The following is a 137,796-nucleotide window of genomic DNA, read 5'->3' on the forward strand; positions in this document are numbered from 1 at the left end:
ACTTGCATCCAGTTAGGTAAATGGGAGTAACGAAGTTCTTGAAGTTCATTATTAGTTGGTATCAATGGAGTATTCAGTGCGCTGACTTGCCTCAAGCCTTCTCCCTTTTAGTACAGTGATATCGAAATGGATTCTTTCTTTTATATAGTCACATTATGACTATCACATAGACAATTTATCACAAGCTTTACACAGGTATGTTTAAAGAAAAACTTATATTCCATAAGTTCTATTCTTAACTGCAGACCAGATTTCAGCAGATTAGTTATGCACTGTACTCTTAATCTTTTTCCTTACCATAGGTATCAAAATTTACCATCTGTGAGTAAAAAGAAAGTGGGTGGTAATTTTTTTAATTATTATTTTGCTCCGGTTAGTCGCATTGTTAACGTGCGCGACCTCGCTGTCCATGGTCCTTGCTGGTTCTATTCTCGCTGGGATTACTAAACATTTCTGGTATCGACCTCGCATCATTAGGCAACTGGGGAACTACTTGAATTAAAGAGGTAGCGAACTCTGCTGGCCACTCATCATATAGTTGAAGGTGAACCATCTAGATAGCCAGTCTTTCATGACTGTAGCGTCAGGAAGTTTAATTTAGTATCTGTTAGCAAATTCCATCAATATTTCAACACTGGGTAACTAAAGAAAACTGAAAAGAATGTATTTTCTTTCTTGTTTGTCTTACCCATAATTTACGTTACCTCTGTGTAGTGAAATGAAATACTAAACTTCGCGTCACAATAGCCTGTGAAGTACTCTGGCCGATCATATGGCCTACATTTCAGCCGGTGACGCCAAAATGTTTGGTGTGTCTGTGTGTGTAAGCGCATTTCTTCGTTACGACAATTATGAGTGCTATCCATGATATACTATTTCTGGCTATCTCACTGACCAGTATTGCACTAATTATTGCAATTTGGAAAGTTCATAATTATTATAGTGTGTTGATAAGGTTTAGAAATTTTTTCCTTTCATATCTATCAGGGTTTGCCCAAGTGGGCCCAGCCCGAAAAAACCCGGTGGGTTTTTTCGGGTTGGACCCACCTGAAAAAACCCACTTTAAAACCCACCTGGGTTTTTGACCTATTTGTTAGTATATTATTGATACAACTAAGGTGATCACATTGTAAGTGATTTTTATCAGATTTTAAACTTTCCTTGGGCGAATTAGAGGCTTTCACGTTAAGGTATACAACAACATTCAACATAAGACCTTTATAAAGTTCTGAATGCACTAAATGAATTTTAAAAAAAATTACCTTAGTTTGAGATAGTTATAGAACAAATTAATGTGTGGATTATGCTTATAGCCTATTTGAAGTAAATTAAGCAATTCTGTACTTTAGAAAATATTTTCCGTGAATAGTATGCTCGTCGACTCCGCGACACCGAGGGACATTATCACTCATACGTTTGACGGGTTTAAGGTCATAGGTGCCGGTACTAATAATACATATATAAATACATTAGTAAAACTATTAGTATTATTTCTTACCTTTGATGTAAAACACAAGTTTCTTCAACTAAAATTTGGTTTTCCAACAATAACAGTTTAGTTCAGTCATTTGTTGCTACTCTTCAAGTAAGCATTTTGTAGAATCAACACCAGAAATAGCGTAAAAATTCTTGTCAAATTTAAGAAGCTTAATGCTCGGGGTTCCGAAGACTATGTAACGCTTACTATTTCAAGTGCTGAGTTCAAATTTCCGTACTAGTGGAAGTTTTGATGTACATGCTGTGAAAGAAGTGCTAGGGAAATTCCCGAATTAAACGCAGAAGGATCGGAAATGAATACTTCAACAATAAAACTATTTATTTTACGTCTGTCATACGTCCCGTAAAAAACAGGAGTCTCCCGTTGTTGGGCCCGAGTGTCCCGCGTCCCCGTAAATTTAGTCGGGACAGGGAAATGTCCCATATTTTAACTCCGTTCCATTTCTGCTATCAATATCAGCTTATTCGAAAAGTGAAAAACAAAAAATTCTGAGATTGGCTGGGAATCCTGTAATTAGTGTATGAACAGTACGCTGTTGCATGTAACAGTTTCGAGGAAGTTATAACCACCCTGTTCGACTTGATAGCGAGCTAAATTTGCAATACTACTTTTTCCATTGCACTTGATGGAAACTCGGATACTTTCCGGAACATTAAAAAAATGGCTTTGAGTGTTTCTACATTTACAAACATAGGGAAGATGACTAACCTTTTCTTAAGCAACACATTAGATAAGTTAACAAGAATCATAATCTTTTCCAGAGGCTAGGGGCACAGAATTGTGCTTTGGAGAAGGTCTTTGTGCTCCAGGTCTTAGAAAAATGTAAATCTGGTCCTCATAATTACACACGACAGAAGGAGAAAAATAAGCTTTTCATCAGATTAAACTGACGAACGTAATTTTGGCAAATACAGCCATGTAAATAAATATTGCTAAACGCGCGAAAAATATTGAACGTAGATTGTACCACTGATTTAAATAATTTGCATATTGTTTTCCTGTAAAGCATTTTTATAGCACATCGTAAGTTTTTAGGCATCTTTAGTCTATACAATTAATTGCAGGGTACGAACAGAGAAAAGCAGCTGCTGCTTAGTGAACTTTCGCCAATTATATTCTTCAAAAAAATAAAAATAAAAAAATAAATAAATAAATAAATAAATAATAATAATAATAAATAAATAAATAAAATTAAATAAAATGAAATCTTTTACTTTTAGTCTTACGGTTATACCTGCTATGCTCAAGGTGACGGTGATGATGAGAAATGAATGAAATGACGGAATGAAGAAAGTGGGAGGAAACGTGAGAATCTCGAGAAAACCCACGCAAAGGTGTTTGTCCACCACAAAACTCACTTGACGGGAGCTAGGATCGAACTAGGAACTCCATGCACTAGAGGTGAAAGCTCTACCACTGAGCCACCGCTGCCTATTATACTTTTGTTCATAACCAGACTACAGTTCATTGCATTGTGTTGGAAAGTTGAGGAAGGGGGGATCTGAAGTGTCCCGTATTCTCATGGAGAAAATATGGCAGGTTTATTTACGCTGGAAGATGTTAATTTCATATAAGACATTTTAAAACATGTATTTATTTCATACAACATGAATTGTATCTTTGCTTTAAATTAATAGAGCCCTTTTGGTATTCATATTTGGCGAACGTCAGTCAGGCTTCTGGATGACTTGATCTACATTTGTTCGTTTGTGTGCCGAGCTCCTTCATGGCTATGCGGTTAGTGTACGCGTCTTCAGCGTGGGACCCGGGTTTGCTTCCCGGAGGGAGCTCATATGGTTTGGATTCCACGTTAATCAGTAGGTCCCGTCTCATATAACCTCGCTGCTGAAAGGGACGTTAAACACAAAATCAACTCATTTCGTTTGTCTGCCTCTACCACACACACTACTGGGTACAACTTTTGGCCTTTTAAGTTAACATTTTCAGAATACAAGCACGAGACACTCTAAATTTCCTGTATAGATTTTGGCGGAATACCAACGTAAAATTTCAAAATGGAAGAATTTTTTTCAAAACAGCGAGTATCCACGCTACGAAGAGCAATTTTCAGTCTTTTAAGTTGAAGTTTTGACGGTGAAAGCACGAGATCTGACAAATTTGCTGTATAGATTTTCTCGGCGATCGAATGTAAAATTTCAAAATGGCGGCCATTTTTTTCAAAACAGCAGTAAGTAGAAAATTGTTGCAAGTTGTGACAATGACAATCTTGAAATATAAATCACATTTTAACATTTTTACCCCAAATACATTGAAATAATTCGAAAAAACCCGATTAAACCCGAAAAAACCCAATTAAACCCGAAAAAACCCATATGGGCCCAGGTGGGTTGGGCTTTTTCAAAAAAACCCGGGTTTTTTCAAACCCTGATATCTATACCATTATATAGAAGAGTAAAAATGACCCAATCAAACATAAATACCATGTTACTATACCTAGAAACATATTTGCACAGGGAACTCATTTGCCATGAAAATAAGTGATAAGAAATGATATTTTAAATACGTATCCTAAGGGAGATTAAAAGAGTTTCATATATTTTTCCAAAAAGAAGTATCTCACATTAAGAAGATAAAACTTGGCAGATGAGCTTCCCATTAAAAGTAACTAACCATGTGTTTCAGCATTTCTTGAAAATTCCACTCAGAGGGAAAAGGGAGCAATTACTATCTTACAAATTTTGATTCTTTATTGTGAAACTGCTTCACCCATGTTAGAGTTGTGGAATTCGGTATTTAAACTCAATTAACAACAAAGAATATATTGTTTGACAGTTACGCTTCAAATGGGAACAGGGAACAATTTCTATAATACTCAAATTCCCGATTTTTTATACAGAGTACCGAAGCTGAACGAGATGTGGACCTACATTTTAATGTGGGATCCGAACAAGAGCTTCCACAGAGAATCGAACCAGGTGACCAAAATATACATGTTGAAGCTTCCCTAAAGCTCCTTTGTCAATTTTCACTGATCTATATAGATAGCAAAGATCAGTTTGTGTGGATACATATGAGTTTCTTACGCTTGTTTTAGAGTGGAAGTTACAATAACGTCTAACTCACTGTGTACTTGTCTCAACATGAATATGTGCTTATCTATGAAAAAGAGATTGCTATAGAGCCGTCCAATGATTCCCAAGAGTACTATTTCATTTTTATTGATTTATTTCTATCGAAAACACTATGTACGGAACGTTGTCATAATATACAGTATTCAAACTCACGCATCTCGAACGAACATGAACAGTCTACAGCAAGGCTGCTAGTGTGTGTGTCACAGTTTCTTTCAGGAGAAATAAACTCACAGGTTACAACAAAGTAATAATCTTCGTTTTTCCCATTTTAGTACTGTATATTTTGGCGTATACTGTACTTGATATAACACACGAATTATTTTTTATGTCATGCTTCTGTATTCAACAATGTTTAATTCCCTTCAGCATACAATGTCAGCAAATTTACATTACTTTGTTCGGACTGGGTACTGTCTATCGGTTGACAAAGTGGAGACGGTATTTCAGATTCTTTTCTTTCAGTTTATCACACCTATTATACAGTCAGTTTAAAAGTATTGTAATGTTCTTTTTTTTTAAATCTCTGTATTTACACTTGAATTTACAATTGGGGGGCAAGGTGGCTCAGTGATAGAGCATCTACCTTTGGTGCGTGGGACCCTGGCTCAAACCCCAGGCAGTTACAACATCGTACCCAGGGGCGGATCCAGGACCGACTTCTGGGGGGGGGGAAGGAGCGGTGGGTTGTCATAATGCTACTTTTAAGGGTTTCAAACTCTGGAATGGATTTTATTTATATATATAAAACAAGAAAGTTCCTCTTCTGGGGGGAGGGGGGCGATTGCCCCCTGGATCCGCCCCTGATCGTGCCCGTGGGTTTTCTCAGGGTACTCCCGTTTCTTCCCACTTTCTCGTTCCACTAATTCATCCATCATCATTCACTTGCTTCAATCGTTTCCCTTAGCCTAAAGGGCATTAATCGTGAGACGTTAAACTCAAAATATTTCAATATCTTCATTTTCATTTGAATTCACAATTCACTGCTATTTCTTCTTTTGTTTTCCTTATGGATTTTACTCTAAATTTTTAAACATGATTCTTTTATCTAAAGTAGGGGGGAAAAGGAGAGCAATGCAAAACGTTTGAACATAGCGAGAACTATATTTGTATAAAACTATTCTATTTCACATTCATTGTACAAATACTGTTGATTAACTGATCAAAATATTACACTAAGTCTGATATGTACTTACATGAATACAAAAAACAACAATACAAATCTTACATATAAAAAGGAAAAAAAAAAAATATTTCACAAAACATACGTAAAGAGTCACAACTAAAGATAATCTGTATAAAAGTTGAAGTTTGTATTTCATACAAGAGATTGGATTACAATTAATAAGAAATAAGGTCTAAAAAGGAAGAGCATATTGGAATCACTTCATGAAAATTAGTTTCATATATTCTGTCCATTTATTATCCTTGACACTACCTTATAATGAACACATTAACATTGACAATATATGAGGAAGCACACATTACAATAAGAAAGCCTTGCTTTAACAACTTAACTGCTACAATAAAATAATAATAATAATAAAACTTGCAAACTTGAATTCAAAATTCTTCGTAAGTCACATGGCCACTTTGGTTTTCATTATTATTCAAAATCGTCCACAAATAAAAACTTCAAAATGCATCATGAATATCACAAGCCCAAACTTTAGGGTTTACACTCGTATCAATGCAATAGTATACATACTGTATGATAAAGGCTTTCGTTAACTGTCAATAATCCAAAGCATGTTGATACCTGAAGGTCCTAAATTCACTCGTCCCAGCATACCATGCTCTTTAGTTTTTACATAGTAAAGAAATAATAATAATGTATGCAATAAATTGTTCCTTCCCTGAAAAAAAGAAAATATATGTTGTAATGCTTTATTTGTGTGATTGCTTTATTCTTTTCTTTCTTTTATGGAAGTTACACTTATACATAAAGTTAGAAATAGATTTCTTCCTTGCTCTGACTGATGTTAACCCCTAGCAGTAAATCTGATTATTTTATTTTACTTTATTTTATTTATTTTTTTATTTTTTTGTCAAGATGGGTTGAAGTCATCCCTTTTTGCCTAAATGATTCAACCCCAAACGACAGATTCTACTGAGAAACCTCAACGAAATCAAGTAATTTCAGGTGTTGTTTACTTTTTTTTTTTTTTTTTTTTTTTTTTTTTTTTTTTAATGTGGTGAATTTACACCCTTGTCTGTGACAAACTAAACCCAAACAATGGTGGAGGTTAAATCTTAAAAATATGCTTCATAAAAGCGGAGAAATTTTAAAAAATTTACTACGCTGCACTTTTATTAATAGGATAAATTCACTCCCTACTCTTAAGCAATTTCAACTCCAACCAATGCGAGAAGCTCCTAATTCCAAGCAACACGCTCCATTGTGAATCCTTAAAATAAAAGCACTTAATAAAATATAATTACTAGAAAAGGTATATGATTTTTTTCTAATGAAGTGAATTCATACCGTTACCTCTAATCTCATCCCTAAACAATAAGTGCACAAGTAAGTCTCAAATAAAACAAACGTTAGGTTTCATAACAATAATTTTAGGAACTATACCAAAAAATGGATCAAAAGATTGCTATCTTGGCTAAGAATTTTAGGAATGGTCCAAAAAATGCATCAAAAGATTGCAATGTTGGCCAATAATTAGTTTTTGGATTAGGAGCCACAAAATTTTCGAATGGTCCCTAAATCGAGTTTTCGTATTTTTTTTTACGGAATAAGCACATCATATTGAGTTAAGTGATAGTTTGGGTTTGACTACACTATATGTAGCTCTCCAGATCGGCGTAAAAGAAAATTTTTGACTGAAATATATTGGATCTTTTGATCCAAAAATACATTTCTTATGAAAGTTTTCATGGAATATACGTATATTTCTATTCTTTCTTTTTTTATAAAAAGATAATTTTAAAAATAATAATTCACTCACTCATTCTTAACCAATTTCAACCCAATAAGTACGGATGCTTGAAAAGCCTCACAGAATATATGCGCCATATTGCATTAAAAATGAATAATTTTTCCGAAAATTCTTTTATCATCTTATGTATATGAAGAAACTTCCGACTTGGTGGTGAATTTACTCCATTTTACCCTCATGCTTAATAATTTCAACTTCAAGAAATGGACACGCTCGGGAAACCCTACAGAATATATCACATTGAATCAAAATCGAATGATTTTTTCAATAATTTTATAAAAAATATAATAATTTCTAAGGAAGAAAGAATTTTATTTCAAGATGAATCACTCCTCCTAAACCAGAAACAATAGGAATAGGTTCAGAGGTTGTTCGTAAGTCTTAAACCCATACTACGTTTTAATAAAAATTGGATATTTTTTACGAAAAATATTGTGAATATCTATACTCGAATGGTAAAAGCTTTCCAATATATATTTTTAAAAAATTAGGGTATACCACCTCATTCTTGATTAATCTCAAGGGATTATTGGAAAGCTTCAAAGAAAATATATACGCTATACTGTATCAAAATAAAATAATTCTTACGAAAGTTATCGCGGAAAATTTTCTTTGTATGAGGAAACCTCTAAGCTGAGATAAGTTCATACGTTTATTCTTGACGGATAACCACAAATAATAGCTTTTCTAACGTTGGAGGAAGGCACATGACATCTTGCATTAAAATCGAAGGTTTTACGGAAATTGTCATGGAACAAACAAACAAAGTGATAACGGTGGACTCTAATGGTAACTCAAAAGCTCTCTTACGCTCATTTCAATATGTTTATATTTTTCAACAAAAATGAAGTGTGAGAGACTTCTTAGATTCTAAATCAAATAATATTCTTTCACGCTACTGTGTAACATGGAGATCACCTACTAACCAAGTGGGAAAGTGGGATACAAGCTATTCTTCAGGTCGTCGTAGATATTTACTCCCAGCAAGGTTTAAAACAATCTATGAGTATGTACACAGAAAGCAAACGCTCTAGTAATTTTCTGATTTTGGGACTATGTGCTCCGCGCAACCGAGTCTTAGGCACGTGTCTGGGTGGAGACATAAAATTTATGAAGTGGATAGAGTAGTGAGACAATCAGGCAGTTATCTGAAACCGCAAATAATGGCGCTGGGTTCTTTGTGTATCAACCAGTTGATTGTGCGCATCCTAACTATGGTCAATAGACATCTTTTCTCGAATTTTCCCTCACTTTCTGTCTGTCTGTCTCTCTCTCTCTCTCTTATATATATATATATATATATATATATATATAGAGAGAGAGAGAGAGAGAGAAATAAAGCCTTACAGGTCCATGTTAATCACGATTATCAATTACAAATCACATAAAACAATAATACTTATAAAAGTCTAAGTCAAAATGAATCAATGTCCTTCAAATTATGAAGCTGAGTTCATAATTTAATTCAAGCAAGAAGAAGGAGAGGAGACAACATACTTACTTTCGCTACTTCCTTTGTATTTTCTCCTACAATTAAGGCGTAATGTGGTGGACTGATATGAACCTGGTAAATAACCAAAGTATCTTTTCCTTTTTCTGGTTTCTCAGGGATCTTCACAAAATACTGATTGGAAAATGCCTTCCCGTCGTGGTTGGGTAACGATGGCAACTGGGAATCCATATATGCAGCAAACAGATGCATTATAATCTGTGCAGAAAAAATGGAGGTTTATAACTTGTAATGCAGCATAGTCAAAATCTATAATACTCATCTTATCAACTATTCTTATTTTTAACGACAAGAGTCCTCTTCGTCTTATAGTCTGCTTCAAATAAAATAGGAGTGGATAGCTTTAGGAACAAATTAGGTAATACAGTTATACAGGAGCGCACCCAGAAATATTTGTTGGAGCGTTACAACACATTACGTCTATGTAGTATTGAATTGATGTTATTCTACAGCCGAGAAGTAATTTTCAAGCACTTCTCAAAAAGATAGAATTAAATTGTTTTTTTTAAGAAACGAAAAAGTACAGTTGTAGCGTAAGATCAAATTTCTAGAGCACATTAATCATTTCTCTGCTAAAGCCAGCAAGTATAGTTTTATTACGAAGGTGTACAAATGTTCGTCGAGTTGCTGAGATTGAACGGGGACCAAAACAGGTGAACTCCGTGAGTGCGCTCTTGGAACACGCAAATCACATTAAAGAGTTACGAAGTTTGGAGGGGAGGTCAGGACCTAAGAGACCCCCTCCATTGATACGCCTCTGCAGACAAGAAGACACACGAAGTTACCAAGTAATTGAAAATTAACTAAATACTTATATTTACTACCTTCTGTTGTCGCCATTTTAATAGTTCCTCACAATCAACAAAGCCTTATATTAAAAAAAAAAAAAAAAAGTGCAACTATTAAAAAATGTATGGTCCTTTGTGCAAAATATGTATGCTCCTTTGTGAATTGCGCCCTTTGTAAGATTTTGAATTAACCTTTCTTTTCTGTCTCATGTAAAATAAAATAAAATAAAATAAAATAAATAAATAAATAAATAAATAAAAAGAGAAAACTGCCTATTTATAAAGTATCATCTGCAAATTTTGAGAAAAAAATCATTAAAAAAGTCTACAAATCATGCTTCGCTATCTGCCTATTTCTAGTAACTTTAACAAATAAATAAATTAATTAATTAATAATAATAAATAAAAGTTGTAATTGACATTTCATCATTGGTGAATTTGGATACGATACAGTTAAACTTTATCATTGATTATGAAAAGTCTGAGCTCGCTCCTGCTCTGAATATATTTTGTTATCAAGTAACAAGGTGAATTATTAAGAATATAATAGCGATCAAGCGTGTAAATGCCAAAAATGTTATTGAAAGTGGACAATTCACTGATAACAGACTTAAATATTAAACTAAAGAAACTGTACTATGATACACAAACAAAACTCAACAGTAATAAAGATTATGTAAAAGATAAAGTAGATATGTAAATATTGTTAGTTCTTCTACAAATGTTAGTCATAAGTCTTGCAATATTTCCACAACTCAAACAATAGGCGCGTGTATACGTTGTGATCGACCGCAAGTACAAGTTTAAACTAGCCCAAGAAGTAATGTAGCAAATGGACTATTTAGCATGGAGGCCACCATTCCGTCAGTATCTTCAGTCATTTGTTAGTGGCAGTGATGAGTGCTCAACAACGACTGATATGTGAACTGTTACTGTATGAGTTAAAACTCGTGCTTAATTCCAAAACACTTGTCATGTGAAAGGGGGAGGTGCAGTGAACCACATCACAGTAATTTGTTGGTTCCAGAAATTCCGTGCAGGTTATAAGATTGTCGAAGATCATCCATGGTCCAGCCGGCCCAGGGTAACAGATACAATATACCAATGTTCTGCCAGCATCCATCACATCTCAGATGTTATATTTTAGACATAATAATTACTTGTCTTGAAATGATTGCATGGATATATACACAACTGATTTATTTCAATGTAATTACTTTATATAAATATTCACGCAGTGAGGAATATATTAAATGCCAAAGTCTGACCCAAACGGAATCGAACTCACGACCTTACAATTAGAAGTCCCATGCCTTATTACTGAGCCACCATGAACACTCCTGCGGAGCTTATTCTGAAGAAACAGAACTGAATTTCAAATACAATGACATTCAGATCCATTGCAAATTACGTTTTTTTTCCTTTTCTTTTCATTTTCATTCTACTATAGATGCGAGAATTGTGTTCGTTGTCTTTCCTTTCGTCTTATTATAGAAAGAGCGCTGTGGAAATGATTTTTTACGTACGGAAATGTAGGCGACAAAACCAGCATGTGCAAAGTGTATACATAGTTTCGAAATACTATATCTTTATGTATTTCAATGGATGTTACTTGTTCTACATTTAATAAAATTTCAACGTCTTATCACACTCTCAAGAAAACTACACAATTTTTCCAGCAAAAGTTATCTTGGGAGGTCGAACCTGGCCTCTTTTGTTTACTTTTTCCGAAGATAACCGAAGCTGGACTTAAAGAAAATTTTTAGCTCCAAATAGTCATAATGATTTTTTTTAATAACGTGTACAAACACAAATGTTCATATTAATAACGAAATTCTTATTGAGTTTTTTAGGTCCCTGAAATGACCATATATGCCCAACCAGTGAATTTCACAAACATCGAGATCAGAGTTGTCATCAAATTTTTGTTCCAGCAAGAAAAGTCACCGAATCAAATCCATAAAGAAATAAGTGAAACACTACGGGACTATCATCGTCATGTGCAATGGTGATGAAGTGGGTGGCATAGTTTAAAGTGGTGATTTCTCAACAGATGATGCTCCACGTGCAGGAAGACCAAAAACAGTGACTGTCCCCGAAATCGTGGATGAAATTCATGACTTTGAAAATTGCAAAATCTCAGCAAATCGTGTGGCAGAGATTGTAGACATTTCTCGAGAATGCGTCGGTATTCATATTGACTTGAGGATGCGCAAGACAAAATGGGATCCCGAAAATGTGTCAGCAGATCAAAGGTGTGAAAGAGTGAAGATATCAAGGGAAGTTATCTTCCATTTTTGACCGCAATCCGCACCAATTTCTGTCATGAATAGTAACCATGCACGATCGTACCATTACACACCTGAAACGAAACAACAGTTAACTGACAAGCGGCACTCAGGTTCCTCTGGCCTCAAGAAATTCAAGAGACAGAAGTCGGCTGAGGATCTGCAACATTCTTTTGGGATAAGGATGGAATCGTACTCATAGATTACTTGTCCAAGGGTTAGACATTTAATGCAGTATTATTTTGGATTATTCACAAAACCGAAAGACGAATGGAAAGTGAAACGCCGCAAGAAATTTTAAAAAATCCTTTTCGACAATGCGCCTGCACATCGAGCACTGCAAACGCAACTGACATTGCAAGATCTAGGGTTTCGGTGTCTATATCAATCTCCTTATTTCCCGGATCTAGGTCCGTCAACTATTAATTATTCTCAAACTCAAGCAACTTGGAAGGACGCAACTTTCGACGTAATAGGGAGGCGATTAGTGCTACAAAACAGTCATTAGATTTTTTTAATGATGTGCAAAAAAATTGAAGTACCGTCCAAGGAAGTGGATTGAATTTCGGAGGAAGTATGTAGAATAAATGTAAAATCTCATAATTCCAAGTCCACTTCTGGATTGGGCTCCAAACTTTTCAGTAACATCTCACATAGTCCTGACCTTACTCTTTCGGATTACTTTCTGTTTCGGTCCATGGTGCAGTTCTTGAAATCATTGTGCTTCACCAATCAGCAGGAGGTGGAAACAGCATTAATTGACTTATTTACCTCTAAGAAGAATACGTAGTATCGACGTAGAATCGAGGAACTGACAGGTGAAGGTAGCTGCAGACAGTCCAACACTTCAAATGTCAAGCTGCTTTCATTATACTGTACCAAGTACATACATATTGTGTACCAGAATATGCAAGATTTATGACTCACTTTGTACTAAACAGTCCATTCTTTTTGTCCTGAAAACTTTCTAGAGTTCAGTTCTATTATGCAAAGACCACGCGTTTCTGATATTATATATATATATATATACAAAATTGCTTACAGTTGCATCTGTTGGTAAGTGATCTTCCCAGTTTTTTCCATGAAAATTGCCGCCACCATTCCAACAATAATTGCTCATGCATCCTCCCTTCGCAAGTTCTGAAACAAAAGTACTAAATTATTTTAAGTGCTTAACAAACAGAAAATTCTTTAGAACGTAACCAAAAATCTTAACCTCCAATCTATCTTTTCATTACACAAAGAAATTTTTATATAGTATCTGCACCAGTTGATTCTTCAGATTTTCTTTTTTAAGTGTAACTCATTCAATTTTCAAACCCCAGCATATTTCCCTTATATAGTTATATTCAAATAAATTTCCATTATTCAGGTAGAAAAAAAAAAAATACGTATCTGGTAGAAAATTAACCAGATTCTATGTGCAATTGTACAAACCTACAAACAAGAAGCCTGACAAGCCGAAAAACATCTATTTTACATAATTTCCCCTTCTTAATATCTTCTCAATGAGGTATCTATTCAAGTGTACAGTTTCTTATGTGAAAGAACTTAACTCTAATGGTAAGTAACAGAAACGTTTAACTGATATTCATTGCCCAAAACATCAGCTATACTCTGATCAATCATCTATGGATCATCCTATTTTCTCAACCAAACTGTCTATATAGCAGTTGATAGTGTCTGATGAATCCAAAGTGGATAGTTGGCCAAACTGTTACACGATATTTTTTTACAATAAAAGTATTGCTTTGCTCAGCGAGTAGTTTAAATTAGATTTAAGCAGTTAAGGATATATGTTGGTCTCGCTCACATTCTGTATATTGCGTACTACAGCGAATGTGAACACGAAATTTTATTTGTTAGATTAACTTCGTAACAAGGGAGTATACATGATTTTATTCATATTGGTTTTTCTGTTTGTTTGTTTGGTTGAATTTCTGCAACAAATTGTTCCTCCATTTCTGCCGACTTGATTAATCTTTAAATTTTACAGACAATCATAGCTTCGATAACCATACAATATTCTGTCAATTACAATGTTAATTACATCAAAAAAATCCAGAATATGTTCACGAACGATTATTACATAAGTAAATCATGTCTCCAATTTAAAATAAAATATAGCAAAGTTTCAAACTAACACTTTAACAAAAGCTGCTTTTGGAACCCCTGTCCCTTGATTTTGGCAGATAATTTGGCAGGATTTACACGAATGAACTGTTTAAATTCATATGTCCCTGTAACTTGCTATGGTAAAGAACGTATTCTGAAAATGAAGTGAAAATTATGTCCGTTGGAATTAAATTGAAAAATAATACAAATTATAAAAGATGGCTACTTGTTTTGGGCAGGATAACAAAGCGTACTTTAAATAAATGAAATTTTTATGTTTTACGTCTCAAGTTTATGCCGGCTACGCTAAACGAGACGGTAATGATGAGAAATGAATGGAATGGTGGAATAAAGAAAGTGGGAAGAAACAGGAGAACCCCGAGAAAACCCACGCATACGGTGTTTGTCCATCAAAAAATTTACTTGGCGTGGGCTAGGATCGAATCCAGGACCCCATGCACCAGAGGTGAACGCTCTACCACTGAACCACTGTGGCCCCTACTTTAAATATCACCGATTTTCTTGTTTACGCCAACGTCCTATACATAAATACTCTGTAGTCCTGAAGGGAAAATACATAACACAAAAGTGTCAACACAAGACAGAAAAAATCTCACCTTTATTGCTATAAATATTATGGTATTTAAACTTTTAGCCTATATATACCAATTTGCACATTAGGCCTCATATTCATGTGAGCTATCTGAATCGAAGGTTGAGTTATAGCTACCTTCATAATGTATTAAGTTTCAATCAATACAACAAATATGTTATTAAATAACTATAATGATTTAAAAATAATACAGTTTAATTTTCATTTTATTTACTTTAACGCTAGCTTTAGTTTTTTGCTTAATAACATTAAATTTAATTAAAATAGTACAGTTTGAATGTGCGACTTTTAAGCTGCAAAATATTTGGCATTCCTAAGACCGGCTGCGCACTGACCAGAGGCAAGACAGCCAAGTCGAGGCAGACAGAAGTATAACAGGATACGGACAGTGAAGTCTGAGTGCACTGACCATGTGTCTCAATTATAATATGAGAGGTCTTTGTCTAGCACGTGCTCGAGTGAATATGAGGTACGAGCATTAGCTGCATTCCTCACAGTACTGTACCTCGGGCTCGGCTGTCTTGTCCTCTGGTCAATTTGCAGCCGGCCTAATAGTTGCATTATTTTACAATATCTCATCGAAGAATGTTTGATATCAGCGTAACGTTTACCATGGCAACAACAAATCTATAACTTCAACGCTTAAACACTCCATTAATAAGCAGCGAAATAATTTTCAAGTGTCAAGATTCATTCAAAAGTCGATAAAAAAATGTATGTATGATTTCTTATTTTTCATATTATCGTTAGTCATGTGAAGAAAGGAAATCATAGTGTCTATGAAATTAATGAACTTGAATACCTGAAATTTTCGACCAACTTAAGAAAAATATGCGCCTTTGACACATGACTGTACTCTTTGTTTTAATTTTTTATCTTATTTATATAATTGTGCAAAATGTTTCTCTCCCTATTTATTATTGTTTCTCTTCTCAGAATTCTTTTACCGACCAACTTATCCATAGCTTTAGCTCCTCCACCTGAAACTTTCGATCTTCACACATTTATTTTTTTATCGTCCAACCTATCCCTTAGTCTCCCTCTACCTGAAACACCGCATACTTTCAATCTTCAAAGAATTATTTTTTCATCGACTAACTTGCCCCTTAGCTATATCGCTCTTGATCTGAAACACTGCCTACTTTCAACCTTCAAACACTTGTTCTTTTATCAATCACAATGTCCTCAATTTTATCTCCTTCCAACTGAAATATTGCATACTTTCAATCTTCAAATACTTTTCTTTTACCGACCAACCTGTCCCTTAATTTTATTTTCTCCACCCAAAGCATAGTATACCCTCAATCTACAAAGAATTATTCCTTTATCGACTAACCTTTCTCTTAATATTATCTCCCTCCACCTAAAATACGGTCTACTATCAATCTCCAAACGCAATCATCACATGACAAGACTGTACCACCTGGACGCTTCACAACCACTTTTTTTGTTCATTAATTATTCTCCTTTTTTCCTATTTCTCCCCTCATTATCATATTTGGCGTCTAACAAAGGAACTTTACCTTTTTGGAGTATAATTATAATGTTAAAATTTCAATTATTCATATGGACGTTACTCCATAATGATACATACCAGTAATACGCGTCACCAGGTATTCTTGATTGGGTGTGACTTCAAGAAATGGTATCAGATCAGCTAATGTTGGAATATTTTGAGCAACTTGCATAATCTGAGCAGTTTTCTTGAGTCTTTCAAGACCAACACCACCAATTCTAATATCCGCAAGTCCTTGCCGCTGAAGTGATTCGTTTACAGAAGAAATTTCATTCAACAATCTTTCCAGAATCGTCTGCGTAATCCACTGAATAAAAAAAAATTGAAGCGTTATTTACATACTCATGTATAACAGAAAATAATTGTGGACACTACATTTCAACATCAGTATTACTACAATGATGCCACCAAAAATTGAGCTCTCTCCTTATTTTTGTTGCGGAATACTCGGTTCGAACCCCGGCGGAAAGAATGTCATTCAGATATTACATCCTACTGTAGCTTTATTCTCATGTGGACTCGCTATTAGAAAGGATATTAAAATCAATCAAGTCACTGATAATACCTTTTGATTTATTTTATTTTATTTATTTATTTGTATTATTAGTAAGTGGCTTGATTGATTTTAACGTTTCTTTCTAAACCACCCTGAAGAAGAGCAATCGATAAACTTGCTTGAATAAGTGATTTTGGTCTTCATATGAATACTTTTAAGTTAGCTTGTGTGATAATTAATGTCACAATACTATGCACTAGAGCAAAATTCCTGTTCGCTGAACTGGGGAGGTACCGAACTCAAGTCTCCCACTTCCTGAGGTTGTTATCTCATAACTAAGGTACCAGCAACACGATCAGTTTTACTGTCTTGAGCTATCTTTATCCGACAGATTTTGGGAATTTTGTCGAAGGAATCCACTATTCTACAGAGAAGATTCTTCTGCTTTGAAGGTGCATTAATACACATTTTACGTTAATTTATCTTCACTAATTGAACTTAAGAGCCTGCCTTACTAAAAATAATACAAAATTTACCATTTTTCTTTTGCTTGTTTTTCATAAGTGAAATTAGATAGGTAATGAAATGCAACTTACCACAATCATAGATAATGTTATTCTACAACAACAACAACAAAAAAAAAAAAAAAAAAAAAAATGAAGGAGTTTCAGTGTTGCCATCCATAGAAATTACAGTGTTGCCAGAATAACAATGCCCCTAAAACCTAAGTTAAGGCAGCGAGTAGAAGAATGAACTCAACTGCATTTGGTTACTATCATGTTGTTTTGGTTTCCTGTGAAATATTTTTAAATAATGGTTGTATTTAGTTTGTAATAAACAAAATAGTTTTAACATACAGTTATTAAAACTAAATAATAATGTTATTTCACTTATGAAAAACAAGCAAAAGAAAAATGGTAAATTTTGTATTATTTTTAGTAAGGCAGGCTCTTAAGGTACACATAAATTATCATCACAATACTACCTACACAGTGTTCTATGTAGATTAAAATTTCTAAAAAATCACCTATATTTCAACTACATTTATCACTTACTCTTCAGGTTAGTTTAATGCTAAATCGTGCTACATAGTTGATTAATCACATGCTAAAATATATACTTCAGTGGTAATACATTAATTATGAGGGTCTATGGATCCCGGTATTAAATACAGTTATAAAAACCTTCTATAGATAGTATTTGATATATACTTATTTCAAGCTCCAGTTACTCTATAAATAACTATTTTAGGTCAAATGTTCTGTTTATAGATTTTACCGATATCAAAAATTTATGGGTAATTTGTGAAAAATCATCCACACAACTCTTATGTAGAAAAATGCAATCCGCCTTTCGTCAACATATTTATGACCAGAAGGTGAATTTTACGATAATTTATGTCAATAAGGTTTGTATAAAATCTAATAATGTATTTTCGAAGAATAAAAATTCTTTTTAAATGTACTAAGTAGTTTGATTTTCGTGCCTTTTTTTAAATAAAATTACTAATAATGTTATCCTAGTCTTTGTCAAGATTTCGTTTTTCCGCCTTAAGGGATTGTCCACATTACGTAACTTGGCAAAGGGGAGGAGAGGGGTTCGGCCTTGCGTTACGAAGTGTGACAAGGGGGAGGAGGGTTTACGTCTTCGTTACGTAACGCATGTCTTTTGCTGTAATTTTTATTTTTATTCTCAGATTTATATGCAATCATTTAAACAAATAATTTTATTCAGTTCTTTTCTTTTTCATAAATAAACTATCAGAATATATGTTGTTCGCACAGGGAGAATACGTTTCATTTTGGACATAAGGGACTTCAAAACTGTCACCAATTAACTTAGGGACCCCCAAAACTACGAATTCGACACTAATACCGGTCATTTTCAATTATTTGACATACTAATGGGGCTCAATTTGGATTTAAACGGCATCAGAAGTGTCATTGTTTATCTCAGCGGCCCCGAAAGCAATGGATTCAACACTAATATCAGTCATTTTCCATCATATTTATATATCCACCTCCTTAAAGTTGCGGAGCTGAATTTGGACTTAAATGGCATCGGAAGTGTCACTGTTTATCACAGCGATCCCGAAAACTATGGATTCGAAACTAATATCGGTCATCTTCGATCATATTTTATATATATATATATATATATACAGGGTGTTAATGAACTATACCGACAAACTGTAAGAGGTGATTCCTCACATTAAAATAAGAAAAGAGTTCAGATAGACCTATGGCGAAAAGTGCATAGTTTCAGAGCTAGGGCTGTCCAAAATCGCGAAAAAGCCAAATTTCAAGAGGCCCTATTTTGAATTCGGGAAATTGCGGATGGTGGTTCTTATCAGCTTAAAGGAAGTCATGCATACGCAGTCCAAAAATAGACATTTCATTAATGTTCAAGGGTGTACAGAGTATTCCCTGCCAGGTGAACTTCCAGGACATGCCATCAACCGAATTTTGAAGTATGCTCTGACTTTATGATTAGTCCAAAGTAGACAAACGATATCTTGATAGCAATGAACACGGAATCCTTTGGCGTGATGTCGGAAGTGTTAAAGATCGTCAGCAGCACGGTCTCTCGTACTCGGGAAAACGAATGGCGCGATGTTTTCTTTCACGCTTATAAGTGAAGAAAATGTGAAATATACCGTGACGAAATACATGTCATCACACGTTTTTCTGAACACAAGAAAATATGGAGATGCCGATTCCTAACATTTCCAACTTCCCTCCGAAGCACTGGATATCCATTATTGTGAAGGCTTACCTCCTGCTTACCTTGGACCCTCCTTGAAAACAGGGTATATCTGAAAACTCTATTGACAGCATATCTGAGAATTACACCCTGTAGAGAATACCCTGTATACCTATTGAAAATTGATGAAATATGCATTTTTGGATAGTGTATGCATGGCTTCCTTTACGCTGAAAAGGATCACCATCCACAGCCTCCGGAATTCGAAATAGGGCTTGCTGAAATTTAGCTTTTTCGCGATTTTGGACAGACCTAGTTCTAAAACTATACACATTTCCCATAGGTTCATATGAACTTTTTTCTTATTTTGATGTGAGGAATCACCTCTTATAGTTTGTCGGTATAGTTCGTTAACACCCTGTGTATATATATATATATATATATATATATATATATATATATATATATCCCTACCCTAAGTTGCAACTTCGAAGTGAAATGATAGAAACCATCCCAGGCCCGAACCTCATTTATGTTGAAAAGTTGATCGAGTCCGATTGGGTGGTTCAACAGTTATGAAGTTACAAACATAGTCACTTCCATGATTGGTGACGAACGCTGCGTGTATTACAATACAATAAAACTCCGTTTTGTGGCTATCGCAGCGTTGCATTTACAGCACACACTTTTCTCGAGTTCATTGTTAATGATCGTAACTGCCGCTTGAAAATGCTCTCGCGTTCCCACTCGTATCACTATTTCTGAGAATATTATTTAAAATTTTTTATTTGAACCATTACCTACTCTTTTCTTTTAAGGGGTTTCGCGTGAAACAAAAGAAACTCTTTTTCGTGAAATAATATTTTCCGCGATGGAACAATCTACGATTTGCAGACCACAACAAGATATTAAAATCCTAATTCGTCTTATATTCATCTCGTTTATTTATTTATTTATTTATTTTTGGATTTGAATATTTTTGAAGAAATCGAGTTTATTCGCACTCTCGCACTGATCTTGGACAAGAAGAATTTGAAAAGGGGTAAACTAAAGTCCAAAGTCCAAAGATGATGTACGAAAACCTGTTCACAAACGAGATGTCTCTGCTCCTTTACGTATATAGCCACTTCGAATTTGTGGTCGACGACGAAGAGAACTTTGCATCGTCGACACTGACGACCTTGAAATGCACGAAGCATCCTGGATCCTGAAAAAGAGGTCGAGGTCAGTTCTTTAGATCCTGTTTTACCTGCATCTAACGATAGTATTTCCTCCTTGCCGTCATCTGTGACCAAAGAGGATGGGTGCGGTCTCCTTGAGAAAACGGCAGTATTCAATTTTGAAGAATTAATACTGGTTAATGAAACAACCTTAAGGAGTTAAAATATTATTACTGTTCTACAATTTTGTAATACTTAGATTTATTGGCGAAAAACACTACAAATATATTCAGAATACAAGTATTTTGTAATAAAAAGTTCTACCATTAAAAATAGTTTTTTATTATAATAACCCCCAAATAAGCAAAATTGGTGAAAAAACAAAAATCAAAAAGTGTTTCGTAACAAAGGGAGGAGGGGTTCGGCCTTGTGTTACGAAGTGTGACAAGGGGAGGGAGGGGGGTAAAAATTGGTCAAAAATAGCGTTACGTAATACGTGGACGGCCCCTAAGACTCGGGTTCTTGTCTATGATGTAATAAGTCTCAAATACATTTCTTTCAATTTGAGAAGTACTGGAGTGTAAAACAGCGGTGTCCTGAACAGTATGTTATGATTTCTTTTCAGATGTTTAAAATGTCCTGCAATAGCTCCTTTTATCTTCCCTAGATTCCTTGATGTGTTCCTTAAGTCTGGTGTTAATATTTCTTTTTGTCATGTCAAAGTATGATTAATTAGATATTTCGTAAATGCCACTTAGTGAGCTTTTATCACCAAAATAACTCTTGTACTGATTCAAGTTCCTATCCAAATTTAAGGGGTGGTTTTAGGCATTCAAATTAGCAATATTTACTAATCTAGATGCCAAGTAAGGAAATGATGGAAAGTAACACATTTGGAACTTTCTTCACTCTTCACTAAATACCTACCTATTATACTCTTTAAAAATGTTGTGTGTGTGTACTTTTACCACTGTGCCAAGGTAATCTTATCGTAATCATTAGCTACCCCTACTATTGGTATTATTTAATTTTTCTGACAAGTCTTTAGATGAGGTCAGTAGCCTATAAGCTCTCATGTACAGTCTTGTTTAAAAAAATGGCCATTTACTTCTCTTTGAAAATATAGCAAAGTTGTAAATTTATTCATTTTTGAAACAAACGAAATTTTTAGTTTACATTCAATGATTATGCCCTTGAAGCTAAAAGAGACGGATGATTAATGGAAGTGAATGATTATGAAATAATGGGTGGATTTGATTTTAGCTTAGCATCTGTTTCAGCACCGAGGCTATATGAAACGTGGACTTACAGCTTAACATAGGATCCGAACCAATATATATATATATATATATATAAACATTTTATCTCACAACGTCATTTAATGTAAATAAGTGGATCCTGAGTATCTATTCTTTTGGATGAACTGGGTAATCCTACAAGATGCTTAATTTCCCTAATTTTCAGTGGAATATATAACAACGTTACGTTCTTACCAACCGCAGATTTTTGTTCCACTGAGTTAACGTATATTGGCTTATATCTAACCGCCGCCATATTTCTTCTCCCTGTTCTTGAACTTTGGGAAGACCCTCATGAATTGGAGATCCCGGACTACCTGAAGCTGTAACTGAAATAAAAAAAATACATTTAGCGACATATACAACATAAGATGTACTATGAATCGATATAATACAAAGCTGATGTATGCATATGATTTTGATCTTCACAGAATGCCTTCTGGTTAGTATTGTACTTAATGCGTTTTCCTCAAGCTCATTAACGAAAAAGAAAAAATTAAAACTATGTTCAGCCAATCAAGCTGTTTTATTTTCATGGATGGATGGATCATAATTAAGCACGAAGCAGCAAATTTACTTTTGCACATTTACTCACCATTTACTATTATTATTATTTACGTTTTAGTTAAGTGTAAGTAGTTAATTTATACTTAACGCACTTTAAAAATTGATAATTTAATGTTAAGTAGTCAAAAGTATTTACGAATACGTCAACATATTAAGTTTTAGTACATCAGAAAACTGTTACAAAACTTATCATAGTGTAAATGGTGCTAAATATTTATATATATATATATATATATATATATATATATATATATATATATATATATATATATATATATATATATATATATATATATATATATATATATAAAATGATGAAAAACCTCTAGTTTTCCTACAATTAGTATAGAAGGATCTTCAACGACAGATGATGTAAGAATGGTCAGAATGCCCCAAAAATATGTAAGTCTTAACAATACTGACAGCCGTCAGCGAAATATGATGTTTAGAACTCTAAACAATCAATAATAATTTGGTACGCCCGTGGTGGTTCAGAGTTCGCGCGCTCACCCCTGGCACATGGAGTCCCTGGTTTGATCCAGTGCCCGCCAAGTAAACTTTGCTGTGGACAAACGTGTGCATGGGGTTTATCGATGTTGTCCCATTTCTCTCACTTTCCATCTCATTATCACAGTTTCCCTTAAAGGGACGTTAAAAATAAAAGCAGCATCTTTCACCTAATTTCTTAAGTTAAACATAAAAAATCTTTCCGCTTGATATTATATATATATCAGTTTGTCACAAAAAATACCACTTTGAGAAAACTGTTAGATTTTTAATATTAGCGCTATTCTTGTTGTTCTAATAATACCCTACTGCTTATATGTTGCTACTCTAGTACATATACGAACATTAAAAGAAACTCTAAAGCTTAATACGAGTATATTAAGTATATATTAATCCACAAATTCAATGCAATGCATATCAGGAAAAACACCTGCATTTCTTTTGTGTATGTGTGCTTGACTGTATATATAAGAGCTTCAAATTTGTTCCCAATAGTTTTGAAAAATGAAATGAAATTTTTGAGTTTTACGTCCCACGGTTATGCCGGTTAGGCTAAAGGAGACGGTGATGATGAGAGATGAATGAAATGGTGGAATGAAGGACGTGGGAGGAAACGGGGGAAACCCGAGAAAACCCACGCACACGGTGTTTGTCCACCACAAAGTTCACTTGGCGGGAGCAGGGTTTGAACCCGGGACCCCAAGCTCTACCACTGAACCACCGCGGCCCCCGAAGAATAGTTTTGAATTCAAATCACAAATCTTTAGTTTCTGTTGATAACATGAAAATGGCTTTTACAAAGATGTAATAGGTATGCACACTTCGATTCATATATATTCAACAATTTCATTCACAGTACTTCTCAGTCAAAATAACATTTTGGATCTACATATACTAGCTCATCCAAATACCTCAAATATAACTAGACACAAACTAATTCTCGTTTGAAGATAAAGTTTATAAACACGATAAAGGATTATAAATGGGGAATTATTCCCTGCCTTCCCTTTTAGCGACTGATCATCTTAGGTTAAAATTGTTAGAATTTAATAAATCAAAATACACGGTTGATGGAATCCTCTACCATAAATTAACATGAATTTAACATTTAAATTTATGGCCAAGAAGTTAAACAGGTAAATTGATTTTTATTTCATGACTTTTAGTAAGTGATAAATATACTACATATGTACTTAACGCAGAAAATGTAGGAATATTAAATATCCATAACGAGTCATCTCATTCTCGTTCTATCACTAAAATAGTATTTTCGAAACATAAATTCAAGATAGTATAATTGTTAATATTTCTGGACAAAGTTCTCTATGAAAAAGTAAAGTGTATTATTTAGTTACGAAAGAAAAATGGTTAAGGAGAATACAAATTTGAATTTTGTTGTTCTTCAAGTAGCATACAGTGACAAAGGATCTTCAAATAAATTATAAAATGTATGTACTTTACTCTCTGTATTTATACAAATAAAACTCTTCGACAGCCTGCTCATAATATACACGCAATTGAAGAGTCCCAACTACTTTAGACTCTTGAACTTATTGAACGAATGGCATTCGGTTATTATGCACTTACAGTGAATACAACAATTAAAAGTGGATATACCAAGAAAACTGTTTACCTGGTATGCTCGGAGACATCTGATACATATTTCGCCTGAGAAGTGGAGATACCTCGGGCTTTGACCGACTAGCAGGATGATTCCAAAACGAACTTAACAACGCTGATGGTTCCACACTTGCACCTGTAAAAATACCGTCACTTTGTTACTGAGTAACACCCACCTAGCAAACACTAGTGAACACTAACAACAACCATACGTCTAAGAATAACATCCGATTAGGAATCTTAAGATAGTGCCGAATTCTCACAAGGGAGGGTTATGAAGTTGCTCCGCTGAGATCCGAACGAGACAATTGTGTTTCCATTTTATATGTTATAATTACACGAATCCCAAAATGGGTAAATGGAAAACTCGGCGAACACATATCCCACATATCACACTTTTTAGGATAAAAAAAATTTTGACCCAGGATCTGCCGCAGGGTCCCAGATGGGGTCCAAATCAAACTTTTCATACGACAAGAGGGGTTAAGTAGCACATCGTTTGAAAGCTGTTGCTAAATGAAAGAGGATGGAGCAAGTCTCGACTTTCTACGACAACCCTGTGCAAAATGGCGCCGTGTCAAAATGTAAACAAAAGCTTAATTGAAAATCTATGGCCATTTTGAATCCAAGATGGCCGCTTAAAACTTACGACATTCATAACAGTACAAGTCTAAATCTCTATTTTTCTCTATTATGTACTTAGAAACAATAGGAAGACTAAAGAAAAATTTAATTTCGTAGCGGAACCCCTCTTGCCATTTGAAACTTTTTTAGTTGGACCTCACCTGAGAGGAACGAATAAGGAGTTTTAACTTATATCGTACTTTGAAAATAATACACATTTCCTTTCCTGTTTTCACATTTGTCTCACCGTTTCCGATTTATAGGGGTGGCCATGGACTTTTCATTTTTTATTTATTTATTTTTTTAACATTTTGACCCGCCGCCATTTTGCACAGGTTTGTCGTAGAGAGTCGAGAACTGCTCCATTTTCTTTCATTTTACAACAGATTTCAAACTATGTGCTACTTAACCCCCTTGCCATTCGAAACTTTTGAGTTGAACCCCGTCTGAGACCCTGGGGCAAACTTTTTTTATCCCAAAAAGTGTGTCCTTGAAAATGATGGGATACGTGTTCGCCAAGCTTTCCATTTACCCAACTGTTTTTCTGCCAGTTTTGTAGCTTTTACATTACAAAATATGTTGTAACTCACGACATTCCGTCCGGTGGCACGTATAACTTTAGGATTCGTCTAGTTATAATATATCAAATGGAAACACAACTGTCTTGTTCGGATCTCAGCGGAGCCACTTCGTGACCCTCCCTTGTCAGAAATATCTTTCTATCATCTGAAGCTTTTAGTTGTATAAATACAAGTTCCAATTTCTCTTTTTCTGCTGTCTCAATCGTACTCTTCTCTAGAACTAGAGGGTCAAGAATGAAGTGTTTTTGGGATTGAATGAAATTTGAAGTACAGAATAACTGTCTAGCTCTTCATAAAATGATGTAGTTTAAATACAGAGAAGTACTTCTACAGGCTTGCATTGTCTATATCAACACAAATGCGACCTATCTTTTCGTGAGGAGTTGTTATTTAAATAAATAAATAAATAAATAAATAAATAAAAAGCGAATGTATCCAGTACTACATGGTTTAAGCTACCCTAGCTTTTATTCTTTTTAAAGAATTATTTGTATTTTAACAAAAATGCATCAGAAATTTCACAAATTGACTACCTAATAAATTGATAACAGTGTTGGGAAGAGGGAAGTGAGTATTTTTTTCAGTTAGAATCTACTTTACTTTAAACCTTTATCCTATTTTTTTCTATAAAACACGAAATATATAAAAGAATTCTAAACGAATTTCTAAATTATTAAAAAAAAAAACACGTTCATAAATTTAAAATTATCAAGCCTAATTTCTGCAAATATATTTACAAATTGAGTGGGTAAAGGAGTCTCGACTTAAAAATTCCTCTTAGACAATACCGAAGCCATTAAAATTATCTTCAGACTTCGTGCAGAAAATCCGGTAACCTTAATGTATATACTGTCTGCTTACTCGCGAAGTGCGAAGCAAATAATAATAAATCTACTTAGATGAGTTAGAAAAATACTTCTATCCAAAGATCAAAATGAGTTTATCAAGTGACTGATAAAATACAATAACACAAACCTGTCGCACACTTCTTTTCTTGCTCTCTGTATTCATTAAGGTATTTCTCCAAAGCTTTGGCATCTCGAATTATCTCTCCCGAAGAACTAAGGAACGACTGTGGCGAAATAGGCTGTGGAGAGGAACGAATAATCTCTGGAGTAACAGATGACGATATTGGTGAAAAGGCTGGACCTGGAGAACCTGGGTAATAAACCCAAGACGGTGTCGAAGTGCTATAGTTTAATGAGGTGCTCAAATTCAGACTTCCGCTCTCATTAAATCCTGTAATAAATTATGTTATTTTTCAATACATTTTTCATCAATCTATGGGTAATTACAGATTTTCTAATTTCACATTGCTCAATTTTTCTTAGTACAATTTACTTTTTGGAAATTCCTCCATTTATCTCAAACTCGAGCTTTTCCATACCTTTCTATACACTTCGTCTAGCGATAAAGAAAACATATTAGAAGACGATAGTCAAAATAGGAATGGAATTGATCTTCACAACTAATCCCGTAATCTTGTACTTTTCTTTATTGAAATACGATCATTGTTTACGAACAGGTTTGTACGATAACCTCCATAAACCAGTCCTCGCAATTAGTACTCCATCCCAAAATAACTGAGAAGTTAGGCTACTACTGTACTATAGTGAAAGTAACTTTATAACTATGTTAATAAATGGTGGAAATAACCAATTCCATATCACATCAGTTAGTATTTAGGTGCAAATCCAATGATACACAAAGAGTAGAAAATGTATGATTGAACCGAAATTCGGACGCAGGTCTCAGACTTACCATGTCGGTGTTAACCATTACACTATCCAGAACACCCGCATATTCCATCACTGTTGAAGCCGATGTCCAGCCACTTATAAACCGCATGAACTACCACAACTCCTGTTGTATTCGGACAACCCAATGTTTACATCACAGAACATTTTTCTCCATTTATGAATCTATTATATTATATAAAGGAAACAAGAGTTTCTGTCTGATCGCACCATGCAATAACTACTGACCAAAATGATCTTGGCATGATTATCAACCTTAGGCCTCCCAAGTATCTTATAATATTAAATGGATTAAAATGTATATCGGGGATAGGTGATAATTGAATAATCGGACACAACCGATTATTTTAATTCAGTTTTCGGAGTCGCTGAGATGAATAGTGGCACTGGTGATGCTCTAAGCCAAAATTCATAGGGTGAGAGGTACAAAAACAGTGACATTACTGATATTTATCTTTACAATTTCGTTGTAATGCATATTCTAAAGAGAGGTAGATTATATATAAAAGTAATCGTAAACGGCCAATATTAGTGTAGAATCCATAGCTTTCGGGGTCGCTGGAATGAATAGTAACATTCCTGATGCCGTTTAAGAGGCCCCATCAAGGCGAAATTAAAATACTTCTAATATTACAGTAGTTACGTGATATCTTCAAATAGATAAAAGATAATTGAAAAGTGGAACAAGAGCTGCTAGACAATATTATTTTATATGGGATACCGTTATCACAACTCACTTATCTGCTTTCGATTTCCAGCCATTTAGAAAAACGGCATTTATTTTCGCGTTTACAAATGGCTGCAAACGAAAAGCTACTAGATGACTCATGATAACGGTACCTCATGCAAAATAATATTGCCTAGAGCACTCTTGTTCCACATTTCAATTATCTTTATCTATTTGAAGATATTGCAGTATCTTAATTTCGCAGTGATTTGGCCTCAAGTCCAAATTCGTCCACATGAGTATGAGGATGAGGGGTGGAAAGGGAGTAACATTACGGATTTTTATTATTATACTTTAATTGTATTGCATATACTAAGGAGGGGAGAGGGGTTCAAATATTCACAAACCTATTCTCCCGTTCAAACGAGGGACTTTTCAGCTAGTGTGATATATGATTCACTGTTACACGTGATTTGTAATATAGACACTGAGTTGTTGAAGCACAACTGAGGGAGTTGTGATACAGTCCATGTGGTTTGAGTAATTCAGAATGAACACCAAGAGTGATGAAATATGCAGCTGTAGAGGGAGAACTGGGTCGAGTACAGGGTGTCTACTAAAATTCCAAAATGAAATTTCTTGACTTTTTCTTTCCCAAACCATAAAAAAATAAAATGAAATCTTTGAGTTTTACGTCCCACGGTTATGCCGGTTAGGCTAAAGGAGACGGTGATAATGAGTAATGAATGAAATGGTGGAATGAAGAAAGTGGGATGAAAGGAGAGAACCCCGAGAAAACCCACGCACACGGTGTTTGTCCACCACAAAGTTCACTTGGCGGGGCTGGGATCGAACCCGGGACCCCAAGCACCAGAGGTGAACGCTCTACTACTGAGCCACCGCGGCCCCTTCCCAAACCATAAAATTTAAACACAAACAAACTATTTGCTGAGAAAAACAATATATTTACATAAAAAACTACATACGTGTTACAGTTTCGCCAACTAACATTTTGGCTTCATCAAACACTATCTGATGTGTCTGATAGTGTCTGATGAAGCCAAAATGTTAGTTGGCAAAACTATAACACGTATGTAGTTTTTTATGTGAATATATTGTTTTTCTCAGCAAATAGTTTGTTTAAGTATATACAAAGCAAAGCTTCTACTTATGGAAAATATTACATAAAATTTAGTAACATTCTCAAGAGCGAATTTGGGTTCGAATTGGGCCGAATGTTCATGCATGCAACAGAAGCGTGCTTTCCTTGCGATTTGATAGCGTCTAAATCCGACGATAGACATTTTTGGTGGTGAATTTTGGCGTTTTATAGAACAACGTTTTGCAGTCTACACTTGTATTTCTGCAGATGAAAAAAGACCCAAAAGCTAAATTTCGTGACTTTTTCTTGACTTTCATGACCGTTTTCTGATTCGTAACTTTTTCATGACTTTCGTGACCGCTAGACACCCTGGAATAGTAGTAGTAGTTAACGCATCGGCACGATAAGCCGAAGATCTGGGTTTGAATCTCTACCCACTCATGCATTTTTCACTCTGTGTACCATTTTAACTACTTTTGTGTTTTGTCTTAACTTCTATTTCCTGTAACATTAAGTCTTTCGAAGGTGAGTTGAAATTCATACGAATTTAAGAAGTGAAAATAAAGAGGAACAGCAGAATTTTTATTCATTTTGTGAATCTTCAACAAACTATCAAATATGAATTTCCTAGGAAATTTTCCGTTCGTTTATTCTCAGGTGAAGTGCACAGGAAAATATGTGAAAGCTCGTGTTCTAGTCAACAGTTAAGCAACAGGAATTCCAAAGTCAGAAAATAAGATTTTTGAGACAAGGCTATGAAACAAAAGGAAAGTAAATATAAATTATGAAAAATATACAAGGTGTTTTAAAACAACACTGACGACGCTTGGGAGGTGATTCCTGACACAAAGATAAGACAAGAAGTGTAGACCAACCTGGGTGTAGAAATCCGTCATTTCGGAGTTATAGGCTGCCGAAAATATGAAAAAAATGAACTTTAAAGGTCTATAGTTCCAATACTATGGGACCTACCGTAGTCGGGTCAAGACTTCATTTAGAAACAAGTATGTGTGCTATCGAAAAATACATGTTCAGAATCCTGCGGTACTCACTCAATAGCTTTTATTGAGGGGATTTGGCTACAGGCATATAATTTGAAGTACTCACCAACTACCTCTATAAAAATTGTTGCGGAACTACAGCAGGATTTTGAAACATTGATATTTGGATAGGGAGCATACTAGTTCCTAAGTGAAGTCTTGACCTGATTATGGTAGGTCTCATATTATTGAAGCTACGAACCTTTAACCCTTTCACAGAGGAAGTCGACTTTTGTCGACAGAACCAAATTTCCTTAACATGCGAATGCCGACTATAGTTGACGTGTTAAAATTTGTTTGTCCGTATCTTGGCTTTGTCGAGAGTAGTCGCCAAAGTTGTACCGTTCATTTTTGTTTGTGTTCTATTGTTTTCGATATACAATAGAAATCTCACAGAAAACCTTTGGCGACTACAATCGACAAAACCAAGATACAGACAAATTTTAACACGTCGACTATAATCGACATTCGCAGGTTAGGGAAATTTTTTCCGTCGCCTTCCACAGTGAAAGGGTTAAAGTTCATTTTTTCATGTTTTCGGCAGCCTATAACTCCAGAATAACGGATTTCTGCACCCAGATTGGTCTATACTTTTCGTCTTATCTTGGTGTCGGGAATAATCTTTCAAATGATGTCGGTATTATTTTGAAACATCCTGTATAGTGAAGAGATTATGATGTTGCAGAAAAACTGGCAAAAAACATCAAATAAAACGGTGAATATGTGGTTTCACGATGTTATTTCCAAATCACAAAAATGTATTCTCAATTTTGACCTTCAAAGCCTCAATACTTTTTCGACAACTTGATATTTCAGTTAAGTTACGTTGGGCTTCGAAGTGTCTACTTAACCAAGTAACATAACGTTAGTTTTCACTGATACACAAGGAAACTCACCATCACTACGAGACATTACCGATGACGACATCCAACTCATTGATGATAAGTTCATGGGCGTTACATTCAAAGAATCTGCCGAAATATTACCCACTGAAGGTGATGAATGCACTACCTTAAAGTATGGATCTGAAGAAGTAAAAAAAAAAAAAAAAAAAAAAAAAAAGAATGAATCAGTTATCACATAAAAATAAACTAAACTATGACCATATATTAACATATACATCTTGATGTATTAGATTATACAAAGATCAAAGACTACACACACACATCAATCTACATCAATCTAGTTCAATATCAATGGTTATGGATTTACTATTAGTTTGAAAAATAAATATGGCAGCTGTATTATGCTCATTACATAGTGCACTATAATTCAAGTATCTAATGCCAGAAGAAGACTAATTTACAGGAACAAATAAGAAAATAAATAAATAGATGATGTTTTCCTTGTTTCTATTAGGATTAAAGATAATCTGTTAGCCTTCCCGTCAAATCTAGTTTAAAGAATGATTAAGATTTAAGAAAAGATTTCTTATTTAATACAGACTTTCAAAAAATATTTATATACTACTGTCTATTCAATTTAGTACAGAAATCTATATATATCACATCAGACAGTAGTACGGGAATAAAAAGGATATTTCCAGCATGATGGGGCTCTTCCCAACTTCGTGTTGAATTGAGAGTGTGTCAGTGACCTCTTCCTAGCCTTCACCAGATCACACGTTACAGCAAGGAGCCTTTTGTGATTATATAATTAGCTGGCGGAGGATATCCGGGTTCAATTTCTGGTGAAAGTTTCTGCAGTTTGGATCCAACGTTAAGCAGTAGGCCCAAGTATCATAGCCTCGGTGTTGAAGAAGGGCGAATTCCCAACCAATCAACCTGCCACAGCAAGGTTTATCACGAAAACGCCAGAACTTATGCATTAACAGGAAATGCGTGCAAATACAAAATAAAATAATTTGTGATGCTTCGCAAATCCGTTGCATCGGAATAACATTCAATTCCGAATTCTTACAATAAATTAAGAGATTCTACAAACTGTAGGAAGTGAATGTAGTAAAATCAAGAATCAAAATTGAAGGATTAGATTGACAGTTTTCCAAAATAAGTTCCAAGTGACTTGTGCATGCTTGCCTCGGATACATACCCGAATACGGTTCAGATTCCATTTTAAAAGAGTTAATTTCATCAAATATAGCAAAGGTGCTAAAAAGAAACGTTAACACTCCAATCAAAAACTAACCTAAACAAAAGATTTCCACGATAACATACAATCATTTCGTCGCAACAAAATACATGGTTATTTTTAGTTTCAGTTTTAAGCCGACTTCAAAAAATGGCAGTGGTTCTAAATTTAATCCCTTATATATACGCACAGGGTTTTCAGAAACAACTTCAAAATATTTTGGGAATGATTTGATTCCTGACCTGTGACCAATGTGAATGAAGGGTGAGGCTACTAAATATGAATATACAACGTATGCAAGACTGAAGTACGCACATGAAAATCCGTAAACAGTCTTCGCCCGGATTAAGTACTATTGCACGTGTATGTAATGGAACATAGTGGTAAAAATGTTACGAAGTGCATTGTAAGCTTCTGCATGCATCTAATACTTTAGGTCTGAGGTCTGAAACACTTCAGAAAAACTCATAAATGCAACTAAACAAAGTAAGTATACACCAAATTATTTTAAAAATATATTAAAAATGTAATTGCTTTCTTTAAATGAAGATGTCTTTAATTCAATTTTCAGTCTCTTCCGTAAAAGCACGCACACTTGTGACAATCATCAGCACATCTCACCAGTCGCAGCCCGTTCAGTTTGATGTACAATCATTTATTACTTATAAATTATTGAAATGCCTGTAAATTACTGTTCTGACGAAAGAATTCCGTTCCTAAGTTACTTGTGTCGGCTTCCTGGCTGAGAAACGTAAATTGTCTTGCCGAGAATATTTTACCACAAGTTGATTCAGGTAATATATTTACAGTATTTGTTAGTTTTAAAATTTATTTTGACCACTGAAAATTAGGGCGCGTAAAATATGAGAAGTTTTACAATAATCTCTTAAATGATACCTCTATCATCCATGATATGCAATAAATATGTAACAGACAAATTCAAAATAATCTTTTAAAATTAGGACGAGCAAATACGGTAGCTACTTCTTGATAAATTCTTTTAATGAGATAGGTTTCTTAATACTGCGTCCATCTCAAGTCTGAAGAGAGCTCCTTCGTGGCTAAGCGGTTAGCATACGCACCTTTGGGAGACCAGGGTTCGATTCCAGGCGGGAGCTCATGTGGTTCGAATTCCACGTTAATCAGTAGGTCTACATCTCATAGAGCCTATCTGTTGAACGGGACACGTTAAACTCAAAATCAACTCAACTCATAGGTGAACAGAAGAGTCATTATTTACAGTATTCCAACCGTAAACTCATTCTAACCATGTTTGAAATTAGAGTGACGCTACTGTACCAGTTATTATGATTTCTGGCTGCTTGACTACTGGGAAGAACTGCCGCTTCCTCCTAGAGTATTCTTCATTTGGCCACCTCATTTAAACCAATTCGACACAGATGGCCCTTCTGGTAGTAATCTACTGCCGACATATCTCTAAATTTAACTGCAGCAGTAATTGTACTCAACCGACACAACAGAAGTGTGGATGTAAAGACGGTGTCAATTGGGGAGGGATACGGACGGAAGGAAATCCAAAAAACATCTTTTTGATATGTACACGACATGAAACGTATAGCTCCACTACAGGCTTTTTTTTTTTTTTTTTTTTTTTAATCATAATATTTTTATCATCCCTACATCCCTAGGAAAGTAAAAATCTGACATGGTTTATCCAGCAATTAGTTCTTTCTCGTATAACGATAACTTACAAAACTTCCTCTAATAAGCACAGACATATACTTACCATTTTTTGCTATACCCATCAATTGCTGCTGTCGTTCATTTACTTCGACTGGTGGTTGTACAATAACATTAACATATCCAATCATAAAACTCATAGCATTTAATGCAAACACAACAGCTACAACAATTTCCCCATAGTAGAAATATTTACTGTAATAAGGGCATTTATACAATCTGAAATTAAAAAGAAGTCAAACTAACATCTACCTTAGAGACTGATTATCAAATACATTACACTTATCATTAACAGTTGGTACACTACGTTCGCCATTATGCATTAATAGCAAAATAAAAACAAAATGATGATAAAAGAAGCAAAGGAGGGTGAAGCGTTCAATCGCTTGTCACTTGTCAGCTATATTAAATATTGTGTGACGTCAACGAACATTACGGCTGATTCAATATACTGATGAAGACATAACAATTATTATACTGTTTTTAATATTATTATATTGGTTTGTGCATTTTCTAGTTTGTTCTCTTCCCTACTCTCTAACGAAAATTCATCGCGGTATGGAATATATTGATATGCCTCTGTTTAGCGTTATCAATGTGTATTTGTTAGGGGTAAGCATATATAGTTCAGAGGAGCCGAACATTTATTTTGATCATTATTTGTTGTTTCCGAAGTTGTTTTTGATTATTATTTATTGGATGAAGATACGATATTATTTGAAGTTTATAGATTAGAATTTCGGAATCTATTGTAATTCAATGTTCACAAGATATTTTGACTGGATTTGGAATTAAACTCTCGTGGAATATTTTCTAGTAATCCTACGTTAACTGGTATACTCGACTTTTATATGTTTGAATAGTTGCGATAAAAAGAACATTGATACAAATAACAGTACCTGTTTTTGCAAATAATCATATATATACTGCATGGACGTGAAACATGGAGCCAAAAGGATATAAATTTACCAGTAATTTACTAGGAACCTACTTCACTCACCAAAGTTCGAGTGTGAACTTTGACTACCACCATACTGCTAAGTAATGCAAAGAGTGATGGTTCTTCGTATAAATAGGTACTCATAAGGAGACCAATTGTTTCATAACATTATAAACAAACCATTAAGAAATACCATAACAGTACTTGACAGGAATACTGTAAAACATAATATGTAATATAAAGCACATTTATTATATTAAAAACAAACTCGTTAACACACACCCAACAGACATCAAAGTGTTGAGCTATCACCAACTATGTATAACACAAAATTCCACATTTATCTATTCACATGCTTAGGTGCTATGCAACTACAGAGTCTACAAAACATATTTAGTTATCGACTAATTCACACTGTTTGTGGTCCAGAAAATATTTTGTTGTAATAAAATGTATATATTTTACATAATAATAAATGGAATGTTGGAATGTTTTCCTTTCTTCACTATGTAAAAAGTTTATAACTAACTACATCTATCTTCTAGAACCATGCGTGTGTAAAATTTGACAACTGATACTTATTTCAACCTCTTCCACTTTTCTTTATAATACAAATGTTGACTATGAAATCAAAGGAATAAAATTTATATACTCACATATCGTAACACAAAACTGCAAAAAGTAAAGCATTTACTGTGCCCCAGAATAACCTCTTGTTGGCGGTTCTAAGGTCATGCTTTTGCTGCAAAACGTCTGTAACTACTGGAGTGCTTTCAAGAGGAGTCAGAGGCCTATAAAAATGGAGACAAGAAAAAAAGTACATCTTACACCCTAAAATCTTAGCGATAAGACAGATCCTGTATTTTTTCATCTAATAGTTTTAAAATAATAAATAATAATACAAATTGGTGCTTGATATTAAGAACCACCTCTCCTGAAACAGAACTCGACAATATTTTCGTTACTTAAAGAACATAAGGAACACTTATTGATATTTTAATAATGTTCTCTGAAGATAGGTATTTGTAAATAATAATCTGCATTATTTTGAGAAAATTCGTTTCTCTTCTTTGAGCAGTGACGATTGCTTATTTTAAATGATTCTTAAGAAATAATGATGTAAAATACGCAACCGTTGCTGGCCGATAAAGAGGATCAGTTAGAGGAAGAGGTAATGAGTTTTCCTCGAAATATTGCCGATTCATTTACGAATATCTGTCTTCAGAGAAATGGAAAAAATGAAATGAAATCTTCCCACATCCCACGGTTATGCCGGTTAGGCTAAAGGAGACGGTAATGATGAGAAATGGATGAAATGGTGGAATGAAGAAATGGGAGAAAACTGGAGAACCCCGAGAAAACCCTCGAGCACGGTGTTTGTCCACCACAAAGTCCATACGGCGCAAGCTGGGATCTAACCAGGGACCCCAAACACCGGAGGTGAACGCTCTATTACTGAGCCACCGCGCCCCCTTCAGAGAAATAGATATCAGTGTCAAAAATATGGAAAATTCTTGGATAATCTTATTTATCTTCAGCAGGTGGTTAAAAAGAATAAAGATTTGAAAAATATTTTTAAAAAACGGTAAAAGCACTATGTGTCACTAGAAGATTACAAGGAAACCGATTCCAGACTACCCTTGTTAATAACTTGATCGTGCCTAGTTAGACTGTTAATAGGTGATAATCAAAAATGGAACAATATTTAAGAGCACTCTGTAACATTGCATTTTGTAGGAAACATCAAAAACATTCAAAGATATGAAGGATAGGGTGTGACTCAATTAATGCACGAAAATTAAGGTACAAGATAAATCACATTTATTTTGTTTCTATTCATTCGAAATACGTCATACTTGGATAATGATATTTGACACTGAGGTATTTTAGCTATGCAGCGCCCCGCCCGTGTCAAAAGTGCTATTACCGCTCTAGAGGCCTCTAAAATTTAGATGTGATATTGTAGCGTCATTTGTTTTTAACACTGAATAATAAATGTGGAACTGCAAGTTTTCGTTTAATATGTTGATCTGAAATCTTAACAATCTGATGTGTCATTTGGAAAAATATGAGGCGCTTCCAGAAAGTAAGTTTCCATAGGACAGTAAACACAAAGACGATACAGTGACCTTGAAACATTCATTGCCACAAATGCAGCACAGGTGCCATTACTTTTTCAACATATTCACTTCTATAATTCAGACATTTGTCATACCGTGGGATCAACTTTTGTATTCTGACGTCGTAAAAATCAGATACCTGAGAGTGAAATCAGAGTATGACAACCGTCTGCAATTGTACATCACTATCAAAATGCTTACCGGACGGACATTTCTTGAGATGACTACATGAAAATTGCTCGAAGCAAGATCCAGACAATATGATGCATGAGAACCGATCTCCTGTAGTCGTTCAGATGATATTTTGCAGTCCATTGAGTATTTGATAACCCACCGTAGCCAGGATCTTGCTCCTAGCGATTTCAGGTCTTCTTACACCTCAAAAAATGCCCGTCTGATAAGTATTTTGACAAAGATGAACAATTGCACATGGATGTCATCTACTGGTTCCACTGTTAGGCAGCTGACTTTTATGACATCGGAACACAAAAGATCAATCCAATCTTATCTTGTGGTGAATATGTTGAAAAATAGTGTCATTTGTGCTTGTATCCGTGGTAATAATGTTTGAAGGTCATTGTTTCTTCTTTGTGATTACTGACTTAGGGACACTTACTTTCTGGGTGCACCTCGTACAACTTTATGTTGCGTTGGGCAACACTGTTAGTCTGATAATACCACAAAGAATATCAAACAATCACTCCTGTCGATATTTGCATTGTACCAAAAATTCATAGTTCTTTAATTTATTAGTTGAAAAGTTACAAGAGCATCTCAAGATAAGTGGTCTACCCATATTTACGTATTATAATAAATTGAATTCGCTTAGATAAACGCCTAAATTTGCTTATTTCTACGTATGAATGACGAACTTAGCGTCTAGTATGAATTTTATTATTTTACACAATTATGTTTTTTTTTTTTTTTTTTCAGGGTTACAATTTATTTCCACGATGACTCAATGCCAGAGTGCTCACTTCTGATGCTACAGGTGCCTGGCTCGATTCCAGGTCATGAGAGTTCGTGGATGACATTACCATGTTCGTGAGTTTTCTCAGCTCTCTCCCCTTTTCTCTCACACATTCTCATTTCAATAATTCCTTCATAATTATCCGTCTTCTTTAGTCTACAGAGAATAAATGTAAGAAGTAAAACTACAGACTGCATTTTCATTTTGTATGCTGTCTCTCTTATACTACCTTGATCAAAAAGTTCCTGGAATCACCACCGTGTGGCGCTCTCAATCACCTGAGTTGACTTTATCTTTTCTTGTGGGTTGCCACACCTGTTAGTGATATTCCCTTCCAATTTGGACATCCTAGTTTGCCAATTGTGTAAGTGACGCAGTGCTGAGTACATCTGTTTGGGTGCATGTGTCGATTTTTGCAATGGAGTTAATTTTGCAAACAACTAGTGTGTATTAAATTTTGTTAAAAACGAATTCAATGGTGCAAAACCTTGGAAATATTGGGAAAATATTTCGGCAATGATGCTCTAAAAAAACAGCAGTTTTCAAGTGGCAAGCAGCCAATGAGCCAAGACCGAGAAAACCACGTCGTTTTCAGCTGAAGAAGGTGATGCTTACGGTTTTCATGGATTACAACGGTGTTGTACATAATGAATTTCCGCCAGAAAGTCAGTCAACAAGGAGTATTATTTGGGCGTTATGAAGCGTTTGCGTGAAGCAATTCGTCTAAAAAGAAAATATCTCTGGACAAACAACCCATGGATTTTGCACCATGACAACGCAGCGTCGCACAATGCAATCATTATCCACGAGTTTCTCAACAAAAACATAACAAATACCATTCCGCAGCCCCGAATTCACCAGATTTAGATCCGTGCGACTTTTGCCTGTTTGATCGACTCAAGAAACTATTACGTGGAACGCGTTTTAGCAGCCGAGAGGAGGTAATACGAAAATCGAAGAAGGTTCTGATGGACATACCTAAAATCGAGTACCACAAATGTTTTGAGAACTAGATCAAGCGCTGGTGTAAGTGTGATGCAGTCGATAAGGATTAGAGGACATCAATTTTCAGGAATAAACTTGTATTTCTAATTTTCTGGGTGAATTACGGCAACTTTTTTTTTTATCAAGGTAGTATTCGTAAGTAGTTTTTATTGTAGTCTCTTGCAAGTAAAACTTGGAAGAAAGAAAGTCATGTCAGACTATTTCATTGTTTCCATAACTGACAATAATAGTTGTAATATCTATGTTGAAATTTAATTTTTAAAAAGCTTTGTAAATTACCTGTTTTTACGAAATGAGGTCACATCCATTGTTCTTGATCCTTGTCTTCTTATCCAATATGGTGGGTGTACAAACACAAATATGGACTAACAATTCATTTTACCCTAGTAGGAAAAAAGAAAGATAAAAAACAACATTATTCTATGCAGAGAAGCTATTCAACTCCGGTAGATTTTTTGACATTCATTCCGAAAAGCAAAGCCACGCCCTGTCCGCCTGGTCACTGGCGTGTCTCTGGCATGTAAATTTATTTATTTATTTATTTTTTTTTTTTGGGGGGGGGGGCATCAAGGAAAGTGATTTAAATGGTACTACCAAGCCCAACCTCTTTATTTTCTTCGATTCCATTTGTTAGTTTTCTACTTACCTTCACGGACCCCCTGAGGTATATCAAGAAGTCTGTTATAATCCTTATAATCCTTTCATAGCCTGAATATTATATTCCAAATAGCGTAATTATTATTTATATGTTATTCTGTCGTTAGTAAATAAATTAGAATAAAATATTTAATATTTCGTACTTCAAAATATTGAGGGGGACGCGTCCCCCCCCCCCCGCCAGAGACGCCCATGCGCCTGGTCGTCAACAGTTGACAATAGCTCGGAGTGGTGAAATTATAGGTTGTGCATCATAAGGCCAGAATGCATTTCAAATCGCCAGAGCACCTGGTTGTGACTGACGAACTGTTTGTAAATGTTTAGAATTAAATGAGCCAAATCTTCACCCAGATCAGGAAGATCTAAGGCAACAACTGCAGCTCAAGCGAAGAGCTAGTAGACGTCAGAAACAATCTAATACAGGTCTTGCGGGAGTAGGCTGTAAAGCGTGCCTGTTCTCTGAAACCATATGGCAAAGACTACACAACCTGGCTAACACGTAAACGTTTTCACCCAAGAATGGGGGATCTAGACATGATATAGGCCTACACTACTTTACAGTACTTAACGAACTAAAATTAATAAAACTGAGAAATGTGAGCAACAGACATTAAAGGTATAGGAGTTAGAAGAGTCCAAAGGTAACATTGTAATCTCTGGAAATCTTATTTGCACATTAGTCTCAAACTTGTACAAAACCACCTCACTGGTCCACCAGGGGGTTCCTCATTTACTAAGTATGTAACACCCTATTCCACAAAGAATGAGCGCATTGGTTATGACTGTTTAAAAATTTCTAAGTCCAGCTTCGGGTAGCTTTAGAACAGTAAACCAAAGATGCCAGGTTTGAGCCCCTAAGCCAAACTTCGCAATCGGGAAAAATTGCGCAGATGTTTTTTTTAAGTGTAGTAAGACCATTGAAATTTTATTAAGAGTAGAAAAAAGTAACATTCATTACAACACTTAATCACTCAGTATTTCGAAACTATGTATACACATGTGAGCACATGCTATCCAATGAAAGGAAACATAGTGAACATAATTCTTGCATGCAGAGTAGAATAAAAAAGAGAAAGGGGAAAATAAAAACATTATTTGCAATGGATTAGAATGTCACTGTCTTGGAAATTTAGTTATAATTCTTCAGCTCGACAGTAGCGTTCGTTAGTTCAGTGGAAAAGCGCGGGATCTCTAGTCGCAAGGCCTAGAGTTCGATTATCGTTGGGTCAAACTTTTTGATACGTAATGCTACATTCTTAAATGCATGAATATACATGTATAAAATAATTACATTAAAATAAATCAGCTGTATATATATTCATATAATATGAATATGAATATATATATTCATATTCATATATATATATTCATATAATTATTTCAGGAAATAAGTAATTATTATGTATAAAATACAATACCTGAAATGTGGTGGGTGTTGACAGAACATCAGTATTTTATATGTGAATGTTAAATACACATTAAGAAAATCGTGTAATAGCAATAAACAAGTGTGTGTAGTGTATTTGTTTGTAACTATTTGTCATACTAAGGTTACTTCTCAATATTCTCATTACAGCATGGGATTTACGTTTTTGACATACGGTCAGTGGTGTAAAGAGAACATACAGCTATAAACAGAGAATATTCAAAGTCGGATCTAGTTCCAGACAGCAAGCTAATTATGTCTCAAAAACCATGTTCACAGAAGTTTACGATCCCCACAAGTCAGTTTAAGAGACTAAATTGTTCTTTAGTAAGGAAGCTAGAAGAGAACAGGGGAAATAGTCTTTGAGGTTACAGCGTCATATTTGCCTGATATTAACACTTGTTGCAGCTGTATACAGACCAAATGTTGAATGTAAAGATTTAAAATTATTTATTGACAGAATGGACAATCTTCTAGAACATTTAAGTACTTTTAACTCCAATATTATTTTATGTGTGGACTTTAATGTTAATTTTAAGTTGGAGAACAACATAGAAAGTATTACGTTAAATAATGTGCCTAAAATTGGAGGTGGTAGTTGTATTGACATTATAATCACTGTTATCGACAGGTCTATTGATAGTTCAACTGTAAAAACTGCTGTCTCTGATCACTGGGCGGTCTTACTTAAATCTGAGGTGTATTTTTTCAAGGTAACAGATAAGACTAGTAAAAATAAATGTAGGTTAAGGGTCGGTTTAATGAGAGAAGAAAACATAAGATTTCAAGAGGTACTATCATTAGTTGATTGGAACTTTCTATCTTTAGCATCGTGCAAGGAGCTAAACATAATTTTTTATGTCTGTAATGTCGTTCTCAACTGAAAGTGCGTTTCCTGTGAAATACGTTATTGGCAAGCCAACTAAACCGAAACCTACTAAAGTTAAGAGTAAAGAAATCGATAGACTCAAAGCAAAATGTGAATTTTATTATGACTATTATAGTAGTACTGGCTCAAGTGTCATTAAGAATTTATATAAAATTAGTAAGAAAAAGTTAGAAACTAGAACTAAGGTTAACCTTTACAAGGCTAATAAGTAACATGTTACTCATAGGTGTTAATCAGTTTTGCGGATCAGTAACACATTACTCATGGGACTGATTACTTTCTTTTGGCACTACAAACCCTCCGCTACGGAGAATTTAAAGCCCTGCGAGCCCCGTCTTGTAAAGGTTAATGATAATACCATCGACAACTCTGGCAGTAAGTCTAAAGCAATGTGGAATATTGTAAAAAAGGAAAGTTATCCTAACAAAAGAAACACTGGCCCAAGCTTAAAACCCACTTTATTTTAAATTATAATTTGTAACGGTTTCGTATATCTAACATATCCTTCTTCAGACACTATCGACAATAAATGAAAATACAGACATATATATATATAGTCATTGTTATGACAAAGTTTTAATTCTTTACCAGTTAACATATATATATATATATATATATATATATATATATATATATATATATATATATATATATATATAGATAGATAGATAGATAGATATAGATATAGATATATATTGTTATACATTTTTAAATTTTTAAAATAACAATGATTATTAAAAAAACTGTTATAATGAAAATTTAAAATGAAACAGTAAATATCTATTCTTCGGTACTTTGTTCCCATAATGTTCGGCAGGTAGTACTAAATCTTCTGCTTTCAAAGGCTCCAACCTGTCACTGTCTTGACGTACGGTACAGCATTCATGCCGTAATTTTTCATATAAACTTATGGACTGTGAGCTGTCTCTCCATACTCCTTGCTCGGTTGCTACATAAATTGATGCACCAATGATGTCTGCTTTTACTCCTAACCTTCCTTCTTCGCAATTACAGAAGAAAGACTTCTTCTAGCTCTTTACTAGTGGGTAACGTTCCCATTATAGCCGACACGTTCCCACGTTGAATGGCTATGCTTATGCGTTGAATCAGGAAACTTTTTTGCTCGATTATCTCCTGATTTAATCGATAGACGGTGGCCGATTTATTTTATAAATTTGAGGCCTCCTTCTTTCCAAGAACCGCTAGACTCAATTGCTACTGCGACAAAGCAATAGTTATCGAGTAGATTGCTATATTTATTGCTTTTTTCTTTCGCTCTTCGAGCAGCTACGAGTCCAGCTTGTACTGAGGCATATTGTAGGTTGGAGGGGGCATAGGTGTCTGAACATGTGAAGTCCCAAATCAATGCCTTTCCTTTCCTCCAAGGTACTAATGTGATACCATCGGGTCTTTTTCCGTCAGGTCGGCTGCATCCAATCGGTTTCCTCACTGCTGGGACTCCTGCTGATATTAATGCTCTTAATATTATATCATTTACACTTGAATGACGTGGGTGTCTGCCTGCGCTGCTTTTGCACGACAAACCGTGTAATCTTTTTTTATCTACAAAGGTGTTACAATGGGGCAGTGGTGTGGTTCACATATATCTGCTCCCAACCGTAGTGCAACTGATACTCGGAAGCTCTCATTGGATAGGTGTAGGCCCAGAGATGGTGATGGTAGAGCTTGAAGCCATGCTCCGTTTTCTGGGGACATGGCCGCTAAAAGTCTGGCTTTATCTTCAATGTTATTTGTAGTCTGCAATAAAGAAGCTGCCTGGCAATTAACGATGGGCTCGTCCCAAGTCGACTGATTGTTACGATTTTCGAGAGCCGGAGGGTCTAACCCAACTAAATTTGTCCATTTAGCTATGCAGTCCATCACATCTGGATTGATGATTTCGTCGTTATCCCACTGAAGAAGAGAACTAACTATTTGACTTACACCGTAGAAAGACGCTAAAAAAGACGGAATAGCCATATCTGTGGCGCGACGGATTCCAGGGCCTCCATTTTTGACTGGTAAAGAAGCTTGTATCCAAGAGTTGTTATTAAGAGAACAATTAAATTCTTTACCAGTTATATATGTAGTCATTGTTATGAAAAAGTTTAAATTCTTTTAACAGATGACTGGTAAAGAATTTAAACTTTGTCATAACAATGACTATATATATGTCTGTATTTTCATTTATTGTCGATAGTGTCTGAAGAAGGATATGTTAGATATCAGAATCCGATACAAATTATAATTTAAAATAAAGTGGGTTTAAGCTTTGGTCAGTGTTTCTTTTGTTAAAATAATCAATCCAAAGCCATGGATAGTCTTACTGTACTATCAAAGTTATCCTATATACAATAACATAAAAAACTCAGATAACCAGCGAAATGTCTCTGAATTTAATAACTTTTTTGTTAATAAAATTGAAGAGATACTGAGGGAAGTTTCATCATACCTTCACAAAAATAATTCAGGTTTTTATTTAAATAAATTTCACAAACCTACTAATACGTTTAATTTTCATTTAGTTGAAGTAAAAAATATTGAGAAAGCGATTATTAAAATGAGTAGCAGTAGATGTGAGGATATTTATAATCTGAGTCCTATTATGTTAAAATATGGGGTAAATTTCATAAAGGAACCTTTAACTTATATTATAAACTCTTGTATATTAGACTGTTATTTTCCTGAATGTTTTCAATTTGTGAAAGTAGTACCTATAATGGAAAAAGGAAATCAGTCTTCTCTTGATAACTTTAGATCGATTTCACTGGTTCCAGTTATATCTAAAGTTTTTGAGATTGTTTTGAATGAACAGATTGTTGACTATTTTGAACATAATAATTTATTTAGTAATTCTCAATTTGGCTATAGATCCGGACTAAGTACTGTTAAGGCTGCTGTCTCATTTTTGGGAAATTGTATTTCTGGGTTGGACAGTAAAAACTTTGTTCATGTAAAACTATATGATGTATCAAAAACATTTGATACAGTGTCTCATGATATTTTGTTACAAAAATTAGAATTCTATGGTTTTGACAATGCAGCTCTGTCACTTATTTATTCGTCACTTTACTGGACGATATCAGAGAGTTGTTTATGAAGGGAGAGAGTCTAACTTCTTGCCTGTTAGACACGGAGTACCTCAGGGATCTATTCTTGGCCCGATTCTTTTTATTATTTATATTAATGACCTTCCATACAATGTCGCTTCACCCTTCATCAATAGTTATTTATTTGCTCATGATCTCAATATCTGCGTTAACTCACGACAAAAAGACTCAGTTCAATCTATACTAAATATCACCTCAGATATTGTTGAAGACTGGTGTACTTCCAACTTACTTTGTATTAACTCTGATATGAACAAAGACTTGGTGCTTATCTACAGAATTTAAAAAATATTCCGGTCCTTTTCTTTTTCTTTCTTTTTTTTAATTGATAATCATTTGAACTGGGACGACCATAACCTTAAAGTGGAATCTAGAGCTAGTAAAGGAGTTTATCTAATACGTAGATTAAGATTGTGCGTAAGTTTAAAGGTACTTAAAACTGTTTATTATGCGCAAATTCACACTTCATTTAAGATATGGGACGATACTTTGGGGTCATCAGTCCTCCATCAAAAGCCTATTGAAAACCGAATACAAAAGATATGTGTAAGATTGATGCTCGGTCTCTCTAGTCGAGCACATTATAGGTCAAGCTTCGTTACATTCTGAATTATGACAGTACCTGCAGTTTTCATATATCAATGTTTGCTTTACATCAAGGAAAACAATCATATTTACAATGAATTAGGGTAGTCTCATACTTATCAAACTAGAAACAGAAACCGTATAGGATTATTTAGATGTAAATATAGTAAGACACAAAAAACCTTTTACTATATGTCAGTTAAATTTTATAATTTTCTTCGTATATTTTCAAGAGAACTTCCATTTCTGGATTTAAAAAAAAAGTACAGAAATCACTTATTATTAATAATTGTATATATAGTGTTAAAGAATTTTTTGAACTCAAAATTGATAGTTAAATTGATAGTTACACAGTGATCTTTGTTTATATTATGGTATGTTATATAGTACGTAACCATAAAAATTTCAACTTCTATCTATCTATTTCTGATGATTGTAATACATCTGATGTCCTCAATAAAATGTATTATTATAGGTTTCCAGTTCAATACTCTGAAATTCCTTCCAAGTTCTGATACCAGTTAAGATTTCCTAGCACATCTAGGAGGAGTAGGCGGACTGACATATAAAAATAATCGAAAATGGCCAATCCGCCGAATCCATAGTTTGTGGAGTCTCCGACATGAACAGTGACACTTCCAATGGCGTTTAAATCCAAATTGAACACCCATTAGTATTCCTGGGGACAGATAGTGACATTAAAAATGACCGATACAAGTGTCGAATTCATAGATTCGGGATCACTTTTACAATTAGTAACATACCCGATTTCGTTTAACACCGATTTAACCGGTTTAACTCCGATTCTAGCAATTTCAGTGTTCATATAATTGTACTAACCGAAAGTGGAAGAAAATTATAAACGATCGCTAGAAGCACCGCGCTACAATTGCACTACACCGGAGACCGTGCTGAGATCCCAGGTTGTAATATAAACTTTTCATAGTTTATCAGCAGTGTTTCTTCCAGGCATACTTTTGAAGGAAGAGTGGGAAGTCTTTTCCCGGAAGTAATAATAAATAAGTTGATACTTACAATATAACAAAATAGTATTTCAGGGCCAACATCTCAAGTTTTGATTTTGCGCCGCCGGACAAAATCTTCCGAAAGAAAAGCAGTGTGCTGTCTAACTTAGATTCACATACTGGAATTCACTGCATATTCGCTTGTTTGATCAGGAAGTTCAGTCTTAACCTTAGAAAGTACACGGAAGGAAGTAAATTACTGGGTGCAGAGTCACCTTAGTAGGGGTTACTTGTTATGGGTATAAATACGCGTTCGGAGGTATGCCATTAAACAACTGTGCGAAAAACATGAACCAACATGTGCTAGGTGCAGGATAAAAAGCACGAATACTATCTAACCAGGTTAGCGAAGGAGCGCCAGCACTGGGATGTTCCCGTAGGGAGCAGGTGCGACAGCGGCGGCGAGTGTTCGCGTACACTAATGATTATGTAAACGTATAAAATCACCATATATTTTTATTATTTACACACTGTGCTTCTGAAATAAATTGTAATGTTTCTCCTGTAAATTTGCTAATCTATGGAGGCCTCAAATTGCACAGTACCAAAGGCCTCTTTAACAGAGTGTGGTATTATGTCGCACCCTGCTCCTTACGTGGGGGGTGAGGTTAAAAAGTCTAAATACTTAATTTTTATAAGTGCAAGTTAAAATTACGAATAACTTACAACTAGAAATAATTGTTGAATAATTATAATTCTTTCACTAATTTTCTTATTTTCTGCGCTGGGCGACATAACAATACTCCACCTTGCACAGAAGTTCATGGGGGAGGAGGGGAATACCAGAAATAACTGTTGAAATATAAGAATTCTTTCACGACTTGCATATAAATATAGTATCCGGATATATGCCATAAAAATTACCGTACAAAATTCCAAATCAAACTTTGCCAGCTGGCCCTAAAATCCACAAAAGCTATCTGAGTGACGGCACAGCGCAGCTGGTGAGCACGTCCGTAGACAGTAGACGTCAGCGGCGATGGATATGCGCGTAAGTGAGGATAGTGGAAATACACTGTGTTCCCCATTTTACACTTGCCACGTTCAAATTGTCCCCAACCGGCTTTCTTTGTATTCAAGCAAAACGTTACCCTCACCGCATTCATAAATAACACTCCAAACCATAAAGGGCACGGGATGCATTGTTTCCATTGCTAAACTTACGTTAAAATGGATACACTTTTCTAATATATAGGCTATAAACAATAATAATGATAGTTATCACTAACAGAAAGAAAAGTCATTTTAAAGTAGTACTCCAACACATTAAATGTCAAAATAGGAAGCAATAGAGATCAAACAACGTGTTAACTAAGTTTGTACATTGCTTTCTGCACAAGAAGGTCAAAAAATTGCATCCCTTTCCAGCAGGTCAACCGTAAAACCATTCTCAGTTACTTGGACTTGTTCTAATATCCCTCTTAGGTAACAAAGAAACATGTGGGTTACCTTTTTACTTTTATATGCGCTTGAAAATTTTATGTTATAATCTAGTACGCCATTACTAAAATGCTTGCATTTTTTTTTTGTAAATTTCGTAAGTCGTCGCAGCAAGTTGAAAAGCGTTCTGTTTTGGAGGAGTAGGGTAGGATACTTCTGGCTCAAATCTCCACGATAAAACATCCTATTTTCAAACCGAAGATTAAATCTACGAAAAAAATTCTGATATTACTATGCAGTTTTGGAAAACATCTTACAGAATTTACAGGTAAATTTCAATTCTTTGCATAAAAACACATTTTTATAGGGAACATATTTCTTCAGCCTGCAGAATTAAATAGAAAGTAATAAAGTTGTATTTTAGGTTTAAGAATGTAGGATTACTAGTAGAAAGTCATTAAATGTGATTTGCGATGGATAAAATAAGTGAATGCATATGAAAGATTACTTCATTAGATGCTATTTACCACCGGCCGTATATATCTACACAGTCTAGGGAACCTGTATTTTGTGCTTACAAGCGGAGCGTAACTAGTATGAAACCAAAACAAGTACTATTGAAACCTTGTATCATTGCAAACATTCACTTTTCAGTGCTTTCACTTACGCACATGCCCGCCGTAGCTGACGCGCCTTCTCCCTTACGACGCAGAACCGAGCATGTCCACCAGTTTCGCCCTGCCCTGATTCGGTAGGATAGGGCTTTCCATTATTACTTGACATGGGTTGGTTTATTTTCCGCACGTTCTTAATGCCACACATCCGGAAGCCGTACCCGTGCAGTTTTACTATACGAATCCATAGTATAAGAAGTAGTAGTAAAACGGGTTCGAAGCCCCGCAGGGGTTCGTTGGGACCTGTTCTCGATTTAAAATGGGCAAATTAAACTTTCCCAAATTTTCCCGTACACTTTACAATCCGTGGATCCGTATAGCAAAATTGCATCGCCGTATCTACGCCCAAATCGTAAATTATAAATTTTCAACAATACTTCTGATGGCCCCCTTGAAGTTTATCTACGCCAAGTGAAATATTTTCATGTCACTCAGCAGAAACCTTTTAGGGCACAATGACTTGAGTTGATTTTAGTTTAGCGTCCCTTTCAGCAGCGAGGCTATATGAGACGTGGACCTACTGATTAACGTGGAATCCGAACATGAGCTCCGGCTGGGAATCGAACCCGGGTCGCTAGGGGACAATGAGGGGACCAGCAAAAGGATTATAATTTTTCAACAATTCTATCTAGTGGTGCGCCAAAGTAAACTAGTACACATAGCTTTCTTCTTGACAGAGATTATTTTCATTTGATTAAATTTTAATTCTAGTTAAATTTTTATTTCGAAATTCGTCGTTGAACAAATTGCCAATTTGTAAAATCGTAAATAACATTTAATTTCTGTTTGCAACAAAAACAGAAGTAATTTGAACTCTACATTAAAGATAATTCAATACATGCAACAAGTCATTTACTTAAAATACACATACAACTAAATATACATAACCCTGAGTACACTAGTATACGTACTTCTAAATTAAAAAACCGGTAACTTAACACAACTCACGCTTTCACGCCCTCCGTTTGACTTGTCGTATGACTATTGTCAGTCAAATAGGTCGGTGCACCAGCTTATCAGTCAAATGTACTACAAATGCTAAATTGTCAAATGTGTACCTCAAACAGAGGATTTATGATTCAAAAACAAAATAGAATATAATATAGGACACAATCGGGAAAAAGGACACAAGTCAGGAAATTGGTCAAAGTCAGGAAAACGTCAAAATTGGGAAAGAAGTTCAGACATGGAAAGAGGGCAAAAAGCCAAGATGAACAGGGCAAAAAATTAAGGGTAAGTGGAAAGTGTAAAATGAAAAAGAAAGCGTATAAAAAAGAAGGGAATGTATATACGTGTAAATGTAACAGAAAGTGTAAGTGTAGTGTAGGTGGATAGCAAGTCACACTTAGCCATCTTCCTCACGGAGCACCACCAGATAGGAGGCACCCACTACAACAGCCACTGCCGAACCTCTGAACAGCTTGGATGACAAATACCTAAAATTAGTGTTGTAAAAAACGTTTTTTTTCTGTGAAGTTTTTTTCAATAAAAAAACATCGTCCTTTTTCATGTTTTTTCAAATGTCTTTTTTTTCTAGCAACTATTATTTATTGATTTATGATGCAGATTATTGAAATAATCAACAGAACTTGAGCCGAAGCCCTCGTTCTTACAAATCGTTTGTTTCTTTGTACCTATACGAGTAAAATTGTGTGATTATTCCATTCGGCCCCAGGTCATTTTTGGCGTTTTCCTACATTTCCAGTTAGTGACTTATTGCTCAAAAACTATTCATTCGATTGATATGGTTAAGGCCTTGTTTTTTAGAAAATGGATGTGGCTATTTTTTGGTGTAAGTTACATTGCAGGGTTGCCAACAGGTGGGAAATTATTGAGGGAAATGTAGGGGTGAAAATTTACAAAAAAATCCTAACAGAATTTCATTTTTTTTTTATCTAGCACCACTGCTACTATATGGGTTCAATTCACCTAAACAAATCTTTGGTGTGTTGACAAGGTACAGTGAAATCCTGAAGTCGCTGGCTTTTGTTCAAAGAGGGAAAGAAAAAATTCTGTCATACACATGAAATTTTGATACTTTTTACGCCTCACAAGCAAAAATCAAATATGGCGGGGCTACAGATTCTCTAATTATCCTATTGAAACTTTTTATGGTGAGTTCTGTACGGCAAGGAGGAAGCTTTCAGGTAGTGGTACATTTGTTTCAATGTAGCCAATAAGAGGGTAATAATAGAGGGAAAACGGAAATTTTCCGAATTTTTCACCTAATAGCGGGAATTAATTGTTTTGGCTGGAAACGCTGCCATCAGACACACGAAAACTATCTGAAAATAAACCGTAGTACTCCAAGAATATATCCTACAAGTATCATGGCGATATATAACAAAGTAAGCATGAAATTTAAAAAAAAATCTCATTCTACCTGAGAAATTCACCATTTTCTTACCATTTCCAGAACATGATTTATTATAAACCTCAACTGTACTTCCCCTAATAATTCTAGTGAAACTTTTATGGTGCGCTGTGTAGGCTAAAAGTGAGGCTGTTAGACACTGGTACGTTTGTTCGAATGTAGCCAACAAGAAGAAAATAATAGAAATAAAAAAAGGAGATTTTTTTCCAAAATTTGCCCTTAAAATCTGGAATTAAAATTATCTGTAGCTGGCAACATTACTATCAGACACACACAAACTATCTTCAAAGAAGCTTTGGTATCCCTCTAATATATCCTACAAGTATTGTGACGATATCTAATAAAGTAAGCATGTCAATAAAAAACATCTCATTCTACCTTTAATAAAATAACAGCTATCTATCCAATTAGAGAACAAGGTCTACTGTAAACCTCAACTGTACTTCCCCTAATTACCCTCTTGGAACTTTCTATAGTGCGTTGTGTAGAGCAAAGACGAGACTTCCAGATACTGGTACGTTTGTTCCGATATAGCCAACAAGAGGGAAATAATAGAGACAAAACATATTTTTTCCAAAATTTCCCCCTAAAATCTGGAATTAAAATTTTATGTAGCTGGCAACACTGCTACCAGACAGACGCAAACTGTCTTAAATTAGCACTGGTACACCACTAATATATCCCAGAAGTATTATGGCGATATTTAAAGAACAAAGCTTCTAATTACCAAAAATATATTACGGTAAACAGAAAAGTAAGGAAAAACTAGAAAAATCAAGAGTTAGAACGTAAATACGAATTTTACGTGCGCCCCCTTATTACCCCATTGTAACGATCTGTACTTGCGTTTGTTAAATAAGGACAAATGTTCGATTGGCGTTAAGTTGACTTGCATTTGGACGTATAGGTACGGATTTATAAACAAAAATTTTTAATTTTTTGCCCAAATATAGGAGAATTTTAATTTCCCTAATTGGCAACACTGCGCGCAAATCCGTCCAATTGATGTCAACAGTTAGGTATCCATCCGAGGTATCTACCTGACAAGTCTCAAGGATGTCTTTCTACAACGAAGAAAGATACAGGGGGGAAAAAGTAAAGGAAATTCGAAAATTCTCGAATTTTTGACTGGGATGAAATTTGAGAAGGAAATTCGACACCAGAAGAAAAAGAAATTAATATGATAAACTATAGTCCAACCATATTTTGCAAGAATAATATCCCGATATCTTAATTAATGTCCACACAGGAGCGGATTAAACAAGTGACACCCGTGTGTGCCACTTTGACCATCTGGGCCACCGAGTATACATTTGCTCACATTTTTTGACTACTAACTCGTGTTGTTGTTGTAGTTATAGTCTCGACTAATAATAATATCGTTGTAAACAATAACTTTATAAGGAAAATTTTCTCTCCTTTTTACATCTTAGTTCCAACACTGTTAGTGAGAAATGCAGGGTGTTTCAAAATAAATTTTGGGGGTTTAAGTCTTCGTAGTACCTATTACATTTTACGTACAATTATAAGCAATGCATCAAGTAAAAGAGCATCTCAAACAGTCTTTGCTACAAATGTTCAATGTGAGATTCATTCGTCACACGGCACACATCTAGTCGATAGGCGAGAAAGGCCCATAAACTTTCCGCCATATGGCACAAAACACATTCAATTTAGGGGAGTCTCGTTTCAACTGTACCGTCTCCTGAGGATTTGCTGACGGCCAGATGCAAACATTATGATTGTCCACATTAACTCTTAGGCGAAAGGTCGATTTATCCCTGAAGACGACACGATCCAGAAAATCTTCATTGTTATGCAGGAATATTTCACTTGCGAAATTGGCACGTAAACTGTAGTCTGTAGGCTTTAGACCTGTCGCAACTGCAAACGATAAAGACGTAATTGCAAGTCTACTTAACATTCTTCACACAAGCGACTGCACTATACAGATTCAGTCTTTATTAAAACACAAAAAGCTTTCTACTCTCTAGTCTCCATCTTTGCTACTTGCTCTTTCTAACAGTAGACAGAAGAAACAATGCGTGTACATGCGTGCGTACAAAATTGAGTTGCTCTTTCATTTGATATAATATTTATAATTGTAAGTTAATTGTAATAGATACTACAAAGTTTCAAAACCCTAATATTAATTTTGAAACACCCTGCATTACTTCAAATTGAGTCATCTTATATTAATGTCTTTTATATACATATCATCAGGGCTGGTCCTAGGCAATTTGTCGCCCCGTGCAATGGCATAATTTGCCGCCTCCCCCTTTCTCCAGAAAGAACAAACCTTAAAAGTCATGATTTTACGTATGCTACTCCAGCATGAACAACAAAGGTGAGGGTAAGTGCAGTCGCTCTCAGAAAGGCTTAAATACTTACTAAAAATGCAATCCCGTTGTCTCTGTTTTTTTTCTTTAAATATTAATCTATTATGTTAGTGAAAGATAAGCAAACACAACTGCAGAGGAAAGATGGTAATCCTTCTTATAGAATTCACTATCGAGCTTCAATCTCAATGTATCAGTTTGCAATTCCAGTGCAACTAGGTCTTTTATCTTTATTTCTTGATTTTTTTTCTACATCTAACATTTAAAAAAACTTGTTTCTATCTTCAATGATAAGGAACTTATTTCTGACAAAAACAAGACTAATTTCATATCAAAACTGTGATAACTTTGTAACAGCCCGATTACCGGTTGTTTACATTCTGTTCAAGTTGGCTCCCGTATTGTAATGTTTACCGGTTGAAGTTGGTTCCCGTATAGTATTGCTGTGCCCAGTCTTGTTATGTGTAGGTTTATATTAGTTTTAATGTTAATTCGTTCTTATTGTTAGTAAAAGAAATGGCACAGAAGAATAAATGTACTCAATCTTGATATGAGATACGCACGTAAGCATACATCCTGAAATTTAATCCGAAAATTCGAACATTTTCTTTAAACCCAGTTATTACCGATTTATTTCAAATCATGCAACAGTTTCTTTACAGTCTGTACAGTATTCTTAGAACAACTAGCATAAATAAAACTAAATAATACTAAATTTTAGCTTAAAAATTTTACCTAATAATTTGCGTGTGATGAGGCTTCTAGTTTGTTTACATTCTATAAACTGTCATGGCGATTCTTCTGGTTATTCCCGCAAGAGGGCATTGGAATCACTATTTGACGAAAATGAAATGCTAAAAAGTATAACATGGCGGATATAAACGCAGTTACCTCGCTTCGTTACTATGATGACGGGTCAACAACAGCCAGACGAAATTAAAGGAACAGTCAAAAATTATTAAATGTGGTTCTTGGTAAGTTAGAAACTGGAAGTATATACATATATTCGTGATCTCTAAGGTTAGATTTTGGTAGTGATATGTATTTGTGGTAAACCTGTGTTAATTATAGTCGAACATATAATATCTAAAAACGCGTTTATTAAGGTCTGGTGACGCGAGTAAAATGACGCAGTGAATCGATAGATTTCAGTGTATAAAGATGATGGCCTAGGTCAGCTTCTCTAAATTTAGAAATTTTGTAACCAAAAGTGCTAATTTGGAATTCAACCTAGTCTAAAATGTGAATTGGAACAATTTAAGTTATTATTTGGAAGAAAAGAGATATTGAGGAGTCTGACTGAAGTAAAAATTTAGCAATAACCTTTATTTTCGGCTAGAGGCCATCGTGTATTATCTCCGCCATTACTAGTCACACAAAGTAATGGAGTGGGAGATATAGTTATCGAAGTTGGTTGCTGCGGTGTACGGGAACGACATCCTACAACCGAAGGATGTGGAGCTGGTATTCCGGGGACATCAACTCTCGATTTTTAAATAAGCAGGTAGATGAAGCCTACTCTGCGGATTTTAAGGTTTGACAACCCACCCTAACCTGTGGACTATTCTGTGGGAACTTCTAAGAAACGGGTAATATCCATTCCTTATTTTCATAAACAGTATAACAGTTTGCCAAATGGAATTCTTAAGAATCAATATGTGTAGCTAAACCGAAGGGCGTTACGCGTCTCTATACTCATCACGTTTATCCACTCATATATATATATATATATATATATATATATATATATATATATATATATATATTATGTCGTAAGCATATGTGATTGAACGTGAACTTGAAATTTTGTATGCATAGATTTTGAATGTTTAGGTTACGTAGGATTACTTCAAACACATTGCTAAATTATGTCCCATAACAGTGTTTTTGTGAAATATTTGTTGTAGGTTAGCTTAGATTTAATTTTGAATGTGTGTCCCATAATATACCATGTTTTTCTTTTATATCGGTTAGGTTAGAAAATTTAATTTTGTCCGTGCTTCTAAATCTGATATGTGCCTTCTTGTATTGTCGTGTGATATATGTTGCTTTTGTTAGGGAAACTTTACTTTGAACGCACCTTTGAATACTTCGTCTATGAATGATACGGTAAATTTTATTCTGAGCGGACCGCTAGTGTACCTTCATTATATTATTTCGGAAGATAATTTGATGTTTTAGGTTAGAATTTCTTTTAGTGCTTCATAATACATCTCGTCTGATTTAATATTGCTCCGTAATGTATGTCGTTTATAAATGTTATGATGAAATTTCTTTGAGAGTGCCTTTATATATCAATGTGTCCTTTTAACATCATATTTGCAATACATTTATGTAGGTTAGGGAAAAATTCCATTTCGTACTTGTAGAGTCGGTAAAATTGTACCTTAAATGTGCCTTTTAATATTTTGTCATGTGCCCTTTCATAGTGTCTCGTAATATAGGTTAGTAATTTGAAATTTTCTTTCGTGTGTCTTTTTCATGTCGCCTTGTAATATATTTGTGTGCGTCACGATATAGGTGTGAATAATCGGTCTGTGCCAATTCGGTAGAACTTTACTTTGGACATATCTCCGGATTTCAATATTATTCTTTCTAAAAATACCACTTCGCGCTATGTTCTGTTTTTTTATAGTTTATGTAGATGTTTACTTTGAACGTACCATTATTACGGTGTGAAATTAAATGTTTGTGCCTACTTATTAAACATATATTTGCCTCGTCGGAAACCGATACCATTGAAATATCACTCAACTTGCTACTCTTAAATAGAATAGGATTTATTATGCGTATCCACCACTCTTCAAGTTAACGAGTTGTGAACTAAAATAATAAGTTAAAAATGATAATAGTTCTTAAAAGGCGTTCTAGTATTTGGACCCTGTCGCGTAGATGTAGATTTTTTTTTCGCTAGACATTTGTAAATATATCATTTTCCATTAATAGTAGTGCTTTTCATATTAGATATATTATGTGAATGATGCATAGGCTAATGTGAAGTAATATATGATGCTACTTACTTACTCTTAAATTAAAATGAAAATGTAGTAGCGATGATATGGCCTATGCTTGCATTTTTTTTATTTGACAAATGACAGGGATATTATAAGCAATGAACGCCCAAATAATTTTTCTTTTGTGAATACATAAGTAAAGAGGATGGATCGTCAGTTCTTTGAGTGATAATGAATTTTCTATGTGTATTAATGGAAATGTGTTTGAGAATCTAGACAATGTGTTATGTTAGACCGCTGTAATAACAGAATTTCATAAAATGTTGATAAAGTGTCTTTAACATACCACAATGGAGGCAAATGTTTAATGACAATTTTATTTTCAAGATCTGTTACGATGTAATTGTTTAACGATTGGCACAAATAAAATAGTCATGAAAATTTGACTCTATGATTTCGAATACAATCTATAAACTTAAACTTATACAGTTCTAACTGTTCGTTATTTTTTTAAAGTACCATTTAAGTTGAATAGTGTTGATTCTTCTTTCACTCTTGGTTGGCCACTAAACAAGAATTTGGAAATCGGCCTATGTTTAGCAGAAGGGGTCCAGATCTTTTCTCTAAAAAATGATACAATTGTGGCAATTTCTGTTCACATTCGGTAAGTTTAGGGTAGGGTTGGTTAGTTTAAGTAAGGTTAGGGTAGTTTAGGTTACGTTAGGTTAGTTTAGTTTATGTTATATTAGCGTAGGAGTCCCACATAATTTTCCAAAAAATGATTGAATGTCGCTTATTTCTACTAATATTACGTTAGTTTAGGTTAGTTCAGGTTAGCTTACGTTAGTTTATGTTAGGTTAGGTTAGATTTGGTTACGTTATGTTACGCCTAAGTACTTGCATCATCCATTTCTCCTGTAAATTTTGTGTTTTTTACGTGCTTTTGGACCCCTTGTACTAAACATACTCCTGGAAATCTTCTGATAAACTCATTTATATAAACGCACTATATATTTCATAGTTAAGAAATCTAGAGCTAATATAACCTGATTTTTTTTCAATACCTTGAGATGGTGTTGTTATAAGTGGCTACACCAGTTAGGATTGATTAACTCTTCTCCTTCTTGCAGTGAGAGAAAGGTGTAGTACCAAAATAAAACTAACACAACCCAAACATTAAGTTTAAGTAACTGTGCAAACTATAGGTTTGTTATAACTTACTAAATGGAAGAGATATTCACTACTATTCGAGAATTGAATACTTGCATTTGACAACAATCAAGCAATTTGTGCTGGGATTTATTCGACCATTTGCTTTAGCATTGTCCATGTGACCTTAAACTAATGCAACCTAAACATAATTTATGAATGTAGTATTCAAATAGAAGGTCAGCTTAGTAACTACCATCATCGTGAAGTCTGTTTCCAACAAGAAATATTTAATTTATTTAATATACTTATGACAGATTTTGCCGGACCATCCAAGCTTGCCGCTCCACGCAAATGCACGTGTTGCAGATATGGTAGAGCCGGCTCTGCATATCATATATATCTAGTCGACCAATTATTTATATATGGAATTTAGAAAAAAATACTATTAGGCAAATTAGTATTAGTTTTTATCTTTAGACAAGTTATTGGAATTTTATACTGTTCCTGACATTATTTTCGTACTCATTAAAGGCCTGATTTCACGAAAAAACAAATTTTCATTTCTATTTTTATTTCTTAGTTGATATTGATGAAAACTGCTGAAACCCGAATTGATAATAGGTATGGTATTCATGTAAGTTGTAAAATATTTGTAGCGTATCAGTACCTAGCGTTTAATTTATGTTGCATTTTACGGTGATTACTCCTACATAAAAATATTTCATACTTAAATAGACGTAAGATGCATTACAAATGACCATTTGAGAAAAAAAACGAAATTTAGAAAAAAAACGAGAGGCAATGTTTTTTTCTAAAAAAAAACGTGTTTCTGAAAAAATACGAACCGTTTTTTTTTATTTACAACACTACTTAAAATTCTTTGAAATATAATCGAATGACAGTAGGAATTGATATTGCTCGATATATCGATGTTTGAAAAGGAATGGGAAATAAGATGAATACCATAAGATACCATAGGACAAGAAATTCAGGATACAAATTTCTTTACATATAATTTATCATTATTTCTTTATTCTAAATAGTGCTTCGGCAGCGATTCAGTGATTTGCATCTTTTGGTTCTGGTTTTGAGAACGTATCATTTCATCTAGCTAAGTATAGTAGGTTCGTTACAAGTATATGCACAGTGGTTGAAGTGTCAGTACCGATTTGTAACAATGAATATTTCAAAAAAGTAAACAACCTATCATAGCTTTATTTGTAGTAAATACATTATTATTGTGTACTATTTGACACTTCAACGTATGCAACCTCATTTTTCACACACTTCTAGAATCTGTTAGGAACTGAATCTTAGCACCTCATCAGGAACTATTGCAAACATATCACGGATATTTTGTTCAAGATTGTTAAACTATTAATATCCCTTGATTTTAACTTGTACGCTTATTTCTTAGCCCAACCCCAAAAGAAGAAGTAGCATGGGGTTAATTGGGGCTGCATGTAGGCCATTCTGTCGGTCCCTGGTGGCCAATCCATCTGCCACAGAAATTGTCATCAAGCTATTTGGATGTTGAGGGCCGTCCAGATCAACTTGCATGTAATACATTACCGGTTGTCATTAATTTCTTTTGACAGTTTTTTTTTATTGTCTTAGGATTCCTACCTTGCTCTTGCCTCTACCATCTCTGCACTTGCACCACCGACTTCCAAACTTCATACCTGGCGGCAATGGATCAACTTCTGAAGTCATAATGGTAACGCTCACATTAGTAAAGAATATTACACGTCATCTAGAGCTGATGTTAGTTTCCATGATCTAAATTTAAAATTATTATTGGATTTACAACCACCCTGTATTTGCGTGGTAACTTAAGCCTGTCTCAGGCGGGACTGAAGAAAGGCTGCCATTCACGATCTAAAATTCACGACCTTACTTAACGATCGTGTGAGAAGTAACTTGCCCCTAGTTCAGGTTAAAATTTTCTGCTGTCCTTATTTGGATCCCGATTTGGAAGAAATAGAAGCAGTTTCTATTTTCATCTGGACTTGCATACAAATACCAATCAGAAAAGAGTAGCGCCTGACGACATTCAACTTTATTTCTCGCTGTACTTTCAAAACAATGCTGCCTGGGGTAAACAGAAGAAGTAGAAAAGTGTATTTAGTTTACGATACATTCTGAGTAATTAATATTTTCTTATATCGGTAAGATCTGACCATTGTTGATTTAATTGTGACATTAATTATTAATATTGTGTTTGTTTGTTTTTTAGGTGTAGCTTTTTTCAACACATAATCTTATAATCATATCATTTCATTATCAATTTCTCCATCCCAGGGGTGTAGCCAAAGGGGGCCCATCGGGGCCAGGCCCCCCAAATGGTTTCCTGGCTCCCCCAAATGACCAGCTTTAAAAACATCATAGAAAAATTATCTAGCTTCATTCATTTAAAAGTAACGAAGTTTATTGACAATTAATAATTTATGGTAAAATAGTATGGAGAAATATTGTTTTTCCATACCGATCGAAAAATAGTATAGTATCTCTTCCTTATACCGATCGAAAAATAGGATATTTTTTGTGACAGCAGATTACATAATTTTCTGCGCTTTATATTTGACAGTTTGAAGACAAACGTCTTACCAAGGCACTACAAATACAGCCATAAAACAAAGGTACTAAACTGATTTGTAAGTACAGTATATTTTTATATGCTTTAACAAGTGTTTTAAAAGACATAGAGGATGGAAAATTTGGTGTGAAACAATGCTTTTATTCAATTTGGATTTCATTCGCTCTCTCTTTTATTTCTACTCAGTGTAATAAAATAATTATGTTTTTTAGTCACGAATAATAAATAAGTATTTTTGTCAAGAAACCGTAAAGAAATTAAATGAAATTTCAAAGAAAATCAATCTTGTGTAGATAGGTTTTGTATACAAGATCTTTAATTTAAATATAAAGGTAACCAAGAAAAGTTTTGTTGCTTTTTCACCCACCACCTTCGAACATCAATATGTCACCTAACCTGGAAGATCAAAAATAATCCCCATCAGCATCGACGACCTTCTGAAAACTTTCTGGAAGACCATGGAATCCATTGCGGTAGAACTTGGTGGGCTGTGAAGCGAAGAAAGTATCAGGTGCATTTTAGACTTTTACTAGGGATTTGAACTGGCGTCCTCTAAGGTGATTGTCCAAAGAATGGAACAGGTGATAATCGGACAGTGCAATCCCCGGTGAATATAGTGGTTGCAATATTGTTTCCCATCCAAGGCGAAAAAGGGTGTCCTGAGTCATCCTAGCCACTCAGCGTTGTCCCGTAAACGAGGACCCATTTGCAATTCAGAAGTGATGGCTCCAGAGTTTTGAGGTTTTGTTGAGCACAGCTCAACTGCTGATACTACAGTTGCATTGATACTCTGACCAGCTGGTAGCAGTTCCAGATGCACGATGCACCAAACACACAGAAGGACCTTCTGGTACAGTGCTGGTTTCGGCTGTTTTGAAATCGGTTCATGGGATGCTAACCAACGATTACGGCACCGTGGAGCTTCGTATAGGACACACTTTTTATCACATGTCAACGCCCTGTCCAGAAATGGATCCGAAATAGTAAATAAGCACAGGCGATTGCCGCGTTGCCTTCTGGCCCGGAGTCAAAATATGAGAGACCCATCGATCCAACTTGTAGTGCTTCACAAGTTGATGGAGTGCTGCCGAATGGTTTCTCCACACACTGAATTGCAGTCCCAGTTCCTCTTTGTACATGTGTTGGTCTTCTGGCACGTGGTGTTTTCGGGTGTTTCGTCATCGTCCTTAAACTTGTTAAACCATCGCTGCAATGTCCGCGTCGTCACGACACCCTCACCAAAGGCCTGGCATATCTTCTGTCCCGCTTCAGCGGCGTTTGACCTACATTTGAACTCGTTCAGCATACATGCTCTTATGACGCTCTGTGGATGTTCCATGTTCCCTCTGTCTTTACGCAAGTTCATGGTGTGTCTGAATTGCCACAACTAGGTAGTATGTTGGATATACCCACACCAACAACTGACGTTCGCCTTATCTCCACTCGCATTCAACTCACGGTGTGAGGTCCAATTGAACACAAACCTCCACGAAAAGGGACAGTACTTTTTTGGTTACCTTTATAGTTATGCACAAAAGTATAGCGTTTGGTCCCGGGTAGTAGTTCTTGATTAAGCATAATAAAAACTATCTTGAATATAATCAGGGGCGGACTGGCAACCATAGGGCCCACTCTGCTAAACTGAAATGAGGGCCCACTGTATAAAAATGTAAAAAATGTACTTGGCATTCTTCATATGTATTACATATAAAAGTCCATCTTTGAACCCATAAATAGTATCTCATATATTCATACAAAAGCAAAACATTAATTACAAAAAATCTGAAGTAGGAACATTTTAATAGTAACTCATACAGTTTGTAATTGGCATTATCATCTTTTATTGTAAACACACACAATACCGGAATTGGTGCTTTCAGTTATGTATATAGTGCTATTGTTTTTTATGTAATGAATTTAAACCATTTATTTAAACAAATGAATGTCATGTTTTAGAAAACCATGTCATTGGTTGAAATTTTCTACTGAATTCCATACTGTAACCTAATATATAATATAATATTAATATGAATGCCAGAAATGTATCCTAATACTAATATCTTCATTATGCCCCAGTTACACTCACAATTTCAAATATCTATCTAATTCTTTGGAGCTAAATACAAGATCGTCAATCACTTTGTCATAATCAAACGTATATGATCTTTCTATCTATAAAAGAGTCTTCCAACAAATCTTGTCCAAGCGATGAACGCAACCGATTTTTGATCACTTTCATAATCGAGAAAATTCTTTCACATGATACTTGGGTACACGATAGAGTTAGAACATACTTATACGCTTTATACAACGATGGATATAATGGACCATAAAGATTTAATTCGTGAAGCAGGTGCAGTGCACAAACTAGACACACTTTACACTGTCTTGCAGGTTTGCATTTCCATTCATCTTCCTCCTCACTCTGAGTTTCATTATCTTCCTCTTCTTCATTTTCCTCTTTTTCACTACTATGAGCATATTGCTCGCTGCCATGCTCATTTCTTAAAATACCCTGCTTTTTACATATTGGTGGATTATAGTCCCTATAATGACGAGCAAATTGGAGCAGTTCCTCTGTCTTCCACGACAAACGACACGTAACTGGTTTTCCAATAATTGAATTGCTGCTATTGGATTTGCTCTTCGATGTAATATACAAATAAAACACGAGCCGAGCTCAGCAACTTCATAGTAATTCTTTGAGGTTTGTATAAAACAATCGTTGATAGTGGCACTAATTTCTTTTCGCTTTACCGCACTGAAAAAAAAAACAAAGAAGCCTGATCCGATTTCTTTCTTCGAAGCTTCGTCTGAGGACAATGCAGTTCAAAAGCGTTCCGGCTCCACCTCCACTTTCCACAATATGTCATAATAAAATCCAATAACAGCCTGAAATCTACTGTGTTTCTTATATTTGAAAAAAACTAGTAGTTAACCTGCTCGTTTTTAACAGCTGCTGTATGACAAACCCAGCAATGTTTTAGGGCCTGATTGTCTCATAGACGGAACCTTTTCAAGTCGATAAACGTGCAGAAGAATAAGGTCTGTTCATGAAGTTTAACTTTGCGTCTTTTTAATGCAAAACACAAGTTTGCGGGAGTTACCCTGCTATATTTTTGATGCTGGTAGCTTTAATTGAGCACATCTTTTTAAAATTGGTGGAGGGGGCCCACCTGTTAGGGGGACCCACCCTGCATTTGCAGGGTAGCAGTGTGGGCCAGTCTGCCCCTGAATATAATTTATGGATAATAATAATAATAATAATAATAATAATAATAATAATAATAATAATAAGAAGAAGAAGAAGAAGAAGAAGAAGAAGAAGAAGCTAAAATAGTGGTTTTAGTTTTCCAGAAGGAAACCAAAATTTTCCTTTCAGGCCTCTAAAACACTAGCAGCAACACGTTTTTTGGCTTTATACATTGTAGCTGGCCCCCCTCAAAAACGGTGCCCTCCTACACAAACCTGCTGGCTACACCCCTGCTCCATCCATTGGAGCCTCATACAGATGCAAATGGCACCCAAATAACTCAAGTCTTAAATACTAACATCATCCCTATCTCTCCAGACTCAATGGAAATATCAAACGAAATGGAAGTAATTACGAAAGAAGTTCAAAACATTCAGGGAACTGAATCAATTCCAACCATAGATAAAAATCAAAATAAGAAACAAGAACTTCAAAACTTTTCGAAACATAATGATCATGTAAATCTATATAGTGATCATCATTCTTCCCCATATTTTATCTTTTTAAAAGCTAACAATGGAGAAATTGGGAGAAAGCACATTATGTCTACAAGTGGAAAACTCTATCTAGCAGAAATCCCTGGCATTAACAAAATTCAAACAATTGGTAGAAACCTTTTAAAAATTAACTTTAACGTAGGAACTGAAGCTAATCAATTTATGTGTCACCCAATCCACAAAACACAGGACTGGTCGTCCTATATTCCAAATCACGCTCTGTATTCTACGGGAGTTGTTAAAGACATTGATGTTGACATTTCAACAGATGACTTACTACAGGACTTGGATTCTGAGATACCAATTATCTCTGCGCGCCGTATTCTTAGAAACGGAAATAATAACCAGAAAGTTCCCACTAGAACAGTTATTCTAACTTTTAATTCACAACAATTACCATCAGAAGTAAAATTATACTTTCTCAAACTTCCTGTAGAACCATATATTCCAGCCATTCGACAGTGCCTTGGTGGATGTTTAAAATACGGTCACAAAAACCGTACGTGTAAAGCGGGCATAAAACTATGTACAAACTGTGGCCAAAATCATTCTAAAACTGATTGTTCCAATCCTACACAGTGCTATCATTGCAAGTCTAACCATAGAACATATTTATGTGTGTCCCGAACGATTGAGACAAAAAAGAATTGTCCAATTAATGGTCAACCTACATCTATCTTTTAATGAAGCTAGCATGTTAACGACTAATAATAAAATCAAATTCATCTAATGTCACGAATACTACGGCTCTCTGCAGTGAAATTATTAGACATCCTCCTGTTGACAACGTATTCTCACAGTCAGTGAACTTACATAACAAACCACCCTCTACTTCTATTCTCCCTGAAGTTCCTCGCGGGAAAAGAAGAAAAGGCTTGCAAGATGATCACTTTACTCCATCTCAATCATCTTTCCATAGTAAAAAACAGTTCCCCAATACCTTTTGAGGTGCCTTCTTCTCCCTCTGCTTCTTCTTCCATGTTTCCCCCGCTAAGATTCGACACTCCGGGATCTAAACCGGATCTTAAAGGTTTAGTTCGCAATAAAGACAAATTTAGATTTCCTAACATGCAAGTATCATCTAGTAAATCAACATCAGCTTCCTCCATTGACAACAAACTCATTGGACATAATAGAGCAGAGCCTTCAACTGGACCAATCAACAATCGCCAGAACTATACTTTCCTTCCTAATAATGACAATTCTACTAATGATCAGATTCGTGAATTATCCCGCCATAATGATATTCTCCATAATCAAATAAAAGCAATAAAACAAATATTGACTACTGGTTCTGTCACTTTTACCGCTGACCCCAATCCCAAAATTCTAGATACTTTAATTCAACAAATTACTAGTGTTCTTTCCACCAAATAACTTCATCATGGCTTCCGATACTTACGAAAATCTAGTTAGTTCTTCAATAGAACATGCAGAGTGCAACTGGGAAGGGTTACGCCCTACTACACTTAATCAATATATTTCATCCACATTTGATCATGTTACAGGAGACTTGGCCAAAACCTCATTTGATGCTTCGTTTAAAAAATTATAAGTTCATCGAACAACTGTGAGAGGATGGTTATGGTGGCATAGCAATAGGTATACGTCACGATCTTTTCTATCAAGAAATACTAGTAAAAATCCATAGGAGTGTAATAAACCTTTTAATGTCCAAGTCCTAGGAATACAAGTGCAAAATTTTAATCTTACGAACATTTATATTCCCTTTTCTGTTACTGTTGATGTGTCTTTCTGGCAGGAGTTATTCCATTCTAATAATTTTGACATCATATTGGTGATGCTAACACCCAAGGACTTTGGTGGGGTAGTACATGTACCAATTCTGCTGGCAACAAATTAATCACTGCCTTATCTACAGGTGATTATCTTCTTCTCAATGATGAACAAAACACTTTATTTATTCCTCCTGGCATGTTTTTACGATGCCCTCGGTAGTGATCATTTTCCCATTATTACTGAGGTACCAGTTTGTAAAATACCTACTTCCACTCATGGATAATCTTTATCTTTCAAATCTCTCTTGCAACATATCTCTACGGAATTACACTGGGATAAGTACAGCAACTTCATTGCTTCACATTTTCAAAATAACTTTTCAACTACTATTACTCCTGATATGCAAGAAGCAGCACGAAGTTTTGATACTTTACTAAAAGCTGTGGTGCATCATTCAAAAGTGCAGCCGGTTCTTCCTTCGAAATCATCACGTATTGGTAGTCTTCCAGCCAAACCTCCTTGGTGGACTCAAGAATGTCAACAGTCTTAACTTCAGACAGCGGACTTGGAAATTATTTCTTGGCACTAAAGAAAAAAATCATTTTCTAGCTTATCAGAAAGCAAATGCCTCACAAAAAGAATACTCCGACAAACACAACGTCAACATTGGCAAGATTTTTGCAACAATATGTCCTACCAAACCCCGAAAACAAAAATTTGGAAATATCTCAAATACCAAAAAAAAAAAAAAATGTATCTCTTAAAACTGAACAAAGTAATATTCAATTCAGTGGATATACTTGGATCGAAGAATTTCATCAGAATCTGGCTCCACCTTTTGTAAATAATAACCGGTTAGATCTTGTAAAATATTTTTCTTCCACATCACACTCTTCTTCAGATCTTCCGTTCACTTTTGAGGAAATAACCATTGTACTCCAATCACTAAAAAGAGATTCATCTCCAGGGTTCGATGGAATACATTATAAACACCTCAAGAATCTTCCGTCGGAGGGAATCTATGCATTGTTAAATTTATATAATTCCATCTGGAAAACTTCACAGATTTCTTCACAGTGGAAGAAAGTTCTGATTACTCCAATACGGAAACCAACAAAACCCATAGGAGCAGCGACCAGCTATAGACTGATCGCTTTAATATCTTATTATTTAAAAACATTAGAACAATTAATTCTAACCAGATTACAATGGTTTCTGGAATATCACCAGATATTTCCCCCTAATATGACAGGCTTTAGAAAACACAAGTCAACTTTAGATGCACTTAATCCATTCCTTGTAGACATTTGGACAACTTTTCAACATCGTAAATATCTCATGGCTATAAGCATTGATCTTAAACAGGCATATGACCTAGTTCAATTGGATTTATTGATAACTAAAATGGCAAAAATGAACATCCCTACCGCTTTCATAAGATTTGTTCATAATGTACTCATTAATAGACAAATTTATCTCAAAATAAATTATAAATATAGCACTCCTCGGCAAACTTCTTTTGGTCTTATGCAAGGTAGCAAGCTTAGTTCCACACTTTTTAATATCTTCATGGTGGAATTACTGGAAATACTCAATGGTACTGTATCATGTATCAGTCTCTCTCTTTGCAGATGACTTACTCATTTTTATTGTTACAAATGATCTGGATACTGGTCGAAAGAAATTGCAGTCATCATTGGAAATAATTGCAACCTGGTGCCGGAACAATGGTCTAGAAATTAACTGGAATAAAACAAATTACATAGTATTTACTAAAAAGAAAATCACTAACTTTCCTCCTCTTCAACTTTCTCATACACAGCTTCACATCACAACAAATATCAAATATCTTGGATTATACCTCGATCACAAATTAACTTGGAAATCACATTTAACTCACGTAATAAAAGAATGTAAACAAGTACAGAACATTTCCGCAACTTACGTTCTAAAAATGGGGCATTCATCCGCACACATTATATACTATTTCTCTACAATGCATTGAAGCCAAGATACTCTATAGAAGTATAATCTACTCTGTCACCATGCCAAAATACTATAAATCACTAACAGCAATTCAGTACACTACTTTAAAAATTGTACTTTCCCAACCCCACTTTTGTCCTAAAAATGCCATTTTGGAGGCACGCTACCGTTATCTATAAAATACTCAAACTTGCCTGTAAATATATCATATCTCGACTCGCTAACATGAATTCGCCACTACTCACAAAACTGGGAGCCTTAGAAGTACAGAACCGTAATACCAAATTACCATATGTTACTAAGTTACCATGGATATACAAAGCATTTTTACTTTTGAAAAACCTCCAAACTCAAATAATAAAACTTCCCAACCTGCCATGCTATAGTTTCGCATATCAAACAAATACAACAATTATAAAACCTATTCTGCCATCAATCCCATCGCATAAACAAAAATATTTGGCAAAGTCTTCTCGATCAATTCCATCCTGACACAATTTTCCTTTACACTGATGCCTCTAAGGTTGCACATAGTCCAGTTGGAGTAGCTATCTTTGTTCCCCAACTTGATATTATTCAACAACTGAAACTTCCAGTTGCCACTACAGTATTTGAGGGTGAAGCGTTTAGAATACGACAAGCCTTATTCACTCTGAGAAGACGGAAAGACCATGCGGATCGACAACTGGTGAGCTTTCTCAACTTTCTACCTCTGTGCCCATTTGTGTCCTGCCACCAGCTGCAGAACTATCTCAACACTCCACGTATGCGGCTGCCACTTCTCCGACCTAAACCTTCTCAACCTTCAATATCTGGGATTAATTGGGATCCGTTGGAAAGTTTTTCAAGTTTTCGCATTTTATCAAAATTGCTCATACCTTCACCTAAAGAGCTGAACAGAGTTAAGAAACATAAAAACAATAAAAGAAAGGGTAAGACGGTAGTTCTCACTTCCTCACCGTACAAAGTTGAATTCGAAGCAGAAGAAAAACGAAAGGAAGAAAATAAGAAAGGTCTACAGAAAGTTTGCTAAATAAAGCTAATCCTAGGATCTAATAGTAAAGAACGAAGAGTGAGCAAGCGTATTGGAATGAAAAGTGAGATCTTGTCTGATGAGGGTTATACTCTTAGAGGTCCGAAATTAAAGAAAATTAAACTCAAGACGGAAGTAATACTATCTTCATCGTCGGAAGAGGAAGAGAATTCTGATGTGGCTTGTGCTTTTTGTAACGGACTCTATAGTCATTCAAAAGCAAAAGAAGGATGGATTAGGTGTTCTGGCTGCAATGGGTGAGCACACGATGCCTGTTCTAACGTGGATGAAAAGGATGATATATCTGTTTGTGACTTTTTTAGCACGTAAAGTTTAAATTGTTGCTTACTAGACAAAAGTATTTTATTTGTAATTAGCTTTATTTAATACGAAAATCTCATTTTTTAAATTAATTATAAACAAGATATTTGTAAACTAAATATGTGTATAAGATATAAACAAGTTGTAAACAAGATGTAAAAAGTTTTAAGCAAGATATTTGTAAGTTTTTAAAGTATTTGGTAAGTTTTTAAAGGCCACCCCATTTTACCCGCCTAGTAGTATAAAACGGGGACTTTCACCCTTTCTCAGTTTTCCTTATTTTTTGTTAAAATAAACGTTCTTATGATACAAAAAGGCCTGTTTCATGGTAGCCAACATTCCACTGAATGTTTTGATTTACATCTAGCAATTTTATCATTGATAGTTTTGGTTTAATGTACTAAAATATATAAGGGTCCCCAATTTGTACAACTTTCCCCTACTCCTAAGCAAGAACTCGGGTTGGTTGCAGATAACGGTCACATGACAGAAAGAAATCAGTCATGGGCTCAATCCAAACAAAAGGCAGTGTATTGAGGCGACTCGTTTAAAGTGAAATCGGAAAATGAGTTCGCTGGGATTTCTTTTGTGTTATCTACTTGAGTGTTATTTACGGGAAAGAAATAGTTTATGAAATCAAAAAATGTTATTTTGCTTAAGTGTTCGGTTATTGTGTAGTGTATTAAGAATATTAAATTGATGAAGCTTATATACTTGCATTGAAACATATTTTTGAGTCTTTCTAATAATTGGACAACAACCTTCCGGGGGTCCATTGAGTAGGGCATGGGTGTGCCAGCCGGGGGATAAGGGGGACGAGTCCCCCAGAAATTTTCTAGGAGGGAATTTTCCCCCCACAGAAAACTGTATAGCAGGAATTCTTCCCCAAATATCTCGGCAAAAATGATGAAATACTGGAATGGGAACGTCGATTGTCAATTAATAATTCCTAGAATTGAAAGGAATTGCAGTTTCATTGAAGAAAATTCTGTAACAGGCTAAAGAGAAATTAAGTATACACAAAACTTCAGAATGCCATAAACTGGCTGTATTGTGCTACACGCAGAGAAAAAATCCAATAGAAAACCAACAAAACAGACAAATTTTAGATCAACAACTGAAACCCAGGAAATTCCTGGAAAAAATATGTAATTTGAAGTATCTTGCAAGACAAGGACTCGCATTTGGAGGACATGACTCCCAGTTCAGGAATTTATTTCAGTTGATGAATATGTGTTCTAAAGATTTTCCACAATTGAAGAGCCGGATAAAGGGAAACATGAAGAGATGTAATTTCATGGATGTTAAAATCCAGAACGAAATCTCGAAATCATGGGCCAAGAAATTGCTTTTCATATATGTAACAAAATCAAATCTCAAAACCCTCTTCTATTCACTATCGTGTCTGATGGTTCCCGTGGTGTGAATGGCGAAGAACAATTAAATATTTGTGCCAGATGAGTTGATGAAGATCTCTGTTCTCATGAAAGTCTTCTTATGTTCTAAAGTATATCAAAAAGCTATTGGTGAGTTTATAGCTTCAGTTATTCTGGATGAGATGGTGAGACTCCAGCTTTCCATTGCTCAACTCAATGGACAAGTTTATGATGGCTCTGGAATTAGTGTTCCATCTATTATATGTGAACTTCTTGCCTTCTACGTACATTGTGGAGCCCACAGTACTACTCTTGTGATTAAGGATGCCTGTACTGGTCAGTAGTGAGAAACTCTTTGCAATGGGTGCACGAACTATGAGTACTATTTTCGCAGTCACTTTCAGTGAGGTCACGATTTTCTGCTCTAATCGAGGCTAATGCTGGTGGTCTCGCCTTAAACATTGTGAACATTAAATCCTTGTGTCCCACTAGGTGAATTTGTAGACTTAGTCTAATAACGGGAGTTGTTTAACATTATGAAGAAATTCTCTCTACGTTGGAAAAGATAAAGACTGACGGAATTGTCAACACATCTTTAGGATCAGCAGCTGGGCTTTTGTGGCTTTTTGAAGAAGGATTTACGTTTCTTGGGCTCATATGGCTAGAGATTTATCAGAGCTTTTTAACAGGACACTTAAAGACACAGTTTCAGTATCAAAATGGGAAACAATACAAATCATAAATGAAAACATGAACTTGAATAATATGCTTAGTCACTGATCATAAGTTCATGGTACTGCCATGAAACCTACAAATTAATATCGTCGTCCTGGAAATCCCATTAATTATAATAAATATTGTCAACAGTACCATAAATAGGATTTATCTATCCTAAATTGCGGCACTTTAATTCATGTTACGTGACATTTTGAAAATTAAGGGGGTGTAATGACATCAGCCTTTCTTTAAATTTAGCCCACAATGTTGAGTGAAGGGTACTATCCCCCCAGAAAAATTTTGGTGGGCACGCCTATGAGTAGGTTGAGTTGAGTTGATTTTAGTTTAGCGTCCCTTTCAGCAGCGAGGCTATATGAGACGTGGACCTACTGATTAACGTGGAATCCGAACCACATGAGCTCCCGCCGGGAATCGAACCCGGGTCTCCCACGCCAAAGGCGCGTACGCGAACCGCTTAGCCACGGAGGAGCTCACGCCTATGAGTAGGGAGTATGGGCGTTTACCCGCGGGAAATTGTTAATATAAATAATCGGTTTTAGAGCATTTTCATCTACTGTATACTTCTTTATAATACAACATAAAGTGATACATCTTTTTATTATTCACAGAAAGTTGGGGCGGGGGCAAAGCCTCCCCATGTCCCACCTGTAACTACGAAAAGTTCTCCCATGGCTTCGAGTCATTATGTAAATAGAAATGCAATCTTTTAAGCAACATACCATCATTGTATTTCAACATTTAGATAGCCAGTATGTAGAGTCAAAATCATAATAAAACATACCGCCTCTGCTTTTTTTTTCATTTCAAACACTGGACAGAATTAATGATTAACTAGTCATTCAAATTATCACTTCCATGCTTATCCCTCTGTTACATGTTTATATGTTGTTATGGATACTGTAAACAGGTATCCTCACCTGTAGTATTCTCCATAAATAAATAAATAAATAAAGTACGAGGGATACTTGAGATTTGTCATAGAACCTGAAATCACTAAGTATAGTTTTAAAATGCTCTATTATACTGCAATTGATACTACTTGTACTTTCTGACAGCTCGTTGCGCGCATGTGGTGCTCAAGCTTTTGCGTCGGGTATTGAAACACGAAATTGTTCAATGCAAATAAATCTCAGTTTTATAAAATTAAATGACACAAAAGAGAACTTAAAAGAATGCTTTCAATTACCAGCAGGTCCACTGCTCAAGTTGACATTCGACTAAAACAATGCGCATTTGTTTATATTCAAATTGGCAACGTGCGGAAAGGGTGGAACGTTTATCATTGCAGAGCGAGAGATATGATCCACTATAATAGTATAATTGACTGAACGTGCTGTTGACATAGAAGCAGTTTCAACTAGACTGATTGTTATGACCACGTACAGGAAGGGAAAACAGAGAAAAGCAACTGTCAGAAAGGATAACTTGTATTACAGGGTGTCTACTAAAATTCCAAAATGAAATTTCATGACTTCTTCGTGACCTTTTCTTTACCAAACCATAAAATTTCGTAACATTCTCGAGGGCGAATTTGGGTGCGAATTAGGCCCAACTTTAATGCATGCGATAAAAGCGTGCTTTGTTTGCGACTTGGTAACGTCTAAAACCGACCATAGACATTTTTGGTAGTGAATTTTGACGTTTTATAGAAGAAAAGTTTCCAAATCGCGACCTAAAAACTAAATTTCATGACTTTTTATTGACTTTCATGACCGTTTTCTGATTTCGGGACTTTCGTGACCGATAGACACTTTGTATCAAATGAAGTGCAGTGTTAAGTTGCGTGACTTTAAGCAATAGCGTTATTTCAACATTTGCTTGGGCGGAAGGAGAGTATCAGTACGTATGTTCAGGGTGGATCATTTCTCTTGATATGTCATTGCAACTTTTAAACTAATAGACAAGAGAAAGCAAAAACTTTGTATCATGCAAATATCCGTAAGGAGACATTGTTTGACATATTCTGCAATATTACCAAGTTAACACTGTTGCGAACAAAACAAAGTTATATTTCTGCAAATGGCATTACGTCAGGATATTACACATGTGAATTCCACATGTCAAACGAATACTTATATCACATTTTTATTCAGTGTTGCAAACTAAGGACGCTACAGTATCACAAACATCCAAATTTTTGTGAGTTCTTTAACAATAATAAAAGAAGTGAGACAGACTGCGTATCTAAAGTACTTCAGTGTTCTATTCCTGATATACATACACGAAGTGGAAGAAACATTGATCAAAACAAACAGAGGGATAGAATTAAGATTGCAAGAAAAAGAAAACACAAGAAAATCCCTGGCACTCTATTTGCAGACGATGTAGCATTGATGAGTAATAATATTGAAGACATTAAGGAAATGTTAGAAGCAGTAGTTAGGAAAGGAGAAGAAATTGGTTTAAAAATAAATGAAGAAAAAAGCAATTTCATGGTTTTTAGTGGAGACATAGAGGATCAAAATATACAAGCAGGAAGCATAGTAATAAACGGGACTGAAAATATATATATTTTTTTAGGAATTACACTTGAAGAAGAACAATACTTACTTGAACACAAGAAAAAACTGAAAAATAAACTACAAAAATATACAGCAATTATAAAAAATAAAACAACGTGGTCATACAACAGATATGAGGTGTCAAGAATACAGCAGCAGTACCGTTGCTAACATATGCAAATGAAGTAATAACTTTAACGGATAAAACCAGGAATATTTTACAACAAGCGCAAAATCAAATAGGAAGGTTTACCCTAGGAGCAAATAAATTAAGTGCAAATGTAACAATAACAGGAGAGATGGGATGGAGTGATTTTGAAAAAAAAAAAAAAAAAAGAGAAGTTATGAGTAAAATAAAATATCTTGGAAGATCAAAATTTATGGAAGAAACAAGATTAGTAAAAGTTGTGCATGAAGCTACTAAACATATGAGTAAAGGGGAGAACATAAAATGGTTTAGTTGTTAGGAAATTAGAAAGAAAATATGATCCAACTACACGCTGGCACAGAGAAGAGAATTATAAAAATTAAAAAAAAAATCACTGAAAAAAACAATTAAAGAGAAAACGCAGGAAAAGTGGTATGAAGTAGTAGTCAAGAAGAGCAGTTTGAAAGGAATATGCACATATAAAAAACGTTATGAGAAAATAAATTATATGGACAATGATTTACGGAGCATTTTACTTTTCAAAGCCAGGTCAGGGAGCCTTGAAACAGGGGTAAGATTGAAAAAATTTAAAGAAGTGAACGAAAAATGTCAACTATGTTTTAAAGAAGATGAAACACTAGAACACTTATTGTTAAAATATGAAAAAAAAACTAAAAATAAGGGGAACATGGAAATGGAACAATGACATGGAAAAGGAAGGGAATTTGGTTAAATTAGCTTGGAGGCTAGGCTTTAATGTAAATGGAAAGGAACTAACAAGGGAATGAAGGGAGAATTGATATCGAGTTGGAACGTAGTGCATACATCAATCAAAAGCACTAATGATGCTGATTAAGAATCTGTAATAAAAAGTTTCCACATAAATGTATTGAAGGAGTTATGTGGATTTGTCACTTCTCACATTTTGCGAGATTTTGTTGTTTTGAAATTAGTTAAGTAGGTGAAAACAAAACGATGGACTCAACTCACAGAGCTTGCTACCTTCTAAAGCTAATCATCTATGTGAAATGCATAGTGAGAAAGCATCGTAAGCCATATTGCACGCATAATAAAGTCCCTGTGTGGTACTGCCATCTATGCGGTAAAGTGCGCAACAACTTCGATTCTCCCATGCCTAGCTTCGGACTGTAAACCCACGCGAACAGTTGTCAGTGTGCTCTCGCCGAGGTAACAGGGTGCTTGTTTTGATGTGTACTCAAATGTTGTTCATTTGTTACGTCAAGGTGCAAAATGCCGCAAATGAATATTGCCAACGTCTTGGCAATTGTAACTGAACAAGTCAGCTACTATATCGAGCAGAATCGAATCAAATCTGCTGAACAAACGTCAAGTGAAATTGACTTCGCATCCGCCATTAGTGAGTGATTATTGAAGGCTGTGAAAAAGGCGATGTCATTTCAGAAACTTTGGTTTTGACAGACTTTCGCGTGATTGACGGTGATACACCACTGGCACATTTACATACATCACGAAGGAGCTGTTCGATTTGGGATAAAGACTCTGATTATGAACAATCGACATCAGCAGGACGTCCGAAAAATTCAGACACTCGGAAATACACAGGCCACGAGATGAGGAGGGTTCTTGATTGTGCATGAACACCGCGAGGCAAATGCAAAAAAATCACTGTCATCCGTAAGAAACACTCTTGGGCACCAGACTGGCCTGTCATTCGTGCGTGGAAAAGGCAATTCGCATTTGGTGGCAATAGAGAATTGAAGCTGAAGCAAATAAGCGACAACACGTTTGCTGATTTCAACGCAACTGCTGCGGCTGGGCATCCAATTCACGACGATGACATACGAATCTGAGCGATGAAAAATGCAGCTAAACTTGATTTCGCTCATTCGTACGAGGCTTCGTCTTGGTGGGTACAGCAATTTAAAAAAGCCCGTGGAATTACCAGAAACGGAATCCGAGTCGCTTGACGAAGCCCTGCTTCGAACATCAGAAGCTTTTGAAAACGGAAGCAGACAAATTTGCGACCCGCATCAGCAACACAATCAATGAAAAACGCTGCCACAAACGTTTTTTTACGCCGATCAGAGTGGTGTTCAATATGAAATGACAGGAAATCGCACTCTGGCGTTCAAAGGACAAGATAGAGTTGAAAACGTTGTGCAGTCAACAAATGCTACAATCCACTCTTTCACTATGTTGCCAATAGTTGCGATGAGCGGAATTGTTCATGACAAAGTGATGGTAACACTCCAAGAGTCTAAGGGAAAATTTGGGCCAAGGGTGTGGGAAACAATTATCAAACCCGATAATCTAGTGCTTGATGCATCAAAAAGTGGCATCATGACAAGTGACGGTCGCGACAAGTTTGTTAGAAACTTGCTGTCTGCAGCGATTACACCGAACGAAGAAAATATCGTTCTACTTGACCATTGGGGTCCGTTTATAGACCACACGAATTGCCGCGTGTTTGCCAAATGGCGCAATGGTGAAGGTTGAGAATATCCCGAAAAACTGCACACGATTCTGTCAGCCGTTAGACGTTTATGGGTTTGGTGTTTGGAAACATTATTTGAAGAAACTTGAACATTATGTGAAACTCGAACTTGACGGGTATAAAATATTTCAACTAGACCAGCGCATTATATTTGCTTCGATTCTACACAATCAGATGAGTTCGCCAAGTTACATTGGGTTGTATCAATATGCATTTATTAAAGCTGGTTATATGACTGGTGAATATCCTTCTTTTGATTCGCCAAGCAAATTTGGTTTCAGGTTTGGTGTCTCCAACTGTAAGCATTGTGAGAAACTTGCGGGAATCCGTTGCTCTTGGTGGAAAGACATTTTTTGCTTAAACTATTTTCTTGTTGCTAACCCTGAGTATGTGCTGATATATCATTACTGCACATCTTATGTCAACTAATACATTTGATTCTGTAATGCTTCGAACGTTATGTTTCCTCAAATATGATTAACGTAAACATTTTCAAATGATTTCTAGTGTGTGAATTAGTCGTTTGTATGAGTTTGGTGGCGATTGGAAATGAAATAACGTGAAAAAGTGCGAAAAGTAACAAATCGACATAACTCCTTCAATACATTTATGAGGAAACTTTTTATTTCAGATTCTTAATCAGCATCATTAGTGCTTTCGATTGATATATGCACAACGTTCCAACTCGATATCAATTCTCCCTTCATTCCCTTGTAAGTGAGAAAGAAATGGAAAATGTTAAATGAAAAAAAAAGAGCAGTACTTGTTTCTTTCTCACTATTTTTTTTTTTATTATTTTTTTCAGGAACCAAACTTTCAAAGAGAAGGAAGGAAAATACCTTGAACCTTGAATTCAGAGAACTTGTAATCACACCTGCCAAAAACTATTGTTGGGGTGTTATAGAAGCAAAGAAAAGCAACAACCGTTTTAAAATGCCCACAAGCACATTTTAAGCAATATATTAATATTTGCCATTTTAGGCATATCTCCAAAACTGTTCGAGATATTAAATTATTATAAACGGCATTATGATCTTCAAGTCTATTGAAAGCCAAGTATGTAATTGGATGTGATGCTATGTCAACACTTTTTCCACTTTTTTTAAAGTCATCTTCAATTGCTTGTTACTTTGTTTCTACTAGCTCGAAATACGTCTTATGCTGACTGTAGTATTCCACACTAAGATGCTTTGAAAGTGCATGGTTCGTTCGTCTCACTTGCGTTATTACTGTTGTAGAACAGACCAAAGCTTGGTTGTTTTTTGATGTCAAGGACACTGTAGCGTCCTTATTTTGTAACATTGCCTAATAAGTGTGCTATTATTAAGTTTTCGTTTAATATATAGATTTGAAATATGTAATAAACTGACGTAATGGCACTTGAAACATCAAAAAATGCTGTGAAAATGAAATGAAATCTTTAAGTTTTACGTCCCACGGTTATGCCGGTTAGGCTAAAGGAGACGGTGATAATGAGAGATGAGTGAAATGGTGGAATGAAGAAAGTGGGAGGAAACGGGAGAACCCCGAGAAAACCCACGAGCACGATGTTTGTCCACCACAAAGTTCACTTGGCGGGGGTTGGGATCGAACTCGGGACCCCAAGCACCAGAGGTGAACGCTCTACCACTGAGCCACCGCGCCCCCCAAAAAATGCTGTGTTGGCAAAACTATTAATCCAGTTGTATTGCATTGTGTCAACTGTCTTCTTGCCGATGTTTGTATAGTAGTAAATTTCAGTGTTTTGTATCTATTATTTCAGAAGTTACAAGTGCGATTCAAGATAAAATTATACATATATCAAGGGATTTGCTCACTCTCCTGCAGCAATAAAGACAGCTTTGCTTTTAGGGCATAAATGCATACATATTTTCAAAGATTTTAGGTCCTAGAAATCGGAGCGCTATTCATCCTAGTTCCTTTTTACACCGCCCTCTACAGTTCACTTTTAATATTTCTACCAATGTCAAACTGGGTGTAGTTTCGATGCACAATAGTTAATTTTGCTCACATCCAAAATATTACTATTACCTTTTTTTTAAAAAAAAAAAACATCCAAATACTTTGGTTATTTTCAAGTGTACACTGTTCTTAACGTCCAAACACCAAAGGTAAATAAGCTTGAATCTGACGAGGAAGCAGATTTGTTCAACTACGCATATAGATGTACTAAGCACCTGTCACATCAGAGCGAAGCACTGACTGTTTCCGAGTCGATTGTGGAAACTAATTTTAATTACAACTTTGAGCCCCTTCTTCTGAAGGATCATGGTATTTAGTTGTTTTTAAATACTGTAAATTCATTTTAACTAATAATTATTTGAAAATTACTTTAAAAATTAGGTTTTTCGTCTCTAAACAGAATTGAATACAATCTTAAGTAATTAAGTCAGCCGATAACGTATTAAGTAATTAATTAAATCAATTTCTGCTGCGAATAATTGTTTCTGGCAGATCCATTTTCATTCTTCAATAATCTTCATAAAGTAAAAAGACGAAAAATATGCCTTCTGTTATTCTCTACGAGAAGATGTGTTCTTGTCTTGAAAAATTATTCCTCTACTCGTCTTATTATTTCATGTAGAAATTAGCACAATCTCACGATGTGATATAACATTTAAACCATATTTATAATTGAAGTATACTGTATAATGATTTACGTATAAAATGCTCTTTATAGTCTTCATACAATTACTTGATTAACACGTTTATGACCGACATCTGACAACTATGCTTTTCGAAAATGCCGACATGCACCACCAATGGTGCGTGCCATTCTTCCTTAATTCCCGACGTGGGCACCGGTGGTACACGATCTTTACTTGATATTCGAGGCTATAAGTTGCCAATGATACTTTCCAACTGCGTTACTTTAATTATCTTATTTTATAGAACGTGCGCCACCAGTTGCGCACGTCGCGATGAATGCATTAATTTATAACTTTTATACAGCGAATCATATAATACTAAAGCAATACTTGAGATCTAAGATTTAAGTGAACTAGTGTTGCCGACGAAACTTCTGAATGTTTCATCTCGAAAAGAATACTAATAGTCATATTTCTAATCTCTCTCAAATTTAAAAGCTACGCCTCGTAGTGTCATCCGTTGTCCTCAAGCCAAGTATTACATTTCAGCAGGATCAACTTCAACATCATAGTTACAAAATCCTATATATCTATATCTATATATATATATATATATATATATATATATATATATATATATATATATATATATATATATATATATATATATATATATATATATATATATATATATATATATATATATATATATATATATAGAGAGAGAGAGAGAGAGAGAGAGAGAGAGAGAGAGAGTCAGTCTATAACAATCCAATTGCTTAAACTGGACAACTAGATGTATTGGTTGAAATTTAATGTATGTATGTTTCAACGTCTATATGAGACAGGACTACTGTTTTAGGCTGGATCAAAACCATTAGTCGTATTCATACAAGGCAGACACCACGTGTTTTTGAGAAATGTCAATGAGAGAAGTTTCATTGAAGGTTTAGGATTGGAAGTTACTGCAGCTGGATTTCAATTTTTATGTTTAGCGTGGTGTAGATATACTTATCGCAAAACAACCATCTCTAATTGCTAGTAGTTGTTCTGTTTCAGTTATTTACAAACTCGGCCAATCTTCCTAAAAACTGGAGTTTTCAGAGTCGAAAATTTGTTTCAAATTTAGATTTCTGAAGTGTTTCGTATTTTCTTTATTTATTTGTGAAGCGAGATGTACGATGTATTATGCATACAAGTACATCCTGAATTTATGGTTCATAAGCTTTCAAACTAGGTTTAACATCTTACGATACAAGAAAGTTTCAAGAAGAGGGATTTTTGGTAAGTTACTCTCTCTATTATTCTATATACATAATTTGGCACTAAAACAATTTGTACTCCAATTAGTCTAAGAATTGAGGACCGTTTTAACAAATATCAACAAACGCCAAGTTTTTTTTTAAAGTTATACTTACTATCGTTGATTCAAAAGATTTCCAAAATTTAATACTGGTCTAGGGATTGTGAAGGAATAATTGAAGTTCATCACTAATGGTCTATATTGAGGAAAAAGTTACAAATTTTTAATTATGAGCGGAATCAGATGCTGACAATCGCACATAAAAACTGAACGACAAAAAATGTAAGAGAACTCTTAACATGCAACTATTTATCATACGTCAGCCATTTTTAACAACTCAGATGTGTGTTTTACATATTTATTCTAAATGTGCTGTTCATAAGCTTTCAAACTAGGTCTAACACGTTATGGTACGAAGATTAGAAACTGGAAACAAAATTCTTGCGACAGAAAATTCCCGCTTAAAAAATCAAGGTGGCTTTTCCTCAAACATTTAGGCAGTGCTTTTTAGATGTTACTCTCAACACTGAAGTGAACACAATTAATTATGTATTATGTCACAATTAATTTCGAATCAAATCAAAATTTACTCTTTACTAATAATGATTCTTCGTGGGTAATGCGCATGGTCCCGAATCGATTTCGGGTAAGGTAGTTGGCTTGAATACAAAACTAAAAAGTGGTTCGGATCCTGCTTTAAATAGCAAGTACAGTCTCATATAGGTTCAGTGTTGAAAAAAGACGTTAAATTAAATCAGAAGTCATTACGTTTCTGAGTTTATATAGTTTCTTCTTTAAAATTGAAATATATTTTACATTTCAGTTTATTGATCATTTGCATGAGTGGTGAAAGTTAAGAATTCGAGATCTGAAAAGCAGAAGAAACAAAGAAAAAATAGTTTCTTTCGAGTGTTTATTTTTTTCCATACAAAATATCAAATCAGCATTTGAATACCACTGAATTTATTTATTATTTTTATACAATTAATGATTCACACACGTTTTTGAAGATAGATAGTACAAACCCTATGATTTTGTTGGCAACAGTTCATAATAAAATGTACGTACACATGTTAAGTATAAACATTTAGTAGAAATTCTTTAGAGTAATTTTTGGTATTAAAAAAAGACGTCGAAACATATAGATGAAATATTACGAAATGAATACAAATCTGGAAGAGAGTAGTTTCTTGTCTTCCGTACTGTATTTTCAATCAATAATAAAATTATTTACTGCTAATTATTATATTCCCAACAATTAACCTTTCATTCATCATAAAATGTTTTATTCTAAAAGTACAAATATACACAAATCATCATTTAGTACAAAAATATAAAAATTTACATTGTTGCTCAACTAATAACTAACCTTTCATTCATCATAAAATGCTTTATTCTAAAAGTACAAATGTACACAAATCATCATTTAGTACAAAAATATAAAAATTTACATTGTTACTCAACTAATAACTAACCTTTCATTCATCATAAAATGCTTTATTCTAAAAGTACAAATGTACACAAATCATCATTTAGTACAAAAATATAAAAATTTACATTGTTACTCAACTAATAACTAACCTTTCATTCATCATAAAATGCTTTATTCTAAAAGTACAAATGTACACAAATCATCATTTAGTACAAAAATATAAAAATTTACATTGTTACTCAACTAATAACTAACCTTTCATTCATCATAAAATGCTTTATTCTAAAAGTACAAATGTACACAAATCATCATTTAGTACAAAAATATAAAAATTTACATTGTTACTCAACTAATAACCAACGATAAAAAAAGATTGAAATTTACTTATTACATTTATTAAAACATTGAAACCTCAATTCTCTTACAGTGTTTAATACAGAAAGAGCACAATTTTCAATTAGTGACACGACAGTTCTAACTCACTTGGATCAGTTACTTTTCTCTTTGTCTCTTTATATATATATATATATATATATATATATATATATATATATATATAGTCACTCATTGAAAATTGTGCTCTTTCTGTATTAAACACTGTAAGAGACTTGAGGTTTCAATGTTTTAAGAAATGTAGTAAGTAAATTTCAATCTATTTGTATCGTTGGTTATTAGTTGAAGGGAGAAAAGTGAACCTTTGCATGAAGCAACTATAAGGAGGGGACAACGTTTTACGTATTAAACACCACCACCCAGTGAACAGTGTTGCCATCTCAATATAAAGTTATGGTTTTCAAATGGCACTACGTCAGATTATTACATATTTCAAATCAACATGTTAAACGAAAACTTAAAATACCACATTTATTATTCAGTGTTGTAAACTAAGGATGTTATAGTATCACAAACATCCAAAATTTAGAAGCCTCTATCACATTTTTTACAGTACAACGGAGATGGGCAAGACAATGCACATCAGAAGTATCTTAACGTTGGATACTATAGTCACGTTATGACTTGTTTTGAATGAATAGCAACCAAGTTACAAGGGTTTCAAAATTTATTTTTTTATTTTATTTATTTATTTATTTTGAAAGGCTTTTATTTCGAAAACATGCTTAGATATCATATCTAATTACTTGTGTGGTTTGCAATCGGCAAACAAACCATTTTGCCGTTCACAGAACTTCGATATCTTAAACCGTTCTGGAGATATGATTAACATTGATAAAGTTCGTAACACTGCTGAAAATTGCGTATTTCTGGACAATATTTAAACTGATTGTTGTTTTGCTTCTCTTTTATAGCATTTTGCAGGAATAACTTTTGGTAGGTGTAGTTACAAGTCCTCGCAATTACATGATTTAAGTAAGTGATGATATATATACACTTTCGATATGAAGGAACTGATAATTTCTTCACAATTCGGCTATGTTCGCATAAACCCTAATGAATTAAGGAATTATTTCTTTTATCAACTACAATACACATTATTTACAGGAATACATCGAAATTAATAGCACTTTTGTACAACCTAATTATTGCATTGTGATATTTTAGTTTTACTAAATATCAAAAACTTTTACACCTTATTGGAAGAGGCGATTAAACTCATTTCATCACTTCCATGTAGCAAAAACTTTTTTTATCCACTCATTACATTCATGCCAATCTTCTACAATAATGTTAGGTAAAAGTAAAAATTAGTTACTGAACTACAGGGTTGGCAAAAACCATGGTTTTTATTGAAAAAAAAAAATAAAATTAACGGTTCTTTTGGTTTAAACCCAGTTTTTTTGTTTTAAACCAGGTTTCTTTCGTTTAAATAATTTGCTCTATGTATTTATATCACATATGGACAGAAATAAGTTTGTTTTGCCTTGATGTTATTATACAACAACCAGGTTATTCTGGAAGGGGTCACATAAGCTTAAAGCGGAACCCAAACCGCTTCTCGGCTTACATCCGAGAGAAATTGTCCTCTATTTGAACTCGAAACCGGGACTGATTGGCTACAAATGCGATACGTCTGCCGACTCACTCATGAAGGACTCCTGATAAAAATACGTTGTATTGATCTTCCCATACTTGTTAATATAATTGTCAAGAATCATTTGAGAAGGACAAAAAGATAAACAGTTGCACAAGTGAAACCATTATACAGAATTACATATGAACAATTTTAAAATACTGCAGAGTACAGAAGAACTAATTTCGTCCAAGTTAGTTCATTACGACTTTTATTAGTCCAAGTTAAACAAATACAACGACTTAATTTGCAAATCAACAGGAAAAATGAATAAAGATACGAATTATTTGAGTCCACTTTGGCTCTGACCTATTTATACATAGATACCAAAGATACTTCTGATTTCAATAAATACCTCTCGTGGGGTTTGTATGACCCTTCCCCCCCACAAAAAATTACGGCATTTCGATGTATTTTGTCAATAGTAAACATTATTAAAACGAAACAATATTTAGAATTTTTCTTTGATTGCAATTGCATAATAATTAACAAAATCACAAACGAAACATTCATAAACTTATTTAAAAAAAAGTTGTTTTTGTAGTATAATCTCTGAGTTAGGAATGGGGAATTTAGGTCTGAATATAATACTAATAATATACGGGAGTGAAACGTGATAACCCACGTATGTGTGTTTATCAAAATTTTACGAACATTTACACTTTTACGAACATTTTTCGTGTTTTGGTTTAAACCAGTTGGTTTATTTTTCTGAAAAAAAAAACAGCTGGTTTAAACCAACTTGGTTTAAACCAGCCAACCCTACTGAACTAATAAGATGTATACAATACAAAACAAAATTCAGTACTCATCGAAGTATCCAAAAATGTATTATTTCATACAGACGATTCAGCGGTGACCTTTTGCTTTCTTCAGTGTGAATCCTCTTAAATTTATTACTGATTACTCTTTTCTCCACCGAAGAATGTCATTGACATTCCATGCTTATAATTTGAGTTTTGTCCCTTGTATTACATGTAAAACTCTTCTACTTCATTGATATCTTTTCACCACCATAGAGTTAATAATTATCCTTGCTTGTAAGCTTTGCTTGCCTTAATATGTATTTTTGGATGTTTCGGTGAGAGTTGAAATTTGTTTTGTATAAGTATCTAAATTTTATTCTGTATGAAACAATATGAAAAAAAAATTGATTCACGGAAATGAGGGAATCGAACTGACAAACTTACGAAAAGGAAGTATTTTTTCATGACTGGTAGATTTTTTTTTTTTTTTTTTTACATAAATCTTCACCGAGTAATTATTGATTTACTTAGTATATATATTTTTTACTTATGGTTAGTATAAGTAAATTTTCATATTGTTCATATATAGTATGCGGCAAAACAAACAGTATTGAAATTCGCGTACGGGTGGCGCTCAGGTGCAATGTGGTATGAGCTGTGAGTGCCACATGTGTGCTCAGTTGTGTGTGGAATTGGTGCGAAGATAATGTTGCTCACAGCAGAGAAGAAGATTACTGTCAAGCAACATTTCCGGTCATACGGTGTGAGGCAGCGTCTCACTGCGGGATATTAGCGTGGATGTCTACTGTATTGCTCTGGAGTGTTAATTATGACATATGAAAATGAAGATTTCATCAGTAACATATGGTTCAGTGATGAAAAGTCATGTGTACTTTGATCGCCACATCAATCGACAGTTGATTATTGACCCTGTCTTGCATGATTTGTGCGGCTTTTACCGCACGAAATATCTGTCGTTATAACAATGGATGCAGCAAGACGAAGCTACTGCCCACACTGCAAGTGAGTCACTTACCCTTCTGCTCACAAGAGTTTGGACATCGCTTGATTTCCTGTTGAACGGATTTTCCATATTCTTCCCACTCCCCTCATGACTCCAGATGCCTACATACGGGGTATGCTGAAGGAAGCAATTTTCCGAACAGATAGCTTCCTACCAATATACCGGAGTAAAAATAAAAGATTCGGTCATTTGCTTTGTCATTCCACCAAACCGTGTTCACTAACATGTTCATCGATCTACAGGACCGCTATGAATAATATGTGCGACATAATGTTCAACATTTTGAACACATGATGTACAGGAATGATTCCTTGTAAATTTACAATATGTGTTGAGTAACATTTAGTCGACATCCATTTGCCAGCTTTTCTTATTTATTGTTCATTATGTTTCATTATGTTGTACAAAAAATAAATAAATGTCAACGATGTGATTTCAGTACTGTTTGTTTAGCCGCATACTGTATATATATATATATATATATATATATATATATATATATATATATATATATACATACATACAGGGTAGGATCCAGGATTTCCTGAGGGGGGTGCACCAATAACTATTAGTACATTTGAATCAAATTTAATTTTTTTAAATACCTTTAGGCATCTGTGATGTGTATGAGGAATTGACTTAAACTATTGTTTAGCAAAACTCCGCTTTCTTTTAAGCCCGAAACGGAAACATGACATGAAATTTTAGGAAAGTATTGCTACTTTTACTGCCATGTTCTCACTTTAGATAGTGTATATTCAGAACGGCTGGGGGAGGGGGTGCACGTACTCCGGTACACCCCCTAAATCCGGCTCTATACACCCACACACACATATTATATATATATATGCGTATCTGTAATCAATATCTGTAAACAAAAAGTTCTGTGGCATATTCTGTTAAGATTAACTAACACTTTTTTATTATGCCCTGGGAATCCTAGTTGGATTGTTATATGCTGGATACTAATGAACAGATTCGTCTTCGCAAATAGTTTTAAAGTGAAACATTTTAAATTGTATGAAATGTGTGTGTGTAGATTGTAACATTGTAAAGTGCTTTTATATATTGGTATCGCTACGTTTTGAGTATGTGTTGATGATTTTAGTGTTTTCTATGAAAAGAATAATTAAGTTGAATAAAATGTAAAAAGAAATTGACTGAAATTTCTTCATTAGTGTCTAGCAGCCTAAGCCAACAGGACTGGTTGCCGAAATTAACAATCCAATTAGGATCCACAGGACGCACAGCAGAAAAGTATTTCTGAATCGTAACAAAATGTGCCAGATCGTATCTATGTTACTAGTGAAGTATTTATTTTCATAACTGATCGATTTTGTTTGCAATAAATTTTTCGGAGATAAGTATGAAAAAAAAAGTTATTGAAGACCCTTGTTTGCTGGGGCTCAAAAATAAATTAATCAGAAATCAGTGAAACAAACCCTAAAGAAGGCAGATCAGGATTTAATAAAATAGAAAATAAATAAAAATAAGGGACTTGTTTATCGTAAATTTTAAAGACAATATTAATTAAAATCTATTATTATTACAAACAATTTTTCACCGAAAAAAAACTACTAGTCATGAAGAAATAACTATTTTCTTTTTCATAAATATGTTAGTTCGATTCCCTCACATCCATTAATCAGATTATTTTGTTTTCCCAATGTTGTATCATACAGAATGAAATTGTGTGAAAACTAAAGTAACTTTTGCAAAACAAAATTCAGTCCTTACCGAACTGAGAAACGTTCGAAAATCAGTAAAACAAACTCTGAAGAAAGCAAATCAAGACCTTGAGGAAGAGCAGAAGAGTTTTGGTAAAGAACAACGATTGGAGAAATTGCTTGAGAAAAAGGAAGATTTGGAAGTGAGAATAGATGAAGCACATGCATAAATTAGAATTCAGAATTTAGAATTCGAAAATACACATGAAAAAAGCACAAGTCACAAACAAGGATAAAAAATAACATTCTACGATAGAAAGTATCAGTAAAGAAAAGTCGTTTGCTTCGGTGTGTACTGAAAATTTTTTTTAGTATTAATACGCATCCTATCAGTTCAGCAACATATTTTTACCGAATAATACCGTAGAAGATAGGCACGAATGTAATGAGTGCATGAAACAAGTTTTTACTCAATGAAGTGATAAAATCAATTAATATTTTAAATGAATATTTCCGTATGCTCTCTCCAATAACGTGTAGTTTTTGAATTTATTGTTATTAATGTTGTTAGTTTATGTGTTAAATTTCCTTTCAATATTTAAGCTTAACTGTTTTACATCTTGCGCCAAAGTACTCATAAGGTTATCCGCAAGAGGAATGAAACGCTCGAAAAACTCTCTACCTTTATTAGCCATCTCCAATATTTTCCTATCTTTATCTTCTATTTCTTTTTCTAACTGTTGAATCTTTACTTGTAAGCCGTCTAAGTCGGGGAATGATTGCTCCAATTTATATAGGGACTTTTTTGTTGTTTCAATTTCTTCTTTCAGATTTTCTTCTTTCTCTTCGAATTCTAGATTCTGAATTTCAATTTCAGCATGTGCTGTATCTATTCTCACTTCCAAATCTTCCTTTTCTTCAAACAATTTCTCCAATCGCTGTTGTTCTTTAGCAAGACTCTTCTGCTCTTCCTCAAGCTCTTGATTTACCTTCTTCAGAGTTTGTTTTACTGATTTTCGAACGTTTCTCAGTTCATTCTTCAGCTCCTGCATAGAAGCATCTTCAACATCTAAAGTTTGAATCCTTAAGTCGTCTTTATCCCTATAAGTTTCTAAATTAATAAGCATGGTGTTAAAATTAGCACACAAATCATCGAATTCATTTTTTCTGCGAGCCCATTTTGTTTCAAGCTCTCGCAACAAATTATCCATGCCTTGAATTTCTATCTCAATTCTACCTATTTTTCTTTTTATATCATCACACTGGGACAGAATAGCACGTCTTTCAGATACGGACATTTCTTGGTTAGCACACAATGATTCCAGGTAATGAAAATACTGTTCTTTTCTACTAATGTCAGCTTTAATTTCATTACTTAGCTTTCCTATGTCGCTTATTTGGTTTGTCAAACTTTCTTGATAATATTCATAATCATTAATAAACTGCAGTATACGCTCTTTACCGTTTTGCCAATCCTTCTTTTTAGAATCTAGTTCTTGTATATCTTTACAACTCTTGTAATACGGCAAATCTTGCTGCCTTATATCGAGTACTTTCTTTTCTTCTTCCAGTTCCACCAGTTCGCTCTCCTCGATGTGTTTCATCTTGACAAGTTTATCCTTCAGAGTTTGAAGTTCTCCTTCAATTGCTTCCTCCCCACGTTCATTCCATGCACGATAACTTTGAACGAAAAATTCATTTGTCAAAATTTCCTCTGCTCGTACGTCTTCATCCAGCCCATTGAACAAGATGTATGAATCAGAAGATAATTCAATAAAATGTACGAGCCAATATAAAAGACTAATGAGACGCGGCCATGAATGTAGAGAACCAACAGTCTTTAAGGCTGATTTTATTCCTTGGAAATCTTTGCAGCCGAGTTTTTTAACCGTATCAGCGACATCACTTACGCTTACTTTACCGTCACTTGGATTAATGTGCGAGTAAAGAAAATTAAAAATGTCCATAAATGTTGACGTGGTGAAGGAACGAATGTTCTGAAACGGACTAGTAGCTGAAAATTCGTTCTCAACTAGGAAAGAGGCAACTCGCGATTCCCAAACTCTTACCTGCGTTTTGTCTGATAAACCGCGTATTTCTTTCTTCGCTGAACGCATGCCTCGTGACCGGACAGAGAAATCAGAAGCACACGATCTGACACTATCTGGCACCTTAGAGTACTTACGAGTATTTTGTGGTGTATAAAGCAAATCAGTTGAAGTACTGATTTTTCTAGAGGACATAGTTGGCCTTTGCTGCTGATGTAACCATGTTCTGCCGGAATCGCTAGACAAAGATCGTCTAGGTTTTTCCACAGAAGTCGGAGCCATACCTTTCGGTCGCGGTATATGAGACTTCTTGCGTGTTGACATGTCAGCAGATTGCCTCAAACTACCTCGCGCTCCTTCTAGTTGACCATAACGAACGGGCTCCGAGGAGGACCGTCTTCCAAATAACGATGACTTCATTTTCCTCAAATATAGTCCCTGAAATGACAGTAACAATAAATAAGCTTTTCCTAGAGACTCCAATTAGGAATGTACAATATACAATTTTAAGAATTATAAGGTATGATCTGAAAGTAATGCTTTCTATTATTTTCTCTGTTTGGTGCAGCAGTGGGAAACAACTAGGTTGAGTGACTAAATGTGTAATCTTTTTCACTATTCAAGTTTTACTGGAAGTTCATGAGGTGTGAAGAAGTGGTACTAATTCATCATGTCACATTGTTACACGAGGAACAAATTTTTCCACTCAATAATACATTGTGCTAACAGTCAACAAGCAATTTTACTCTTCATAATTCTTATACAGTTCAGGTTACATATATCTTTTTTTATTATTTTTTTCTTCCTTCGAAGATATAATTATCTATCTAAAGCGATGGAACAATCCTTAGAGGATAGGGTCATTCCAGATTGCAATGAACGGCCAATTTTGATAGTACCAAGTATTGCATCGAGTATTGTTTTCTCCTGTATCATTTATCACGGGCTTTGGATGCTGCGGATTAATTGCAACAACATGCACATTAATTGCACAGTAACGACCATGAAACCTTTTGGGAAGGATTCTTTACAGACACGGACCCACCTTCTGAAGTTCTTGGCGCCTTTCTCTTGGTATATGATGGCTCTCGGTTTGCCGTAGTCGGAAAGATAAATCCGTTCTTCATCGAGCGTTATATGACGTACATCCACCTTTGTTTGGCCAGATGCAGTTCGTGATGGCCGCAAGCTTTCATGACTTTTTTCAGCTTGAGTTGATGGTGTAACGTCCGGCTCACAGTCCCCAAAGACACGTCAAGACGATTAGCCATACACCTTGGTGTAGGCGGATTTTCTTGCATTGTCATTTTGCGAAGTTTCCTCTGCAGGATGGAGGTGGCCTTGGTGCATTCCCGCTTCCTAGACAACTTCGTTGGTAATTCAAATGGTGGAGCTTCGTTGCCCTTGTACTTTTTAATAATTTTTTATTCCACTTAAACTGATGTTGCAACCATTCTTCTTGCACTGTTTTCTAATGACAGAAACACTGAAGTGGGCGTCATAAAGAGCCGCAACGTAGCCTTCCCAAAACCGGCTTATTTTGGGCGGCATTTTGGTCACAGAGCGGAAACCCACAAACTTGGAAACAAATTTAACACAACACTCACAACAATGGTCCTGTTTTGTGCGTTATTGTTGTCCGCGCGGAAAAACAACTCCGTTCCCAGAAAGCCACTGCACAACTGCAGGACGCCACGAGCCAGGTCGGGTGAGTCCATTCTGCCCGGGAGGGGGAAGGAACGAAATCGGCCAAACGTAGGCTGAACAACCCCTGTACACCTTAACAGCTCTCTGACACACCTTATCTCGTTCCTTCAATTCAACTGCTTCGTGTTGAAAAAGGAAATCCATTTGGCGCTATGGTTACGTTGATATCGTGCCATGCTACATCTTGTTCCCTGTGTAGGTGTGGGAGATCTCTGACAACTTGCTGCCGGACATTCATTCATTTTAATCGACTATGCAGTATATTATGCTATTTTACCTACCTCACCTTTAAGTTTTGCACAACGGTGTAGAATTAAATACTGATTGAGTTAGCTATCACTTGCACTCAACAGAAACTTCGACAAAGTAAAGTTTCCGATTTGGTTGTTTAGGAGATCACAAAATTATTAGAATGCTGCTTGAACCAAGATAAAAAAAAAAATCATCACGATTACGAAGGAACTTTTTGTTGATTTTTTTATTTAAATTGATTTTTTAAATTTAGATCATTTGCACTTGATTTAAAAAAAATAACCGGAATAGAATTGAAATGATGTTCCTTTTCTTAATTGGTAAACTATGAAGTTTCATGTTTCTTTGCTAATAAGAGACATCACCCAAGTGTCCGACTACGATTCCAATGATTTTTTTTTCCTTAGAGGGCATGTATGCATTATTTGTGATTACAGAAAATTCTGCCATAATGCATGTTTTCTATTATTTATATATATGTATAATTTTTAAGAGTTGTGATGTGGTTATTAGAGATTACTGCAGAAGTCCCTTTGTAAACGGAGTGTTAATGAAAAAAATTGAAGAACAACAATGTGGATACATATAAGGCCTAAGGGAAAGTGGTGTGGTAGATATGACCTTGACGGCAGCCATCTTGAAATCCGCAATTTTGAATTAGGATCAACTATTTTTAAATGAGAATAGGGTAATATGATACATAATTTCGGGCTAGAATTAATTAGCAAAACAATGATGCAGTTAGTTTTAAGATACGCACATTTGGTTAAAAGTTACAGGCATATTAATTGTTATATTTACTATGTGCGTAAGTCCCTTACTTCCGCTTCTAACCCGCGTATTAATGATAATAAGTGGATAAAAGCTTCGGTAGTACATATTAGGCCTAGAACGAAGTGGTACGGTAAGGGTAACCTTGACGGCAACAATTTTGAATAAAAGTGAAGTTTTGGAAAATGGAAAGCATAGCATGTGACACTTCATTTTAATAGCAAATTTTCACAAAAATCCAATGGTATGCTTATTTTTGTTCTATAGTTAACCAGTATGAATTTAGGACTGCTTTTAATGTCACCAAACGTCCATTATTCAATCTTTCAAATTGACAACTTTCCTTATTTTCACCGCATGTCTTAAGATTCCAACTGGCACTTTGCAATTGTTGTCATGGCTCATGTTCTCTAAATTTATTCCATTTTTTTAAGAGTTGTGAGGAAAGTTTGCTAATCACAGTCGTGTGGACCACCCTGGACGATTTGAAGTGGAATCACTCATACCAAATATCCACAATAACCCAATTACCGTTCAATGGGGCAATGCTGATACACTTTTTGGATAAAAAGGTATGTAATTTCAAAATAATTACTGCTGGAATTGCAAAGAAGATTATTTTATGTACACCCTTCCTACATCTTCACATTAATACAAAAATGCGATTAATAAGTGTTAATATATTACAGAAATAATAATTATTACTGTATCAGCATTGCCCCGAGGTCAGGGCAATGCTGATACAGTCAATTGAACTGCCATTATCTTGATGTAGGTGTCTGTCAGAGGGACAATGCTGATACAGCAGAAACGTGGTTTTAGCTGGTTCTGTAGGTATGTAACATGACATACTTCTGGCAGATTTTGTCCATTTATACACATGTCACATGGAAAATTGAAGTTGTGCAAGATAGAACTTCTATTAGGCGAATTGGGTAATAAAATAGTGTAACTGAACCAAAATACTTTCAGCATAAGACTTTAATGTACCAAGTAGCATGACAATTCTCTTAAAAAATAAACCCTGACTAAAATCATACGTTCCAGAAAAACATTGGAAATGAACACTGAAAAACAAATAAAAATGAATACATCTATTCTGCTTCTGTGAATGCAGTACATATATTAATGAACTTTTGCTGATGATCCGTTGTGTACAATATCTGTGCCATATCAAAAAATATGCAGTTCTCATAGTAAGTGAAACAATCAGCATTTTACTCGCACTTTTAAATAGCACCAATGCTTAACAGAAGTATAACAGAAGTATAAGTAAAACATAATATCATTCATACTTTTGCGAACAAATCTGACATCAAAAGAAGAATCAACTACTTGAATTACTTGGCCAACAAAATGCTTCACTGATTTCTTTCCTAAGTATTTAACAAATAAACACTATCCAATTTTAATTGCAGTACGATTTTCACGTTCATCTTAAAATAATAAATACCATTGTCTATATACATTGTTTTATTATGGACCATTATCAGGCACAATATGGGCAAGTAAATTAACTAACTATGAATACATTATTACTGTTCAGCATTGCCCCACTTTGATAATATTTTGCCCCTCTTTGAATAAAGTCATTTTTAAGCAATACAACTTGGGTGACCAATACAGTAATAGTTGCAGACAGCGACACTGATACATTTCCTACAATAATCTGCCTGGAAAATCTTTCTAAATTTCATTTGTGAAAAAGTACAGACCTCTTAAATTGATCCATGAAAAATTGCGAAAATAGGCCTTGTACAGTACTTTTCTTTTGGCAAAGTGGAGCTAAAAGTACACAATGTAAGATCTGTATTACCTTGTTATATATCTGCCGAACTGATACATACTTTGAATTTACAGATTTATTGCATATTTTACACTCAGGGTAGAAACGAAAACTTTTCCCTTTTTGTTCAGGCTTACACCGTGGGTTCAGCATTGCCCCGGTTGACAGTATTAATTATCCTCAAATATTCATTTCAAATGGTACAGCCGTTATTGTTTAAGAGATTACTTGCCAGGTTACAAGGTATCCCTACGTTCCTTTGGGAAATCCCTTATACACATCTTGTGGGTTTGAAACATACATTTTTCAATCGAGCAGATACGACTTCGAGTATCATGTTCTAAACCGCATTCTCTAGGTATCGCTGTTTTAGAATTACAGCCCTCTGAAGTTCATTTTCCCACGCTTTCGGCACCTTATATCGCCGAAACTATCCGTCACTGACCAAAGTTCCACAAGACTCTTTGCTTGTTTCGGTGGCAGCAATCAGCTCCCGAAGTTTGTTCAGTTTCTTACCACCCTATATATATGTGTTTCATTTACGGCAAAAAGTCTCATATATTACCACGGTAAAATTCTGAACTAAAAATTGTAGTGAGCATTGAATGTTAAATAGATTCAAGCTTTCTCCTTAAGTTCTCTTGTACAATATGAAATGGTTTAAGTACATTGTTAAACAAAAACACACAAACAAAATATATTTTGTTTAGATTTGCAATAATAAGATCCTACCATCACACAGTACTCATTAGGCTGCTAGTTTAGAATGGTCACAAATACTGGATTTTATTTGTTTTAAGCTAAATAAATTTGATTTACATCGATAATAAATTTGATAAAAATTTTGATTTAAACATCGTGATTTACATCAATCAACACTAGTTTGAGCAATAATTATTTTCAGTTTGAAGACAACATATATAGACAGAATAAAGATCTTGCCATAAGAAGCTTCCCCTTCCCTTCTATTGGCTACATTATGCCGGATCATTTTGAATTTGGAATTTTAAAGGAAGGTAAATATAAATAGAGCCATTGACCTCCAAGAACAAATCGTGGGAATCGATGCTTCTTTGTCTCTAGTCACAAATACAGAAGATCTGCCTCTCATATGAGAATACGAAAGAGTTAAGAAAAATAACAAAACGGTATTTTGCATGGCCAAGATACGCAGGCAAATTTATCATCATAGGGTAAACATTGCTTCAATGCGGTCAACCTCCAAGATAGACCGCAAACACACACTTAGAGTAATAAGTAACGAATGTCATGGGAAAATGAAGGTTCGAGAAGAACCAGGCCAAGACAAGCAGGTGGCCAAACTGACAGGTTTTACTGTACAACGTCACAAAAACAAACTGCACCTCGGTGTACCGGAAACAAATAACGACAGAATTTTTTGCTCCACACAGACATTTCAAATCCTTAGTTGGGAAAATGTGCTCTGGAATGATTAGTAAATTCAATTAGTGTAAATAACATACAGCAACACTGAATTCAAGTCAAAAGCTACAAAAATGATAGTATTAATCGTTATTAAAACTTTTTTATAGCAGTGGAATATGTGTATCATTACATAAGTTTGAAGAGGGGTTGTTAATATGTAAGGGAATAACAGTTATAAAAATTACATGATTTCTCAAAGTAAATTTTAGGGTAAGCGACACAAACGTCTTCGATAACTTCTCACGTAAAGGAGTTTTAATTCAAGGAAGTGATTGAATTTGAAGTTACAAGTGTTGAATTCAATGATAAAGTGTGTGGTTTGTGGAATACTTGGGTCAGATTTTTCTTTACAGGACAAAGAACATAATATTATAAAGGTAACCAAGAAAGTTCTGTCGCTTTTTGTGGAGGTCTGTGTTCAATTGTCCCTCACACCATGAGTTGAATGCGAAAGGAAATAAGACGAAGGTCAGTTGGTGTGGATATATCCAACATAGTACTTGGTTTGGCAGTTCAGGTACACTGTGAACGTGGGTAAGGGCAGAGTGAACATGAGACCTCCACAGAGCGTCATAAGGGTGTGTATGCTATACAAGTTCAAACTGGGGTCAAACGCCGCTGTAGTGGGGCGGAAAATATGCCAGACGTTTGGTGAGGGTGTCGTGACTCCGAGGACAGTGCAGCCGTGGTTTAACAAGCTTAAGGATGGTGACAAAACACTCGAAGACGCACCGCGTGCCAGAAGACCAACACATGTACAAAATGAAGATCTTCAGACCGCAATTGAGGCGAACAGTGGCCAGACATGTGAAAAACTGGGTCTACAATTCAGTGTGAGTGGAGAAACCATTCGGTAGCACCTCCATCAATTCGGGAAGCACTGCAAGTTGGGTCGATGGATCCCACATAATTTGGCTTCAGGTCAAATAGCAACGCGAGCAGACACCTGTTTCTCTACTCTCTTGTCTGAGGCAAGAGCCGTTTCTGGACAGTGTGTTGACATGTGATGAGAAGTGGGTCCACTAGAAGCTCCAAGGCACCGCCATCGTTGGTTAGCATCCCATGCACCGGTTCCAAAATAGTCGAAACAAGAACTGCACCAGAAGAAGGTCCTCCACTGCTCGCGCCATTATGCATCGGTAACTGCTACCAGCTGATCAGAATATCAATGCAACTGTGTACTGTCAGCAGTTGAGCCGTGTTCAAGAAAAACTCAAAACTCTGGAGCCAGCACTTCTGAATCGCAATGGTGTCCTCCTGTTACAGGACAACGCTAATCCCCACGCGGCTAGGATGACCCTTACACTATTCTGCGCCTTGGATGGGAAACACTATTGCATCCGCCGTACTCCCCGCACATTGCACCGTCTGATTATCACCTGTTCCATTCCTTGGACAATCACTTTAGGGGAACAGTTCAAATCCCTGGTGTCGAGGTACGCTAGTAGCAAATTAAGCATGAATGCTAAAACACTGCTCAGTTTCAGTTCTCAAGAGATTTTCTTTCCTGTCTTTCTATTATTTTGTTAATAGTTTACAAAACACTGACAGAGTAGGAAATTAGTGCAATAGCACTAGCCAAAAGACGAAAAAGAGGGCATGAGTTGCTGATGTGCTTAGGAACAGTTGTTATTGAGTTTAGACACATAAAAGATAAGTTAGTGGTTGAATTGCAAACGGAAGTTAGAGGAGATTAGTTGTACAGCAGAATTAGTTATATTAGAGTTAATAGAAATGAGAAATGATAGATAAAGGTGAAATAAGACGTTGTGAAAGAATTGTAAGTGTACTTCTTGTAAAAGTGACTTAGAAATAGCAGAAGGCCAGTGTAGAGCTATCTCAAGAAATAATAAAATAGTTGAAACCTAACAGTACTTGCGAATTAGAGAACTTAAATATTTTTTTAAAAAAATGTATCACTTATCAACTGGCAACAGACTTTTTGCATTCATAGTTTAACAATTTTTCCCCATATACATTTCTTAACGTTTAAGTTCTTCAGGCTAAAGGAGATGAATGATTAATTAAAATAAATTGTAATTAAAGTAAAATCTTAATGATCTCTTAACGGGAATCGAACTCGAGAGTATAAGAACCAAAGACGCATGCGCTAGCCACTAGACCAGCACGAATGGTTGAGTTATATAAACAGTGTCATACGAATTCTTCGTCTGTATAACGATGTTTCCTCGTCTCCAAGTCTGTTCCGGTCATACCGCGACACAAGTCTGACTGCTTCCAGGTCACGAAACACTTAATCAGTTTCATCACTGCTTCCCAATCCCAAGTGTAATATAGACATTGTTCCAAACCCAACGGGTAAGAACTGACTGAGATCAGATACTTTTTTCTAAAAACGGAGGTCGACTCCCGGCAGAGGCTCATGTGGTTCGGATCCCACGTTAAGCTGTAAGTTCATATTTCACATAGCCACGCTGCTGAACGGGACGCTAAAATCTAATCAATTACTACAACTAATAACAAGACATTCCAGAAAGAGCTCTGAAGACAATTTTCTTCTGGAATCTCTAGCCAACCAGAAAAAAAGTTTAGTGTTTTTTTGCCCGCAGGTACGCATATTGTCTCAAAAAGGACACTTCTGGACTGCAATTAACCCACAAATTAAAGCGGCATACTGAAAACGTAGGAAGTAGTGATAAGTGTAAAGTGCAGAGAACTATGACATCTTATTTCCATGTTGCGCCTCGAACATAGAGTATTGGATGGCGGAGAATAATGTAGGTACAGTAACATTTCTGTAATATTCGTAAATACATGATTCATGCAAAAATATTTTTTTTAAAATTGCATATTACCTTGTGAACTAATTGACGTATGAAAATATTGAAACCTCTTTAAGGCGGACACCTAGAGAGGTCCGTTTAAGAGAGGTTTCACTGTATGAAGTTTTAAAGAAAGAATTTAACGATAACAAGAAATTCAAGGTAATACCGGTGATTATTGGTTCCAGGGGAGCAATTAGTAAAAGTGCTAAAAAAATTTTGAAAGAATTTAATGTGCCTAATTTTATTGTCAAGCGTATTGCTGTACTAGCTCTGAAATCAAGTATTGAAATTCTTAATGCACATTTAGATTATACCAACTAGTTTTATTAGTTTACGAACAAGGATGATTTAGAAATTTTCAATATAGTGTTGATACGATTATTTTTATATATAACAGAATCAAAGGCTTTTAACTTGTTTAGATATTTTAATAATTGGTTTCTTGTTCATTACATTTATTTAATTTATTTATTGCCTTTTTATACTGGAAATGATGGTTAGATAATTTCACTGTGTTACTTGTTGTTATTGTGGTTATGCTTTTTTTTAAAAAAATGTGTGATTGATTTTAATTTTTAGTGAAGTTATGAGATGTTTGTGAATTGGTTTATGTGTAGAAATATTTTGGTAATTAATAGATTTTTTAAGCACATACTTGATTTTTTTGTTGAAGATTATTGTTTTATGATAGTTATTTTAGGTTTAATTTTAGTTTAAGTCCTTATTGATATAATAGTAATTTTTTAAATTTTATTTGATGTAAAATTTAATGTTTGAAGTTTTAAGATAAAATTGTTTTAAATAATTTAGTTATATTGAAATTATTAATGATGTAATTTTTGGTTGTTTTTTTTTTTTATTTTGAAAATATTGTGAGGTTATATATTATTTTTTTTGTTGAGGTTGTTATTTAAAGTGATGTAGATTTATGCTATAATTTAGAAATTTGGGTTTATGTATAAGTTGGAATTTGGTTTAGATAAAAAAATTTGTTAATGCAAGATTTATATAATGAAAAAGTTTATTATATAAGTTAAATGGTTTTTAGTATATAAAATGAATTTTTAGATAAATTATATAATTTTTAATATTTTATTATAGAGTTTTAATTTGTATTTAGATAAAGGAATTTTTTTTGCTTTGTTTATTTTTAAGAGTTAAATTTAAAATTAAAATATAGTACAAATAAAAAGTTTATAATTCGTTGGTTACATTATAATGGTGTTGTTACTGTATATAAATGTTTGAAAAATTTTATTAGTTTTAGATAGTTCTTTTTTATTGTTATTATTTATGCTTTATCTTTCGTAACTTGGTCTGTGGTGTGCTTGATAATGTCTTTAGCTATTGACTTGTCTGTTTGGGAAGATGTATTATGGTATTATTGGATCACTAAAACTTTGTATTTTATTTAGGGTTACCCAACTATGAGTATTAAAGGTTGTATGACATGTGTTGTAATAGAAGTAACAGTCAGAAAGAAGGTAGGAAGAGAGAGGAGGGGAACTAAATGGAGCTATACATAAACCATTACTACACAAATGTCTTTTACGAAGTACCATTGTATTTTACTATTGTTTATGTATATATAATGTGTGTTAGTTTAAATGTATGTATTGGTTTTTAAAACTGAATAAAGATAAGAGGAGGATCAAAGTGATTCCTAAGATGCTTAAAGTTTTTACCAGCTCTGGGAATACCCCTTTGGTCCTTTGTTACAAATTGTTTAAAGATCTAAATTTTCCACTTTGGAACTCTATTCAATTGGCGTAGGTTCCGCGGAAACTACCTACAATTTTTGTTATCTAACTCGAGTAAGTGCAGAGCCAAGTTGGCGGGCCATGTGTGCGTGCGGATAAACGAAAACAGTGGGAGCAGACTGCGTTCCTCATGTAATTTGAGGACTTATCAGATTGAATGATTATGGTTTAATGTGAGCATCAGCAGCAAGACTGTCAGATGAGTTATCTGTGTGGCAGTTTTCGGCGCTTCTGGCCTTACAGGTCACGAGTTAACGCAATGCATTCCCTTACTTCGGTTCATCATAGCTTCCTTATGGACTACTACGTGGTGAACTAAATTGCGGTTTTTTTTTTTTTAACAATAGAGCACCATTTCCAACGGTACAATCGCCTGCCCGTATCATACACCTGAAGCTGGAGTTTCTTTCAAAAATATTTTTTTCAAAAATTTTGAGCCCCTATGGTCCTGGGCCTGAGTTGACGTAGGGATCTCACAATTACTTGAAAAATATGTAGTTACGTACACCATGCGTGTGCAAAATTTCAATGTGATATCTTGAAAACTAAAAACAGTTTTTTTTTTTTTTTTTTGAAAATCTCAAGATAACCACTTTTTATACACGTATACAAATCAGGTGTTCCAAAACTGGCGCCCACGGACTGCAGAGCGCTATTCTACAGGCCAAAATAAACCGAATCTGTTATACGATATTATGCCCTCCGACGCCTCCTTCAGCCGCTATGGGGAATCAAAATTTCACAATGTGGAAACGCCTCAGATTAAGTGATGCTAGTGTCAATATCGACCTTAGCTGCCATCTGGAAAGATCGATATGACTATTTAATAGATTGGTAGATCTAATCTATGTTTCTTTATTTGCGACATAGTGCAATTTGTGTCTCCAGACGAGGACTCGAAAGCTATACAAATATACAGGGTGTTTCGAAACAACACCGATAACGTTTGGGAGGTGATTCGTGACACCAAGATAAGACTAAAAGTATAGACCAACCTGGGTGCACAAATGCTTCCTTTCGGAGTTATAGGCTGCCGAAAACATTAAAAAATGAACTTTAAAGGCCCATAGCTCCAATACTATGGGGCCTACCGTAGTTGGGTCAAGACTTTATTTAGGAACTACTATGTGCCCTAACCAAATATCCATGTTTCACAATCCTGCGGTACCTCCTCAATAACTTTTATAGAGGTAGTTGGTGAGTACTTTAAATTATATGCCCGTAGCCAAACTCCCTCTATAAAAATTACGTGAGTATTTCAGGATTCTGAAACTTCGATATCTGGATAGGGCATATATTAGTTCTTAAGTGAAGTTTCGACCCGACTACCGTAGGTCCCATAGTTTTGGAACTATGCACCTTTAAAGTTCATTTTTCATGTTTTCGGCAGCCTATAACTCAGAAAGGAAGCACTTGTGCACCCAGGTTGGTCTATACTTTTTGCCTTATCTTGGTGTCAGGAATCATCTCCAAAACGTTGTCGGTGTTGTTTTGAAACACCCTGTACACCTTGTCTCAAAAAGGTTGAGCGCATTCTTTATTGGTGTTTTGAGGCAAAAATTTTCTAAGTTCAGCTTCGGGTATCTTCGGGAAAAAGTAAGCCAGGTTCGAACCTCCAAGCCAGCCTTTGCAATCGGGAAAAAGTTTGCAGATGTGTTTTTCTTCTTTTAAATATAATAAGACTTGTTACCAAGTGTTTAAAAAAGCAACATTGATTGGAATACTTAATGATACAATATTTCGAAACCTTTTATTAAAGTGAGCACATGCTTGTTTGTCATTTAGCTCTCTATACGTAATGGAACATTTAAATACGTTAAAGAATCTTTCCATATGTAAAAGAATGCTCAAAGTTAAGAAATAGAACATAATTATCGCCTGAGTACTAAAATAAAAGTCAAAGTAGAACAGAAACAGCGTTTGTAATGGATATGAATGTCATAATTATCTTGAGATCCGTTATACATCGCTAGAAGCTTAGTTCTAGAAGTCCTTGTGTTAGCTCATTGGTAAGCTGTCGGATTTCAAATCATATGGTTGTGAGTTCGATCCCCATCTGGGTCAATACTTTTTTTAAAATTATATTTTTCGCAATGCATGAAAAATTATATAAAATAATTACATTAAAATACATAAGTTGTTTATATATAACATAATAATTGCAGAACATAGTAATTATTATGTTTAAAATATAACATCTGAGATAATTTTCACAGTAGGTCGGTATTATATATGAGAATGTTAAATACAAGTTAGGAAAATCGTTTAATAGCAATAAATAATTTATGTAGTGTATTTATTTGCAGCTATTTGTCATACAGATTTAACTTCTCAATATTCTCATTACAGTATGTTATTTATATTCGTGAAATACAGTATATTCCTACGGATATAGAAAGTGTATAAACAGAGTATCCAAAGTCGTATCCTGCTTCAAGACACACAACTTTTCCCGATCCCCTTAACGTCACGGGAAGAAACACAAATTCTCTTTAGAACGGAATGCCGTTACTTAGAATCTCATTCGAATACGTTGAATATGCTTTTGTGTATTCATCTCTCTCTCTCTCTCTTTCGCTTTGTTTATGTGTGTGTGTGTGTTGCGGAATATCCCAAGTTGAATACAACATTTGCAAAGTATATGAGCATCATTGTCATCGAATGCCAGAAATTGAAAGTTGTGTTTCTTCAGGTTGGGTTTGCGTGTTCATGTTAGCTCACTGGTAGAGTACGGACTTGCCATTGAAGAGGTCTTGAGTTCAAAGCCTACAGCTAATTATCATTCTTTTGTTAGTAAGATTGCACAGAAATCGGATACAAGGAGTGGTTTACTTCTAGAAATATTTTCATAAGCGTTTAGGTAGCCCTGAAAAGGGCTGTTTTCGGGAGTTAAGGCGGGGACATTAATATTGTGTCCAAGACCCTTCTGAATTTATTACACGCTCCATTCTTCTGGGCATGGAATCTATTACATGGGTGACAAATCTATCTCCTTCCCCTACCTCCAGCCATGCTTCGGAAACAAGATGCCACAGGTCATCCTGAGTTCTTGGTGGATCTGCCTCAGGCCAACTTTCCCTTAGAGTACGCTTCACTTCTGCCCACATATTTTCCATGAGATTGAGGTCTGCTCCACGAGGCGGCCAGTCGATTAAATCAATCTCAGGGTGCCCTGCGAACCATTCCTGAAGCACACGGGAAGTATGTATTGGCGACTGGTATTGCTGGAACTGAATTACACCATCAGGCTGAAATACTCCATGGCACCATGGCACCATGATATTACTGATAATGTCTAAGTACAGAGCATTGTCCAGATGTTCTTCAATTCTATGAAGCTGTCCTGCTCCGCGACTGGAAATCCAACCCCAACATAAAATAGATACATGGCCACTGCGATTGCAAGCAGCCACATATCCATGGTCATATCGGGTGCCTCTCGGACGATACACAAAACGGCATCCTTCCTTTGATGTTGTGAATATGGATTCATCTGAGAAAACTACGTTTTCCCAATTGAGACCCACATTCGCCTGTGCAAACGCGAGACGGTAAATTTTGTGGTCGTCTGAGAGTTTTTCCTTCACGGCAGCAACACGGCCACGTAACCCAGCATGACGAAGCCTTCGCAGAGCTGTAGGCTTACTACCAGGAAAGAGAGAAACTTCCCTTAGCTGTCTAGACGTCCTTAGTGGGTCTAACCGGGCTTCGTTTACTAATCTCGCATCTTGGACTTCGGTTGACACATGCGGACGACCAGGAGACCGTAAATTACCAGTCTGACCTGTAACACCATATTTCCGAATCCATCGCCTTCCTGTAGAGGTCGAGACACCTACTCGCCTGCTAGCTGCAGTTGCAGAATAATCTTCCAACTCCCATAAAGTAATTACTGCTGTACGTCTATCCATAGTTACCAATGTTCTGAGCTGTGAGAAGGAAGCAATAGGTAAAAGCTAGTACCTGACGTGTGATTGGTTACTTGCACGACAAGCCTATTGTGGGGAACAGCGTTGCCAGATCTAGCATAATGATGCTAGATCTAGCATAATTTGCATTTCTCTAGCATCTAGCATCTTGCTTTTAGCATCCTGCCCAAATCTAGCACAATTTCAGCAAGTTATCAAAAAGCCGTAAAACCTGGAGATGAGAAAGAAGTTGGTCTTGGGAAGAAAGAGAACGGCAGAAATGTATCCTCTTCCATTGATTCATACACTCGGTAAACCATACAGGCAGTCTTATTTTCCAAAGTAAGTTCGGAACGGCTTTGGCCTTTTTTTTTTTTTTTGCGGCTCCACCCAGGGTTTTCTAATCCTTTAACTCCGAGGCATGGGCGGAGCTATGGGGGCCATTCTCCCCCCAACTTTTTGACAACTTCACCATCTTTATTTCTGACTTCATGATCATATTTATTCCTGAAATGACAGCTCCGAGACCGACCAAAAATCTGCCCCCCCCCCCCCCAGCAGACGATTCCCAACTCCGCTTATGCTGCGAAGTAATTTTCTTTCAAAATATGTAAACAAAAACTTTGCATTCATTTATACGATATATACGCAATTGAGTCTGGCAACGACTGCAGTAATTTAGTTGAGTTAAAATTTTGGTGTGTGAAGTATTGAGTTCTATCCATGCATTCTTGCTCTCTGTGTATTTCAAGTTACGTTATCGTATCTCAACTTCGTTTTTTTTAACTCCTGAATTAGTAATTAGAGGATCTAGCATAATTTGACCGAATCTAGCATAAGTTCGATCAGGTTTTGGAATAATTCCGAGCTGTGAGTCTGGCAACGCTGGTGGCGAACGACTTGGTCAACGACTCGCGAAAGAAATCTGAAAATGGTGCGCCGTAATAATAATATTAAAAACAGTTTTTATAAAGGAATATTAATACATACGAAAAGCTGTTTAAAGAATTAATTGCTATACTGACTTTACACGTATAAAAACATATACCATATACCAAACAGATTGAGCGATATGATGATAGCTGTTTTGAGACGAACACTTTCGAAGTCCAACTTCGGGTATCTTCGGAAAACAGTAAACTAAAGCTGCTGGTTCGAACCTCCAAAGCCAACCTTAGTAATCGGGAAAAGATGTACAGATATGTTTTTCCTTTTGTTAAATATAATAAGACATGTTGAAATGGTATTAAGTGTAGAAAAAAGTAACATTGATTGAAATACTTAATGATACAATATTTCGAGACTATGTATTCACACTCTCGTTTCGTCATTGTGATTTCCATACGGAAAAGAGCATTTACGTATGAGCTCAGTTATATTTCAAAAGCAGCTTCCGAAAAGCGGTCATGTTAGCTCAGTGGTACACCACCGAGCGTTTAAATCGTGAGTTCGATACCCGTTCAGGTGAGATTCTTTTATGATATTCTACTTTCCTCAATGCATGAAAATTATGTAAAATAGTTACATTACAATTCATCAGTTGTATATATATTTTCATATCATCAGTTGTATATATGAGTTGAATATATATATTCATATCATCAGTTGTATATATCAGTTGAATATATATATTCATATTATTTCACGACATAAGTAATTCTTATCTTTAAAATATAACATCTGAGGTATTCACAGAACGTCGGTGTGTTATGTGTGAATATTGAATACAAATTTAAAAAATCGTGTAATAGAAATAAATAAGTTATGTAATGTATTTATTTGCAGCTACTTTCATCGCAGATAACTTCTCAATATTCACATTACAGCATTTAGGTAGAGCATATCGAAAATCGGATCGTGGTTCAAGACAAAGAACTAGCTAGCCCCAAACTGTCACGTAAGAAATTCACGAATCGCAAAAGTAAAGTGAAGAGATTGAGAGCGGTAATTCCTTAATCGCTCTCTCTCAACTCTCTCTTATCTGCATTTATACATATAAAAGTGTATGTATGTATGTTCCATCATAGCTCATGTATGCCTAGAGCAGGGTTTCTCAACCTGGGAGTCGTGGCCCCTAGGGGATCGCGAAGATAGGCGGAAGAGATAAATATAGTTAGAATCTAATACCAGAAATTATTTTTAAATATTATTTTTAATTTTGTTCTGATAGACATACTTTTATTTTTTATACACACTGTAAAGAACAATAAAAAATAAGTCTACTGAACATTTTCAAAGGGTGTAGAATTCGTGTTACTATTCGGTTCAAAGTCTCTTGTCGTCGCGAATTCTGTCGAGAAATTTGAAGCTTAAAATATACAAAACGATAATCATGCCTATTGTTCTGTATGGTTGCAAAACATGGTCACTTACTCTGAGGGAAGAACATAGACTGAAAGTATTTGAGAACAAGATCCTTAGACGAATATTCGGACCCAAGAGGAACGGGAATGGGAATGGCGGAAACTTCATAACGAGGAACTACATAATTTATACGGTTACCCAACATTGTTAGGGTCGTCAAGTCTAGGAGGCTTAGGTGGGCAGGTCATGTAGCTAGAATGGAAGAAAGTAGAAAGCTTTCAAAGTCTTGACTGGAAGACCAAACGGAAAACGACCATTAGGAAGACCTAGGCGCAGATGGGAGGACAATATTAAGATGGATCTCGTTGAGATAAGAATACAAAGTAGAAACTGGATCCAATTGGCTAAGGATAGAAGTCAGTGTAGAGCTTTTGAGAACGCGGCATTGAACCTCCGGGTTCCATAGGTCATAGAGTTAGTTAGTTAGTAGAGTTGTTTAAAAATGAATTTAAATCAAAGAGGTATGATATAAAACTAATGAGAACTGTATATAGAAATTCTAGAAAAATACACATGAAACAAAACCTGCACATTGAAATACAATTAAAATTAAAACCTGAGATACCTAAGCATGGTGTAAGTTCACTAGTGCAGTAATGCCCGGTTCAATCTTCATGACGAATATTATCAAGCCATTTTCAACTGATAAGCGATTTCTTATCTTTGTTTTAATGTTTACCATAAAAAAAAAAAACACTTTCGCACAAGTACGATATAGGAAATGGAATTATTACTTTTAAAGCAGCAATCACCAGACCAGGATATTCTTCTCTCCTCATCAGGCAGAACTTGTCCAAGTCTTCGTTACAGAAAACCAGTTGCAAAGACTTGTCGCATGATCATTCTATTATTTGGTCAAGAAGTTGTGGGCTTAGATCGGATACGTTAATGGCCTCTTCAATGAAGGAGTTTAACATCCATCTTGAACCAGCACCTTCGTCGTTGAGAATATAGATATTACAGTTACTGTATCCACTGTCAGTGCCGGGCGCCGAAAAGAGGGGCCACACATTTCGGAGGAAGTGTGTTACTCAAGTTAGGAAAGTGCATGTGCATATGTGTAAAATAGAAGGAAAAACGTAATAAAATGTGCTCAAAATTAAGGAAAGGTAGGGTTTATTTTGAAAATGTTATTGAGCTTCGTGCCAACCATGGTGGCGCTTCGTAGCTAGTCTGTCGACGTCACTCATATATACGGTGACATCGTACTATACTCTCGCCCCGGGCAATGATTTTCCATGGCACTGTTCACTATAAACAAAAAAATGGATTCTACTATTATTAGAAATAGGTATGTTAAAAATCCCACACAAGCTTATTATAAAACAAATTATAAAAGGGTCGCTGGCAAGAGGATGTGATAAAAGGGGATCGTGATAGCAATTAGATTGAGAACCACTGGCGTAGAGTAATTTTAACCACATTTCTTATAGTTTCAAAAAGAGTGCTGTCGGGTTACCTATGGTGAATGGGAGGGGGTTACATATAAAATATTGCTAGAAAATGATCGATATTAGATTCATAGTTTTCGGGGTCGCTTAGATAAATAGTGAGACTTTCAATTTCGCTTAACTCCGATTAAGCTCTCATTAGTAGGGATGGGCACGAACGACTTTTCTTTGAAACTCGACTCGACTCGAAACAGACATCTATGAGGTCTACTCTTGGACTTGGCGCGAAAAATATCTTCCAACTCGACTCGGATTAGAGTCAAGTCGAACCAAAACGAGCCAAATCCTGTGTGTAGTCCTACCTAGACAATACATAGACAATAATTATTCTATCATCAATTATACCACTGTTACTACAAATACTACTACTACTACTACTACTACTACTACTACTACTACTACTAATAATAATAATAATAATAATAATAATAATAATAATTATTATTATTATTATTATTATTATGACAACACCGTGTACAAACATGAACGATATATGGTTAGTAAAGGAATACTAAAAGCTAGTTGACTGCCGACGTCGGTAGTCATAAAGTCTACAAGGCAAGGACATCGTTCATTACCCTAAGCTGTAAGCGTCGGTGGACTACAGATGGTCAACTATTAACCTCTCGCCAGAAATTGGTGGCCCCGCAGCGACGATCCGTGATGGCCCAAGTTCCATTTTGAAAACTTTACTACCAGCGGCAGACACGCGATGAAACGCCAACGAACCACAAAATTACTCTCCCAAAATATGTTAAAATGCCTATATGTGTGATTTGTTTATATTTAGGTGAATCAAAAAAACACAAAACAAATACCCTGGGATGGACGCGAACAATCAATATTACGATTACTAGGCACGTGTTCTTCTGACTTCCCCACGGAAACGATCATAAAAAGCTTGGTTGTTGAAGGATAAATCATTGACGTCTTAATTTAGCCAATCAGACAAACCCCTACATCTCGAGTTCTAGGAGGTCATACCGTGGACCGTTTCAGATTTATTGCTTTCTGGTGGAGTACTATCCATGCGCAAAATTTGTGCATAATAGCCGACATGCATCTTCGGTGCCTCTTATCTTTAGTACAATTTTAACCAGAGATGGTGTGGGTCAATGAAAATTTGATCCACGACCCACCATGACCCACTATCACCCACCACCCAAATGACCCATTGGCCCATTTTGACCCATCAACCATCGTGATCCACTCTGACCCACCACCAACTATGAACCACTCTGAACCATTGCGACCAACTCCGACCCACCAAAACCCATTGACATCAACTCTGACCGATGACCCACGTCCTCCTCTCCATTGACTAAAGAGATTACACTTGTAATAAAACAAGACTGTGAAATTATCACTTATCGGAGTTTGAATTTCTACCGTCATTGGCTCAAGCACCTCTTTGTTACAATACTGGTGGGTCTGACCTTTACGATATATAATGGCAAAGTGTTTCTCATCTTCCGAATTAAAATGAATTTAAATTTATCATACGTAATTATTTCTTTGTTGCCTTACAGACACATTTCAGTAGAAAATAGGGTGAAATTTAAAAGTTTCGAATCAAGGAAAAGTAGACCAACGTAAAAAAAAAAAAAAAAAAAAGATAGAGAGAAACTAATTTTCTATATAATTAAGCATGCCGTACTAATTGAAAATGCCCATGTAATTAAGTTTAGAATACAAATTTTATGGCCATTTTTCTCTAACTTTATGGCTTGATTGCCTTATGCTCGGAACGCTCCATATATTAAACACCAGCTTCAGCAATTATAAATAGAAAGCAGTGGGTATAAAATTCAAAAAGAACTTTAGTTTGCATTACTCATTTTTTTCTCAACTAATATCAATCGTTTTCGATTATTTTTACAAATCAACCCACTACCAATTTCCAATATATAGAAAATGCACCCCCGTGCCCCCGCTCATAAAAGACAATTTTAAAAAATGCCAAGGCATCTTCTCTTTATTTTTAATAAAGAGTTATATGCTGAATTTCAGCTCTCAGTTGAACGGCTTGTGAGATACTAAATTTTTCGCAAAAATTCGGACTTCTACTCCCCCTAAGGATATGTATTATAATGAAAGTGACACGCGTATGATAACTTCCCAGTTGGGGTTGGAGCCTGATTATATACCAAACGTCAATTCATTTGACTTTGCAATTTGACCGTGATGATTACGCAGACATAGTTACTTTCAATTTTTTATGATACATATCCTTATTTCATATGTTGCAGATGATTCAAAAATATTTTTTCAAGCAGTTAGCTCCTCTAGAATCTCACAGGCTGCATCCCAAAATCCAACTCCTACTATCCTATGACAATCCAAAAGTGACTGAACTTTTTTTTATTAGGAACAAATGACAAAAGAAAAATGGAGATCTTGAAAGTAAAATGTAGAAAAGCTCGGTGCCTCCAATAACTACATATTTCTCCGCCCCTTCATTCCGAACTTAAAAATAAAACTTAATTCGAATATGGTTAATTAGTGAATTTATTACAGTTAAATTCCACTCACTACATGCTATAGCTACAACTATGTAACAAAAAATAACAACTGTGAAACATGTTCTGAATTACTATTACATTTCTTACGCTATTATTAAACATATTAGAATAGTAAAAGAGGATTGTTTGTGAAAGAGTATATTTGCTCATGATTTTTAACTTTTTCATACGGAAAAAATAAAATATTATTCAAGTTTTAAAATTTGCACTCTGCAAATATGTTGCCCTCTAGGCAATGGGACTAATGTGGACTAATGGGAAATCCTGCACTGTTAGCGGCGCTGAAAACTTACGATTCGATTCTAATATCGGTTGATTTCGATATCTTTATGTCGCTACGTAACCACCCTGGGTGCTAATGGGAGCTTAATTGGACTTGAATTGAAAGTAGAGCTATTCACCTAAGCGACCACGAAACTATGGATTCGATACTAATATCGACCCGTTTCTAGCATTTTTGATATGTATCCCGACAGTACTCTTTTTCCAGACTGTAAGAAATATAGTTAAAATTTCTATATTAGGAAATCAGAATTATGTTGATACACACACATAAATCCACTTTTATATTCTGTATAAATAGAGAGTGAGCGAGCGAGCGAGCGAGAGAGGGTGACTCAAGGCATCACCACTTCCACATTGCAAAAGCATATATCAGGAATTGAATTGAAAATCTATGTAAAGACTTTCTGCTGTGGCATGCTTCATAAGGACAATTCCAGTCTGCTCACGTGACCTTTGGGGTTCATGAATTTTTTTGCGAGCGTTCCGACTTTGGATTCTCTGTTTATACCCTCTGTTTATGCATAGAATAACTTTTCAAGAACATAAATGACATTCTGTATTATGAATGTTGAGAATTACTCTCTATATGACAAATAGCTGCAAATAAATAGGCCTACACTACATGATTTATTTATTGCTATTGAACGAGTTTCTTAACTTGTATTTACATCCTCATATATAATACCGACCTACTGTGAAAATTATCTCAGATGTTATATTTTAAACATAATAATTACTATGTTCTGCAATTATTATGTTATATATAAACAACTTATGTATTTTAATGTAATTATTTTATATAATTTTTCATGCATTGCTGAAAATATAATTTTAAAAAAAGTATTGACCCAGATGGGGATCGAACTCACAACCATATGATTTGAAATCCGACAGCTTACCAATGAGCTAACACAAGGACTTCTAGAACTAAGCTTCTAGCGATGTATAACGGATCTCAAGATAATTATGACATTCATATCCATTACAAACGCTGTTTCTGTTCTACTTTGACTTTTATTTTAGTACTCAGGCGATAATTATGTTCTATTTCTTAACTTTGAGCATTCTTTTACATATGGAAAGATTCTTTAACGTATTTAAATGTTCCATTACGTATAGAGAGCTAAATGACAAATAAGCATGTGCTCACATTAAGAAAAGGTTTCGAAATATTGTATCATTAAGTATTCCAATCAATGTTGCTTTTTTAAACACTTGGTAACAAGTCTTATTATATTTAAAAGAAGAAAAACACATCTGCAAACTTTTTCCCGATTGCAAAGGCTGGCTTGGAGGTTCGAACCTGGCTTACTTTTTCCCGAAGATACCCGAAGCTGAACTTAGAAAATTGTTGCCTCAAAACACCAATAAAGAATGCGCTCAACCTTTTTGAGACAAGGTGTACATATATTTTGATTTCACATGATCTCACAATGCACGCAGCAGTGAGGCACAATATATCCTGGTAATTGTGGTACCTTTTGCATGGAAAGCAAGTAGTAATACCCCATGCTGATCCCAAATAAACGTAATCATCACTTTGGTCGCTCAGAATTGAACATGGACTTCCTTTGGTGATAGTACGTCGGCACGCTGTCATTGGTTTCACTACGGTTTCCCTAGTTTTCTTCAATCTCACCAGGTGAAGGCCGGGATGGTACTGTCTAGAAGGCCAGGGTCATTCCTTCCCAAATCCTAGGCCCACCTAAAAGACTGATGTGACACAGAAGTTAGGAGATTCGAATCCTTCCTTGAGCTATTGCATGAATACATAAAGAAAAAGAAATAAACAGCAATCGAATACACTGACGTACCACCAAAGGAAGTCCGTGTTCAACTCTGAATAACCAATGGGATGATCACGTTTATTTGGGATCAGCATGGTGTATTACTACTTGCTTTCCACGCAAAGGGTACCACAATTACCAGGATATACTATGTCTCACTGCTGTGTGCGTTGCGGAATTCTGTGAAGTCTCAAAGGTGTCAATCTTCTGGAAAACAACACACCCGTTCACTGCTCGAATGTTGGCAAGACACATGCACGACGGTGGGTATGAAATCTTTCATAGTTCGTGTTTTCTCTTGATCTCACACCATCTTCATTACACCTCTTCCCAACCAAACACTCATTTCCTAGGTACACGTACATCTGCGAGGTCGCTACGCCGCGTTTTGAGGTGTAGTAAAGGATTTTGGACCACTACACCTTACTTCAATTTCGGACCTATAACACAGCAACGGTTAGCCGGAAAATTTCAAAGAAATCACACATGTGCAAATTACTCAAAAACTATTGATTTGCATCCCCCGGTTCACATAGATGAAAATGTTCCAAAGTACTTGTAGAATATCCCCTTACAAGGAATGCATCGAATTACTAGTCACCTGTATATATGGCGTAATGTAAGAATTTCATAAAATAAGACTATTTGTCCCTGATCATACCTCATTCTCTTCAGAGTAAAGCAACCTTTCAAATGGTACAACTTGCAGGTCCATATCATACACCAAAAACGGGAAATGAGGGAAAATCCAGGAAATTTTCGGAAAAACTCCTCTTATTGAAACTTTTGGGTCCGAAAGTAATTGATAGTTAGGGGTGTACACAATGCGTATGCAAAATTTCAATGATATCTTGAAAGCTCAAGGCGGGAAATTTTGAAAATTACCTCAAGAAAAAAATGTGATGTCACGTCTCCCACTACTAAGTTGACCATCTGGTTCCAAATTGCATCTGGGATTACTCTTTGGTCCATGTCTCATTTGACCAACAGAAAAAGTTTTAAATGTCTGTTGTACGACCTAACTAAGCGGATAAAGACAACACTGCATTATGGTAAGGAAACGTACCATAGATCGTAAAAGGGTTATATCATGTAGGTCAAGTTTTACAACACACAAAATAATTGTTAGAAAATTAAAATGCTTTCACAAATTTCCCTCTTATTGCTCTGCAAATGATTTGCGCTGAGCGACATAACATTGCCACACTTAGTATAGATAAAATTAAAAAGGGGCACCAGAAGTAATTTTTGAAATATTATTTTACGATTTGAGTATAAATACGGCGTTCAAATATATGGCATAAAAACTGCAGTGCAGAAAACGGTAACCTGTGTTAGGTGGGAATTAAAAATCATAAATACTATATAAGCGAGTCAGGGCAGGGCGAGACATGTGGGCATGGGGTAACAACGGTGCACGCGCGTTAGCGACAGTGAGTATACGCATAACGGATGGCAGTACGAGTTTCAATAGCACTTGTCATGGTTTCATACTAGTAACGCTCCACTTGTAAACATCAAATACAGTTTCTGTATACTGTGCAGAAATACACCACAGGTGAAAAATAGGGAAAATGATTACCTAAAGAGATCAAGAAGTAGAAATGGATAATGCAAATTTACAGGAGAAATGGATAATGCAAATACTTAGATCTAACATAACGTAACCAAATCTAACCTAATATTAATAGAAACAATAAAGGGTAAACTTTTAAATACACACTCCAGCTGTTCATCCATAAGTAGGACCGCACTAGTTAAAAGAGTACAGTAGAGTAGGGCAGGGTAGAGTAGAGTAAGATCGGAATAAGTAGGGTAGTGGTAGGAACGGGTTAGCTTAAGGTTAGGAAAGTTTTGATCCATTTTCATAAAATTAATAGTGTAATTTCTCGGTTCTGAGTGAGTATACCAGCTGGAGCTGCATTATAAACCCCTAATCCAACCTAATGTGAACAGAAATAACCGAAATTGTAACATTTTTAGAAAAAAAATAGCTAAAGCCCTTCTGTTAAACATTTGCAGAGAATAGTATCTGTCCATAGTAAAGCACTTGTAATGATTATCCATTAATAACCCTACACTTGCAAACCTAAAATATAGCTGTATTACTTTTTATTTAATTTTGTTGCATGCAAAAATGTGTCTTCTGTCTTTTTACACAGAACTGAATTTTATCTGTAATTTTTTTCGGTAATAGTTAAGAACAGCTACTTCTCATCTCCCGTGCACGAGGATACATCTTACTGTTGCACTACCTAAACACCCTAAGTACAAGGGCAAGAACTCAGTCTATTACCTACTTTTTAATATCCTAGATAGTCAATGAATAATGCCTGAAAGTACGGCGTTTCTCGTCCTTCCCTAAATGGGAAGTACGGCTCCTTAACTATAACCTTTTTTTTTTTTTTTTCTAAAATTATTTTAAAAGTCTCTGATCTTATTAAATTAACTAGAATAGCACCCTGCCGGACCATTTCTAGACCCCGAAAGATAGTAAATGTCCGGCTAAGACAGAGAATATATTTTCCAACAGTATAACAACAATGCATAAGATTAGTCTATAAGTAATATTACTTACGTAAGTGCTACTCTTTTCTCTACAGTAGTATTAACTGTTTCCTTCTAAGTATTAGGGAAAAAAATCCAAAATTCTTACTCTTAACAGAATAACCACAGTATTTCAATTCGCCGCCCCATTTCTTCAGACCACTATTGCCAGACAGTGTGACCACCCAGCAAGAATATTTCGTACTAACCTATGCAGGAAAAATGTACTAGATCTGGGAGAAAAGTACTAAAATTTTTATCTGCTCCCGTTTCACCCTATTTGTGACATATTACGATATTGATATCTTATTAAAAGGTTTCCAGCAGCTTCCCCTCTCCTGTGGGTGGAGGAAGAATCCCCACATTCTTGAAAGAACCCCGACTTTAAATTTTTTACAGTCAAAATTCGATACAAACCGTGCGAACCACTTACACCCTCCCAATTTTGACTTTACACTCCCAAAGTAAAAATCCTGGCGGCATCCCTGCTTATTTGTCGTGAACTCACTGTAAAACAACTAAAGTAACACAAGTTTGATAAATAAAGAGGATGTCGGGAGGAAACCAGAAATATCACAAAATGGGCTTATTGAGAAAATTGAGTTTTTATTTCGCTTGTGTAAATACCACTGTTGAAAAAAAAAACAGCCAGAAAAAAGTTACCAGGAACAGTGAAATTTCCGTAAATTACCAAATAGTCATGAGATTCCTTTTTCTCTCCTAAATGTATTTTTTAGTAAAGAAAAGGAGGAGAAAAGTACTGGATTTATTGATGAACGTACTAGAACACAAAAATATTATAAAAGGTACTAGATCTAGTACAAAAGTACTAGCAGTGGTCACATTGTTGCCAGACCGATCAGATGGAAAAGCAGCAGACTCGAAGATAAAAATACAGGAGAAAGCAGTACACATACAATGGCGGCGGCCAGAGTGTAAATCCAGGGGACAAAAGAATGTCAATTTTAAGGGTCTAGAATTCATTATTAATTCACACGTGCGTGAAGTAAGACAAAATGAAATAGCAAAGTGGGGTGGGAAAATGTCTTATCATGCACATAACAAGGGGCATCATTTAGGGGGACAGGAGGGACAATTGTCCCCTCAACAATTTGAGAAATACATATAGGCCTACTTTAGTCGATTATCTACTAATGTACTAGTACAAAACGTGAAAGCTTTATGTTAGTGGTGCTCTCTCCCCCCACATGCGAAGTCTGAAATGACGCCCCTGCACATAACGATAGCATACATGATCGTGAGGTAAGACGTTTTCTTGCACTGTCGTGGAGAAGTGATCTAAGCTACTATTCCAACCCAAGTTCCAATCTAAGACGTACTCGTAAATCTTACATTAAATCATAAAGATGGTCATCATGCATATAGAAGATGATAATCATATTATATACCGCAATGTTCTATAACTGTATGCTCTACAGAGCATTGTGTATGCATACAGAGAAATTTCCTCTTTTTATGTGAGAAAAAAGTGAAAATTCAATACTAATAATAATACATTTCTTTATCTTCTGGAAATAAGGAAAAAGCAGGAGATTGTTCAATTTCATTCTTCTTCGCACTACATCAGTAAGGCTAGTTTTAGACGGAAGCATTTATCGTAGCATTTCTCATAGCAAAAATCCTATCATCGATATCCTGCCGTGTAAAGTAGCAAATGCTATAGGATCTCCCATCCCATGGCATATCATATGGCATTTCTTGTGGATAGAACCTGCTCTATTTCGAAGCATTTCCCCCAGTATTTCTGGTCCGATTCCAGGCGCCGTGGTGTGTTAAAAAGAAGCAAAAATTTTGTGCCAATATCCATACTCTTTGTTTGTGTGGGAAATTGAACTGTAGTAAAGAAAAATGAGTTGTAGTAGGGATGCTTTTTGTCCACATACTTCTTTGTGATTTTCGTTTTTTAATATGGCCGGCGAGAACTGTTGTTACAATTACTATAGCTTTAGCTACCTCACTTAATTTCAGAGCCATAATTGCGTTCTTCTCCAGTGATTTGTTTGCTACGTCACAACAGATGCTTATCAAAATGCTACCGTTTCAAAGCACCATATACTTTTGATGCCATAGAATATTATATGAAATTTTTAGCAGCATATCTGCTATGAGAAATGCTTCCGTCTAAAACTAGCCTAAGTTTAGAACACAGATAAAGCAGAACTTCCGCAAAATTAGTAGATCTGGCAACAATGCTTTCGACGCAGTTTCTGTGGAACTTGTGATTTTAATAAGCCGCCAAACTTGCCTACTCTCAAATTAACAACCACCCTAATAAACTTTTAAAAAAAAGTTAAAACGAAATAGAGCAGTATTGTCAGATTCAGAATAACAGACTTCCCTCCCAAAACCCTGAAATTTTCCGATCGCTCGGAAAATTTGCCGCCAAGAAAGAAGTTTAATAATCAAAAAGTAAAAATCTACTCACCAAAAAGTTACGAAAGTAGAAGGGGAGGATATCATCACCATCATGGCGTTGTCATCTCCTACGGTATAATTAAAATATTTGTTTTTATACTGTTTTATTAATGTTTACGAGTTTTATCCTATTTTTGTACACTTTATGATATTTTATATTGTTTTATACTAATTTATATTATTTTAAACTCTTTTTGAGTGTTTTATAGTAATTTTTTAAATATTTTATTAGCTTTTTATAGAGATTTTCAGTGTTGCCAACTAAATGAAATTGTTGTGAAACATTTTTGTTAAATTACTTTTATATAAGAGGATGACACAAGATGAAGGTTATGGTTGTCTTAAAACACGTGACAGGTTGAAAATATAGTTTACTTACCATTGTTCCTATACCACTAAAGGGCCTCTTTCCGTGACAATTTGGTTGTACGAAACTCATCCAAGAATTCGTATCTCTTTTAGGAATAGCTTAATGAACTTGAGGGGTGTAAAGAGAGGCTTATGTTTAAAATTGGACAGGGTTGGCTTTCTTTGTATTCAAGAAACTACTTGGAAATGTTAGGTAGGAAGGAGGCAGATGGTGGGTGAAAGAACGTTTAGGTCCTAAGGCCAGCTGAACAGTGCGGGAGGGAGAAGAGTATTCGCTATATGTTAAGGAAAAGGGGGAGATAAATACTTTGTTGAGTATAGAAGCCTTTATAGCGGGTTTACCGCTGTCACTTAACATTTTTATAGCTCCTTACCTGAGAGTAATGATTAGGGTCAGGTAGTAACCCGTCCTTCTGCCTGAGTTTATGGTTTATTGCTAGAGCAATCGTATTTACCTGCGATTGGGTCTTCCTTTCTCAGGTAGTCGGTTAACAAAATTTCAGTAATAATTAAAAAAAAAGATTAAGGAATTAAATATTCGTGAAAAGGGTTTAATAGAGTAACGAAAGGTTTAGAAAGAACGATTTTTCGTGTTTAGTGTTTATTTTAGAGGTATATCGTGATATGTACAGTGTTAGAATACTATATGATGTACAATACACACATAAATGTATTGAATAATGTTAAAATGTGGGAAGAAAGACACGCAACTCAAAGAAAAGTATCCTATTCATTTTAGATGAAGTTTGAGTGGGCTTTTAGTATAAATTAACAAGTAATCATTGGTGTTAGGATGTAATCATGTACAAAACTTTCATTTATAATATTACATATGTATATGACTTTCTTCAATATGTTTTGCATAAAGTACTTTTATTTTAAAAAATAAGATTAACGAATTAAATATTCATGAAAAAGGTTTAATGGAGTAATGAAAGCATTAGAAAGAAGGAATTTACCTGTTTTGCCTTCATTTTAGTGGTGTAGTGGAGGTAAGTATAGCGTTAGAATACTATATATTGTACATTACAAATATCAGATAATGTTGAAAGATGGGAGGAACTCCAAGAATAGTATTTTATTAATTTTATGTGATGTTTCGGGTGATTATATGTGGTTCTAGCGTAGACTAACATCGTATCATTGATGTTTGGGTCTATTTGTGTACGGAACTCAGTTCACTCATAAGTAACATATGTATATACCTATTTTTTCTCCATGGCCTGTATGCATGCGTGTTTTTATTGGTGTATGATTGGAAATATGTGTATTAGGCGGTGACATGCATGTATGCAGATGCAAGCAAACCATTTTTTGTATGTAACGTGCGTTCCAATCTCTTTTATCCTGTACATATAATTTTTTTTGGCTCTAATCCTATAAATGCACTAATTTCCCACCCCTCAAGATCGTCGCTAGTTGGTTCATCCAGGTATGAATCCAAGGAAAGCGGAGGTTTGTCATCACGTTTTTGTACATACATAATATTATCGGTGACACAGTACAACACACTATCAGGCCGTACAGTTATCAATAACTCGTAGTTTTAGACGTGTCCACGAGGTGATGACGCGGCAAGGACAACATTTGAAAAAAATCATGGTTTGTTTTTGTTCTCAGTGTTTTTATACGTTACAACGAGATGTCGATCTCCAATGGGTAATACACCTTGCACTTCATATTGTGGTGGCCATAGGTAACTCAAAAAAATTTCTGGAGTATTAACAATTACAGATTGTGAAAAATCCGTTCGTTGTTCCCATTTCCCATAAAGTGAATTGAGGAATATTTTGGAAATATACCTCAGGCCAGAGTTCGATTCAATGTTATCTTCCGTTAATTGTATGCCTTCGTGGGCATAATAATCTGCCATGTATTTTCGTTTTTTTAGCAGTGGCGGCTAATGTTAGTGTTGCAGCGTTGCGCAACGACCAAAGTATTTCAAGAAAAAAATATCATCAATAGTAGTAAAGAACAGAAAAAAATACTTTTTAATACTTGCATATATACACTTTAAACAACATATTTTTTACTTCTGTAACTGTCCGTTCCGTTAATCCGTTTTAAAAAGCGAAAAATAATCAGTCACAGAGTCTCTAATTTACATTGTGTTGCAGCGAGCATGCAACGACCAGATTCCTTCAGCGCGGCAATTGGAGCAAATGTTAAGTCTCCTTTTCCCTATTTCAGAAGTTAAAGGGACTGGTCGTTGCAGTGCTTCTGCAACACAGCACGGTTTCCAGTGAACGAGGTTTTCACGCTAAATAAGATTTCTGAATTTTCTTTCACTAGCAATTAACAAATGGAATTTGTTTTTATGCATTCATATTTTTAAATTACGCGACCATACTGAAGCAAATCAATATACTGACAGTTAAAAAAAAATGATTACAAAATTACAAAATAAGAAAGAAAATATCTAGTAGAGAAGAAAACAAATGAAAGTAGACCCGCATTTACAAGTTAATTCTTAGCTTATATGATAATGAAGGCTTCTTCTACAGTAATTTGTGAATCAAATATTAATAAGCCTGTATGTAGAATCGCTCCCCTCCCCCCTCTGTGGATAGTATTTTAGTATAAACATATTTCTTTTATAAAATAAGTATGTTTTATACTCTTGATAATTTCCACATAAAACTGTATGATGGGGAACGCCACATTAAATTTGGGACTAGTTAGCAATGCTCATGGGCGTAGCCACGAGGGGGTCCACCGGCTCCGGACCTCCCAAAACGTTCGAAACTTGACTAACATTTGTAGACTTTCTTAATAAACTATACTTTTTTAACACAGAAACGATTGATGTATGCTAAATATTTTATTTTACGCCTCATCATGTACTCTTCTTTTCGTATAAAAATAATCCTTCTATCATTTTTTCTAAAAATATAGGTGACAGTAAGTAAGAATTACTTATCGTCTTTTCGGGTGTAGTATAAGACAGGTTCCATATTATGTAGACGTATTGGACCTCCCTCAAATACTTTGGACCCCTCACAGTTAACATTTCTGGGTGTAGAACTGGCAGTGCTATTTGTTTTGATGTTCTTTGATTTTTTTGGCTTCTGTTACATGCTGATCCTTCATCTGGCGGGTTTCCAGTTTTCCTTTCCAGAACATATCACATTGGTGAGCATTGTTTCGCCTCATGTGGAAGTATATTATGTTCATCGTGCATTGCGTAACAAGCAAGACGGATGATTTGGAATGTAGTTTTTTTTCTTTTACGCACATGTGTGTGTGTTGATGTATGAATATGTGACATTCGGAATTCATATACCAGTACCTGTTTTGTATCAGCTGGTTTGGTTTTTAATTATTAGGTTTAATTTTATTGTGTGTGCTTTAATTCTGTAAATAACCTACAAATTCTGAATGAATTGTATACCATAACTTCTGAAAATAACTTACAAAAAACATTGACCAGCTTTCAACTGAGGAAAAATTTGCAATTAAGGCTTAGACAAAACAATCAAAGGGCAATTCAGGAGAGTGTTCGAAAAAAATCCAGTTTAAATTTACAGGATATCTTATGCAGAAGTGTTGTTTGCACCAGATACATTTCCTCAATTTATTTTAAATTTTCCTGGATAAACTGTGAATAAAGTGTGTTCAATGTACATTCTTTATAACACTAATCTCTGCTGCGAGTTCTCTTCAGTCAACGCTGAAGAGGAATTCGGATCACTGTCAAGAATCGAGTTTGCTAGAATGAATCGTTCGCAATAATCTAGAAAAATATTTAGTAAGCTTTGAAATTAATATTAACAGTACCTATGGCGTCAGCAAAGACGAAAAGTTTTATTCCACATGAGAAAGAATTGACACTTTCAAGGAATTGAATGTCCCAAGAAAGGTTATCACCACTGGTTATGCATTCCATCGAAAAAGACCTGGCAATAAGAATACCAGAGTTCAACTAGCATGTATTAGACAGATTTGCTCCAATCAAAGAGAGGAGAATGAACTTACTAGTCAATGAGTCAATGAGTCAACGTTATATTTTCTGTCTCTTATCGTTCGTACTGCAACACCCGAAACCACAATCCACCGTCCGCCTTTTTTTTTTAGTCTTATACAGCTGGGAAATCCTGAAGATCCCTGCTTCATTTTTAATAAAGAATTCACATAGTCTTTGAACAAACTATCCGAATTATCCTTCTTACATGCAATTAGTTCGAATTCCCACATAAATAATTTGCAGAATTTTATATCCGGCATTTAACGCTCTATGTAGTTCTGGGGTACAATATGTGTATGTTAAGGCACATTCGGCGTCGCAATGCGTGCAATTGTCAATACTTTCCTCCATACACGTACGGCACAACCCAAACATAAGCCCCCATTGCACGTATATGGTAGGATCGGAAAATATAAATCTTTTGGTGGTAAGACAATACATTTCACTAACCCTTGAACACTTTCAACCTCGGGAAAGTCAAGTCCCTTGTATATTTTCGGTTTACCTACAGGCAACGGTTAACGTGCCATCACTCGAGGGTATAACGATGTTACATCATAATATGACGCGGTTTCTTCGCTAGTACATTCGTACAATGCATTGAAACATTCAGTACGTGCGCAATAAAAACTATCTTTGGGTACCAGGTGATCAACAAGATCGTTACACTGTGTTTGAATAAACTCTTGTAATTTTTGTCGTTTTTCACCAAGTGGTCCAATTCGCATCACAACATCTCAATGACATTACGATTTACTCTCTTAAGAAATGCGATTTTCGTCGTAGTTCTTTTATACCGATCTTGTAGCGATGTACATTGCTTAGAGGTGGAATCTAAGCTCACGCGGCGAAGCGCAGGACAACAGATCTGACACCCATGGAAATAACACTCACGAAATTCGAAAATTGTTTTTGTTTTACTTTCAAATCCGACGACTTTATACCTCCCAAATGTTTTTTTCAACCCATTCCCGGAATGACGGATTCCATTACCCCTGGTACGTTCGAAGTATTGTGACTAGTAGAAAGCCTTCGGGCTTTGACGATCACGATGATCGAACCCATAGGGTGGAAAAATTGGAATAATATTTTTGGGTAATGAACGGTAAGTAAGTTTTGCCAAACAGGCAATAGTAGCAGAGGAGATAAAACGTTGAATACCATTCGTTTTTTCCCTCAATTAAATTTGAAAACTTAATTACAGCCTCTGCTAAAATTGTGACTTCACTTCCACAATATTCCATCATCTCCTTATGCAGATTATACTCCTCGCCGCTTAAAGCACGTTGTTGGTGCCAGGCAATAAGTTGCTGTCGCTCTTCCGTGCTTCGCGAAAGTACACAAGACGGAATTTTGCCTAATAATTTTGCATAATTTTGGTTTTCATATGTATTAAACAAATATGGATATTGTCCCTTATTTAAATTTCTACTATGACCTAAATTCTTCGGGAGTTTGGACAGCTTAACTCGCAAATACAACTACGTATCACAGAAATAAATCTTTTGTCCTAAACTCATTTCAATAATATTTGCCCTGACGTCATCATTCTAGGTAAGAGATGGTGTTGCATTATCAAATTTTTAGCACAGAACTGCATATCATAGTTACTTCCATTATGAGAAAGTACAATGATTTTTTGAACATTGGCCGACTTATTATTACATGATTAACAAATCCGCCAATGTCCTGGAAATCAAACGAACGGAAATCCCTTTTATCTCGGCATACAAAGCAGGGATTATTCAACTTTGCATCCTTAAAATTGTAGCAGGCATTAATACAATTTACAAAATTCACCGTATGTTCTTGTTCTCCCTGTTGATTTTAGGAAGTAACATCGTCTCTACATCAAAGATGATGTACAAAAAGGTATTTACATGCTGCACCGTAGCACCCTAAACAAATGTGATCATCATTCACATGTTTACAACGTTTTACAAAAGCGTTCCCCACATTCATGTTCAGACTTGCGTCTTTGCATGTGAACCATTTCACCACATTGGAGACAGATTCTCTTTGTTTCACATAAACTCTTCTCATGTGCAATTACCATTTTATGATTGACAAAGCATTTAACCGCAGAAAACACTCTATGACAATCATTATACTCGCGTTTAATATTTTCAGAAAGTTTATGAAACTTCTCACACATCATGCATTTGAAGTTACACTTATGATTTTCTATATGATGATACACTTCGAAACAATACTCACAATACCATTGTTTATGTAATAGAGTCCTGATGTTTGTGATTCACTCGTAGTGTCCTTCATTGTACAAAATTAAAATTTTCTTTGTTGCATGTATTCCAGAATAAATTACATTGTAGTTCCGAGTCAAACTGTTCTTTTCGTAGATGACAATTTGGTAATGAGGTGCTAGTTTATTTTGAAACTTTTTCACATCATTAATAGTATACCAATTTCGGATTTCAATATCAACTTTAGCATTGACACAGAAATCGTTTGCTTGCTTCAACAAACATTCAGGATTCTTTTTTAATTCATATACGTAGTTAAGATGATGATCAGCTCTAACCATCCCAAGGAGAATACTCTCGAGAAGGTAGTACACATCTTTTTCTTTTGGGATAGTACATTGTCTCATGTGTGTTACAAGATCAATATATTTCGCTGAACCCCTGGTTCGACCCCTACCCTTACGTGAATCAACAATATGAATTTTAGAAGTTATTTTGTCACCAAATAAATAATTTTCATTACTATTTAATGCATTTTCAATACTCTGAAACAGAATCTCGAAGCTCAATTGTGACTTTTAACGCCACGACATATATATTGGTTTCTTGATTGTCGAAGCAGAACTTTCTATTGTTATACCAACATAAATGTGATCGTCGACGTCATTGAACGTCTGCTCCATTACAAATTCAAATAATGATTGAGTGTATTTTTCTGAATCATCAATACCATTTGTATGCATACGTTCAATTGTAACTTCCTTTCCTGCAAGTACAAACTAACTATAATACTTGGTAGTACTATTGACAATACGAAAATATTCATCCGTTCCAGCACCGTACATTACAGGTTCTGATACAGAACTAGAGCTAGACGCCGGAATATTACTTATAAATTCATTGGACTCCTCGGTAGTTAAATCGTTATTTTTCCCTACCGACACAAGTTCCATAAACTTTTCATGGGCTAAATTGCGCATATTGTCTTGATGAAAGAAGCCTACGTGATATAAATAAATGATATCGTTCATACACTTACAACTCTTCAAAACATGAGGATTACAACCAAAATACAATACCAACGCCTGCAATAACTTTGCATAAGATTCATTGTTTACTCTCACACACGTAGCATGCCATTGCGTCAGCACTTCCCACGTGAAGAAGACCTCGTTAGGGTTTTCGTATTCGCGGGACTCTTGGGATGACAACATAGTATAAATCACATGATCTTCCATTGTTTTATTGGTTCCACAACATACTTAAAAGCAGTTTGCAATTATTGTTTTAGAACTTACTATGTATATTATATTCAACGTAACACTACGATTTAATTAACAATGTTATACATCAAAGATAAATTGAAAATTATTGATAATTTCTGTGTACTTAACGAAATGATAAAGTCGATGTTTTCCGAAGATTATAGAAATTCCCCAATTTTCTTGTAGTTTTCTAAATAAATACTGCAACTTTAAACTTTACCGAAGATATGGTTAAAAGTTTATCGGTAAATTTTTCAATATTTCCCGATAATTGAACTAAGGTAATCCTGTAATTTTTCAGTTTGACGAAGATGTAGTTGAACGTTTAATGGTAAATTCTTCTATATTTCTGACAAGTATAAATGACAAAATCTTGTAAATACAGCTGAGGACAACTTTACCGTTGATTTTTCTTTGAAAAAGTAATCTCGTACTCAGAAAAGCTTAGTTTTGAGATCTCATATCCAAATACTTTGAGAATCATGTGGAAATATTTTTCTAAAGTAATTGTTAATAGTACTATTTACAAACATGTATTATATGAAGTATATTAAATTACGGTGATTTCATACTAGTTTCTCGAACTTAGCCAAATGTATCTGAACATTACATAACTTTATACATTATGTTACATTACTTTCATTAAATCATAACATTGTTACTCGCTTAACATAATTTTTTCAATCTAGTAAATAAGTGCATAGCAACTTCCAAAGAGTAACATCGTTGCGATTATTTTCTCAATCGATTCCTGGTGGAATATTATAAAAACAGCTACATTGTGAGCATACTAAAATTCATAGAAACTCAGATGAATCTTTGATTGTGAACTGGTAAATAATTGCATTCTGTCGTAATATTTATCTAATTCCATCATTCAAAGAAAACACTTATTATTTTACTTTTAACCCCTTGTAATACCTTTTATGGGTCGCTTCCGTAGGAAGCTCACTGGAATTATATTCCGAAAATACTAAAAAGTGTTAACTTACTAAAAAGTTCGTTGCTAAATTGTGTGCGATTATATTAATCATACGTTTCATTACATGAAACTGTAGAACTTCCTTGTTAATTATTTTTCCTTTCGTATTATTTACAATAATACTCAGCTTATTTTTTCTTTCGTGTTATTTATAATAACATTCGTTGTTAAAATTGTTACGATGTAATAAGTAATTCGTTTTCATAAAAATAAAACCATAGCTTTCAAGTAATAAACAAATTGCACAGGAAACAAAACAGTTTAAAGGAAGAAAAGCCGGAAAAAAGCAATTATCAAAGTAGTATACAAATCGTGAAATAATCAACTTAATGTAGGCAATTTAAATGTACCATTTTACTTAATGTACCATTTTAATGCAACTGTAGATTTATTTATTTGTAAAATGTTGCTCACTTGTAATGTGAGTTTCCTTTATTAAGTAGCTCTCAGCAATAAATTTGTTTTTACTGTGCTAGTCATTTATATTTTACTATTAAAATTATTACTCTAAAATACTTAAAAAATATCTTATATTAGTAAACGTTTTCATATTTGTAATTTACTCTTGACGATACCTTGTAAAGTGTTATAAGTATAAAAATGTATATACATTATACAAACTAAAACACAGTTCGTGAAACAATATGCAGGATGTAAAAATTAAAAGTTAAAAATAAAACTGTGTTTGAAAAATATAGAAATATATGTTTAAAAACTAAAACACGATTTTTGTAACACAAAATACAAGTTTATAATTAATAATGTAAACCGGAACTAAAAAGTATAATTCCTCACATGATCGATTCATTACAAGAAACACTTTTTTCTAAAATGTAAGTTCAAAAACAAAAAACTACTAGTTAAGCAAAATGTAAAAATAATATAAAGATCCAAAAAGAAAATTAAAAGTGCAAGTAAAAAACAGAAATGTAAATCTGAAAATAAAGAAATGCACAAGTAAATATAAAAGTGCAACTTTAAAACAAAAAATGTAAAACTGAAAATAGAAATGCAGAAAGAAAATAAAAGTACAAGTTAAAAACCGAAAATGCAAAACTGAAATTAAAAATGCAAAAAGAAAAGTAAAAGTACAAGTTAAAAACAAAAATATACCGAACTGAAAATAAAAAAGCATAAACAAACACTTAAAGTAATAGTTAAAAACAAAAATATAAAACTGGAAACAAGAAATGCAGATACATAACTTAAAGTACAAGTTAAAACAAAAGAATATAAAACTGAAAATAAAAAATGCAGAAACAAAATTAGAAGTCCAAGTTAAAACAAAAATGTAAAACTGAAAATAAAATGGAATAACAAAATTAGAAGTAAAAGGAGAAATGATAAACTTGACTATGTAAAATAAAAATTTAAAACAGCATTGCAAACAAAATGCAGACAGTAAACAAATGCACACATAGAGTATACACGATACTTTAAACTCTGTAATAGAAGGAGAGGATATAATGATCATCAAGCACTGGCAACACTGTGGTGGTGACTTCAGTGTTCTAGACACTGGCAACACCACGGTGGTGATTATATCCTCCCCTTCTACTTAACAGTATATAGTATCGTGTATATTCTACGTGTGTCTTTTTTTACTTTTTGCATCTTTTAGAGTGGTCTGCTTCATTCTTGTGAGTCCATTAGTGTTTTGCAGTGTTTCTTTCAGAAGAAATGTTCCGGGAAGCACACTTAATATTCGAAGGAACATATTACTTTCACACGATACTATTCTATTTGTTATTATTTTATAGACATATTATTTTAGTTTGCTCCAAGGGTAATCTCAGAGCTTCGTGGAGCAGTGCCCCAAAAATATTCTGGAAGAAACATTGTTTTTTGTGATGACGCGTGTTTATGTCATGCTTTGTTACGTTTCACATACTGAACTTTGTTCCTGTAGGGAAAATTAATAATACGGGAGAATATTTAAAACTTAATCTATCTGACAGTTTAACATCGGCAGAAAAGTGTGAAATTAAAGCACGTGGGAGACCGACTCGTCTGCCAAACGTAACACAAACTGCAGTAAAAAATCACAACGACTACAATAGATTTTCAATACTGAAATATACAACAAATATGAGTCGATATACGGGTGTGATTTAAGGAACGTACTTTTCTGTTTCCCTTGTCTTTTGTTCGAAATTAACGATGAGGCAGCGATCATCGCGCGGATTGAAAAGGAGGTATAGGATTTGAAGAGGAAGTATGCTAATAATATGTTAAATTTAACCACACTTGGTTCTGTGAACGTCCTGACTTATTTATGTCAAGACTTATAAAGACTTGGTTGAACGTCATCATAATAGTAAGGTGAAAAAACAGACACTCTTTCATAAATCGTTCACTATGTAAAGTTTTGTGGTTTCATGAACTAGCGTTAAGGGGGCATGATGAACCTGAAGGATTGAAAACTCATGTGTTTTGTTTTATGCAGCTGTCCTAGGTGTGAGTAGCGTCAGACAAGACTGCAACCGACCATGTGTATATTACAAGATAACCAAACAGTGTAACCATAACAAGGTAACCAAAGTATTTGTCGTTCTAGAACAATGATAAACAAAGAGAAATACAATGGTCGATAGGAATCTTTAGGTTTCAAAGTAACCTCCATCTGCATCCAACATCTTTTATCAGCGTTCCTACTGCTGCACAATCCCTGGTGTTAAAACCTGGCGGTCGTGGATGCAAAGAAGCCCCTCAGTGCGTTCCGCAGATCTACCTTATTTGTGATGGATCTACCATGGATGTGGCTCTCTTGGGAATGAAACAAATGGTAATTTGTTGGCGGGGTGAATATGGTGCATGTCAATATCTCCCTGCTAAGGTGCTGAAGACTCTCCCGGGTCCTTTTTGCCACATGTGGCAGAAACAGCACATCCTTGTGATTCACCAATGCCTTCACGAGGGTGATTCACAAGGGTGCTTCTTGTGCCTCAATGCACGATGCCCCCTTTGCAACTACTGAGAGTAGAGGTCAGCAATGATAGTATGACGCTTGGAATGAGCTCGTAATGTACTTTTTGCTGACAACTCTACCATACAGAGACTATAACCTTTTGTGGGTACACAGGTGGTCTTCAGGTATAAAGAACAGGGTCACGTGGCGACAATCAATGTCTGGTAGTTTGAGAGTGTCATATAGGACCCAATTTTCGTCACCAGTGAGCAAGCGATCAATGATGGATTAGATACACTACTGTCCCCTCCATGATTGCTTCAGGGACTCGTCATCCAACAATGTGGTCGTCCATTGCGAGGTTCATCCGGAAGGCTCATATCTTCCCAATGGAATTTCTGGAACCAATGCCTGGCGAAAGCGAATACTTGATGCGGTAGCTGACAAGCCCACTTTAAAATTATACTACAATCACACGCAAACAAGCTGCTCAGATACCTGCGTTTCTCTTCGACACTAGACGAACTATGACTGCTGTGTGTACGCAGCGTCAGAGTAAGTCCTGATCACTTGGCAGACACGTGCATTATTTTGTTCCTGTGAGCGCATGATTAATGAGATATCAGAAACGGCAAGAACTTTTTTGTTACCTTGTACTTATGCGCCATTGTATATCACAGATCCATATCCATCAAAGGATTGTTTCAGTTCTTTAATTATATATACCATATTTTTCTTACAGCTAGTTATCTTTGGCGATGGGTGAAGACAATAAAGCAAACAGAAAATTGGTGCACAAAACCGTTCTAAAAGAACGAGAAAACTATCGAAAATAGATATTGATGCATGCAAAAAGATCACAGACCTATTAAGTGTCTCATACCTGCAAGACTGAAAACTGCTGACTCACAACAGACTGAACACAGTATTAAAGTTAGCAATCTTACATCATCTCTGCTACGAATGTTACAGTCAGAGTGGAAAATGAACAAGAAAATTCTACATCCATGAATGCTGAAAGTGCTCCCACTACATCAGCTACGAATGTTGCTGTCAGAGTGGAAAATGAACAAAAAGTTCCACTTCCACGTCTTAAAATTAGTGTGCTTCCAACATCAGCTACGATTGCTGCTGTCAAAGAAGAAAATCAACAGAAAAGCTCCAGTTCTAGTGATGCTGATTACGAAGTCAGTGAAAAACCTGAAAAGCATGATGCAGCATTAGAACAAAGCAACGAACTATTTCATACTCCCACAAGAGAATGATATCCTCAAGCTTTTTGACTTCAATCCCCATCAACTGAAAGAAAACGTACCCTTTAGTCCTGAGTTTGTAAACGAGCAGATGTCACGAACAGAACTTGACTGTTATATTGTTCTGCTCAAAATGTTTTCTTTCTTTTTCTAAAGTCTTTCCAGCCTTAGAACAAAGTAGACGTAAACAAAGCGAAATATACTACTCCGCGGCTCACACGTGCTTCGGCAGCCAGAGACGTGAACAGTAAGATCGTCTGCTAGCTTACTGTTGTCGCATAATTTCCAGAGTATAAGGATACGGTTGGTTGGTAAATAATTAACGCACTGATACCGACTACTGCTATGTTGGAAATATGTATGTTCTTCAATCGTTATATAAACGAGATTGCCTTTGTTCCTGTTGTCCTCTTTTGTGTTCCATAACATGAGACGAAAATGGATTATTGTCAATCATCGTCGCCATGAAACTCTGCACTCTATTATTTCACATGAGCGGGATCGGCGCGCGAACTCATACACATGCACAGTAAACACTATATATCAAAGTACTGGTGAGGTTGAAATAAAGCTGCATCTGTTGTTAAATATTATATATATTGCGTTTCTTATCACAAAATGCAGGATAAATACAGATATCTTTATTTGAAATTATTATTTTAGTAGGGATTATATTGCGGTAGGATACTAGTGCAGTGAGACCAACAACCAATCACTGGTCATCGACCCACTGTTAGTCAGGTGGGTTTGTTTACATCTACTTTTTTCTAAGGCTGGAAAGAGTTTAGAGTTTGCATACAGATCGAACCAACACATTTGTTAAAGATTTTGTACGTTACACTAAGCATGCTTATCAGCGAATAAGAATACTAATCATTAAAATACATCAGGCAGGTGTGAATACTTACATATCTAACAAAAGAGAACATAGTGTTAAGAAACTACTGTTTCATAGACAGCTAAAACGAGCAGTATCAGGTTAAGAGGAAGAGATAGGTAAACAACAAATTTGTCGAAGTGGTGAAACTCATTGGTAAAAGAGGGCTCAGTTATACAGGAAAAAGAAATGAAGCAGCTTATAGACTACAAGACACAGTTACAGATCATGGAAACTTTTTGGGTGTCCTTTTGTTAAGCAAATTTGATCTTACGCTTAAAAATCATTTAGATAAGGTCGTTGAGAAGAATAAAATAAGTCATGCACGAGGAAGTAAGCAAGATGGTGATCACATAACTTTACTTTCGAAAACCGCGGTGAATTTCTTTTCGGATGCTATCAGCCCACTTATCAGAGAAGATATTTCGGAAGAAGTCTCTCAGGTTGAGATAACTACTGTTCTATTAGGCTGGAAGAGGATGCTTCCTTATGAATGTGAACGTAGGTCCGGCCTTAACCGATTGTCCGATTGCTTCCAATCGGGCCCCGAGCAACTGCCCTCTACTCTTCTGTCCAGTCTAAACTACTCTCCAGTGCCGTTTTAGCAGCGTATTAAACCCAGAGCAAACAATTTAATTTAATTATTTCAGAAAACAACAGGCGGATGCCTAATTAGTTTACTATCATGATAATATAATTTAAAATACACATATGATAACATAATAATGCGATAGCAAAATACTTTAAAATGCATATACCATGATTTACACCTTATTTATTTAGAGTAAAATTCTGTCTATACCTAAAAATACCTATATCTGGGTGCTTTTCTGACATCTTATTATACAATAAACACATTTTTCTGACAGGCGATATATCCGTTCCATTAGTCCTTTGCTCTGAAAAATGGAATATGTTGTTATTGGTCTGGTTGCTCTATGTGGAACGTAAAGTTGGATTTCTGATAATAAATATTCTAAAAACTACTGTACTATGAATTATTTCATATAAAAAAGATAAAATGAAAAGAGTTCTGTTTTCAAGTGTTTGTAATGAGTATTTGTTTCGAAGATATTCATACTTTTCAAATTTTGGATATATCCCTATTTCTTTATGTTAAAAAGCGCACAAATTTATTTTGAATATTTTTGATTTTGTTCATATATTTCTTACTATCAGAACCCCATATTACCGCTGCATATTCCAACTTAGACCTTACATAGGCAATGTATAGTGTTTTTGAGGACATTAGAATCAGAAAAAATCACTTCCTAATCTCACCACAAAGCCAAGGTTTCTAAAGGCTTCACCAACTACTCTGTTGACATGAATATCGAAAGATAGGTTTGACTGCAGAGTGACTCCAAGATCAGTTATATAATCCACTCTTCCAATTGGTGTTTAATTAATAGTATACACATTGCGCACATAGTTCCTTTTCCTGGTGTATGATACTACTTTACATTTTTAATATTTAACAGCAATCTGTTTGATTTACATCATTGGAAAATAGAATTATGTCGCTTTGCAAAGAAATAGCGTCTACTTCTGTTGAGATACTACGATTTATTTTTAAATCGTCAGCAAACAATAGTTTGTGGGAGGATGTTATTACAGGTGGTAAATCATTAACAAATAATATAAATAATAGTGGACCCAAGTTCGATTCCTGAGGCACACCAGAGTCTACGACATATTCCTCAGTTAATATATTTTTGTATCGAACACGATGTTTCCGTTGGTAAAGATAGGACGCTATAAATTGTTGAAGGTTTTGTGAAAAATTGAATGTCACAATTTAACTTAGATGTATATCATGGTTAATTACGTCGAACGCCTTGGAAAAATCTGTATAAATTACATCTACTTGTTCCTTTTTATCAACTTGATTAGTTATAAAATGTGAGAGTTTTGAGAGAATAGTTACGGTTCACCTCTTAGGTATGAAACCATATTGAAAGGGAGATATTACTGACCGCACATGTGAGTAAATTTTTTCGTATATAAAAATTTCAAATACCTAGATGGGGCAGATAGCAGTGTTACCGGTTGATATTTTTTTGTTTGCTCAGTAGGACAACCTGTTTTGGGAATGGGACAGACGTCACCAACCTTTAATTTCGTAGGAAACGTAGAAGAAGCTATTGACTTGTTAAAAAATAACCGTGGTTTAAGTTTTTTAATAGCGTTCTCAATATCTTCGATAATTATAAAGTTAACGTTTAATTTATCCAGGATTTTCGAATTATTGTGTTGCTCCATAGGAGTAAGATTATAGCTTGATTTATTGTGTGCCACTTGAAAATTTGCCACAAATGCATTTGCAATAGCAGCATCGTCACTCAAAGTTTGATCATCATAATAAAAAAATACTTCCCGAATTACTCTCTTTATTCTTAACACACGTCCAGAAAATCTTAGGATTACTTATAATATCGGCCTGAGTTATTTAAGTATGAATTGCATGCCTTGGAAATTTATTTTTTCGAAACAGCTCTTAATTCTTTAAATTTATTGCAGTGATTCAGTGCACTCCGAGAACCATGCTTCCATTTCTTATGGTGATATAATTTGTTCTTAATTAAAGTAATTTGCCACTTGAAAACCGAATAGGATAATTAAATTTAGCTGTTTTTCTCGGAATGCACCGGTCAAAAATTGAATCGAGTATATTACAGAAAGAATCTACAGAGTCGTCCACAATCAAACTATCTGTGATATAGTTTCTTACTTCTCTTTCGTTGTAACTTAACATTTCTAAAGTTAATATAATCATATTCAATTAGGAGGGCTGGATGGTAAGCATCCTCAGATACAAGGGGAGGGTGTTCGTGTATGATCTCTACGCTAGCAAGGTTCGAGACTATTAAGTCAAGCGTTTTGACGTACGAGTTTTTAATATTATTGAGAGTTTGTAAATTATAAAAATTCATTAAATGAAATAATACTTGACAGGTTCCAGTAGATGCTAAGAAATTGAAATCAGTTCCCGTGACTTGTCAGAGATTATAATCACCTGTCAGAAGAATGTTACTCCCTGGTTGTAGTGTATTCAAAACATTCTCTATATGTTGATTGATTTGACTCAGGTGCAATATACACAAGACATATATATGTATATATAATATAAACAAGACATATCTATCTATCTATCTATCTATCTATCTATCTATCTATCTATATATATATATATATATATATATATATATATATATATATATATATATATATATATAAGTAACCAGGCACGTAGCCAGGATTTCGGAAATGGGGACGACTTGACATGAAATAGTGAAGGCGCAGAAGCTCGATAAATTTAAACTATTTTACTGGCAATATATATTAATTTGTTAGGACAATAAAATGATGATACGTTAGTAAGCATTTTAATAACAAACTATGAAGAAATATCGAGTAAAATAATACAAAATAGTATTTAAAAAGATTCTACAATATCTACGTTCCTTCCTCTGTTCATTCAAATATAACAATTTTCCTTTCATTATGACCTCAACTATTATAAAATGTACATATCCACTATTATAAAGAGTACATATCCAATATTGATTTGTAAAATATTTTACAATATTTGCGTTCCTTTCTCTGTTGAATTAAATGTTAACAGAACTTCCTTTTCATATAACTTTTTGTTTTCATTATTCCGTCAACTAATGTCTGTTTCAAATGAGAGGTTAAAGAAGCAGTAAAAAACTGTTTCTGAAATAACATGTTTGATGCTGGAGAGAAGCGATGACTAGAAATTATGATAAAAAATGTCCACACTATTACAGAACGGCACTATGTTTTCGAAAACTTGAAATTTCCCTGACTAGTAGCAGATATTCTGAGAATTCCGTAACTTTTCTAGAAAGTTCAAATTCCCTGACTTTTCCAGGATATCCCGCTTATTCGCCACCATGTATTGCAAGTAATACAAATCTCCTCATAAGAAAGGGTAACCAAAATTTGTTGTAAGTTTTTATTTGTAACACTGATTCTTCTTTTTCACGTTTCTTTTTCTTTCACCCTTCCTTATTATTTTTCATTTATGGTCTCGAAGGGAAGGGGGTCCGGATACCCCGGGTTACGTGCCTGAAGTAACGTATCTACAAAAACAAGTGTGTTGTGGTCTCTATGACTAAATTTTGCTCCTAATACATGTAATTAATTCATGCCATTCTGCTCGAGAGGCCCCAATGCTTACGGGACCCCCGGCCAAGTGGCTATGGTACCGTTAAGATGGCTCTGCTTCTCTAGGTTGTCAAGTAAATACAACATATTGCAATACAGGTACATCCATGGACTCCACAAAGGACGGTATGATCTTTCCCTAACAAGTAAATTCTAGTTTGTATGAAGTTTCCGGGCGTAAACAAATATTTTCTGAATTTAATGCTGCAGTAGTTCTTACTTTTATTTATATTTACAACTTCTGCACCCCCCAACACCAATAACACTCTCCCAAATTTCCTTATATAAACCCCTCGGCGTAAAATATTGTTTTCTTTGAGTTTGTGTAAAAATGTATATCATTATTCTGGGTGCACACTATCTTTTATTTTGAACACCTCACTAAGTAAAAATTCCTGGCTAATTCTTACTGATTTTGCCTTGTGATACTACTGTGAATACCAAGATAATATCAAATAAATCAGTCTCAGTGCGACATCTTTGCATTTACTTTCTCTTACTATAGCTATATTAAAAATACAAAACCAGAGGACAAACTTTGCCATCTCCAGCGAGAAATCCCGTTGATTTTTTAAATCGTAATGAAAACTCAACGTATACTAGTGCATACTGAATAGGAGCTGCTTCATTTTGTCTGCAGTCGATAACGATTTCAAGCTGATTACCTTTCATAAGTAGCTATCTACGATGTTCTCACTAGCGTACATTAAGTTTTCCTGACTTGAATTCTTTTCAAAAAGATAGAGCTGTTAAGAAATCTTTGAACCAACGAATTCATATCAATGTGCATTTCATTATGTCTCACAAATATAAACTTATGGACTTCATCATTGTATTTCTCGTAAAATTCTAGCTCAATTTGATATATTACATGACCTTCCTATTTTAAAAAAAGTCGAGCGAAATTAAAGTTGGCCGTCATGATAAGTATACCCTTAAATAGATATCTGTTTCCTTCCCTTGAAACACATTGTTAGAGGAGCTTATTCTGATCAATCAAGTCTTTTTGGCCATTGTGGTCGTCTCTATGGGCGGAAGCACTTGAAATTTTGCTTACGCTCGTTTCTAGATATTTCACACTTCTCTGCCGAGTTTTGTTAAGAAACTAGATTTCAACATCAATAGGTATACTTGTAAGAGACGAAAAACCCTATGAAATCCTGGTACAGAACCTTCTTGACAAAATTGCGAGGCACAAGGGTGAAATATATATATTTTAACGCGTTCATCTCCATGTGTATCTATTTGATTCACAGTAATGTTTTACAGGTGGAGTACGTGTATCTATTTTCTTCATACATATTGGTTGTCTTCTAGGGCCTGTGTATCTGCTAAACTTACAGTTTTCATTTGACTAAATGGTTCAATTGAAAGCTTTGGTCCCTGGGAAAAGAAATGTTGACTTGAGTCATGAAAATTTCAACAGGTCGCAGCCCTGTGACATGTTTTTTTTTTTTTTTTCACATTTCTAGGCTGGTCCCAGGATGAACTGTGTTTTGGTCTCGAGGTAAACTTTACTCATATAGGCCGAGCTTGGGGCGAGTTAGTGTCTGATGAGGACAACGTTAAGTTGTCGAAACTGTTACACTGTAATTTTGTTTTTAATAAACAAGTGTATATACTCTGGTCAGAAGTGTTTAAAATGTTCTTCAATCCTACTTTCTTTACAGTGGATAAAGCGACAAACTACGGTTTAGCTCCTCCCTTGATCATATCCTGGTTCCGCGGATATCTATCTATCTATCTATCTATCTATCTATCTATCTATCTATCTATCTATCTATCTATCTATCTATCTATCTATCTATCTATCTATCTATCTATCTATATCTATATCTATCTATCTATCTATCTATCTATCTATCTATATATATATATATATATATATATATATATATATATATATATATATATATATATATTGGTTCTACAGACCTTCGTGCAAGTTAGTTGTAAACTGGGGCCCGCAAAATGTTTCCAATCGGGCCCCGCACCACCTAAGGCCGGCCCTGAATGTAAAGATGTAGCTTCTGATCCAATGACCAGGTACTGCATCGAAGCATTCAACACAATATTGGATACGGATATTTCGAGTATATCTTCATGGGCTGATTTGTTGTGTTTGGACCCTACAAACTTCAACCAAGTAACATAACTTCCAAACACGGCTTTCGATAAACTTACGCACCTTCTGAAAAAAAAAATCAGTAAAGAAGTTTCCAAGGATTTTTATAAAAGAAGAACTATTGGACTTTGTAACGAAGTGGAAATCCTTGAAAGTCAGTCTTGTTGATGAGTACAACCGAGAAGAAACGACTGATTATGCTGATAGCGCAAACGAAATTAAATGAAATGAATTTTTTGAGTTTTACGTCCCACGTATATGCCGGTTAGACTAAAGGAGACGGTGATGATGAGAGATGAATGAAATGGTGGAATGAAGAAAGTGGGAGGAAACGAGAGAACCCCGAGAAAACTCACGCACACGGTGTTTGTCCACCACAAAGTTCACTTGGCGGGAACAGGATTTGAACCCGGGACCCCAAACACCAGAGGTGAACGCTCTACCACTGAGCCACCGCTGCCCCGAT

At 35.1% G+C, this 137,796-nt stretch overlaps 2 protein-coding genes across 6 annotated transcripts; both read right to left on the bottom strand.

The window, feature by feature from the left end:
• Window positions 1-5,670: 5,670 nt before the first annotated feature.
• LOC145673100 (transmembrane protein 209) lies at window positions 5,671-114,908 on the bottom strand. 5 transcript variants are annotated; one of them, XM_081742464.1, is made up of 12 exons: window positions 114,788-114,908; window positions 39,597-39,700; window positions 35,879-36,013; window positions 34,329-34,501; window positions 31,387-31,515; window positions 26,900-27,163; window positions 24,733-24,855; window positions 22,221-22,354; window positions 16,447-16,675; window positions 13,167-13,264; window positions 9,040-9,246; window positions 5,671-6,446 (listed from the first exon to the last, which is right to left on the bottom strand). In XM_081742464.1, exons 2-12 carry the CDS (start codon window positions 39,623-39,625, stop codon window positions 6,318-6,320), a joined length of 1,650 nt encoding a protein of 549 aa, XP_081598590.1. In that variant the 5' UTR covers window positions 39,626-39,700; window positions 114,788-114,908; the 3' UTR covers window positions 5,671-6,317. The 5 variants fall into 5 exon arrangements, with proteins under 5 accessions (XP_081598590.1, XP_081598589.1, XP_081598587.1 ...); XM_081742463.1 differs by lacking the exon at window positions 114,788-114,908 and adding an exon at window positions 50,012-50,423; XM_081742461.1 differs by lacking the exon at window positions 114,788-114,908 and adding an exon at window positions 49,975-50,423.
• LOC145673099 (kinetochore protein NDC80 homolog) lies at window positions 81,338-114,941 on the bottom strand. Its single transcript, XM_081742460.1, has 2 exons — window positions 114,866-114,941; window positions 81,338-89,822 (listed from the first exon to the last, which is right to left on the bottom strand). Exon 2 carries the CDS (start codon window positions 89,802-89,804, stop codon window positions 87,909-87,911), a length of 1,896 nt encoding a protein of 631 aa, XP_081598586.1. The 5' UTR covers window positions 89,805-89,822; window positions 114,866-114,941; the 3' UTR covers window positions 81,338-87,908.
• Between the last annotated feature and the right edge of the window lie 22,855 nt (window positions 114,942-137,796).

Source organism: Thermobia domestica, chromosome 16 (genome assembly GCF_964235325.1).
Source record: "Thermobia domestica chromosome 16, izTheDome1.hap1.1, whole genome shotgun sequence".
Lineage (NCBI taxonomy): Eukaryota > Metazoa > Arthropoda > Insecta > Zygentoma > Lepismatidae > Thermobia > Thermobia domestica.

What these genes read in the sequence shown, in the direction of transcription:
- LOC145673100 (XM_081742464.1), bottom strand. Translation starts at nt 39,625, where the DNA reads ATGGATGTGACCTCATTTCGTAAAAACAG. An exon ending in ACCTCATTTCGTAAAAACAG is followed by an intron (nt 36,014 to 39,596) that starts GTAATTTACAAA and finishes CCATTTTTATAG; the next exon opens with GCCTCTGACTCCTCTTGAAA. An exon ending in GGAACAAAAATCTGCGGTTG is followed by an intron (nt 16,676 to 22,220) that starts GTAAGAACGTAA and finishes TTTTTTATTCAG; the next exon opens with TGGATTACGCAGACGATTCT.
- LOC145673099 (XM_081742460.1), bottom strand. Translation starts at nt 89,804, where the DNA reads ATGAAGTCATCGTTATTTGGAAGACGGTCCTCCTCGGAGCCCGTTCGT.